Genomic DNA, 144,179 nt, shown 5'->3' on the forward strand with positions numbered 1-144,179 from the left:
GAATATGAAACCAAATAGGTTCACATATCATGTTTCGCATCAAGGGACATCGAGGGACAAGCTCACTGTTTATCAAACTTCTAACCACATAGGCTAACATTTCATTTTCGCGACAAGGGTCATTTCAATACTTTCATTTTACCGAAATTCAAACCAAATAGATTCACATATCATGTTTCGCATCAAGGGACATTGAGGGACATGTTCAACCTTCATATTTAACAAACATGTAACAATATAAGCTAAAATCTCGTTTTTGCGATAAGGGTCATCTCATGACTTTTTATTTACCAAATTTAAAACGAAATTGGTTCAAATATTATGTTACGCAATGAAGGATAGCGAGGGACAAATTCAACATTAATATTTATCAAACTTTTAACCATATAGGCTAAAATCTCATTTTTGGGACAATGGTCATTCAAATAATTTCATTTTGCCGAATACAAAACCAAATAGGTTCACATATCATGTTTCGTATCAAGGGAGATCGAGGGAAAAGTTCAACCTTTATCAAACTTCTAACCATATAGGCTAAAATCTCATTTTCGCGACAAAGTCATTCCAATACTTTCATTTTTCCGAATATAAAACCAAATAGGTTCACATATCATGTTTCGCATCAAGGGACATCGAGGGACAAGAGGCTAAAATCTCATTTTCGCGACAAAGTCATTCCAACACTTTCATTTTAACGAATATAAAACCAAATAGGTTCACATATCATGTTTCGCATCAAGGGACATCGAGGGACAAGTTCACTGTTTATCAAACTTTTAACCATTTAGGCTAAAATCTCATTTTTGGGACAATGGTCATTCAAATAATTTCATTTTGCCGAATACAAAACCAAATAGGTTCACATATCATGTTTCATATCAAGGGAGATCGAGGGACAAGTTCAACCTTTATCAAACTTCTAACCATATAGGCTACAATCTCATTTTCGCGACAAAGTCATTCCAATACTTTCATTTTTCCGAATATGAAACCAAATAGGTTCACATATCATGTTTCGCATCAAGGGACATCGAGGGACAAGCTCACTGTTTATCAAACTTCTAACCACATAGGCTAACATTTCATTTTCGCGACAAGGGTCATTTCAATACTTTCATTTTACCGAAATTCAAACCAAATAGGTTCACATATCATGTTTCGCATCAAGGGACATCGAGGGACATGTTCAACCTTCATATTTAACAAACATGTAACAATATAAGCTAAAATCTCGTTTTCGCGATAAGGGTCATCTCATTACTTTCTATTTACCAAATTTAAAACGAAATTGGTTCAAATATTATGTTACGCAATAAAGGACATCGAGGGACAAATTCAACATTAATATTTATCAAACTTTTAACCATATAGGCTAAAATCTCATTTTTGGGACAATGGTCATTCAAATAATTTCATTTTGCCGAATACAAAACCAAATAGGTTCACATATCATGTTTCGTATCAAGGGAGATCGAGGGACAAGTTCAACCTTTATCAAACTTCTAACCATATAGGCTAAAATCTCATTTTCGCGACAAAGTCATTCCAATAATTTCATTTTTCCGAATATGAAACCAAATAGGTTCACAAATCATGTTTCGCATCAAGGGACATCGAGGGACAAGCTCACTGTTTATCAAACTTCAAACCACATAGGCTAACATTTCATTTTCGCGACAAGGGTCATTTCAATACATTCATTTTACCGAAATTCAAACCAAATAGGTTCACATATCATGTTTCGCATCAAGGGACATTGAGGCACATGTTCAACCTTCATATTTAATAAACATGTAACAATATAAGCTAAAATCTCATTTTCGCGATAAGGGTCATCTCATTACTTTCTATTTACCAAATTTAAAACGAAATTGGTTCAAATATTATGTTTCGCAATAAAGGATATCGAGGGACAAATTCAACATTAATATTTATCAAACTTTTAACCATATAGGCTAAAATCTCATTTTTGGGACAATGGTCATTCAAATAATTTCATTTTGCCGAATACAAAACCAAATAGGTTCACATATCATGTTTCGTATCAAGGGAGATCGAAGGAAAAGTTCAACCTTTATCAAACTTCTAACCATATAGGCTAAAATCTCATTTTCGCGACAAAGTCATTCCAATACTTTCATTTTTCCGAATATAAAACCAAGTAGGTTCACATATCATGTTTCGCATTAAGGGACATCGAGGGACAAGTTCACTGTTTATCAAACTTCTAACCACATAGGCTAACATTAAATTTTCGCGACAAGGGTCATTTCAATACTTTCATTTTACCGAATTTCAAACCAAATAGGTTCACATATCATGTTTCGCATCAAGGGACATCGAGGGACATGTTCAACCTTCATATTTAACAAACATGTAACAATATAAGCTAAAATCTCGTTGTCGCGATAAGGGTCATCTCATGACTTTTTATTTACCAAATTTAAAACGAAATTGGTTCAAATATTATGTTACGCAATAAAGGATATCGAGGGACAAATTCAACATTAATATTTATCAAACTTTTAACCATATAGGCTAAAATCTCATTTTTGGGACAATGGTCATTCAAATAATTTCATTTTCCCAAATACAAAACCAAATAGGTTCACATATCATGTTTCGTATCAAGGGAGATCGAGGGACAAGTTCAACCTTTATCAAACTTCTAACCATATAGGCTAAAATCTCATTTTCGCGACAAAGTCATTCCAATACTTTCATTTTTCCGAATATGAAACCAAATAGGTTCACATATCATGTTTCGCATCAAGGGACATCGAGGGACAAGCTCACTGTTTATCAAACTTCTAACCACATAGGCTAACATTTCATTTTCGCGACAAGGGTCATTTCAATACTTTCATTTTACCGAAATTCAAACCAAATAGATTCACATATCATATTTCGCATCAGGGGACATTGAGGGACATGTTCAACCTTCATATTTAACAAACATGTAACAATATAAGCTAAAATCTCGTTTTTGCGATAAGGGTCATCTCATGACTTTTTATTTACCAAATTTAAAACGAAATTGGTTCAAATATTATGTTACGCAATAAAGGATATCGAGGGACAAATTCAACATTAATATTTATCAAACTTTTAACCATATAGGCTAAAATCTCATTTTTGGGACAATGGTCATTCAAATAATTTCATTTTGCCGAATACAAAACCAAATAGGTTCACATATCATGTTTCGTATCAAGGGAGATCGAGGGAAAAGTTCAACCTTTATCAAACTTCTAACCATATAGGCTAAAATCTCATTTTCGCGACAAAGTCATTCCAATACTTTCATTTTTCCGAATATAAAACCAAGTAGGTTCACATATCATGTTTCGCATCAAGGGACATCGAGGGACAAGTTCACTGTTTATCAAACTTCTAACCACATAGGCTAACAATAAATTTTCGCGACAAGGGTCATTTCAATACTTTCATTTTACCGAATTTCAAACCAAATAGGTTCACATATCATGTTTCGCATCAAGGGACATCGAGGGACATGTTCAACCTTCATATTTAACAAACATGTAACAATATAAGCTAAAATCTCGTTGTCGCGATAAGGGTCATCTCATGACTTTTTATTTACCAAATTTAAAACGAAATTGGTTCAAATATTATGTTACGCAATAAAGGATATCGAGGGACAAATTCAACATTAATATTTATCAAACTTTTAACCATATAGGCTAAAATCTCATTTTTGGGACAATGGTCATTCAAATAATTTCATTTTCCCAAATACAAAACCGAATAGGTTCACATATCATGTTTCGTATCAAGGGAGATCGAGGGACAAGTTCAACCTTTATCAAACTTCTAACCATATAGGCTAAAATCTCATTTTCGCGACAAAGTCATTCCAATACTTTCATTTTTCCGAATATGAAACCAAATAGGTTCACATATCATGTTTCGCATCAAGGGACATCGAGGGACAAGCTCACTGTTTATGAAACTTCTAACCACATAGGCTAACATTTCATTTTCGCGACAAGGGTCATTTCAATACTTTCATTTTACCGAAATTCAAACCAAATAGATTCATATATCATGTTTCGCATCAAGGGACATTGAGGGACATGTTCAACCTTCATATTTAACAAACATGTAACAATATAAGCTAAAATCTCGTTTTTGCGATAAGGGTCATCTCATGACTTTTTATTTACCAAATTTAAAACGAAATTGGTTCAAATATTATGTTACGCAATAAAGGATATCGAGGGACAAATTCAACATTAATATTTATCAAACTTTTAACCATATAGGCTAAAATCTCATTTTTGGGACAATGGTCATTCAAATAATTTCATTTTCCCAAATACAAAACCAAATAGGTTCACATATCATGTTTCGTATCAAGGGAGATCGAGGGACAAGTTCAACCTTTATCAAACTTCTAACCATATAGGCTAAAATCTCATTTTCGCGACAAAGTCATTCCAATACTTTCATTTTTCCGAATATGAAACCAAATAGGTTCACATATCATGTTTCGCATCAAGGGACATCGAGGGACAAGCTCACTGTTTATCAAACTTCTAACCACATAGGCTAACATTTCATTTTCGCGACAAGGGTCATTTCAATACTTTCATTTTACCGAAATTCAAACCAAATAGATTCACATATCATGTTTCGCATCAAGGGACATTGAGGGACATGTTCAACCTTCATATTTAACAAACATGTAACAATATAAGCTAAAATCTCGTTTTTGCGATAAGGGTCATCTCATGACTTTTTATTTACCAAATTTAAAACGAAATTGGTTCAAATATTATGTTACGCAATGAAGGACATCGAGGGACAAATTCAACATTAATATTTATCAAACTTTTAACCATATAGGCTAAAATCTCATTTTTGGGTCAATGGTCATTCAAATAATTTCATTTTGCCGAATACAAAACCATATAGGTTCATATATCATGTTTCGTATCAAGGGAGATCGAGGGACAAGTTCAACATTTATCAAACTTCTAACCAAATAGGATAAAATCTCATTTTCGCGACAAAGTCATTCCAATACTTTCATTTTTCCGAATATGAAACCAAATAGGTTCACATATCATGTTTCGCATCAAGGGACATCGAGGGACAAGTTCACTGTTTATCAAACTTCTAACCACATAGGCTAACATTTCATTTTCGCGACAAGGGTCATTGCAATACTTTCATTAAACCGAATTTCAAACCAAATAGGTTCACATATCATGTTTCGCATCAAGGGACATCGAGGGACATGTTCAACCTTCATATTTAACAAACATGTAACAATATAAGCTAAAATCTCGTTTTTGCGATAAGGGTCATCTCATTACTTTCTATTTACCAAATTTAAAACGAAATTGATTCAAATACAATGGTACGCAATAAAGGACATCGAGGGACAAATTCAACATTAATATTTATCCAACTTTTAACCATATAGGCTAAAATCTCATTTTTGGGACAATGGTCATTCAAATAATTTCATTTTGCCGAATACAAAACCAAATAGGTTCACATATCATGTTTCGTATCAAGGGAGATCGAGGGAAAAGTTCAACCTTTATCAAACTTCTAACCATATAGGCTAAAATCTCATTTTCGCGACAAAGTCATTCCAATACTTTCATTTTTCCGAATATAAAACCAAGTAGGTTCACATATCATGTTTCGCATCAAGGGACATCGAGGGACAAGTTCACTGTTTATCAAACTTCTAACCACATAGGCTAACAATAAATTTTCGCGACAAGGGTCATTTCAATACTTTCATTTTACCGAATTTCAAACCAAATAGGTTCACATATCATGTTTCGCATCAAGGGACATCGAGGGACATGTTCAACCTTCATATTTAACAAACATGTAACAATATAAGCTAAAATCTCGTTGTCGCGATAAGGGTCATCTCATGACTTTTTATTTACCAAATTTAAAACGAAATTGGTTCAAATATTATGTTACGCAATAAAGGATATCGAGGGACAAATTCAACATTAATATTTATCAAACTTTTAACCATATAGGCTAAAATCTCATTTTTGGGACAATGGTCATTCAAATAATTTCATTTTCCCAAATACAAAACCAAATAGGTTCACATATCATGTTTCGTATCAAGGGAGATCGAGGGACAAGTTCAACCTTTATCAAACTTCTAACCATATAGGCTAAAATCTCATTTTCGCGACAAAGTCATTCCAATACTTTCATTTTTCCGAATATGAAACCAAATAGGTTCACATATCATGTTTCGCATCAAGGGACATCGAGGGACAAGCTCACTGTTTATGAAACTTCTAACCACATAGGCTAACATTTCATTTTCGCGACAAGGGTCATTTCAATACTTTCATTTTACCGAAATTCAAACCAAATAGATTCATATATCATGTTTCGCATCAAGGGACATTGAGGGACATGTTCAACCTTCATATTTAACAAACATGTAACAATATAAGCTAAAATCTCGTTTTTGCGATAAGGGTCATCTCATGACTTTTTATTTACCAAATTTAAAACGAAATTGGTTCAAATATTATGTTACGCAATAAAGGATATCGAGGGACAAATTCAACATTAATATTTATCAAACTTTTAACCATATAGGCTAAAATCTCATTTTTGGGACAATGGTCATTCAAATAATTTCATTTTCCCAAATACAAAACCAAATAGGTTCACATATCATGTTTCGTATCAAGGGAGATCGAGGGACAAGTTCAACCTTTATCAAACTTCTAACCATATAGGCTAAAATCTCATTTTCGCGACAAAGTCATTCCAATACTTTCATTTTTCCGAATATGAAACCAAATAGGTTCACATATCATGTTTCGCATCAAGGGACATCGAGGGACAAGCTCACTGTTTATCAAACTTCTAACCACATAGGCTAACATTTCATTTTCGCGACAAGGGTCATTTCAATACTTTCATTTTACCGAAATTCAAACCAAATAGATTCATATATCATGTTTCGCATCAAGGGACATTGAGGGACATGTTCAACCTTCATATTTAACAAACATGTAACAATATAAGCTAAAATCTCGTTTTTGCGATAAGGGTCATCTCATGACTTTTTATTTACCAAATTTAAAACGAAATTGGTTCAAATATTATGTTACGCAATAAAGGATATCGAGGGACAAATTCAACATTAATATTTATCAAACTTTTAACCATATAGGCTAAAATCTCATTTTTGGGACAATGGTCATTCAAATAATTTCATTTTCCCAAATACAAAACCAAATAGGTTCACATATCATGTTTCGTATCAAGGGAGATCGAGGGACAAGTTCAACCTTTATCAAACTTCTAACCATATAGGCTAAAATCTCATTTTCGCGACAAAGTCATTCCAATACTTTCATTTTTCCGAATATAAAACCAAGTAGGTTCACATATCATGTTTCGCATCAAGGGACATCGAGGGACAAGTTCACTGTTTATCAAACTTCTAACCACATAGGCTAACATTAAATTTTCGCGACAAGGGTCATTTCAATACTTTCATTTTACCGAATTTCAAACCAAATAGGTTCACATATCATGTTTCGCATCAAGGGACATCGAGGGACATGTTCAACCTTCATATTTAACAAACATGTAACAATATAAGCTAAAATCTCGTTGTCGCGATAAGGGTCATCTCATGACTTTTTATTTACCAAATTTAAAACGAAATTGGTTCAAATATTATGTTACGCAATAAAGGATATCAAGGGACAAATTCAACATTAATATTTATCAAACTTTTAACCATATAGGCTAAAATCTTATTTTTGGGACAATGGTCATTCAAATAATTTCATTTTCCCAAATACAAAACCAAATAGGTTCACATATCATGTTTCGTATCAAGGGAGATCGAGGGACAAGTTCAACCTTTATCAAACTTCTAACCATATAGGCTAAAATCTCATTTTCGCGACAAAGTCATTCCAATACTTTCATTTTTCCGAATATGAAACCAAATAGGTTCACATATCATGTTTCGCATCAAGGGACATCGAGGGACAAGTTCACTGTTTATCAAACTTCTAACCACATAGGCTAACATTTCATTTTCGCGACAAGGGTCATTGCAATACTTTCATTAAACCGAATTTCAAACCAAATAGGTTCACATATCATGTTTCGCATCAAGGGACATCGAGGGACATGTTCAACCTTCATATTTAACAAACATGTAACAATATAAGCTAAAATCTCGTTTTTGCGATAAGGGTCATCTCATTACTTTCTATTTACCAAATTTAAAACGAAATTGATTCAAATACAATGGTACGCAATAAAGGACATCGAGGGACAAATTCAACATTAATATTTATCCAACTTTTAACCATATAGGCTAAAATCTCATTTTCGCGACAAAGTCATTCCAATACTTTCATTTTTCCGAATATGAAACCAAATAGGTTCACATATCATGTTTCGCATCAAGGGACATCGAGGGACAAGCTCACTGTTTATCAAACTTCTAACCACATAGGCTAACATTTCATTTTCGCGACAAGGGTCATTTCAATACTTTCATTTTACCGAAATTCAAACCAAATAGGTTCACATATCATGTTTCGCATCAAGGGACATTGAGGGACATGTTCAACCTTCATATTTAACAAACATGTAACAATATAAGCTAAAATCTCGTTTTCGCGATAAAGGTCATCTCATTACTTTCTATTTACCAAATTTAAAACGAAATTGGTTCAAATATTATGTTTCGCAATAAAGGACATCGAGGGACAAATTCAACATTAATATTTATCAAACTTTTAACCATATAGGCTAAAATCTCATTTTTGGGACAATGGTCATTCAAATAATTTCATTTTGCCGAATACAAAACCAAATAGGTTCACATATCATGTTTCGTATCAAGGGAGATCGAGGGAAAAGTTCAACCTTTATCAAACTTCTAACCATATAGGCTAAAATCTCATTTTCGCGACAAAGTCATTCCAATACTTTCATTTTTCCGAATATAAAACCAAGTAGGTTCACATATCATGTTTCGCATCAAGGGACATCGAGGGACAAGTTCACTGTTTATCAAACTTCTAACCACATAGGCTAACATTAAATTTTCGCGACAAGGGTCATTTCAATACTTTCATTTTACCGAATTTCAAACCAAATAGGTTCACATATCATGTTTCGCATCAAGGGACATCGAGGGACATGTTCAACCTTCATATTTAACAAACATGTAACAATATAAGCTAAAATCTCGTTGTCGCGATAAGGGTCATCTCATGACTTTTTATTTACCAAATTTAAAACGAAATTGGTTCAAATATTATGTTACGCAATAAAGGATATCAAGGGACAAATTCAACATTAATATTTATCAAACTTTTAACCATATAGGCTAAAATCTTATTTTTGGGACAATGGTCATTCAAATAATTTCATTTTCCCAAATACAAAACCAAATAGGTTCACATATCATGTTTCGTATCAAGGGAGATCGAGGGACAAGTTCAACCTTTATCAAACTTCTAACCATATAGGCTAAAATCTCATTTTCGCGACAAAGTCATTCCAATACTTTCATTTTTCCGAATATGAAACCAAATAGGTTCACATATCATGTTTCGCATCAAGGGACATCGAGGGACAAGTTCACTGTTTATCAAACTTCTAACCACATAGGCTAACATTTCATTTTCGCGACAAGGGTCATTGCAATACTTTCATTAAACCGAATTTCAAACCAAATAGGTTCACATATCATGTTTCGCATCAAGGGACATCGAGGGACATGTTCAACCTTCATATTTAACAAACATGTAACAATATAAGCTAAAATCTCGTTTTTGCGATAAGGGTCATCTCATTACTTTCTATTTACCAAATTTAAAACGAAATTGATTCAAATACAATGGTACGCAATAAAGGACATCGAGGGACAAATTCAACATTAATATTTATCCAACTTTTAACCATATAGGCTAAAATCTCATTTTTGGGACAATGGTCATTCAAATAATTTCATTTTGCCGAATACAAAACCAAATAGGTTCACATATCATGTTTCGTATCAAGGGAGATCGAGGGAAAAGTTCAACCTTTATCAAACTTCTAACCATATAGGCTAAAATCTCATTTTCGCGACAAAGTCATTCCAATACTTTCATTTTTCCGAATATAAAACCAAGTAGGTTCACATATCATGTTTCGCATCAAGGGACATCGAGGGACAAGTTCACTGTTTATCAAACTTCTAACCACATAGGCTAACAATAAATTTTCGCGACAAGGGTCATTTCTATACTTTCATTTTACCGAATTTCAAACCAAATAGGTTCACATATCATGTTTCGCATCAAGGGACATCGAGGGACATGTTCAACCTTCATATTTAACAAACATGTAACAATATAAGCTAAAATCTCGTTGTCGCGATAAGGGTCATCTCATGACTTTTTATTTACCAAATTTAAAACGAAATTGGTTCAAATATTATGTTACGCAATAAAGGATATCGAGGGACAAATTCAACACTAATATTTATCAAACTTTTAACCATATAGGCTAAAATCTCATTTTTGGGACAATGGTCATTCAAATAATTTCATTTTCCCAAATACAAAACCAAATAGGTTCACATATCATGTTTCGTATCAAGGGAGATCGAGGGACAAGTTCAACCTTTATCAAACTTCTAACCATATAGGCTAAAATCTCATTTTCGCGACAAAGTCATTCCAATACTTTCATTTTTCCGAATATGAAACCAAATAGGTTCACATATCATGTTTCGCATCAAGGGACATCGAGGGACAAGCTCACTGTTTATGAAACTTCTAACCACATAGGCTAACATTTCATTTTCGCGACAAGGGTCATTTCAATACTTTCATTTTACCGAAATTCAAACCAAATAGATTCATATATCATGTTTCGCATCAAGGGACATTGAGGGACATGTTCAACCTTCATATTTAACAAACATGTAACAATATAAGCTAAAATCTCGTTTTTGCGATAAGGGTCATCTCATGACTTTTTATTTACCAAATTTAAAACGAAATTGGTTCAAATATTATGTTACGCAATAAAGGATATCGAGGGACAAATTCAACATTAATATTTATCAAACTTTTAACCATATAGGCTAAAATCTCATTTTTGGGACAATGGTCATTCAAATAATTTCATTTTCCCAAATACAAAACCAAATAGGTTCACATATCATGTTTCGTATCAAGGGAGATCGAGGGACAAGTTCAACCTTTATCAAACTTCTAACCATATAGGCTAAAATCTCATTTTCGCGACAAAGTCATTCCAATACTTTCATTTTTCCGAATATGAAACCAAATAGGTTCACATATCATGTTTCGCATCAAGGGACATCGAGGGACAAGCTCACTGTTTATCAAACTTCTAACCACATAGGCTAACATTTCATTTTCGCGACAAGGGTCATTTCAATACTTTCATTTTACCGAAATTCAAACCAAATAGATTCACATATCATGTTTCGCATCAAGGGACATTGAGGGACATGTTCAACCTTCATATTTAACAAACATGTAACAATATAAGCTAAAATCTCGTTTTTGCGATAAGGGTCATCTCATGACTTTTTATTTACCAAATTTAAAACGAAATTGGTTCAAATATTATGTTACGCAATGAAGGACATCGAGGGACAAATTCAACATTAATATTTATCAAACTTTTAACCATATAGGCTAAAATCTCATTTTTGGGTCAATGGTCATTCAAATAATTTCATTTTGCCGAATACAAAACCATATAGGTTCATATATCATGTTTCGTATCAAGGGAGATCGAGGGACAAGTTCAACATTTATCAAACTTCTAACCAAATAGGATAAAATCTCATTTTCGCGACAAAGTCATTCCAATACTTTCATTTTTCCGAATATGAAACCAAATAGGTTCACATATCATGTTTCGCATCAAGGGACATCGAGGGACAAGTTCACTGTTTATCAAACTTCTAACCACATAGGCTAACATTTCATTTTCGCGACAAGGGTCATTGCAATACTTTCATTAAACCGAATTTCAAACCAAATAGGTTCACATATCATGTTTCGCATCAAGGGACATCGAGGGACATGTTCAACCTTCATATTTAACAAACATGTAACAATATAAGCTAAAATCTCGTTTTTGCGATAAGGGTCATCTCATTACTTTCTATTTACCAAATTTAAAACGAAATTGGTTCAAATACAATGGTACGCAATAAAGGACATCGAGGGACAAATTCAACATTAATATTTATCCAACTTTTAACCATATAGGCTAAAATCTCATTTTTGGGACAATGGTCATTCAAATAATTTCATTTTGCCGAATACAAAACCAAATAGGTTCACATATCATGTTTCGTATCAAGGGAGATTGAGGGACAAGTTCAACCTTTATCAAACTTCTAACCATATAGGCTAAAATCTCATTTTCGCGACAAAGTCATTCCAATACTTTCATTTTTCCGAATATGAAACCAAATAGGTTCACATATCATGTTTCGCATCAAGGGACATCGAGGGACAAGCTCACTGTTTATCAAACTTCTAACCACATAGGCTAACATTTCATTTTCGCGACAAGGGTCATTTCAATACTTTCATTTTACCGAAATTCAAACCAAATAGGTTCACATATCATGTTTCGCATCAAGGGACATTGAGGGACATGTTCAACCTTCATATTTAACAAACATGTAACAATATAAGCTAAAATCTCGTTTTCGCGATAAAGGTCATCTCATTACTTTCTATTTACCAAATTTAAAACGAAATTGGTTCAAATATTATGTTTCGCAATAAAGGACATCGAGGGACAAATTCAACATTAATATTTATCAAACTTTTAACCATATAGGCTAAAATCTCATTTTTGGGACAATGGTCATTCAAATAATTTCATTTTGCCGAATACAAAACCAAATAGGTTCACATATCATGTTTCGTATCAAGGGAGATCGAGGGAAAAGTTCAACCTTTATCAAACTTCTAACCATATAGGCTAAAATCTCATTTTCGCGACAAAGTCATTCCAATACTTTCATTTTTCCGAATATAAAACCAAGTAGGTTCACATATCATGTTTCGCATCAAGGGACATCGAGGGACAAGTTCACTGTTTATCAAACTTCTAACCACATAGGCTAACATTAAATTTTCGCGACAAGGGTCATTTCAATACTTTCATTTTACCGAATTTCAAACCAAATAGGTTCACATATCATGTTTCGCATCAAGGGACATCGAGGGACATGTTCAACCTTCATATTTAACAAACATGTAACAATATAAGCTAAAATCTCGTTGTCGCGATAAGGGTCATCTCATGACTTTTTATTTACCAAATTTAAAACGAAATTGGTTCAAATATTATGTTACGCAATAAAGGATATCAAGGGACAAATTCAACATTAATATTTATCAAACTTTTAACCATATAGGCTAAAATCTTATTTTTGGGACAATGGTCATTCAAATAATTTCATTTTCCCAAATACAAAACCAAATAGGTTCACATATCATGTTTCGTATCAAGGGAGATCGAGGGACAAGTTCAACCTTTATCAAACTTCTAACCATATAGGCTAAAATCTCATTTTCGCGACAAAGTCATTCCAATACTTTCATTTTTCCGAATATGAAACCAAATAGGTTCACGTATCATGTTTCGCATCAAGGGACATCGAGGGACAAGCTCACTGTTTATCAAACTTCTAACCACATAGGCTAACATTTCATTTTCGCGACAAGGGTCATTTCAATACTTTCATTTTACCGAAATTCAAACCAAATAGATTCACATATCATGTTTCGCATCAAGGGACATTGAGGGACATGTTCAACCTTCATATTTAACAAACATGTAACAATATAAGCTAAAATCTCGTTTTTGCGATAAGGGTCATCTCATGACTTTTTATTTACCAAATTTAAAACGAAATTGGTTCAAATATTATGTTACGCAATAAAGGATATCGAGGGACAAATTCAACATTAATATTTATCAAACTTTTAACCATATAGGCTAAAATCTCATTTTTGGGACAATGGTCATTCAAATAATTTCATTTTCCCAAATACAAAACCAAATAGGTTCACATATCATGTTTCGTATCAAGGGAGATCGAGGGACAAGTTCAACCTTTATCAAACTTCTAACCATATAGGCTAAAATCTCATTTTCGCGACAAAGTGATTCCAATACTTTCATTTTTCCGAATATGAAACCAAATAGGTTCACATATCATGTTTCGCATCAAGGGACATCGAGGGACAAGCTCACTGTTTATGAAACTTCTAACCACATAGGCTAACATTTCATTTTCGCGACAAGGGTCATTTCAATACTTTCATTTTACCGAAATTCAAACCAAATAGATTCACATATCATGTTTCGCATCAAGGGACATTGAGGGACATGTTCAACCTTCATATTTAACAAACATGTAACAATATAAGCTAAAATCTCGTTTTCGCGATAAAGGTCATCTCATTACTTTCTATTTACCAAATTTAAAACGAAATTGGTTCAAATATTATGTTTCGCGATAAAGGACATCGAGGGACAAATTCAACATTAATATTTATCAAACTTTTAACCATATAGGCTAAAATCTCATTTTTGGGACAATGGTCATTCAAATAATTTCATTTTGCCGAATACAAAACCAAATAGGTTCACATATCATGTTTCGTATCAAGGGAGATTGAGGGACAAGTTCAACCTTTATCAAACTTCTAACCATATAGGCTAAAATCTCATTTTCGCGACAAAGTCATTCCAATACTTTCATTTTTCCGAATATGAAACCAAATAGGTTCACATATCATGTTTCGCATCAAGGGACATCGAGGGACAAGCTCACTGTTTATCAAACATCTAACCACATAGGCTAACATTTCATTTTCGCGACAAGGGTCATTTCAATACTTTCATTTTACCGAAATTCAAACCAAATAGGTTCACATATCATGTTTCGCATCAAGGGACATTGAGGGACATGTTCAACCTTCATATTTAACAAACATGTAACAATATAAGCTAAAATCTCGTTTTCGCGATAAAGGTCATCTCATTACTTTCTATTTACCAAATTTAAAACGAAATTGGTTCAAATATTATGTTTCGCAATAAAGGACATCGAGGGACAAATTCAACATTAATATTTATCAAACTTTTAACCATATAGGCTAAAATCTCATTTTTGGGACAATGGTCATTCAAATAATTTCATTTTGCCGAATACAAAACCAAATAGGTTCACATATCATGTTTCGTATCAAGGGAGATTGAGGGACAAGTTCAACCTTTATCAAACTTCTAACCATATAGGCTAAAATCTCATTTTCGCGACAAAGTCATTCCAATACTTTCATTTTTCCGAATATGAAACCAAATAGGTTCACATATCATGTTTCGCATCAAGGGACATCGAGGGACAAGCTCACTGTTTATCAAACTTCTAACCACATAGGCTAACATTTCATTTTCGCGACAAGGGTCATTTCAATACTTTCATTTTACCGAAATTCAAACCAAATAGATTCACATATCATGTTTCGCATCAAGGGACATTGAGGGACATGTTCAACCTTCATATTTAACAAACATGTAACAATATAAGCTAAAATCTCGTTTTTGCGATAAGGGTCATCTCATGACTTTTTATTTACCAAATTTAAAACGAAATTGGTTCAAATATTATGTTACGCAATAAAGGATATCGAGGGACAAATTCAACATTAATATTTATCAAACTTTTAACCATATAGGCTAAAATCTCATTTTTGGGACAATGGTCATTCAAATAATTTCATTTTCCCAAATACAAAACCAAATAGGTTCACATATCATGTTTCGTATCAAGGGAGATCGAGGGACAAGTTCAACCTTTATCAAACTTCTAACCATATAGGCTAAAATCTCATTTTCGCGACAAAGTGATTCCAATACTTTCATTTTTCCGAATATGAAACCAAATAGGTTCACATATCATGTTTCGCATCAAGGGACATCGAGGGACAAGCTCACTGTTTATGAAACTTCTAACCACATAGGCTAACATTTCATTTTCGCGACAAGGGTCATTTCAATACTTTCATTTTACCGAAATTCAAACCAAATAGATTCACATATCATGTTTCGCATCAAGGGACATTGAGGGACATGTTCAACCTTCATATTTAACAAACATGTAACAATATAAGCTAAAATCTCGTTTTCGCGATAAAGGTCATCTCATTACTTTCTATTTACCAAATTTAAAACGAAATTGGTTCAAATATTATGTTTCGCGATAAAGGACATCGAGGGACAAATTCAACATTAATATTTATCAAACTTTTAACCATATAGGCTAAAATCTCATTTTTGGGACAATGGTCATTCAAATAATTTCATTTTGCCGAATACAAAACCAAATAGGTTCACATATCATGTTTCGTATCAAGGGAGATTGAGGGACAAGTTCAACCTTTATCAAACTTCTAACCATATAGGCTAAAATCTCATTTTCGCGACAAAGTCATTCCAATACTTTCATTTTTCCGAATATGAAACCAAATAGGTTCACATATCATGTTTCGCATCAAGGGACATCGAGGGACAAGCTCACTGTTTATCAAACTTCTAACCACATAGGCTAACATTTCATTTTCGCGACAAGGGTCATTTCAATACTTTCATTTTACCGAAATTCAAACCAAATAGGTTCACATATCATGTTTCGCATCAAGGGACATTGAGGGACATGTTCAACCTTCATATTTAACAAACATGTAACAATATAAGCTAAAATCTCGTTTTCGCGATAAAGGTCATCTCATTACTTTCTATTTACCAAATTTAAAACGAAATTGGTTCAAATATTATGTTTCGCAATAAAGGACATCGAGGGACAAATTCAACATTAATATTTATCAAACTTTTAACCATATAGGCTAAAATCTCATTTTTGGGACAATGGTCATTCAAATAATTTCATTTTGCCGAATACAAAACCAAATAGGTTCACATATCATGTTTCGTATCAAGGGAGATTGAGGGACAAGTTCAACCTTTATCAAACTTCTAACCATATAGGCTAAAATCTCATTTTCGCGACAAAGTCATTCCAATACTTTCATTTTTCCGAATATGAAACCAAATAGGTTCACATATCATGTTTCGCATCAAGGGACATCGAGGGACAAGCTCACTGTTTATCAAACTTCTAACCACATAGGCTAACATTTCATTTTCGCGACAAGGGTCATTTCAATACTTTCATTTTACCGAAATTCAAACCAAATAGGTTCACATATCATGTTTCGCATCAAGGGACATTGAGGGACATGTTCAACCTTCATATTTAACAAACATGTAACAATATAAGCTAAAATCTCGTTTTCGCGATAAAGGTCATCTCATTACTTTCTATTTACCAAATTTAAAACGAAATTGGTTCAAATATTATGTTTCGCAATAAAGGACATCGAGGGACAAATTCAACATTAATATTTATCAAACTTTTAACCATATAGGCTAAAATCTCATTTTTGGGACAATGGTCATTCAAATAATTTCATTTTGCCGAATACAAAACCAAATAGGTTCACATATCATGTTTCGTATCAAGGGAGATCGAGGGAAAAGTTCAACCTTTATCAAACTTCTAACCGTATAGGCTAAAATCTCATTTTCGCGACAAAGTCATTCCAATACTTTCATTTTTCCGAATATAAAACCAAGTAGGTTCACATATCATGTTTCGCATCAAGGGACATCGAGGGACAAGTTCACTGTTTATCAAACTTCTAACCACATAGGCTAACATTAAATTTTCGCGACAAGGGTCATTTCAATACTTTCATTTTACCGAATTTCAAACCAAATAGGTTCACATATCATGTTTCGCATCAAGGGACATCGAGGGACATGTTCAACCTTCATATTTAACAAACATGTAACAATATAAGCTAAAATCTCGTTGTCGCGATAAGGGTCATCTCATGACTTTTTATTTACCAAATTTAAAACGAAATTGGTTCAAATATTATGTTACGCAATAAAGGATATCAAGGGACAAATTCAACATTAATATTTATCAAACTTTTAACCATATAGGCTAAAATCTTATTTTTGGGACAATGGTCATTCAAATAATTTCATTTTCCCAAATACAAAACCAAATAGGTTCACATATCATGTTTCGTATCAAGGGAGATCGAGGGACAAGTTCAACCTTTATCAAACTTCTAACCATATAGGCTAAAATCTCATTTTCGCGACAAAGTCATTCCAATACTTTCATTTTTCCGAATATGAAACCAAATAGGTTCACATATCATGTTTCGCATCAAGGGACATCGAGGGACAAGCTCACTGTTTATGAAACTTCTAACCACATAGGCTAACATTTCATTTTCGCGACAAGGGTCATTTCAATACTTTCATTTTACCGAAATTCAAACCAAATAGATTCACATATCATGTTTCGCATCAAGGGACATTGAGGGACATGTTCAACCTTCATATTTAACAAACATGTAACAATATAAGCTAAAATCTCGTTTTTGCGATAAGGGTCATCTCATGACTTTTTATTTACCAAATTTAAAACGAAATTGGTTCAAATATTATGTTACGCAATAAAGGATATCGAGGGACAAATTCAACATTAATATTTATCAAACTTTTAACCATATAGGCTAAAATCTCATTTTTGGGACAATGGTCATTCAAATAATTTCATTTTCCCAAATACAAAACCAAATAGGTTCACATATCATGTTTCGTATCAAGGGAGATCGAGGGACAAGTTCAACCTTTATCAAACTTCTAACCATATAGGCTAAAATCTCATTTTCGCGACAAAGTGATTCCAATACTTTCATTTTTCCGAATATGAAACCAAATAGGTTCACATATCATGTTTCGCATCAAGGGACATCGAGGGACAAGCTCACTGTTTATGAAACTTCTAACCACATAGGCTAACATTTCATTTTCGCGACAAGGGTCATTTCAATACTTTCATTTTACCGAAATTCAAACCAAATAGATTCACATATCATGTTTCGCATCAAGGGACATTGAGGGACATGTTCAACCTTCATATTTAACAAACATGTAACAATATAAGCTAAAATCTCGTTTTCGCGATAAAGGTCATCTCATTACTTTCTATTTACCAAATTTAAAACGAAATTGGTTCAAATATTATGTTTCGCGATAAAGGACATCGAGGGACAAATTCAACATTAATATTTATCAAACTTTTAACCATATAGGCTAAAATCTCATTTTTGGGACAATGGTCATTCAAATAATTTCATTTTGCCGAATACAAAACCAAATAGGTTCACATATCATGTTTCGTATCAAGGGAGATTGAGGGACAAGTTCAACCTTTATCAAACTTCTAACCATATAGGCTAAAATCTCATTTTCGCGACAAAGTCATTCCAATACTTTCATTTTTCCGAATATGAAACCAAATAGGTTCACATATCATGTTTCGCATCAAGGGACATCGAGGGACAAGCTCACTGTTTATCAAACTTCTAACCACATAGGCTAACATTTCATTTTCGCGACAAGGGTCATTTCAATACTTTCATTTTACCGAAATTCAAACCAAATAGGTTCACATATCATGTTTCGCATCAAGGGACATTGAGGGACATGTTCAACCTTCATATTTAACAAACATGTAACAATATAAGCTAAAATCTCGTTTTCGCGATAAAGGTCATCTCATTACTTTCTATTTACCAAATTTAAAACGAAATTGGTTCAAATATTATGTTTCGCAATAAAGGACATCGAGGGACAAATTCAACATTAATATTTATCAAACTTTTAACCATATAGGCTAAAATCTCATTTTTGGGACAATGGTCATTCAAATAATTTCATTTTGCCGAATACAAAACCAAATAGGTTCACATATCATGTTTCGTATCAAGGGAGATTGAGGGACAAGTTCAACCTTTATCAAACTTCTAACCATATAGGCTAAAATCTCATTTTCGCGACAAAGTCATTCCAATACTTTCATTTTTCCGAATATGAAACCAAATAGGTTCACATATCATGTTTCGCATCAAGGGACATCGAGGGACAAGCTCACTGTTTATCAAACTTCTAACCACATAGGCTAACATTTCATTTTCGCGACAAGGGTCATTTCAATACTTTCATTTTACCGAAATTCAAACCAAATAGGTTCACATATCATGTTTCGCATCAAGGGACATTGAGGGACATGTTCAACCTTCATATTTAACAAACATGTAACAATATAAGCTAAAATCTCGTTTTCGCGATAAAGGTCATCTCATTACTTTCTATTTACCAAATTTAAAACGAAATTGGTTCAAATATTATGTTTCGCAATAAAGGACATCGAGGGACAAATTCAACATTAATATTTATCAAACTTTTAACCATATAGGCTAAAATCTCATTTTTGGGACAATGGTCATTCAAATAATTTCATTTTGCCGAATACAAAACCAAATAGGTTCACATATCATGTTTCGTATCAAGGGAGATCGAGGGAAAAGTTCAACCTTTATCAAACTTCTAACCATATAGGCTAAAATCTCATTTTCGCGACAAAGTCATTCCAATACTTTCATTTTTCCGAATATAAAACCAAGTAGGTTCACATATCATGTTTCGCATCAAGGGACATCGAGGGACAAGTTCACTGTTTATCAAACTTCTAACCACATAGGCTAACATTAAATTTTCGCGACAAGGGTCATTTCAATACTTTCATTTTACCGAATTTCAAACCAAAGAGGTTCACATATCATGTTTCGCATCAAGGGACATCGAGGGACATGTTCAACCTTCATATTTAACAAACATGTAACAATATAAGCTAAAATCTCGTTGTCGCGATAAGGGTCATCTCATGACTTTTTATTTACCAAATTTAAAACGAAATTGGTTCAAATATTATGTTACGCAATAAAGGATATCAAGGGACAAATTCAACATTAATATTTATCAAACTTTTAACCATATAGGCTAAAATCTTATTTTTGGGACAATGGTCATTCAAATAATTTCATTTTCCCAAATACAAAACCAAATAGGTTCACATATCATGTTTCGTATCAAGGGAGATCGAGGGACAAGTTCAACCTTTATCAAACTTCTAACCATATAGGCTAAAATCTCATTTTCGCGACAAAGTCATTCCAATACTTTCATTTTTCCGAATATGAAACCAAATAGGTTCACATATCATGTTTCGCATCAAGGGACATCGAGGGACAAGCTCACTGTTTATGAAACTTCTAACCACATAGGCTAACATTTCATTTTCGCGACAAGGGTCATTTCAATACTTTCATTTTACCGAAATTCAAACCAAATAGATTCACATATCATGTTTCGCATCAAGGGACATTGAGGGACATGTTCAACCTTCATATTTAACAAACATGTAACAATATAAGCTAAAATCTCGTTTTCGCGATAAAGGTCATCTCATTACTTTCTATTTACCAAATTTAAAACGAAATTGGTTCAAATATTATGTTTCGCGATAAAGGACATCGAGGGACAAATTCAACATTAATATTTATCAAACTTTTAACCATATAGGCTAAAATCTCATTTTTGGGACAATGGTCATTCAAATAATTTCATTTTGCCGAATACAAAACCAAATAGGTTCACATATCATGTTTCGTATCAAGGGAGATTGAGGGACAAGTTCAACCTTTATCAAACTTCTAACCATATAGGCTAAAATCTCATTTTCGCGACAAAGTCATTCCAATACTTTCATTTTTCCGAATATGAAACCAAATAGGTTCACATATCATGTTTCGCATCAAGGGACATCGAGGGACAAGCTCACTGTTTATCAAACTTCTAACCACATAGGCTAACATTTCATTTTCGCGACAAGGGTCATTTCAATACTTTCATTTTACCGAAATTCAAACCAAATAGGTTCACATATCATGTTTCGCATCAAGGGACATTGAGGGACATGTTCAACCTTCATATTTAACAAACATGTAACAATATAAGCTAAAATCTCGTTTTCGCGATAAAGGTCATCTCATTACTTTCTATTTACCAAATTTAAAACGAAATTGGTTCAAATATTATGTTTCGCAATAAAGGACATCGAGGGACAAATTCAACATTAATATTTATCAAACTTTTAACCATATAGGCTAAAATCTCATTTTTGGGACAATGGTCATTCAAATAATTTCATTTTGCCGAATACAAAACCAAATAGGTTCACATATCATGTTTCGTATCAAGGGAGATCGAGGGAAAAGTTCAACCTTTATCAAACTTCTAACCATATAGGCTAAAATCTCATTTTCGCGACAAAGTCATTCCAATACTTTCATTTTTCCGAATATAAAACCAAGTAGGTTCACATATCATGTTTCGCATCAAGGGACATCGAGGGACAAGTTCACTGTTTATCAAACTTCTAACCACATAGGCTAACATTAAATTTTCGCGACAAGGGTCATTTCAATACTTTTATTTTACCGAATTTCAAACCAAATAGGTTCACATATCATGTTTCGCATCAAGGGACATCGAGGGACATGTTCAACCTTCATATTTAACAAACATGTAACAATATAAGCTAAAATCTCGTTGTCGCGATAAGGGTCATCTCATGACTTTTTATTTACCAAATTTAAAACGAAATTGGTTCAAATATTATGTTACGCAATAAAGGATATCGAGGGACAAATTCAACATTAATATTTATCAAACTTTTAACCATATAGGCTAAAATCTTATTTTTGGGACAATGGTCATTCAAATAATTTCATTTTCCCAAATACAAAACCAAATAGGTTCACATATCATGTTTCGTATCAAGGGAGATCGAGGGACAAGTTCAACCTTTATCAAACTTCTAACCATATAGGCTAAAATCTCATTTTCGCGACAAAGTCATTCCAATACTTTCATTTTTCCGAATATGAAACCAAATAGGTTCACATATCATGTTTCGCATCAAGGGACATCGAGGGACAAGCTCACTGTTTATCAAACTTCTAACCACATAGGCTAACATTTCATTTTCGCGACAAGGGTCATTTCAATACTTTCATTTTACCGAAATTCAAACCAAATAGATTCACATATCATGTTTCGCATCAAGGGACATTGAGGGACATGTTCAACCTTCATATTTAACAAACATGTAACAATATAAGCTAAAATCTCGTTTTTGCGATAAAACCTTCATATTTACCAAATTTAAAACGAAATTGGTTCAAATATTATGTTACGCAATAAAGGATATCGAGGGACAAATTCAACATTAATATTTATCAAACTTTTAACCATATAGGCTAAAATCTCATTTTTGGGACAATGGTCATTCAAATAATTTCATTTTCCCAAATACAAAACCAAATAGGTTCACATATCATGTTTCGTATCAAGGGAGATCGAGGGACAAGTTCAACCTTTATCAAACTTCTAACCATATAGGCTAAAATCTCATTTTCGCGACAAAGTGATTCCAATACTTTCATTTTTCCGAATATGAAACCAAATAGGTTCACATATCATGTTTCGCATCAAGGGACATCGAGGGACAAGCTCACTGTTTATGAAACTTCTAACCACATAGGCTAACATTTCATTTTCGCGACAAGGGTCATTTCAATACTTTCATTTTACCGAAATTCAAACCAAATAGAATCACATATCATGTTTCGCATCAAGGGACATTGAGGGACATGTTCAACCTTCATATTTAACAAACATGTAACAATATAAGCTATAATCTCGTTTTTGCGATATGGGTCATCTCATGACTTTTTATTTACCAAATTTAAAACGAAATTGGTTCAAATATTATGTTACGCAATAAAGGATATCGAGGGACAAATTCAACATTAATATTTATCAAACTTTTAACCATATAGGCTAAAATCTCATTTTTGGGACAATGGTCATTCAAATAATTTCATTTTCCCAAATACAAAACCAAATAGGTTCACATATCATGTTTCGTATCAAGGGAGATCGAGGGACAAGTTCAACCTTTATCAAACTTCTAACCATATAGGCTAAAATCTCATTTTCGCGACAAAGTCATTCCAATACTTTCATTTTTCCGAATATGAAACCAAATAGGTTCACATATCATGTTTCGCATCAAGGGACATCGAGGGACAAGCTCACTGTTTATCAAACTTCTAACCACATAGGCTAACATTTCATTTTCGCGACAAGGGTCATTTCAATACTTTCATTTTACCGAAATTCAAACCAAATAGGTTCACATATCATGTTTCGCATCAAGGGACATTGAGGGACATGTTCAACCTTCATATTTAACAAACATGTAACAATATAAACTAAAATCTCGTTTTTGCGATAAGGGTCATCTCATTACTTTCTATTTACCAAATTTAAAACGAAATTGATTCAAATACAATGGTACGCAATAAAGGACATCGAGGGACAAATTCAACATTAATATTTATCAAACTTTTAACCATATAGGCTAAAATCTCATTTTTGGGACAATGGTCATTCAAATAATTTCATTTTCCCGAATACAAAACCAAATAGGTTCACATATCATGTTTCGTATCAAGGGAGATCGAGGGACAAGTTCAACCTTTATCAAACTTCTAACCATATAGGCTAAAATCTCATTTTCGCGACAAAGTCATTCCAATACTTTCATTTTTCCGAATATGAAACCAAATAGGTTCACATATCATGTTTCGCATCAAGGGACATCGAGGGACAAGCTCACTGTTTATCAAACTTCTAACCACATAGGCTAACATTTCATTTTCGCGACAAGGGTCATTTCAATACTTTCATTTTACCGAAATTCAAACCAAATAGGTTCACATATCATGTTTCGCATCAAGGGACATTGAGGGACATGTTCAACCTTCATATTTAACAAACATGTAACAATATAAGCTAAAATCTCGTTTTTGCGATAAGGGTCATCTCATGACTTTTTATTTACCAAATTTAAAACGAAATTGGTTCAAATATTATGTTACGCAATAAAGGATATCGAGGGACAAATTCAACATTAATATTTATCAAACTTTTAACCATATAGGCTAAAATCTCATTTTTGGGACAATGGTCATTCAAATAATTTCATTTTCCCAAATACAAAACCAAATAGGTTCACATATCATGTTTCGTATCAAGGGAGATCGAGGGACAAGTTCAACCTTTATCAAACTTCTAACCATATAGGCTAAAATCTCATTTTCGCGACAAAGTCATTCCAATACTTTCATTTTTCCGAATATGAAACCAAATAGGTTCACATATCATGTTTCGCATCAAGGGACATCGAGGGACAAGCTCACTGTTTATCAAACTTCTAACCACATAGGCTAACATTTCATTTTTGCGACAAGGGTCATTTCAATACTTTCATTTTACCGAAATTCAAACCAAATAGGTTCACATATCATGTTTCGCATCAAGGGACATTGAGGGACATGTTCAACCTTCATATTTAACAAACATGTAACAATATAAGCTAAAATCTCGTTTTTGCGATAGGGGTCATCTCATTACTTTCTATTTACCAAATTTAAAACGAAATTGATTCAAATACAATGGTACGCATTAAAGGACATCGAGGGACAAATTCAACATTAATATTTATCAAACTTTTAACCATATAGGCTAAAATCTCATTTTTGGGACAATGGTCATTCAAATAATTTCATTTTGCCGAATACAAAACCAAATAGGTTCACATATCATGTTTCGTATCAAGGGAGATCGAGGGACAAGTTCAACCTTTATCAAACTTCTAACCATATAGGCTAAAATCTCATTTTCGCGACAAAGTCATTCCAATACTTTCATTTTTCCGAATATGAAACCAAATAGGTTCACATATCATGTTTCGCATCAAGGGACATCGAGGGACAAGCTCACTGTTTATCAAACTTCTAACCACATAGGCTAACATTTCATTTTCGTGACAAGGGTCATTTCAATACTTTCATTTTACTGAAATTCAAACCAAATAGGTTCACATATCATGTTTCGCATCAAGGACATTGAGGGACATGTTCAACCTTCATATTTAACAAACATGTAACAATATAAGCTAAAATCTCGTTTTCGCGATAAATGTCATCTCATTACTTTCTATTTACCAAATTTAAAACGAAATTGTTCAAATATTATGTTTCGCAATAAAGGACATCGAGGGACAAATTCAACATTAATATTTATCAAACTTTTAACCATATAGGCTAAAATCTCATTTTTGGGACAATGGTCATTCAAATAATTTCATTTTGCCGAATACAAAACCAAATAGGTTCACATATCATTTTTCGTATCAAGGGAGATCGAGGGACAAGTTCAACCTTTATCAAACTTCTAACCATATAGGCTAAAATCTCATTTTCGCGACAAAGTCATTCCAATACTTTCATTTTTCCGAATATAAAACCAAATAGGTTCACATATCATGTTTCGCATCAAGGGACATCGAGGGACAAGAGGCTAAAATCTCATTTTCGCGACAAAGTCATTCCAACACTTTCATTTTTCCGAATATAAAACCAAATAGGTTCACATATCATGTTTTGCATCAAGGGACATCGAGGGACAAGTTCACTGTTTATCAAACTTTTAACCATATAGGCTAAAATCTCATTTTTGGGACAATGGTCATTCAAATAATTTCATTTTGCCGAATACAAAACCAAATAGGTTCACATATCATGTTTCATATCAAGGGAGATCGAGGGACAAGTTCAACCTTTATCAAACTTCTAACCATATAGGCTAAAATCTCATTTTCGCGACAAAGTCATTCCAATACTTTCATTTTTCCGAATATGAAACCAAATAGGTTCACATATCATGTTTCGCATCAAGGGACATCGAGGGACAAGCTCACTGTTTATCAAACTTCTAACCACATAGGCTAACATTTCATTTTCGCGACAAGGGTCATTTCAATACTTTCATTTTACCGAAATTCAAACCAAATAGGTTCACATATCATGTTTCGCATCAAGGGACATTGAGGGACATGTTCAACCTTCATATTTAACAAACATGTAACAATATAAGCTAAAATCTCGTTTTTGCGATAAGGGTCATCTCATTACTTTCTATTTACCAAATTTAAAACGAAATTGATTCAAATACAATGGTACGCATTAAAGGACATCGAGGGACAAATTCAACATTAATATTTATCAAACTTTTAACCATATAGGCTAAAATCTCATTTTTGGGACAATGGTCATTCAAATAATTTCATTTTGCCGAATACAAAACCAAATAGGTTCACATATCATGTTTCGTATCAAGGGAGATCGAGGGACAAGTTCAACCTTTATCAAACTTCTAACCATATAGGCTAAAATCTCATTTTCGCGACAAAGTCATTCCAATACTTTCATTTTTCCGAATATGAAACCAAATAGGTTCACATATCATGTTTCGCATCAAGGGACATCGAGGGACAAGCTCACTGTTTATCAAACTTCTAACCACATAGGCTAACATTTCATTTTCGCGACAAGGGTCATTTCAATACGTTCATTTTACCGAAATTCAAACCAAATAGGTTCACATATCATGTTTCGCATCAAGGGACATTGAGGGACATGTTCAACCTTCATATTTAACAAACATGTAACAATATAAGCTAAAATCTCGTTTTCGCGATAAATGTCATCTCATTACTTTCTATTTACCAAATTTAAAACGAAATTGTTCAAATATTATGTTTCGCAATAAAGGACATCGAGGGACAAATTCAACATTAATATTTATCAAACTTTTAACCATATAGGCTAAAATCTCATTTTTGGGTCAATGGTCATTCAAATAATTTCATTTTGCCGAATACAAAACCAAATAGGTTCACATATCATTTTTCGTATCAAGGGAGATCGAGGGACAAGTTCAACCTTTATCAAACTTCTAACCATATAGGCTAAAATCTCATTTTCGCGACAAAGTCATTCCAATACTTTCATTTTTCCGAATATAAAACCAAATAGGTTCACATATCATGTTTCGCATCAAGGGACATCGAGGGACAAGAGGCTAAAATCTCATTTTCGCGACAAAGTCATTCCAACACTTTCATTTTTCCGAATATAAAACCAAATAGGTTCACATATCATGTTTTGCATCAAGGGACATCGAGGGACAAGTTCACTGTTTATCAAACTTTTAACCATATAGGCTAAAATCTCATTTTTGGGACAATGGTCATTCAAATAATTTCATTTTGCCGAATACAAAACCAAATAGGTTCACATATCATTTTTCGTATCAAGGGAGATCGAGGGACAAGTTCAACCTTTATCAAACTTCTAACCATATAGGCTAAAATCTCATTTTCGCGACAAAGTCATTCCAATACTTTCATTTTTCCGAATATAAAACCAAATAGGTTCACATATCATGTTTCGCATCAAGGGACATCGAGGGACAAGAGGCTAAAATCTCATTTTCGCGACAAAGTCATTCCAACACTTTCATTTTTCCGAATATAAAACCAAATAGGTTCACATATCATGTTTTGCATCAAGGGACATCGAGGGACAAGTTCACTGTTTATCAAACTTTTAACCATATAGGCTAAAATCTCATTTTTGGGACAATGGTCATTCAAATAATTTCATTTTGCCGAATACAAAACCAAATAGGTTCACATATCATGTTTCATATCAAGGGAGATCGAGGGACAAGTTCAACCTTTATCAAACTTCTAACCATATAGGCTAAAATCTCATTTTCGCGACAAAGTCATTCCAATACTTTCATTTTTCCGAATATGAAACCAAATAGGTTCACATATCATGTTTCGCATCAAGGGACATCGAGGGACAAGCTCACTGTTTATCAAACTTCTAACCACATAGGCTAACATTTCATTTTCGCGACAAGGGTCATTTCAATACTTTCATTTTACCGAAATTCAAACCAAATAGGTTCACATATCATGTTTCGCATCAAGGGACATTGAGGGACATGTTCAACCTTCATATTTAACAAACATGTAACAATATAAGCTAAAATCTCGTTTTTGCGATAAGGGTCATCTCATTACTTTCTATTTACCAAATTTAAAACGAAATTGATTCAAATACAATGGTACGCATTAAAGGACATCGAGGGACAAATTAAACATTAATATTTATCAAACTTTTAACCATATAGGCTAAAATCTCATTTTTGGGACAATGGTCATTCAAATAATTTCATTTTGCCGAATACAAAACCAAATAGGTTCACATATCATGTTTCGTATCAAGGGAGATCGAGGGACAAGTTCAACCTTTATCAAACTTATAACCATATAGGCTAAAATCTCATTTTCGCGACAAAGTCATTCCAATACTTTCATTTTTCCGAATATGAAACCAAATAGGTTCACATATCATGTTTCGCATCAAGGGACATCGAGGGACAAGCTCACTGTTTATCAAACTTCTAACCACATAGGCTAACATTTCATTTTCGCGACAAGGGTCATTTCAATACTTTCATTTTACCGAAATTCAAACCAAATAGGTTCACATATCATGTTTCGCATCAAGGGACATTGAGGGACATGTTCAACCTTCATATTTAACAAACATGTAACAATATAAGCTAAAATCTCGTTTTCTCGATAAATGTCATCTCATTACTTTCTATTTACCAAATTTAAAACGAAATTGTTCAAATATTATGTTTCGCAATAAAGGACATCGAGGGACAAATTCAACATTAATATTTATCAAACTTTTAACCATATAGGCTAAAATCTCATTTTTGGGTCAATGGTCATTCAAATAATTTCATTTTGCCGAATACAAAACCAAATAGGTTCACATATCATTTTTCGTATCAAGGGAGATCGAGGGACAAGTTCAACCTTTATCAAACTTCTAACCATATAGGCTAAAATCTCATTTTCGCGACAAAGTCATTCCAATACTTTCATTTTTCCGAATATAAAACCAAATAGGTTCACATATCATGTTTCGCATCAAGGGACATCGAGGGACAAGAGGCTAAAATCTCATTTTCGCGACAAAGTCATTCCAACACTTTCATTTTTCCGAATATAAAACCAAATAGGTTCACATATCATGTTTTGCATTAAGGGACATCGAGGGACAAGTTCACTGTTTATCAAACTTTTAACCATATAGGCTAAAATCTCATTTTTGGGACAATGGTCATTCAAATAATTTCATTTTGCCGAATACAAAACCAAATAGGTTCACATATCATTTTTCGTATCAAGGGAGATCGAGGGACAAGTTCAACCTTTATCAAACTTCTAACCATATAGGCTAAAATCTCATTTTCGCGACAAAGTCATTCCAATACTTTCATTTTTCCGAATATAAAACCAAATAGGTTCACATATCATGTTTCGCATCAAGGGACATCGAGGGACAAGAGGCTAAAATCTCATTTTCGCGACAAAGTCATTCCAACACTTTCATTTTTCCGAATATAAAACCAAATAGGTTCACATATCATGTTTTGCATCAAGGGACATCGAGGGACAAGTTCACTGTTTATCAAACTTTTAACCATACAGGCTAAAATCTCATTTTTGGGACAATGGTCATTCAAATAATTTCATTTTGCCGAATACAAAACCAAATAGGTTCACATATCATGTTTCATATCAAGGGAGATCGAGGGACAAGTTCAACCTTTATCAAACTTCTAACCATATAGGCTAAAATCTCATTTTCGCGACAAAGTCATTCCAATACTTTCATTTTTCCGAATATGAAACCAAATAGGTTCACATATCATGTTTCGCATCAAGGGACATCGAGGGACAAGCTCACTGTTTATCAAACTTCTAACCACATAGGCTAACATTTCATTTTCGCGACAAGGGTCATTTCAATACTTTCATTTTACCGAAATTCAAACCAAATAGGTTCACATATCATGTTTCGCATCAAGGGACATTGAGGGACATGTTCAACCTTCATATTTAACAAACATGTAACAATATAAGCTAAAATCTCGTTTTTGCGATAAGGGTCATCTCATTACTTTCTATTTACCAAATTTAAAACGAAATTGATTCAAATACAATGGTACGCATTAAAGGACATCGAGGGACAAATTCAACATTAATATTTATCAAACTTTTAACCATATAGGCTAAAATCTCATTTTTGGGACAATGGTCATTCAAATAATTTCATTTTGCCGAATACAAAACCAAATAGGTTCACATATCATGTTTCGTATCGAGGGAGATCGAGGGACAAGTTCAACCTTTATCAAACTTCTAACCATATAGGCTAAAATCTCATTTTCGCGACAAAGTCATTCCAATACTTTCATTTTTCCGAATATGAAACCAAATAGGTTCACATATCATGTTTCGCATCAAGGGACATCGAGGGACAAGCTCACTGTTTATCAAACATCTAACCACATAGGCTAACATTTCATTTTCGCGACAAGGGTCATTTCAATACTTTCATTTTACCGAAATTCAAACCAAATAGGTTCACATATCATGTTTCGCATCAAGGGACATTGAGGGACATGTTCAACCTTCATATTTAACAAACATGTAACAATATAAGCTAAAATCTCGTTTTCGCGATAAATGTCATCTCATTACTTTCTATTTACCAAATTTAAAACGAAATTGTTCAAATATTATGTTTCGCAATAAAGGACATCGAGGGACAAATTCAACATTAATATTTATCAAACTTTTAACCATATAGGCTAAAATCTCATTTTTGGGACAATGGTCATTCAAATAATTTCATTTTGCCGAATACAAAACCAAATAGGTTCACATATCATTTTTCGTATCAAGGGAGATCGAGGGACAAGTTCAACCTTCATCAAACTTCTAACCATATAGGCTAAAATCTCATTTTCGCGACAAAGTCATTCCAATACTTTCATTTTTCCGAATATAAAACCAAATAGGTTCACATATCATGTTTCGCATCAAGGGACATCGAGGGACAAGAGGCTAAAATCTCATTTTCGCGACAAAGTCATTCCAACACTTTCATTTTTCCGAATATAAAACCAAATAGGTTCACATATCATATTTCGCATCAAGGGACATCGAGGGACAAGTTCACTGTTTATCAAACTTTTAACCATATAGGCTAAAATCTCATTTTTGGGACAATGGTCATTCAAATAATTTCATTTTGCCGAATACAAAACCAAATAGGTTCACATATCATGTTTCATATCAAGGAGATCGAGGGACAAGTTCAACCTTTATCAAACTTCTAACCATATAGGCTACAATCTCATTTTCGCGACAAAGTCATTCCAATACTTTCATTTTTCCGAATATGAAACCAAATAGGTTCACATATCATGTTTCGCATCAAGGGACATCGAGGGACAAGCTCACTGTTTATCAAACTTCTAACCACATAGGCTAACATTTCATTTTCGCGACAAGGGTCATTTCAATACTTTCATTTTACCGAAATTCAAACCAAATAGGTTCACATATCATGTTTCGCATCAAGGGACATTGAGGGACATGTTCAACCTTCATATTTAACAAACATGTAACAATATAAGCTAAAATCTCGTTTTTGCGATAAGGGTCATCTCATTACTTTCTATTTACCAAATTTAAAACGAAATTGATTCAAATACAATGGTACGCATTAAAGGACATCGAGGGACAAATTCAACATTAATATTTATCAAACTTTTAACCATATAGGCTAAAATCTCATTTTTGGGACAATGGTCATTCAAATAATTTCATTTTGCCGAATACAAAACCAAATAGGTTCACATATCATGTTTCGTATCAAGGGAGATCGAGGGACAAGTTCAACCTTTATCAAACTTCTAACCATATAGGCTAAAATCTCATTTTCGCGACAAAGTCATTCCAATACTTTCATTTTTCCGAATATGAAACCAAATAGGTTCACATATCATGTTTCGCATCAAGGGACATCGAGGGACAAGCTCACTGTTTATCAAACTTCTAACCACATAGGCTAACATTTCATTTTCGCGACAAGGGTCATTTCAATAATTTCATTTTACCGAAATTCAAACCAAATAGGTTCACATATCATGTTTCGCATCAAGGGACATTGAGGGACATGTTCAACCTTCATATTTAACAAACATGTAACAATATAAGCTAAAATCTCGTTTTCGCGATAAATGTCATCTCATTACTTTCTATTTACCAAATTTAAAACGAAATTGTTCAAATATTATGTTTCGCAATAAAGGACATCGAGGGACAAATTCAACATTAATATTTATCAAACTTTTAACCATATAGGCTAAAATCTCATTTTTGGGTCAATGGTCATTCAAATAATTTCATTTTGCCGAATACAAAACCAAATAGGTTCACATATCATTTTTCGTATCAAGGGAGATCGAGGGACAAGTTCAACCTTTATCAAACTTCTAACCATATAGGCTAAAATCTCATTTTCGCGACAAAGTCATTCCAATACTTTCATTTTTCCGAATATAAAACCAAATAGGTTCACATATCATGTTTCGCATCAAGGGACATCGAGGGACAAGAGGCTAAAATCTCATTTTCGCGACAAAGTCATTCCAACACTTTCATTTTTCCGAATATAAAACCAAATAGGTTCACATATCATGTTTCGCATCAAGGGACATCGAGGGACAAGTTCACTGTTTATCAAACTTGTAACCATATAGGCTAAAATCTCATTTTTGGGACAATGGTCATTCAAATAATTTCATTTTGCCGAATACAAAACCAAATAGGTTCACATATCATGTTTCATATCAAGGGAGATCGAGGGACAAGTTCAACCTTTATCAAACTTCTAACCATATATGCTACAATCTCATTTTCGCGACAAAGTCATTCCAATACTTTCATTTTTCCGAATATGAACCCAAATAGGTTCACATATCATGTTTCGCATCAAGGGACATCGAGGGACAAGCTCACTGTTTATCAAACTTCTAACCACATAGGCTAACATTTCATTTTCGCGACAAGGGTCATTTCAATACTTTCATTTTACCGAAATTCAAACCAAATAGGTTCACATATCATGTTTCGCATCAAGGGACATCGAGGGACATGTTCAACCTTCATATTTAACAAACATGTAACAATATAAGCTAAAATCTCGTTTTCGCGATAAGGGTCATCTCATTACTTTCTATTTACCAAATTTAAAACGAAATTGGTTCAAATACAATGGTACGCATTAAAGGACATCGAGGGACAAATTCAACATTAATATTTATCAAACTTTCAACCGTATAGGCTAAAATCTCATTTTTGGGACAATGGTCATTCAAATAATTTCATTTTGCCGAATACAAAACCAAATAGGTTCACATATCATGTTTCGTATCAAGGGAGATCGAGGGACAAGTTCAACCTTTATCAAACTTCTAACCATATAGGCTAAAATCTCATTTTCGCGACAAAGTCATTCCAATACTTTCATTTTTCCGAATATGAAACCAAATAGGTTCACATATCATGTTTCGCATCAAGGGACATCGAGGGACAAGCTCACTGTTTATCAAACTTCTAACCACATAGGCTAACATTTCATTTTCGCGACAAGGGTCATTTCAATACTTTCATTTTACCGAAATTCAAACCAAATAGGTTCACATATCATGTTTCGCATCAAGGGACATTGAGGGACATGTTCAACCTTCATATTTAACAAACATGTAACAATATAAGCTAAAATCTCGTTTTCGCGATAAATGTCATCTCATTACTTTCTATTTACCAAATTTAAAACGAAATTGTTCAAATATTATGTTTCGCAATAAAGGACATCGAGGGACAAATTCAACATTAATATTTATCAAACTTTTAACCATATAGGCTAAAATCTCATTTTTGGGACAATGGTCATTCAAATAATTTCATTTTGCCGAATACAAAACCAAATAGGTTCACATATCATTTTTCGTATCAAGGGAGATCGAGGGACAAGTTCAACCTTTATCAAACTTCTAACCATATAGGCTAAAATCTCATTTTCGCGACAAAGTCATTCCAATACTTTCATTTTTCCGAATATAAAACCAAATAGGTTCACATATCATGTTTCGCATCAAGGGACATCGAGGGACAAGAGGCTAAGATCTCATTTTCGCGACAAAGTCATTCCAACACTTTCATTTTTCCGAATATAAAACCAAATAGGTTCACATATCATGTTTCGCATCAAGGGACATCGAGGGACAAGTTCACTGTTTATCAAACTTTTAACCATATAGGCTAAAATCTCATTTTTGGGACAATGGTCATTCAAATAATTTCATTTTGCCGAATAAAAAACCAAATAGGTTCACATATCATGTTTCATATCAAGGGAGATCGAGGGACAAGTTCAACCTTTATCAAACTTCTAACCATATAGGCTACAATCTCATTTTCGCGACAAAGTCATTCCAATACTTTCATTTTTCCGAATATGAACCCAAATAGGTTCACATATCATGTTTCGCATCAAGGGACATCGAGGGACAAGCTCACTGTTTATCAAACTTCTAACCACATAGGCTAACATTTCATTTTCGCGACAAGGGTCATTTCAATACTTTCATTTTACCGAAATTCAAACCAAATAGGTTCACATATCATGTTTCGCATCAAGGGACATCGAGGGACATGTTCAACCTTCATATTTAACAAACATGTAACAATATAAGCTAAAATCTCGTTTTCGCGATAAGGGTCATCTCATTACTTTCTATTTACCAAATTTAAAACGAAATTGGTTCAAATATTATGGTACACAATAAAGGACATCGAGGAAAAAATTCAACATTAATATTTATCAAGCTTTTAACCATATAGACTAAAATCTCATTTTTGGGAAAATGGTCATTCAAATAATTTCATTTTGCCGAATACAAAACCAAATAGGTTCACATATCATGTTTCATATCAAGGGAGATCGAGGGACAAGTTCAACCTTTATCAAACTTTTAACCATATAGGCTAAAATCTCATTTTCGCGACAAAGTCATTCCAACACTTTCATTTTTCCGAATATAAAACCAAATAGGTTCACATATCATGTTTCGCATCAAGGGACATCGAGGGACAAGTTCACTGTTTATCAAACTTCTAACCACATAGGCTAACATTTCATTTTCGTGACAAGGGTCATTTCAATACTTTCATTTTACCGAATTTCAAACCAAATAAGTTCACATATCATGTTTTGCACCAAGGGACATCGAGGGACATGTTCAACCTTCATATTTAACAAACATGTAACAATATAAGCTAAAATCTCGTTTTCGCGATAAGGGTCATCTCATTACTTTCTATTTACCAAATTTAAAACGAAATTGGTTCAAATATTATGTTACGCAATAAAGGACATCGAGGGACAAATTCAACATTAATATTTATCAAACTTTTAACCATATAGGCTAAAATCTCATTTTTGGGACAATGGTCATTCAAATAATTTCATTTTGCCGAATACAAAACCAAATAGGTTCACATATCATGTTTCGTATCAAGGGAGATCGAGGGACAAGTTCAACCTTTATCAAACTTCTAACCATATAGGCTAAAATCTCATTTTCGCGACAAAGTCATTCCAATACTTTCATTTTTCCGAATATGAAACCAAATAGGTTCACATATCATGTTTCGCATCAAGGGACATCGAGGGACAAGCTCACTGTTTATCAAACTTCTAACCACATAGGCTAACATTTCATTTTTGCGACAAGGGTCATTTCAATACTTTCATTTTACCGAAATTCAAACCAAATAGGTTCACATATCATGTTTCGCATCAAGGGACATTGAGGGACATGTTCAACCTTCATATTTAACAAACATGTAACAATATAAGCTAAAATCTCGTTTTCGCGATAAAGGTCATCTCATTACTTTTTATTTACCAAATTTAAAACGAAATTGTTCAAATATTATGTTTCGCAATAAAGGACATCGAGGGACAAATTCAACATTAATATTTATCAAACTTTTAACCATATAGGCTAAAATCTCATTTATGGGACAATGGTCATTCAAATAATTTCATTTTGCCGAATACAAAACCAAATAGGTTCACATATCATGTTTCGTATCAAGGGAGATCGAGGGACAAGTTCAACCTTTATCAAACTTCTAACCATATAGGCTAAAATCTCATTTTCGCGACAAAGTCATTCCAATACTTTCATTTTTCCGAATATAAAACCAAATAGGTTCACATATCATGTTTCGCATCAAGGGACATCGAGGGACAAGAGGCTAAAATCTCATTTTCGCGACAAAGTCATTCCAACACTTTCATTTTTCCGAATATAAAACCAAATAGGTTCACATATCATGTTTCGCATCAAGGGACATCGAGGGACAAGTTCACTGTTTATCAAACTTTTAACCATATAGGCTAAAATCTCATTTTTGGGACAATAGTCATTCAAATAATTTCATTTTGCCGAATACAAAACCAAATAGGTTCACATATCATGTTTCATATCAAGGGAGATCGAGGGACAAGTTCAACCTTTATCAAACTTTAACCATATAGGCTACAATCTCATTTTCGCGACAATGTCATTCCAATACTTTCATTTTTCCGAATATGAAACCAAATAGGTTCACATATCATGTTTCGCATCAAGGGACATCGAGGGACAATCTCACTGTTTATCAAACTTCTAACCACATAGGCTAACATTTCATTTTCGCGACAAGGGTCATTTCAATACTTTCATTTTACCGAAATTCAAACCAAATAGGTTCACATATCATGTTTCGCATCAAGGGACATCGAGGGACATGTTCAACCTTCATATTTAACAAACATGTAACAATATAAGCTAAAATCTCGTTTTCGCGATAAGGGTCATCTCATTACTTTCTATTTACCAAATTTAAAATGAAATTGGTTCAAATATTATGGTACACAATAAAGGACATCGAGGGAAAAATTCAACATTAATATTTATCAAACTTTTAACCATATAGACTAAAATCTCATTTTTGGGAAAATGGTCATTCAAATAATTTCATTTTCCCGAATACAAAACCAAATAGGTTCACATATCATGTTTCATATCAAGGGAGATCGAGGAACAAGTTCAACCTTTATCAAACTTTTAACCATATAGGCTAAAATCTCATTTTCGCGACAAAGTCATTCCAACACTTTCATTTTTCCGAATATAAAACCAAATAGGTTCACATATCATGTTTCGCATCAAGGGACATCGAGGGACAAGTTCACTGTTTATCAAACTTCTAACCACATAGGCTAACATTTCATTTTCGTGACAAGGGTCATTTCAATACTTTCATTTTACCGAATTTCAAACCAAATAAGTTCACATATCATGTTTTGCACCAAGGGACATCGAGGGACATGTTCAACCTTCATATTTAACAAACATGTAACAATATAAGCTAAAATCTCGTTTTCACGATAAGGGTCATCTCATTACTTTCTATTTACCAAATTTAAAACGAAATTGGTTCAAATATTATGTTACGCAATAAAGGACATCGAGGGACAAATTCAACATTAATATTTATCAAACTTTTAACCATATAGGCTAAAATCTCATTTTTGGGACAATGGTCATTCAAATAATTTCATTTTGCCGAATACAAAACCAAATAGGTTCACATATCATGTTTCGTATCAAGGGAGATCGAGGGACAAGTTCAACCTTTATCAAACTTCTAACCATATAGGCTAAAATCTCATTTTCGCGACAAATTCATTCCAATACTTTCATTTTTCCGAATATAAAAGCAAATAGGTTCACATATCATGTTTCGCATCAAGGGACATCGAGGGACAAGTTCACTGTTTATCAAACTTCTAACCACATAGGCTAACATTTCATTTTCGCTATTAAAATGGGAGTAAAGGAAGAAAAAATATTTGTGGGGAAAAATGACATTTGATACAGTTGATTATAGTCATGACTATAATATTAATATTTTTTTATACTGTGTCCATAGATTATTATTTTTCCTTGTTTTGAGAGATTCTCTCTTGTGTATATATTTGTTCATCCCCTTTGTGTAATACAAGTTGATCATTCTAAACTCTACTCAACTGGTACGAACATGCAGAAACAAGTAAAAGCCATCATAAAGGGTGTTGAATTTCATAGATGATGAGATTAATGAGTTTGAACATGATGAAATCAGTATAGAAAAGAAGTTTCTAAAAAAAATTATCTAGTGGATATACAAGTTCCTTGCCTGTCCTTGTTCCGGTTCCCAAACATTTTGTTAAACCCAAAAATTGAACAAAGGCTACAAAATCCGAACTATTGACCTTCAGCTTAAATGCACCCATGTTGTTAAAAGATATAATTTCTTGTGCAACACTTGCACTCTGTAGAATACATGTCATCGCATTTAATTGTAAGCTTCGCAGACTTCTGTCTATTTTATATATTTATGTTCACTTCCATTTTCTATCACATTTTGTCATTTCCTTCAGTTACTCAGCACTTTAGACTTTACAAACTCAAATAATCTGTTAGGTATCGGGTGGTATTGATAGGGTAACTGCTGATGCAGTCAGTTATTTCAATATATAGTTATTTAGGAGCAGTTAGCATTTTGTATAATATGCAATATTTGTATTCATTAGGAGCAGTTAGGCAGTTTATGCAGTAATTTGTATTGATTAGGAGTGGTTACAGGCAGTTTATGCCCTTAGTTTATATAAATAAGACCATTTGGCAACAACAGTAGGGAGATTGAGAATTATTCAGTTAGGAACCTTGTTGGTTTTTGGGCAGAGAGAGATGTCTCTTCTCTGAGGAGCTTTTGCTCTAGGATTACAGAGGGTTGATCTTCTGTAATATTTTCTTTTCAATCAATAATACTATTTCTTTTGTTTCTCTTTAATTCAGGTTCCTAACATAATATCTATTAATTTGCCCCTTCCTCTATTACAATATTTCTTTTTCCACTCAAAGGAAAAGTAGAGGGATTGGAGAATCATTGCAAGGGAGACTGCATGGAAAATCTATTTCCAATTAATACACTGCTATGTAAATTTTCACCTTATATGAGGAATTGTAAATCATAAATATTCATCCCCTATAAGCAGGAAAAGAAAGAAAGAAAAGATAATACTTCCAGCAAAGATATTCATTGAAAAATGCAACTAAAATCAAACAGCATCTGCATAAGTCTACTCTATCAGATGGAGGAAGGCGAAAAAGGGATTAGGTATGTACCTGCGCGACTCGATCAATGTCTGAAAGCAATAGCAATTTTCTATTCTCTGGAACTTTCAGAAAAAGAATCTGCCGAATTTCTTACACCAGAAATGAAGAACAAAGTTATAATTTAATTCGACCGTGTAACAACAATTTCATAAACTCTTGTGATACAAACACATTCAAAAAACTTGTGTGCGAATTTGTACCAGGAATAATAGCGTGTATGAAACTAATGACTTGACTTGCCAGCGCCAGGTGTTTAGAGGTGATGGACTTCAAACCAGACACCTGAACACAATTTAGAAAAAATTAGAAACCAAAAGAATGACAAAACTAAGTTAATTGAAATGGGATCAAGTTCGTTAAGCAAAACTGTTCGAAAGCCGAAAAAATCAACAGCTGCAGCATTTACTTAGGATATAGTTTAACGAAATGATGCACACTGTTTGAAAGCCGTGAATTTTTTAACTCAGCATTGTCCTGCGGTTTTTTTCCAGTGCAGGACAATATATAAGCTGATATGAAATGACTCAATATATGCTCCCCAAGCTGGGTTTCATTAACACATTAGTTGAAATCTGATAGGGTCACTATTAATGAAAGGTCCATTATTAATGTGGGGGGAGAAATAACAGAATGGGGCACGTGGGGTAAGGGGATTAAAGAGAGAGAATGTGAGAATTCTGTTATAATAGAATGGGTTTTGGAGGGGGGGGGGGGGTAACAGTATGAGGGGGTATGAAAATATTTTGGGTAACGGTTATGGCAACCTATCATCTTTTTTCTTGGTAATAGAATGGTTTTATTGGAAATATTTTGGCTTGAGGAAGGATACTAATCCAACTGTCTTCTTCGTTTCTGCATTTCTATATTTTGCTTTCTGTTGTACAGTTACAGAGGGATACGCCTCAGATTGTAAATTGCAGAGCTCCATTATTTTCTATTTCAGATATGAATATATTAGGTTTTTATCAAATTGGCATCAAAGAGCTCAGATCCTTGGAGCTTCTAATATTTATTTTAAAAAAAAAAACGAAATGGAAGCATGGATGAGAAGATTGGAACAGGATGAAAGTAAGGAGCAGCCCCTGAAAATTGATTCTAACTTATTGAGTCAAACAATTGTATTTATGAGCTTATAAGACCATTTTTCCCTATGGTGTTGAATGTTGGGCAGTGAAGGGAAACAAGAGAAAAATTTATTGTATTGGAAATGATAATGAGTGATGAGATGGATAATGGTCAAACTAAAAGAGATAGAGGAATACCTAAATTCTTTTGCAGAAATCACTTGGACGTTGCTCTAGATATATGCATCTTATTTATAAAAATAGTTTTTATATCTAAAAGGATCCAAAAATTCAGAGAACAATACAAGTACTACCTGCATTGCTTTAGCCCCAAGCACAAGTTGACATGTTCTTGTGTTGAAACACTTCAAGATTTCTACCACACGGAGAACAACTTCTGAAGATAGTGCTGGCAAAAGGTTGTTCATATCAATGTATTCTGACAACATCTTGAGCAATATCAAGCCACTGGAAGCAAACAGAAGATATTGAAGTACTTTAAATGCATTCTCACAGCTGAGGGCTAAAATGGGAGAAATTATAAATGATGAAAAGAGAACAATTTTATCAAATTAACCGTATTAACTATTGGTTGATTCTCATTATCGTAAACCCAAAGTTGAAAATAATAACTTGGGAGCGATACACACGATACTAATTAGAGGGCATAATTGGAAAAAAGTAATTAATGTTACATTGAAAACTGAAAAATAACAATTTTGGGGGCAAATTCATTTTCGCAAATGTAACAATTATTATGGAACAGAAGGACTAATAATAATAATAATAATAATAATAATAAGGGTTAAATATGTTTTTGGTCCCTATAAATATGTCAACTTTTCATTTTAGTCCCTCTAAAATTTTCCTTCAACTTTTAGTCCTTATAAAATTTTCAATCACTACTTTTGGTCCCTATTTTTAATTTAATTTTTGTATTTTTTAATGAAATTGTGCAGAAATGTATAAAATATTCTTAAAAAAATTCCTAAAAAAAATTAGAATTTTTTAACAAAACACAAATTAAATATGAATTTTTAACCTTAAAACATATAAAAATTCATATTAAATTCATGTTTTGTTAAAAAATTCTGAATTTTTTTTGGAGTGATTCTTATAATATTTTGAATTTTTCTGAAAAATTTTATTAAATAATATGAATTCTACATATGAGTTTACTTTAAAAGAGGGACCAAAAGTGAAGATTGAAAATTTTATAGGGACTAAAAGTTGAAGGAAAATTTTAGAGGGACTAAAACGAAAAGTTGACATATTTATAGGGACCAAAAACATATTTAACCCTAATAATAATAATAATAATAATAATAAAAAATACTTGAGTATGCCTACACAAGCATATTAAGAGAGAGAGAGAGAGAGAGAGAGAGAGAGAGAGAGAGAGGAAAAGAAGACACAATGAATAGAAGTTGCATACAATAGGGGGCAAAAAGAAAACAAAGTTCAGTCCAGATGACCAACCAGTTTACCATGTGATAACCAACACCTTTGTAGAAAAGAGGTTGAGATGCAGATTTTTTCTGATCTTTCTCAGTGCTGATACTCTCTAACGATTTACTATGACCTCTATTTGGTTTCTTAGATTCATCGGTGGAATCAGTCTGCTCAACATTCTGTTCAGCATTTGACTGTCCAGTGTCTGCCATCGGCCGAGCATCATTGTTAGTCGCCAAATCATGGTAACTGTTTGAATTATCTTCTTCAACACCATTAGGGTCCCCAGAAGACAATGCATCCAATGGAAAAAGCGTATTGATAATGGATTGAAATTCATCAGGAACATCTATCTCCACCCTTGTTTCCTGGTCAAGCACTGCCATAATTTTTGACACCTAAATGCAAAGCAAGGGATATTAATAGAGATGAACAGTTTTTTGAGGAAATAATATATAAAACACAACGGAAAGCACCAAATTTAAACTGACGCGAGAATCATGCTGACAATCAATAAAAGCCTTGGCCTGTGAATGCAGTATCCCACGGATGCTGTATCCCAATCTTCCACCAATCTGTTAGTTTTAATTTGGGAGTTCAATCAGGGAACTAAAACCACATAATTTGAAATTTAAACTTTAAACCAAAATGAAAATATGTACTTTTTCTGTAGCTGTAATGAACTCATGGGTGATGTTGTAAACAGTTAGAAACTCCTGCAGTTTCAACCTAGGATGGAGAGTAGCACGGACCCCCAGAAGCTTTGCCCATCTTACATGAGCAGTATCACATGCTGCAAACACAGCTTCTGCGTTTTCTCGCAATACATCAGCTCTGTTTAGGACCAGATTTTTTGCGAACATGAAATAAATTGGGCAGCAATTAAAACACAAAAGTAATGGCAGAAAGCATACTAGATCAAAGTATAATTTATTTTATAATTATATAGTCCATGTACTAACTTTACAAGCATCTAGTGGACTCCATATCATGGTCTTAACCCCCATTATCATATTTTTTAAGAGAGAAGATTACATAAGAGCAATTAGTTATTAGTAACCAGTAAAAGAAATACAGTACTTCAATCCTAGCAGCCTCTAAAACAGAAAAATTACTACTGAAGGACTAAACAAGATAAGATAAAACATTTGAGAGGAGTATCACCATACGGATTCAACATTGTTAAGGGGATGGATGATAGTATGTTTGCAAAAGATAATGTCGGCAGCAAGAAAATGTCCCAGATATATTAGACATGCATGCTATAGAATATAGATGGTTTTACTACAGCTGAAGTCATGTGGCAAACCACTCAAGTCTTAAGGGAACAGAAAGTAGTGGCACTTAACAATATTCTAGCTCATTTTTCTTTTAATTTTCCTCTCACAATTCTGTCCAATTTCGTTTTTTGTAGCCTGGTTTTTAAAATGATGGGACAGATCCATAATGCTTTTAGTGTAAAACTTTGTGTACCTTCTTCACCTATCAGATTGAACTTTCGAGTTAACTGGCTTTTGACATATAAATAGTGTTCTGGTGTTTAAAAAGAGTTCCTACGAATAAGGATTCTATAAAGGAATAGTCCTCGTTCAATATATTACATTTGTCACCATTCAATAAAGTATCAACAGTTCAAACTTATAAGAGAAATGAAAAATATTTTGCACAAAACAACAAGTATTTCATTTCAATACAATTATTTATCATTTCTATTAACTTAAAACTAGTATTTCATTTCTATACTCCATTAGTGAGTTTAGGTGTTTCTGTGAGAGGAAAATTAGCTCCTACATCATAAATTACATGCTTCTTCCAATCTAAACACAAAAGAATCCAGAAAAACTTTCCATTACAAGTGTATTAGAACAAAGAGCCTATATTTAACCTGAAATTTTTTGACATATTTGAGGAGCTCACAGCATCTATTGCTTTTCCGTGAAAAGATGGACCCTTGGCAACATTCTTTTGAGGTGAATATGGCAAAAATGTGGTACCATGAACCTCACTTTCTTGGGATATTTCTGCAGCTGCAGCACCATGCGCAATTGCTGCAGCAACTGAATCAGAAGCATAATGACCATCACAGTTGCTCAAAATCCATTCAATGGCTTTTTTCACTTCAGCCGCCCGCACTAAATGTGCCTGCAATCACTAAAAAGAAAAAAAATCTTATTACATCACTCTTACAAAAGCTGATAAAGTGCAAACCATTGGAAAGGTAAATTTCAGTAACATGGCTGTAACCCTAGACACATAATACCTATTCTTGTACATGAAATATAGCCAATACATAGAGTCTCCCTAGGAAGATAAAACATGTAAGTTTTTAACATTACAAGTTGGCATAATAGTCAATAATCCCTTTCTTGGGCAATAGCCATTGATAATGAAGGTTTAATGTACCAAGAGACAAAATTATGCAGTAAAAACTATACAGCATACAATATATTCTAATGCTATTAAAACCAATCTAATATATGGAAAAGTTCAAGTCCTGTGATTGCAGAATTCGTGGATGCAAACCTTGTCTGCCATGAATAAAATGTCTTTAGGTTTCACTGTTCTAAGTATTATAAAAGTTAAGGAAACACCACAAGATTGTCAAGACAAAGAATTTCTAAACCAGGGAGCGTTTTGATTCATGTACATGTGATATTTGTTGATGTTGATATTTAAATAAATAGTAGATAATTATATTTACATTGTAAATATATTTTACCTTACTCTTTAAGTTACTTAGCATAGAATATTATTTAGAATATTCCTTCTGTAAATATATCCTAGCTTAGTCTCTAAGTTACTTAACTCCTATATAATAAATCTTCCGTAGTGCTATTCAGACGCACAGTTTTCATCATATGTCTCTCTTTTCTCTCTTATTCAAGATTTGATATAACTCAGATTTCAGATTCTCACATATATAAAGAAACAAAACTAAACACTCAAGGAGTTACATGAAGATCACGATCACTTCAAAGATAGCATAGAGCATAATGATCGGACTTCAGATTGAAAATATATTGTATTTTCTTGTATCAAGGAAAGGAGAATGTACAACATGTATACAAGAAGTTAACCTGATCAATCCCTACCGGTTAAGGAATAAAAAATAACTAAAAAGGACACTTGGGAAATAATACCAGAAACACAATCAGGATATTATCTGAACATAATGTTACAATATCCCGACATGCCCCTTAAGGTGAAGCATATACATCATATGTGTTGAGATATTAAGATTGATTATATCAAGATTTGCTAGTAGTAGGATTAATGATAGGATAATATTCCTATTTAGATTCCATCTCACGTGTATAAAAATATTTGTTCAGCCCTTTTCACAGTTAATGAGAAATATTTATATTCAAAATGATATCTATAGCAAGGTTTCTCTTTGGGCATCACCGAACTAAAAACTAGGTTACCCTTGAGGACACAAAGAATAGGGCTTAAGAACCTTGCTATGAATACCAATAGTAATTGAAAATAAACTGTATTTTCATGTATCAATGGAAAGAGAATGTTCTATATACATTACTACCTTTGTTCCTCAATATAAGCTCCTTTTTTTCCAGACAAAAAAAAAAAAGTGTCCGTAAATATAATCCCCATTTCAAATTACTAGATACATTTATTTATTTTTTTCAAATACACACAATTAATACTACTAAATGTTTTGGGAGATGAGGTGTCAGAGTTGAACACATCCATAAACAAAATGGTATTTTAGGAACATCTATACACAAAATAGATACATTGAATACAATACCCACTTTTTTTTTATTTTGGTACAACACTACCCACTTTTGTTTTGTTTCGAGGGAACTACCCACTTTTTTTATTTTTTTAATATATGTGAAAATTGCAAAAGGAGCATATAATAATGGACAAATGTATGATATATATATATATATATATATATATATATATATATATATTGAGAGATGAGGAGGAATCACATTACACCAGTGTAACAATTGGATAGTGTTACAGTTCTCAATAAATTTTTATCAAATACTTATAAAACAAAATTTATTGTTGGATTCAAAGCTTATATCGTATAGATTTTTTCTGCAATTGCGTTTTTGTAAATCTAATATAATTTGATATGTGATTCGGAATGTCAACTCAAATGACTTTAGATTTAGATAAACACTTATAAAAATGATTTATATCATATAAACTTTCAATCCATTAGTGACTTTTGTAATACACACACAAAAGGTGTTGGATAGCTCAACTGGTTTGAACTAAGAGATAAGGAGTTGGAGGACTTGGGTTCAAACCCGGACGAAGGAGAAAAACTAATCTAACAACTAGCGACTAATATTTGCCATTAAACAAAAAAACGCAAACACACACACACATATAGATGAGGCTAACCTAATTAATCGCGAAAGATTAGGGAAGATAATCAACTAAAAGGAGAAAATAGCAAAGAATCCCAGGAATACAATAGGATAATATCTAAACTGGTACCAAGACTATTTTACAATATCTCAACACTTGGGAACAATCAATGCTTCTAATCTCCAATGGAAGTTTCTTCAACGTGGAAATGCTACCTTTAGGTACTTACTTTCCATATAGGTGTTTCCTAAGTAATGTTCCCTAATTATGAATAATACGGGAGGACCATTAGGTACAAGACTTCTCTTTTAATGCTTTACCATGTCTGACCTTTTTCTTCCTTACACTACAACACTCATATCCACAATTTCTAGTGTCCAAGATCAAATTTTCTTGGAGTTTACGATTGTTCCGTAACTTAAAAAACAAAGAATGAAATGGAGTGGAATTGCAAACTATCACTCATATCTGCTAAAACTTACAACATACTTCTAAATAGTAGCGAAATTGATTTTTTATGCAACTTTACTCGGCATTATCAGGAAAATGATGGGAAAAGAAAATGTTTCTGACTATGCATGTTGTTAGGACATATGAGAAGATGTTTTAAGAAATTAGTAGGTGATTAATTAGGTTTAAGTTGATTATTAGTAAGTGGTCCATTAGGATTAAATAATAAGAGGCCCATTAGGGTTAAATAATAGAATGTTCTCTTTATCTGTATGTACAGGGGAATTCTTAGGAGTTTAAGAGATGACAGAATAAGTTTTCTGTTAGGGCCAGAGTAGGATTCCTCTCTGAGTTGTGTCGGAGCTTTGCTCAGGGAGTAGTTAGAGAAACTCTCTACTACTATTTCACCATTTTCATTACTATCAATAAAGCACCCTATTTAAATTGGTAGAAAACAATGAGTCCAGCAAGCGAATTAACAATAATACAGCCAAGCAAGAAGAAAAAACAGATGGTTTATAAAGCAAGGTGACATTTTCAAATTTTCCTTAATTGCAGAGTCTGTGTATTGTGTATTAGTGTCTGTGCATCTCAGCAATGCCGGCAAGATATCATTAATGTGTGTTGTCTATATTATTAAGACTAAATACATTTCAAAATATACAAGAATTATAGTCTAGATGGACACAACAAAAGTCAAGTACAAATTACCTGTACAATCATGAAAACAGCACTCAAAAGATGGACAAAGCAATCAGATGACAGACTCTTTAACTTGCTAGCAAGTGAAGCACCACCACCTGAGTCACTATTAAACATTAGAAAGTTGAAAGTAGAAAAGTGCTTATAAAAGAAAGGTATATATATATATATATATATATATATATATATATATATATATATATATATATATAACAGTCTGATTACAAACCTATTTACATTTTATGAGATGTGACATAAATAAACAATGCAACAAATTGTTACTGTTCAATGGTTGGATCCACACAAAAATTATGTTTGAGTTATTAATGTAACAGTGAAAATAATAATTTAACCCCCAACCCATATATAAGATTTAATTTCTGATAGCCAAATATCAATAGTTATGCTATAGAAATTCTCACCATCTGCCTCTACAGCTCTGTCTCCAGAAAAGAACTCCGATTCTGAAGCTCGAGCAGCAATAACTGGAAGCAACTCAGCAACGGCAGTTTTAATAGCACTCTTCATATCAGCAGTCAGTGTGTCTCGATAGATCCTCAGAACAGAGGGAAGTTTAGCCTGAGAATAAGAAAACCATAAAACCAAAACAAGCTAAATTCCAGAAAACCAAGTTTTCGACTACCTGGGGAAAATAGTATAATATCATCTAACAATCCTAAGACTCATTCAAGAAAGGAGCATAGTGTGCATTTCTAGAAGCTAAAAGAACAAGGAATAAATTTCAAAAAATAAACTGAAAAGCTTTAGGAATCGTAAACATATCTTATAGGTCTCTCCCCACAAAACATGTGAAATCTTAATATCCTAAATTACGAATGTTAGGGGGACCGGGGAATTTGGAATACTTTGTAGACAAGTTAAACTTAAATCTTCATGGGAAAATTTATTTTGATTCCAGGTCAACAAATTCCCTCCAAGAAAGAGACGCATCAATGAATGGCAGTCAAATGTACAATTATTATTTTTGAAATAGTGCATGTGCATGTTAGGGACAGTTGTCCAATTCATTTATATCCCTTACACCACCTAGATGGATAAAACTTGGTTGTTATTGTATCATATACATAGTTTACTGCTCTGTGGTCTGTACTACAAAAAGGGCTTCGAGGAAAATTTCAGTTAATAAGATGAAAGTATAGATGGCATGGGGAAACAACAAACAGCCACCACCTAATTAATGGACTGTAATTGTGCGGTGTTAGTATTCCCAACTCCACATAAAATAACTTGTTGCCAAGACTACCTCTGCGGCTCTGCCACTCCAAGGTTTTCAGATTCCATGCCTCACATAGCACAATTAGAATGAATCGCGAGGAGTTTCAGGAGAATTACATTGGAAGCATAAAGATGAAACTTTCAAGGTGATGTTTCTTTGTGTGCAACATAGTTCATCAATTATTTTTATGGTACCAGATCTCAGACGATTTTTTCTGTCTCTTATCTTATCCTCATATATCTGTTACCAACTGCCAAGCGTTTACAAATCACTATGAAGGATAAAAGGAACAGCATATCCTCAAAAATACAAAAGAATAACTAGTTGCATGGATCTTAGTGAAGATTTTTCATCAACCAAAGGTATTATTCAAACTCCCATGACATGATATAGAAATTGAACTAGCATAAACAACAAATATTTTTAATAGAGAAACGAAGCAGCAATTGAGGTAGATATTGTGATTTATTGTGGCCTGTAAACAAAAAATCATCAACAAATGGATTAATTTTTTATCTTGATTTGGATAAAAGATGGTTGTTATTGTGTTTTTTTGTGGCTTGGAAACAAGTAATCCTAATTATCAACTGGAAAGTTCAGGAGTGTATTTTTTTGCTTGTCGCTTTTAAATTTGTTTAAGGGTTGGTCTTAACAAACTACATTCTTATCTTTTTATTTCGGTTTCGTATATGATTCGAACTAAATTCATCCACGTTGCTTTATTTTAAAATGTTTTAAACTTACGCTTATTTAAAACATGTTTTCTTTGTCCATCAATGCTTGTAACTTTGAAATCTTGAGTTTTGGTAATGATATAGTGGTAAAAAACAATTGTATATTTTTGAAGAAAAACCGCAAGTTGTGTTATGTATTGGATGTTTAGTAATGTATTGTTTTATTTTTGTAGCATTCTTTCAGCAGAGTTTATTCGATCTTCTTTAACCGATGCTGCAGAATCAGATGTGATAATTTTATCTAAAGCTAAATCAAGAGCTTCCCTGCTGATGAACGGAAAAGATGATGAAGTAAGATCGTATCTTAAATTACTTTTATCCTTAACACCTCTTTTTGTTTTGTCTCTTTTATTTTATATGAATCTTGTGCTGGAGATCTGTCAATTGTTTACCATTATTATGTTATAGAGGGTACTGTCACAGGGATTTCTTCATGTAAAATGTAGTTGGCATATTTTAAAGTGAACTGTACTGTCAGGTTGTCAAACTCTAGTCGAGAGTGTAGGTAAAATCTCAGAGCTTCCGTTGATTCGTAGAGTATACCTAATATAAAAGATGTTAAAAAAAAAGTATACTTAATATACAAATAATATTAAAAACCTTTACACGACATATATATAAGGGAAATGTTAACGAGTTCCCCCGGGGCACTCTTTAAGACCTTTAAATGGTAATTTTTTTTGAAAATTTGTGTAATCAATATAATCACATTAACACGCCAATAATCCAACATTACAAATTCATAATAAGGCTTACACGCACATTTCACCCCCTAACTTTTAAAATGTAGCGATATTGGCTCCCTTTTAAAAGAAATAGCCAAAGCCCCCCCTCCCCCTCCTCTCCCTCCCTCCCTCCATTTAGCCTCTTTTGCAAAACACTAATTTTGACTTGGTCAATACTATGTGTCACACCATCTGTGTATTTTTTGAATTAAAAAAAGGAAAAGCCATGTGTGTATTTATAGAATTAAAAATAATAATTAATGATGAAATAAAATAAATGGAAAAGGAAAAAAGGGGAGAGCACGTGTTTTCTCCTTCACCATCTCCTTTCCTCTCTCTCAACCCTCTCCCTAACCTCCATCAATATAGCAGCAACCATAAGCCACAACTCTCCAATTTCATCCCCTTTCACTACACGTTCACCAGCTCATCCACAACTTTTTTTTTTCCAAATGACTCATAAACCCACCCACACTTTTGTGACTCAAAATCTCACTTTGATCCACCCATTCCTCAACCACCACCAACCCTTTTTCCTTCATTCTCTCTACCAACTGACCACCCAATACCTCATCTAACCTCAGTTATACATCTTCTTTGTCAACAATCTTACCTTAACTACCCACAAAAATTTATGTCCACTTTTCATCAACCCATTTTGAATCTCTCTCATTTGGTCCCTTCCCAACACAGCTCTGCTTTCAAACCAAACATAAACCACAAATCTAATAGGTTGCTCATCTGATGATGTTTCCTTTTGATTTTCTTTCTCAAGTTCAAGAGGAACAAAAGGACAAACACCAGAAACAGAAAGTGACTCTGATTGAAATGAGAAAGGAAAGAGGGAAGACATCAGAGATAAAAACAGAGATGGATAGTCAAAGTGCAGAGATCAAAGGAGGGAGAAGGTGAGTTGACTCACAAATGGTTTGAAACTTTGAACTCGTGAGGACTGGGTTGAGAATCGAATCTGCGATAGAGGACTTGAAATTGGCATGGACAGGGTGAAACCATGGAGGCTCCATTATCCGATGGTAGAACCGGCCTCCGTAAGTGAATGGGTGCGGTTCCGTGGTGGTCGGAATCGCAAAGGGGGAACCACCATGGTAGAACCGTCCTCCATAGTGAAAGGGATTTTCATATTAGTGATCTTTTCAGACTCGGCTCTTTGCCCTGTGCAGTATCAGGTTTAAATTAAGTTCGAAAAACATGAGTTTAAAGGAGTGTTTGACTTCCAAATAGGTTTGTTAGGGATTGACTTGTGATTCACTTGAAGAATCCAAAGTCAAAACTCTTCTTTGTTGGAAGTAGTTAAGTAGTTGAAATAAGTATAAGTAGCAGGATAAATGAAGGTATTGTTGATTCTTGCTACCTTAAGCACAAATGCACAATGATAAATATTTTCATCGAGTACTCTAGCATTTAATCCAATGTTTGAGAAGCTGAAATCTCAAAATGTTATGTTGCGTGGATTATGTTCTTTCTGTTATTATATTTTCTTGGGTGTGCATCCGTGTTTTGATAAATATTATTTCTCAATTGTGATGTTTTGAAGTTTTGAGGATGCAAATTTTGATCTAATCTCTACCTAATCATAACCAGGCAAAGTTAGAAGAAGAAACAACCAATTTCAAAGATAGTCTTCTCCCTACTGTAATTGGCTTGCTTAGAACAGTGAGTATTAGCTGCATTTACTCTTATTCTGTATCTCTCTTTCTTATCAATCAAAATGATGTGTTTTACTTGGATAAACCAACCCGAATAATCAGCAGCTGACTGAACCAGATTCATGTGGTACAAATGTTTTGTATCCACAGGCACCTATTCTTATAAATTTATATATTCAAAATCTAGGCAAGAATTTATATACAAATTCTTATAAACCTAAGTTAAAATTCACTACTTTTAAATATTGACTGTTCTTTCAAACAAAAAAAAATATTGACTCTTAAATGGGTGCTTTTGGCTTCTAGATGGTGCTTAAGTCAGATTGGTAAACTTGATAAATGTGGATTCATCTTTCTCCACTGTCTTATTTTTCACTTCTGTTTCTTTTAGGATGGCATATTGATTTTCAATGGTTGCATCCCCCTACTTCTTTATCAAAACAATTTATTTTTCTACCATAAGAACAAAAGATTTCACAGATAGGCCAAGTGCAATGCAAGCCCGAAACATTTTTTCAACCCATCAAAGCCATTAGCAGAGTGTAAACTTCCCTATCACCATCTAAAGATCAAAAGCAAAAACAGAGCTATCCAAAGAAACCTTATAATTCAACCCTATTCTCTTCCCATTATTACAGGGGAACAAAAATCACAAAAAGCAGTAGAAAACACTGTCAAATGAATTTGCAGATGCAGGTTAACGGAATACACAATCTTGATAGATCTGGACATCAAAAAAGGTGTACCTGTTTATGGATTCTATAAAGCCTGTCACATGATCTCTAAGATGGCGAAAGCAATGCAAGCCAGTGAGCTCGTCTCCATCCTACCAAAGTTACAGGAAACAATAAGACTAAAATTAGCATAAATTTTCTTCTCGTCCTTCAGGAATCCCATTGATGTTAAAACATAGACTGTGCCATTAACAGACTAAAAAGGAAACTAGGTAAGTTCGACACTGTAAGTAATTGATGTCAGCTGTAACTTAAAAGGAAACTGGCACAATTCAATATTATGATTGGTATCTGCTACCCAAACACTGATTGATATCAGCTACACACACATTTACTAAGACATTACCCATCCACGATAAGATCTGGTAACATCTAAACATGTTCAGTGATTATGCAAAGAAAAGGAACATAATGCAGTACCTACGCATATCACAAAGTAAATATATCGTGATCAATATGGATAATGGAATCAACATAAACCTTCTTTCTAATTTCAATGCTTCAAAGCAATTATAATTGTAGGGGAAAATATATTCTAAGTAGAGGATACCAACTACATTGTACCTTGGATTTTTTGAACTGAATAAAATTTAGGAATTACTTATGTTGAGTTATCCATCATATTCTATTAAGTTGACTAAACTAAAAATCATAATAAGTCAAGACTTAAGATACATCCCTAGTCATGATAGGTCAAACGCATATAGTGCTGATGAAAAGATAAACAAAACTAAGTCTACGATCATGAAAACAAGTAGTAGTTAAGAATAATATTCAGAAAATATCATATAATAATTAAAGTATACCAGCAAATGTTGCAAATCATCAGTTACATCCAGTGCTCCAGCACAATCTGCAGATGCAACAAGCTGTATCACAGCAAAATATATCAACTTAAAATGGATTTCCAGTTGTCAAACATTCATAAAAACGACTAAAATAATAAAGGAAACATAGGAAAATCAAACAAAATTATCGCCATACTAATTTTCGAAGAAACCTGTTGCATAAATTGATTAATTACAAGCTCACAGAACTGCTACTACAACAACCCAAAGAAAACTGCAAATAGTTTCCCCACAAATCTCAATAATTCATTAATCCTATTCAGTATAGCTTCCACATTTACAGCACTAACACCTCTCCATTACAACGATTCAAAATAAAAACATTCGAAATTCAAAACTCCGAATTATTCACTAGCTAACAGAAATAAAACTGCATAAGATTAACTGGAATATCTGCAGTACCGATAGTACTTCTATTCGAAGGCGTGTCCAGAGTCCGACACAAATGTGTGATTACGTTCAATCATGCAATTTTCAGTAATTGTTATCAGTGTTGGCGTGTCATTGTTCCGCAATTCTCAATAACATTATTCAGTAAAATTTCTAACATTCACAACACTAAAACCTGAACACTTCACTCTAAAATCAATGAATTGAATCAAAAAACTCAAAATCTAAAAATGAGGATTGTAAAGCGAAATCTAACACACACTAACATAGAATCTTGACACAAAAATTCAAAAAACGAACCAATTTGAGAGCAGAGTGCTTGATTAACATATAGTATGAGCCTAAGTTTCTGCTGAAGCGCCAACAAATTCGTCCTTGTACCATTAAGCAACTGAATCTGCCTCGCAGACTCAACCAAATCGGAATCAATAAGCCTAACCGTATCCTTCAATTCACGAATCCTTGCACATCCTTCCACGATCTTCCCATTAAGATCCTGCAACTCACCCTGCGCTTCAAAGAACGACGACGATCTCAACGAGATCTCCTTCACAAGATGAAGCTCAACCACATCAAGATACTGCGAAAGCTTCTCCTGCAAAACGGCGTTCTCAGCAAAAGTCGAGAACGGACACGCCGCGCGGAACGTAGCGCCTTCTTCGAGATGAAAGTCTTGTTTGAAGTAAAGAGACGGAACTTCACGGAGACACGCGACGAGTGCTTCTCCGGCACCGCCGTCGTCGGAGATAGTTGAGATCTCGCGGTTAGCGTGTTTGCGGATTTCGTCGAAGCGGTGGAAGGGATCGGAGAGGGAAGAGAGATAAGGAAGGAAATCGGATCGGGTGAGAGTGGAGGTGGATTTGGTGGAGGAGATAGGGGTGAATTCGGGAGAGGAGATTGTGGTGGAAGAGAGAGGGTTGTTGAGGATTGAGGAGAGATTGGATTGTTGAAGAGTCTTTGGAGAAAGATGGGGAAGAGGTTGAGGAAGATGTGGAGGTTGTGCGGTTGAGATGGGTGGTGGAGAAGGTCGGTGATCTTCCCTACGACGGTTGTTGAGAAGCAGTGGCGGAGCCACGTTACACCCAGGGGATTCAAGTGAACCCCCTCACTCTGTTAACTTTATACCAATTTTCCATGTTATTTTATTCTTGAACCCCCTCAACACTTATGTCTTTGCACCACTATCTCATAGAAATTAGAAAGTTTGCGCCTAGCTATGCATGTATGCAGCTCATTGACAATATTACTTTTTAATAAGCCCGATGATAGCAAGCTGTGCAACTTAGTCAATTAAAACCAATATATATCAGTAAAAATGGTATGGACAAGATTTTGGTTAAGGTTTTAGTGGAATTTATAGCATAAAGTTATAATTGATCATTAGCAAGGGAATAATAGAGGAAAAATTGTAAGGTATGTTAATTTTTATTAAACAATTTATATTAAATCTTTAGCAACATATCATTAATTATGCTATGATTTTTAGCACTTTGTGCTAAATCTTATGATGATAAAAAAAAAACATAATTCTTTTTTTTTCTCTTTTAGAGGTTAAATTTGCAAAACAATATTAGTTATCAACAATTTTTTTTAAGGAAGTTATCAATAAATTTAATAATACTACCAACTTTTTCAATTTATATTTTTAGGTCAATAAGATCTTATATTTAGAGACGATAAAAAAATTACACCCATGTATTTAAGAATATGCGACATTCCAAAAACAAATTTGACTGAAACTAAAAGACATATGGTCAACATAGATAATGAGTTGACTATTTAGTGTTTCATAGAACGAAATCACGTTGAGGACAATTGTCGAGTATGCATGTAATATTTTGCATTTAATATATATTTTTGAATATGTATATATATATATGTGTGTGTGTGTATATATATATATGTGTGTGTGTGTGTGTGTGTGTGTGTGTAACTATTGATTATAGTTCAAAAGTCTGAACCCCCTGACTCAGGGTCCTGGCTACGCCACTGTTGAGAAGGTGGGGAATCCATTTGGATTATAGAGGGGGAGTTAGTTAGAGGACATTGGTTTTATAGTGAGGATTTTAGTTAGTGTGAGGGGGGTGTAAGGGTCCGTTTGGTTCGAGAATTAGGAGGGGAGGGAAGGAGAGAGGAAGAATTTTAACGGAGGGGTGGGGAGGGGAGATATTTTAATTAAAAGTGTGTTTGGTTCGCAAGGGAAGGGGAGGGATTTTAAAATTATTTTACTGTTTTACCCATAAACTTAATTAAATAACGATAATAAAGTAACGAAACAATAACGATGTAATCGATAACAACACGATGTAGACGATGGAATAATGGATTAGTAATAGGGTTGTTACAAGTAGTAATAAAAGTTGTTACAAGGAAAAGTTGTTAATAATATAGAATAAAAGTTGTTACAAGAAAAAATTGTTAATAATATGGAATAAAAGTTGTTACAAGATAATATAACCTAACCTAATAATAATAAAAGTTGTTTCATGGATAATATAACCTAATAATAATAAATGTTATAAGGATAATATTGAGATTTTAAATTAATATAAGGATAATTTTGGCAGTGCAATAAAATTTGCTCCCCTCCCCTCCCCTTCTAAAAATTGAACCAAACACTTCAAATTAAAAATCTCCCCTTCCCTCCCCTCCCCTCCCCTCCAAAACTCTCGAACCAAACGGACCCTAAGGGGAGATGGGGGGTGTAAGAGGAAAGGGAAATGTGAATGAAAAAGGTTGGGATCTGGAGGAAGAAGAGAGGAGAGAGTTGAGGTTGGTTTTGCAGTGAGGAATGAAATGAAAATGGAGTAGTGGAAGTGGAGGAAGAAGATCTTTGTATGGAAAAAAACCGGTGGTTGAACCGGGTTTGGGATTGGGAGTTTAAACCGGTATGGTTTAACTGTAGTGTGTGCCAGTGTGGCTTCAAATCTCTTGCATTAATTCTTTTTGGAAAATGCTAACAAGTGCCCTAAGGACATTGTTTAAGCATCTAAAAGTAGCAACTTTTGCATTGGAAATTGTACAATTATGACTTTAATATGTGTTGGACTTGTATTTTCAAGACATAGTTTCTTTTTGTGGGTTCCTTAACCAATGCCCTTAGAGCACTTGTTAGCAAGACCCATTCTTTTTTATGAATAAAATATCCCAATTAATTGCCTATAAAAACAACAAATCCCTCCCTCAAAAAAAAACAATTCTCTAATATCCAGTTAATTAATTAATTAATATTCTTTATACCAAAAAAACAATTAATTAATATATCTTTGTAAGAAGGCAAACTAGTCTATCGAAATTAGCATAGAAGGATAATCAAATAGTTGTAGCACATCCTAAAATCTCAACTCAACCAAAATTAATTAAAAATCTTTAAGTGTTTTGTCTCATCTTTATTATAAACATTTCCCCTATTTTATTTTATTTTTGGTGGTGGCCGGGGTTTGAAACTCGGACCTTGCATATTTTATGCATTGTCCATACCAAATGAGCTAAGCTCACGAGGACCCCCTATTTTATTTTGATAGTACGTGTGGCAAACTTGGCAACCTTATATTGAAATGTGTATTTAATTTTTTCTTTCACATACACACCAAAATGTAATCATGTCCATACGTTGCAAGAAAATCTCTATTGATTTGCTTCCTTAATTGTTGTTTTTAATTTTACCTTATTCATTACAAAATAAACATAGCTAGAATTCAAACATATCACAGGTATTTGAAAAAAATCATATAGCTAATATTTGCACGGGTATTTAAAATATTCATATTAAAAATCATTTAACTGAAAATAAATTATAATATGTTTTGAATTTAATTTACGAAAAAAAATACATAATAGAAAATTCAAATTTTCAAATTTACGTAACTAATATTTTTTTCAACTATTATTATACATTTTTTGTGAAATGCTTCTTTTTTTGGTGGTGGCCGAGATTCGAACCTCGAACCTTGCATATATTATGTATTGTCCCTACCAACTGAGTTTAGTTCACGAAGACTATGAAATGCTTCTCGTATTGCTAGAGACAATTGCATGATTTAAGGATATCCTTTAAAAAACTATTATTTACATTTTCTGTAAAAAAAAAAAGTTATATTAGTATATGATCGTACCTGATCAGAAGGTGACTGCCGGTGCTTTGAATGCGGTGGTTGTGACGGTGGTGGAATACGTCATACTGCTTCTTGGAGCGGATGGGTGGTGTGTACCTGCAGGCACTCCGACGCTCAAGTCAGTAAGATCAGAGAGTGAGGGTTTGAGAGGAAGAAAAAAGTTCTACCTTGGGGACTGCAGTGAGTCCCCTATTTATAGAGGTGGAGAGCTGCAGAGCCGTTGAGGAGGCACACCTGGCTCTGGCGGTTACGAAATTGTGGGAAGTGTAACCGCCAGAGAGTTTATTGCGGGAACGTGCAGAATGTGCAAGAGAGACGTTGGGGTTAGTTTGAACCAGTCTCGTTTGCTTCGTGCACCCCCCTCAGGGAGGGGGTAAGTTGCGAGCAATAATGCCAAACGTGGAGTTTGGGCTTTGAGTGATATTGGGCCTAAGTGGATGGGCCAAGAATCCTTTTGGCCGGTCCAGAACAGTATATGATTTTTGCATTAGTTGCATACTGTTAGTGAAATTATGTTTAACTTTTGGGTAGTGTTAACTTGTGCCCTTAGGGCACATGTTAAGAAACCTAAAAGAAGAAATTTTCTCTAAAATTTTGTGCATTTAAATGATAAAAAAGTTAAATATTAAATGCAATGCACACATTCCAATAAATTTTTTCTATATTTGAATCATTAACTTGTGCCTTGAGGGCACAAGTTAACATTTCCCTTAACTTTTATCATGGAAACAAATTTAATGACGAGATATGAGTGTTCAAGTCTAAAAAGATTCAAAACAAAACCATTAATTGATACAAAAAATTGAAAATCACACAATATAATATTATTGGATATGTTTGAATGTCCTTTTGTGGAACCTTCTCGGATCAGATCATTTTTTTATTTGATTATTTGATTAGTTCTTACCTCAACTTATCAAAACAGCACCACGAACACCTATATGACGACCCACAATTTTTTCTTACATGAATATGTATGTTATATATATTTGACTAAGTTTAGTGTTCACTTTTCAATTGAAATGAAATTTGTGTATCGAAAAGTATTGTTTAAGAAAAAATATATATTACTTCTTTTTCTCATGATTATTTTTCCGCTCCTCTCCTATTTCACACTTACACATTGTATCTATTTCAAATATTTAGTAAAGGTCAAATCTTTGGCCTCTCATTGCTTCTCTCATTTAATGGTCAACCTTAAATATTTATCTTTATAATATAGATAGATGTGGCTTGCATAGAAGCAAAAGTAGACATGCCACTTAAAAATGCAATTACTTATTTAATTATTTTATGACAACATTTTTCTCTCATCAAAGCATATTCCTTTTGTTTTAGTGATTGAAACGTAAATGGTGACTAAAAAATTAATAGTTTAATGCCGTGTAAATGCTATTAACTTTCATTGTTTTTTTTTTTAATTTGTTTCATGGTTAAACTTGAAAAACGGAACATATTTTTTATCCTTCTTCTTTTCCATACATTTCTTCCATATGTTAGAGAGCATATTTTCAATCACAATCATATTTTTAGTCACGAAAATATGATACATCTTTATCTTTATCTTTATATAATACAAAAGCTTACATCTAAAAACAATAGTACATACACATGACATTTTCATACTCCCCATTTCATTTAATGTTTTTCCATCAACCAATCAAAATGGATTTGACTCATTCATTTTCTATTAGCCAATCAAAATTGAATCATGACTCACTTATTTTTCACCAACCAATCAAAATTGATCATGATATGATTTTTTTCCTATATATAGACAATTTGATTTTTTATTATTTTCATCTACCTCTTCCTCCCATAAAAAATCATTGCTTTCAACCTCATTATCTTTTTGTTTTATTTTTTTATTTTTTATTGTTTTATTGTTTATTTAACATTTCTTATTGTTTTTTTTGACAGAAACAAAGTTAACTATTATCATTAATCAACCAATGTTCAATACAAGAAGGATAAGAATAAAAAATACGGTGACTAACCCAAGAACAGGCCGCCCTAGCTAAGCTATGAGCAACCATGTTCGCTTGTCTCCTAACAAACTTCACCTCGAAGTTGGAATGTAAAGATAACTGATAAATAATACTAGAAACAATATCATAGAATTCCGAATCACCATGGCCCGGAGAAGATAAAGCTTGCACTAGAGTAGATGAGTCGGACTCGAACACAACCCGGTCCCATCTGTTCGCATCAGCAAAGTGAAGGGCCTCGAGTAAGGCTAATGCCTCCCCCTCCAAAACTGTCATATTTGCCCGCTTCCATTTTGTTTTAGCCCGAATAAATTGCCCGCGGGAGTTTCTAACACAACACGCAAAAGATGTAATATGGCTACGATCATGGAACGCGGCATCTACATTGAACTTCAACCACGTCTCGCTCGGTTTCTCCCAAACTGAATTGTTACCTTACACTCTACTCTGCTCGTGTTGTACAACCAGTGGTGAAGGCTGTTTATGAACATCTTGCCATTGCTGCCATGCATCTAGTGCTGTCCTCCCAATGCTCGTTGATGTATGATGAGCATCATTCCAAATGACATCATTACGTGCAGCCCAAATTTGCCAAAGAAGTAAAGCCACCCGACCAGCAATGTCTCGACTTTCTGAACGACATATATTAAAAATAAAGTCTGCCAAACTGCTCATAGTTCCAACTCGCGGTTGCATTACAGTCGCAAGCCCTGCCCAATACCAACTCTCACGCGCCACCGTACAACCTACAAAAGCATGCCAATCATCCTCAACAGCCGTTTCACACCAGGGACATATCATCTCACATTGTACATGTCGTGATTGTAATCGAAGGCGCGTCGGAACACAATCTCGACAAATCCTCCATAACAAATTACGAGCTTTATGAGGGGAATTCACTTTCTAGATTCTATGCCATTCTCCTTTAACATGGAATCGATCAGTATGTAACAACTCCATCATAGCTAGTTTATAACCAGTCTTAACAGTATACCTCCCGTGTCGTTCCATCATCCACGCTATTCTAACATTTTGAACTTCCTCAAATAGTGGTGTGTCGAGAATAGCCTGCACCATATCATCTGGAAACAAAGATTCAATCTTATTAATATCTGAAACCCGTTCCTCAGTAGCTATCAAACCAGACACACTCAAACTATGAACACTTTGGCTTTGTGGGGATTGAATCCAGCTTCCCTGGGCACCTCGAACCCATGGATCATTCATCATGCTAACCTGCTGCCCATTTCCTACTGTCCATCTACATCCATATAAAAGTAACTGACGCGAATTCCAAATACTCCGCCAAGCAAAGCTCGGATTATAACCGAGTTTAGCACCTAAAAATGATGAACGGGGAAAATACCTCGATTTAAAAACTCTAGCAACCAGAGATTCAGGTTTAGACAGAAAACTCCATCCTTGTTTAGCTACCATGGCGAGATTAAAAGCTTTGAAATTCCTAAACCCCATACCACCAAATTCTTTGGGGCATGCCACACGTTCCCATGCCATCCATTTAATCCCACGATTGTTACTCCTACCTCCCCACCAAAACGCATTGATCATCTTCTCAATATCATCTATAACTGAATTCGGCAGAAGATAAATACTCATTATGTATGAAGGAATAGATTGTAACACAGACTTGATCATAACTTCCTTACCCGCCTTCGATAATGCTCGTCCCCTCCACGCATTTATTCGTTTCCAGATACGATCCTTGATAAACGAAAAAACTGATATCTTATCTCTACCAATCATCGAAGGTAATCCCAAATACTTTCCAGTACCCATCACATGTCGGACACCAATAATGCGTGACAAATCCTCCTGCGCTGCCCCACTCATATTGCGACTGAAAAACACCTCAGACTTTGATAAGTTAATTTCTTGTCCAGATGCTGCCTCATAAGTTTTAAGAATAGTGAGTAGACGTTGTGCTTCCACCACATTGGCCCTGCAGAACAAGAAACAATCGTCTGCAAACAACAAATGGGAAACCACTGGTGCGCCACGACATACTTGTATCCCATGAATATCACCTCTATTCATTGCCTTATGTATTAGAGTCGAGAGACCTTCAGCCACCAATATGAATAAATACGGTGATAACGGGTCACCCTGGCGCAACCCTCGTCCGGGTACAATAGGCCCCACCCTGTCAAAGTTCATAAGCACCGAATAAGTAACAGAACTAACACACATCATCATCCATTGGATCCATTTCTCATTGAATCCCATTCGCATAAGCACACCACGAAGAAACCCCCAATCCACTCTGTCATAAGCCTTGCTAATATCAATCTTGAGAGCCAATTCCCTTCTCCATCCCTTCGTCTTCCTCTTCATCGAGTGGATTATCTCGGTAGCTATTAACGCGTTGTCCAGTATAGAGCGACCCTCGACAAACGCTGACTGCTCCTCTGACACATATTTATCCAAACACCGTTTCAGTCGATTAGCGAGAAACTTCGACACCATCTTATACAACACATTACAAAGAGATATAGGCCTAAGATCCTTCATATTATCTGGTTCCTCGCACTTCGGGATCAAACAAATATTTGTTTCTGTAAGGTTTGAAGGGAAATAACCGCGATCCAACCAAGAAGCAACTGCCTGAAAAATATCATCACCACACACATGCTAGAATCTCTGATAAAATGCCGGATTAAAACCATCTGGACCTGGGGACTTGTCCAGTTGCATTTGAAAAAGGGCTTGACGCAATTCTTCTTTTGTAATAGGTGTCGTAAGCATTATATTGTCATCCATCGAAACACATTGGCTCATCAAATCCAATACCGGTTCATGAACACCCGCATTCGCAGCAAATAGTTGCTCAAAATAACCTTGTGCCACCGCACACATATCCTCTTGCGATGTAGCAGTCCTCCCATCATCCGTACGGAGCTTACTAACCTTCTTCACTTTGCCGCGGGCTACCGCATATGTATGAAAGAACTTTGTATTCATATCCCCTTCCTTCAACCAGTGCATTTTCGCTCTCTGCTTCCAAAAGGCTTCCTCTTGTACAAGAAGTCGAGCATGCTTCTCTCGGGATGCGACATATTGCGGACGCATCATTCCATTTGGCTGGGCACGTAATTCCTCTAAAATACGGACACATTGGTCAATATCTTCCTTAAACCGAACTCTCTTCCTCCCACCCCAACTTTGCAACTTCGTAGAACAATTCACAACCCTATCACCAAGCTCCAACCCCATTGCACCACGCCAACCATCCACCACCACCTCCTCAATATCGTCCTCAAAAAGCCAACTATTTTCAAATTTAAAAGAATAATTATACCTTTGACGAATCGTAGGTATAATATCAAGCAGTATTGGAGTGTGATCTGAGTGAGAAGTAAGCAAGTTTGTAAGTTTGATTTCTGGAAAACGTTGCAGCCATTCAGAGCTTCCCATAGCCATATCCAATCTTTCTTCCAGCACTCGATTGGTACCCGGGCTCTTGATCCACGTAAATGGGTGACCATGCAATTTAATATCGGATAAGGCACAATCATCAACCGCTTCACGAAAACCCATACACAACCAATTAGGATGAGGGTGAATACCAGCTTTGTCTTGTTGAGACAACAAATCATTAAAGTCCCCAATGATACACCACGGAAGGGATGACATATCCCGCAATTCTCGAAGTAAATCCCAAGCATCACGACGACGAGCACGTTCAGGATAGCCATAATAACAAGTTAATCTCCAATCACCAGCTTCTCTATCCTCCACAATCATATTAATGAAATTTCGAGAGTAATTTAACACACGACAATTAGAAACATCTTTCCAAAACACTGCCAGCCCACCGCTCCTGCCATCCACATCAACTGCTAGACATGAATCATATCCCAACATGACACGAATATTTTCCATGCTTCGTTTATTAGACAACGTTTCAGATAGGAAAAAAAATGTCTGGTTTGTGTCCCCGGGCCAGGTTTTGAAGATTTGGAACTGCACTCGGGCTGCCCAATCCCCGGCAGTTCCAACTCAAGATAATAATTGGTCCCGGCAGTCCTGGCTGCCAGGACTTGCCGATAAAAAATGCTGGTTAGTCTGATTTGTGGATTCCTCTACAGGTTGTTTGTCCTCTCGCATACGCTTTCTCTGAAATTGATATTCCATCTCTGCTTTATTATCCTTCTCACTAGTACTATGCACCTGGTTTTGGTTATCAATAGTCGAGGGAATGGCTGAACATGATGTACCCGACCTTATATCTTTAGTAAAAGTCAGTAAAGGAGCATTTGCATGCCTTAAATCATTCACACCAGTGATGATCCCACTTGACACAAGCGTAGAACCAATTTGCTTGCCCTCAAGTACATGACACGTGGTCACCCTCTCCACAGGAGTCAGAGATGTATGATGTCTACTATACTCAGAATGTCCATCTGTTTCGGCTCCCCTCCCTCCCTCCTTCTCCACATTAGCCTTAGATCCCCAATCCTCCCGCAACCACTGTAATGACGTCCTTCTCCCTGACTTCCACAGATCTGCCCTAATAGCGTTTGACCACCGTTTTGGAATCGCAACATCTGGCTGACAGAACCTAACCTCACACTTGTTCTCGCTATGCCCTATGACCCCACACACAAAACAAAAGGTTCCTAACTTCTCATACTTAAAATTCACCACACACCATTCTCCCCTATTCGCCTTGATCTTCTTCCTTATCTTCAATGGTTGTCTGATATCGAACCTCACCTTCAACCTCATATATTCATGCCAGAAACTAGAATTGTTATTTCCATCATACTCCAAAAATTCTCCAATATAGTTCCCTAACCCCATTCCGACTTTCTCCTTCATCATACCAGTTGGCAAATTGTAAACTCTAATCCAGAGATTCATATAGCTCAACTGGATATCCTTCAACGGTACCCCAATTCGCAGCTTTTCCAAAACCAAAGAATGATTGTCATATGTCCACGGACTGCCCTTCAGTACTTCCTCCATATCCAATTTGTGAAAGAATTGAAATAAGAATAACCCTGATTACGCTTCCTTCACCGCCACCCCCTTCACTGGTCGCCACACCTCAGACATCCGTATCTTTATCTCCTTTAACCGAACAAGACGGTTGACAAGAAAACGTCCGACCAAACATAGGCGAGGATCATGCTCAGAACTCTCTTCTTCCTCAATGTCGAAACTCAGTCCCTCATCGTTACTCAGTGATAAGTCCTCGAAATTCACCTCTGTCATCGTGCCCACACTTGAAATAATACAAGCACCACAAACTCTTACAAGAAGAGAAACACAAAAGCTCTCACAACGATATGGAGAGAAAACCTTTAGCAATCGAAAACCCTAGCCGAGCAATTTAGAAACCCGGAAACGCAAATAGATGGAATCACATATAGGAATCACAATTTTGTAATCAATCACTAGCAATCACAAGTCACCGTATCGCTTTTGCAAATTACCGTATCGTAAATCTTCAGTATCGCATTCGCCGCAAGTTCAGATTCACAATCGCAAGTTGCTAACAATTGTAGTAGTTCCCACCGCTAATTACTAATAATCAATAATCGCAATTGCATATTTTGATAACCATGTTAACGTGCTACTATAGGAGTAATTAATTTGGTAGAATAGAGATTACCTTGTACTGTGTTATGTCCTATGTCCACCAGATGCTTCACCAATCAAGAAGCCACCCTTAATTGATCTATGAGAATAATTGATCTTTTGCAAATTACCGCAATCGCAATCGCACCATTAGTTTAATCGCAATCGCACTCTTGTGATTTTGTTTGTGTACCGATGATCGCAAATTATCGCAAATCGCAAATTACCGCAATTGTACTTTATTTTGTTTTAACATTTCTTATTGTTATGTTCCTTTTTATGTGATTTCTTAGGTTGATGTTTCTTATTCATATTCTCTTTTCAATTTTGTTTTGGTGTTTATATGTTCTTTGTTTTTGTTTGGATCTTTATTTTGGACATGGAAGTCAATCAAGAGAAAAGAAGAAATGTATCACATATAAATTAGAATATATACGAAGGATTTCTATTACCACATTCAAATATAATCACTTTCATCCCCCTTTTGTTTTATTTTAATCCCTCAATACTCACAACTTTTTCTATCTATCTATTCTTTTTTGTTTAATTTTTCTTATGTTTTTTATGTTGTTATTTTACTTTTAATATCTTGCTCTTTTATATGTTATTTTGGTGTTTTTTTTTTTGCTACTTTATGCTTGAGATGGAAACCAGTCGATAGACAAGAAGAAATGCATCCTATTTTCAAAAAATGGATTGAATCGATAACTTTGGAGTGAAAAAGATAAGAAATACATAATAGAAAATCGATTTTATGGCACCTTTGATTTTTGTTTTTTGAGTCAAAACTTTCCTTTTTCTTTAACTAAAAGGGAGCAAGGTGCTACCCTAAAATTTTAAGTGCATTTTCAAAAAAATAGTAAACCTTACAATCATTTATATTTTATTTCCTTCATCCTAATTAAATATTTAAATGAGTTTAGAAAATTTTAAGTGAATTTTCAAAAAAAAATAGTAAACCTTACAATCATTTATATTTTATTTCCTTCATCCTAATTAAATATTTAAATGAGTTTATACTATTTTTAAAATTAATATCCTAATTAAAGATTATTAAATTATTATGTTTTTTAAGTGAAAAAAATTAATGTTTTATTCAACGTCATATTTTTGTATCCATCATTCATTCTATTATTAAAATTAATAATCACATATGCTTTAAAACTGCATTAATATTTTTATTAATTACCTTATTTATAAGTGGAAAGTTGTAAAAGTCTTATAATAACAAAACTAAATGAATTTTTTATTTCTATTAATATCTTTCAATGGCACTATGCCCCCTCAAAAAAAAAATTGTTTCAATGACAACCATCAAATTATTATCATTGTTTGATTTTTCAACCAATCAAATGGATTCATGCACCCTTTGTCTTAATTTTTGACCATTTAGATTTAACAAAATCATGAAAGGTTTCAATCATACACGTATTTTTTAACAATAAGCTAAATATAATATTTTTTCCAACAAATATAATTCTTATAACAAGCAAAATGTATGTTTTTCCACTCAACTTTCAACCATAACATAGCATGTTGACATTTTTTTTCTTTTATTTTTCTACAAAAGATGCAAAATCATGTAAGCATTTAATGTTATGAGTTTAATTGGAATACTCTGACGGTGTAAAATAATTTTACACCTTCAACCAATTAAAATCATTCAATTAGACACATCAGCATATGTGTCAAAAATAGAGAAAATCAAATCAAATCTTTTTTAATAAATGCCTTATTTCCATGTTTCTGATTTGTTATCTATTTACTTAATGCTTTTTTCTTCTCTCCTACTTCCTCTTTTGTTTTAACTCTTGTCATCATGCTTCTTCACCCCTTCCTCTTTTCACTAGCTATGAACCCAGATATATATACAACTCTTCTTTTCAATTTGTTGCTCTTTTCATGATTAAATACTAACACTATTTAGCATGCATAGTAAAACTGGGGTTGCACTGGTAGAGAAAGAAACAAAGGGTATTGCACAAATAAAGTCAAAAAGATGTAATACTTATCCAAATTGATTTCATTTACCTTATACCATTGTTTGTTAAAATCCATGCCACAATTGTTATTTATTTAGAAATGTTTCAAGCACATACAAAATTAAGGCACATTATTTGAGATGTAATACTTACTTGTCCAAATTGATTTCATTTACCTTATACCATTGTTTGTTAAAATCCAGGCCACAATTGTTATTTATTTAGAAATGTTTCAAGCACATACAAAATTAAGGCACATTATTTGACAAACAATTCTCTTTTTTTTTTTAATAATGAAAACAATTCTCATGATGTTCATAGCCGCCATTGCATGAATTGGAGCCATATAAAAAGTAACACAAAAAAAGAAAAATTCACATAAAAAATTGGAGCCATTGCATAATCTACTGACAAATAATTCTCAGGTGTTCATAGTCATAAAAAAATATGTGGTCACTTATAACTATGACCAAAATTATGCTAAAAAAACATGCAGTCTAATGCCCTTATAATCTTTCAGGTGTTGTTTTCGTCACAATTTTTTTTTTATTTTCTTCACAAGTAACTCTTGATTACAGAGAAAAATCATTAAATCAGGAAAAGTTCCATCTTACAATCACAAGTATAATGCATCGAAAAAACATATACTTATAATAGGAAATATGGGAGGCAGTTAATAGAGAAGATTTTATTTGATTTTTTCTGATTCTAACACAAATGTCGATGTGTCTCATTGAGTAATTTTAATTGGTTGACAGTGTAAAGTGGTTTTACACTGTCAGAGTATTCTAATTAAACTCATGTTATATCAATTGTCTAATTCAATGTATTTATTGGTTTCGTTTGAATGTGTTTTTCCATGATGTTATAGGTTTTTGGTACAAAATTGGATGAAGAATAAAACAATTAATTTTGTTTCGGGAAAGAAAAAAATCTAACAACTAATTACTAACAATTGACATCAAAAAAACATTTGTTTTATAGGATATCTTTTTTCTTAATTAAATATATAACTTTTAAACTATGATAATCAATAAAATCTTACGTCTTTCATTTTAAATAGTATTCAAGACATTTTGCTAATTCTCTCAAAAAAAGACATTTTGGAAATTAAAAATAGAAAATAATTGACATTTTAAGGATCTACACTAACAAATTTTTTTAAGATAAAAATAAAATTTATGGAGAAAAAATAAGTAGGGGACGTAAATCTAACCCGATAAAAAATTAGGGACATAAATCGAATCCAAAAAAAGAGCCAGCACTGTCTTTTCTATTCATTTCAGTGATAGTCTTTGTCCCAATTGTTGTTTTTATCATCTTGAATTTCATTTAAAAATATTAAGACATTTAATCAAATGAACTTTGTTCATTGATATGACCGCATATGCTAAAATTAATTTGTGATAAAATATTTCTAAGTATACAACAATGCCTTAAACTTTTGTAAAAAAAATGCCTTAATTTTTTTTACTAAAGCCTTAAATATTATACTATATACATTAAATTTTTTCAACTTATTATAGAAGTTATCATTACTAATTATAATTTACAATTTTTTGTCTTGGACCATGAGAATTGGTACAAAAAAAAAATTAAGCAAATTTGTTGCTAATTTTTAAAAAGTTACTTTGAAATTAAACCAAGATTGTATTCCCATTTTTTATTAATATGGAATTTATAATTATATTGTTAATATATTTCATGCAGACCTTTAACCACATAAATAAGATTAATACCGGTATTCAATTGAAATTAAATTTAAATTATAAACAATTGTGAAGTAATTAATTTTTTACCTCTCAAAATAGGAATTTTTTTCTTTGTGAAAAAAATATTTTTGTTGTAAAAGACTCTTTGTATGCCGGAGTTTGATCGAAAGATTGTTCTACTGAAAAATCAAACTCAGGTTTCCTGATTAATTTGGAACTCACTAACCACTTGAGTTCGATCACATTACAATCAATGCTTTTTTAGTAAAAATATTTCTAATAATTCTAATTTCATAATTCATATTAATGCTCAAATAAATTTTACAATCCTATAATTGCAACTCGGTTGGAAGCTCCAGTGATATTGATATGCATGTGTCAATGTTCAAACTTATACCCCTCATTGTGTGAATTTAACCGCTAGAGTACTTGAGAGAAAAAGTACAAAATATCTCATGAGTATATTTTTCTAATTGCTCTAATTTATATAAATGGAAAGGATATTCTCTCCAAAAAAAAAGGGAAACAATATATTATAAAAACCATTTTTAAATATGAATGTCATGAGTGTTGTATGTTTTAGGAGTTTATGAAAATAGAAAGAAAATGCTAATACCAATATTGAATAAATAAATGTTAATTTTTTTAGAGGAAAAATAAATGTTGATTAGTAATTGTTGTAGATTCAAACAAAATCACCACGAAGTTAAATTAAAAAATTAAATAAATAAAACAAGAAATTTTGTTCATGTGGTTAATTAGCTCCATCAACGACGAATTATTATGGAGAACATGAGTTTGATTCTAGGTGGAACAGTTAATGGTCAAACTTTATTAACCTCCCGACATAACTTAAGATTACTAGGACCCCTTTACCTTCAAAGCCATAGGGTTAACACCATAATAAACAGTGGTTGGCCTAATAGAGAATAATGTTTATGAAACGACTCTCTTCACTTTTATACAGATCTAATTAAATAAATTATTTTAAAATAAATAAGTGTTGTTGGAATATAAAAATATAGTTATTTGTGGAACTCATTTGTTGAAGAAATTACGTTCTTATTGAGTATTATTATTAAAAGATAAATGATTAATGTGTATAAGCGACTCATTCAAAATTTCAAATTGGCGAGAGCTTTTATTCATACAAATTTAATTCATGTTTCATTTAAAATTAATGTTTGAAACAGTAGCGGAGCCATAAATTTTGAATAGTGGGGGCACCATTACACGAAATTTGTTGGGAGGAAAAGTTGGTGTGGTTGATTTTACGGTTCCATGAAACAAGGAGGAAGAGTTTTCATTTTTCTCATTGAGAAATAGAGAAAGAGATGATCATAGGTGGGTTTAGAAATAAATTCTCACAAAAACGGATGTGATGTGAATATCGCCCACACTTTTAAATACTTATCCATATCATCTCTCAACCGATGTGAGACATTTTAACATATAGTGAGACGGGGTATAATAAAAACTACTTATTTTAACTTAAAAAAATTAAATATATGAGAGAGTGTAACATGTTTTGTTTGTGTGGATAAATTGCCTGCAAACTGCAAAATAAAGTTAATAAATTGAGTGGAAAATTTATACGGGGTGTATTCCAATTCATATATTTAATTTACCTGCAAAATCTAATAGTGGTATATTACAATTATGGTGGGTGGAGATATATTTGTGCAGGCAGGAGCCCACACAACCTTGTGTGTGTGACTCCGCCACTAGTTTGAAAGAATGAATTAAGAATTATTTGAAAGAAATACATGACATCTAAAAACTTTAAAAAAATAGTTCATAATTTTCTTCTACCAGGGATCATACATTTAGTTTAATCATCACTTTAGACTAAAAGAAACCACATAAGTGATATTGACACTACATCTTCACCCTAAATCTTAAGACATTAGGTATATTATGTTGATCAACATCTACTTTTGCATTCAATGTTGAACTTTTACTCACATTTGACACAATAACAACTCTCCCACCCGCGCTTCTGCTACAAAGTCGAACCGGGTTTTGTTACGACTGTTGGAATTTATGGGGGAACTCGCGGTGGTGTGGATCGATCCATTGGAGCTAGAGCAATCATCCAAGTGAGAATAATATTACATTTTCATCGAATATTTAAGGTATTAAGTATATGAGCCTTCCAATTTATATGTTGTCCAACCTCCACTCTTTTATTCAATGTTGAAATGTAACTTACACTTGATACATACAACATTTTTTCACTTAAGTATGGTTGAATTCTAGCCCGTGCTTGACACGGGTATCTGTAATATCCCGCCTGACAGTATCGGTATATTAACCGTTGATCGTGTCAGATGAATTTTATTCATGGAAAGTAAGTGTGATGGAAATATTTATTACGAGATGTCAGCTTAATACGAGATAAGTATCAGAGACGGATGTAACACGTTTAAGGCAAGGGCATTTTGGTAATTGCTCGATTAAGAGATATTTATATGGAAATGGCCAAAGAATATCTCATTTCCAATCTTCTCTCTCTCTCTAGGTTTTTTGGGCAAGAGCTTTCTCTTCCTTCCCTCTTCTCATGCGCCACCCTCTCTTCTTTTTTCTTCCATAATTTCTTCCTTTTACTCATGTCAAGCTTGTGGGTTATGTTCCTATATGATCTTCCAAGTTGTGGGGGTTTGGTTTGGGTTGTTCCACTCTTTCTCCTTAAGATAAGTTCATGAAGAAATGGGGTTTGTTGATGTCAAGAGAAGATGATGCAAGCTAAGGTTTATTCATGGTTAAGAAACAAAGAAGAAGATGATTTGAAGATGGATTGTGGAGTTAAGGCCATAGTTGTTGGTGAGTCAAAAGTTAGGGTTTTGAGACATGGAGTAAAGAAGATGCTTGAAGCTTTGGAATCAAGTTCACAACATGACTAGGTGAGTTCTATAGATAGAGTAACCTACCTTTGGGTTGGATATTCATGTTTTGTGCTAGTTTAGCTTCTATGACATTTTATTGAACCTAAAGCCATGCCTTGTGTTACATGATAAATTGCCATGGAACTTGATCTTATATATGTTTTCGTAAGCTATTTTGAGTACATAAACTTGGTAACAATGTTTGGAATGAGTTGGTACATTTAGGAGATCAAAAATTGGAGTTTTGGGTCGAAAATGCCACGAACCCGCAGCCGAAACACGCAGGTTCGCAGCGCTGCGCCTGAACAAGGGCGCTAGGCGCCCAAAGTCAGAGAGGCCAGCGCTAGGCGCCCACTCTCTGGCGCCAGGCGCCCCTGACAGGGCAACTTTTGTGTTGTTTTGTGCTCGGGTGCTTGGGGCCAGTCGTGTGGGGGTCCGATGCGATCGTGTTGACGTATATTTTTACTGTTTTCACTTATTTTACAACTGGAACCAGCTTGACTTGGTTAAAACTTTGAATTTCTAAATGGTTTGTTACTTGGGTTATGGCATTTTGGGTCCTCGGAATTAATAGAAAAATGTACCAATCATCCATAGAACTCGAACCGATAATCATGGCAATTTAACATGGGTCACAAAGATGACTTAAGAGAGTTTAAGCATGATGGGGTAGTAATGAACTAAGAAAGGGAATGTATGTAGAGCCTCGGCTTAGCTAGTCGAGAACTAGTATGTTTAGCAAGAATCCCTAGAGTGATAAGACGCGAAGTGTAATCTCTTCGCACAAGAGCTAGTATGATTTAGCAAGTACGTAAGCCGTGGTTTGACTAGTTAGTCTCTCCACCATGATTAGGTATGAATATGAACAAGTAAGAGTTTACCACTAATCGGTTCGATTAAGGTTCCGAGGTAAGCACTCAAGTATGTATATGTTTAACTTATGCACGACAAGACTATGACTAATAAGTGTAGGTGACATGTCTCTTGATATCCACATCAGGGGGATACAAGGGGTTCTCACTATGAGAACGATTCAAGCCGTAAGGGACCCGCATGTCACTGAGTAACAAGACGTAGGTGTTCGTGTCTCTTGTTATCCACGCCAGGGGGATACGGGAGGTTCTCGACCTAAGGGGAACGATTTAAGCCGCAAGGGACCCGCACGACACCGAGGGAGTCCGATGTACGTACATCGGTCATGTATGAGATTGATTTCGGGGTTACTCCACCCGGGACTATCCGTAAAATGAACCAAGATAATAATGTTTGTTCAACGCTAACATAAATGAACTTAGTTACGTTTATGTATGTTATGATTATGGTTCCATGCACGATTATGATTATGAACACGTAGGAACTCATGTACGATTATGTACGAGAATAAGAGCATTAGATGCTTTAAGACAGGTACAGAACATGGATTAGAACAAGAAATGAACATGTTACCGATGACGATCTTAGGATTCCCCTAATCGTCCGGTTTAGAATCGTGTCATGATCATGTTATGCTTAGGTCTCGATACTTAGCGTGTATTCTTGGCAATGCGGTTCTAGGTTCCCTCTCGACCGCCATGACACGTATAGGAAGTGAAGCCTATAACAAGTGAGATAAGACTATGACGGCTCTAGTATGCACTACCGTCTAAGTATGCAAGTCCCCACACACGTATAATCAACCGTCAGGTTGTAATGTAGACACGTGGTGACCGTAGGTTTCCCCCTGAGGTTGCCTATAGCCTAGGATTTAGGGGAACTCACTGAGACATTATGTCTCATCCCAATCCTTATTTGTTTCAGATAAGCAGGATGTTTATGCATGTTCGGTGCCGAATGGATATTACTTCAAGAGTTCGTTCGTGAAGCTGCAGGATGTTATGGACTTCAAGGATGTATTTTTATGTATGGATGAGTTGTATTGTATTATTATTTATACGAACGGAACTTGATGTAAATATTATTCATTCGAAGATTTTAATTGTTGTATATTTTAATGTATCCAGTACTAATATTAACGCACGTGCCAGACTTTCTAGATACGTCTGGTATGGGTGTTACAATTGGTATCAGAGCAGGTCGATTCAGACCGTGCCTTGGTTCATTAAATTACAACTAAGGTAGTGGGACCATTGGGTTCCGGGTAGATGTTCTAATTGTTGATGTTAGTTGAGCCTGATCAACTCAATTTAACATTCAGTGATTAGAATGGATGCCTGAGAGCTGAATAGGACCCAGGAGGAATGAAGTATATGATGAAGTAGTTTGATCGTGCCAAAAGGTGGCCGGTGAACTAATCAAGTAGAAGTGTGAATCCTCTGGGAATGTAAGGCATGTTAAGAAGAAACGTTCCGACAATGTCGGGAAAGATGATAACGATACTCCATGTACCCGTAAGTGAAGAAGTTGGATATATGTATCTAACCATGACCGAAAGTTTCGGTAAGAGTTGTTGTTGGAACGGGTTTAAGATATTCTAGAATGTCCGAACAAGGCTACAAGGTAGTAAGAGGTCGGTGTATGTTGACGGAGTCAGCAGGCTCTCAGGAATAGCATTATATGAATGAAGTTAACTATATGTATGTTTGGAAGTTGCATGAGTAGCAACGTAATGAAGTAAGCCATTCTTAGCAGATGAAGTTAAGGATTAGGTGGAAATTTTTCGTTAAGAGACGTGATGACAAGATATCAGTTTCTAATGTGCCTTGAATGGAACCGAATGATGTTAATGCTTGCCATGCAAATGTTATAGAATTGTTTTAATATGTTTGGAAGGAATGATATGCATTGGGATACTTGAAGAAATAAGATTTTTATGTGAAATACGATTTTTCTTTTTGGAAAACTGAGTTGAAGAAAATATGCCAATAGCGAAAATTTCGCTAATAGCGAAATTACTCCAGAGGATTTCGCTAATAGCGAACCTGGATCGAATTTTTTTTTCAGTTTTTTTGAGAACTGTTATTTCATCTCTAGGGTCAGTAGTAGCTATTGGGGGTTGTTTTCACAATCTTTTATATAACCAACACTCTCTATAACATCGAGTATCGAATGCACATCATATCTTAAGATTTCTGAGGAAGAAAATGCAGGGACAAGTATTAACGGAAATCAATCCGGTTTAAGGTAGCTTTGGAGGTTAATGTGTCAAGAGCCAAGATCAATAGTACAAAGTTCCTGCATATGACTGGATAAAGTGAATGCGTATGCATGAGGTATGAAGCAAGAAATTTAATTGGTGCAAAGTTATAAGACATCACAAAGTTTTCGGATTATGTGGAATTATGTCGTATCTCTCGAACTTATGTTTTGCTTAACGAACATGCTAGGGCTCGATATGATGTTGGATCATTAAGTTTAAATAATTTTAGAAAGATTTACGCGTATGGGTGATTGAAGTTGACTTTTGAAAAATTCACGAGATTTTCTAGGAACCGGTTTGCTACGACACTCGTAGAGCGAGCTAGACTCATTAGAATCTAGAATTGATGACACGTATATGTTATCAACTCGTTCTATGATTTTGTATTAACGGCCGGGGCCTAAATTCAATATATTTATAAAGTAGAAAATTTTCGACGTCAATGACCTATGCGCTAGTTTACATAGTTACTTTAAAAGAAAAATCAACGAGCAAGCATTGGTATGATTAAGCAAAATGTAGTATGCGAAGATACGAAGGTACCAGGCTAGAGGTTTAAGGAAGATATGTTCAAGTGTTAGAGGAGTTGTTAAAGGAATTCGAGTTTCCTCGGAAACAAGTTCAAGTGTGATATGTATGGTAAATGCAACCAGCAAGAACGTAAGGTTTACCCCCAAGTCAAGTATTATGAGCATAAGATAAAATATCATGAGTTTTGAATTTACAAGTCAAGAGTAAGGTTGTGATAGTGTTTGCAACATAGAATATTCTGAGAATAGTTCAAGAAGTAAGTATCCAAGTGATAAGCATGAATTGAAGTCTCAATTGCTCTAACGGGTTATAGTGTTCGTGTAAACCAACCGGAGGGAATCGGAGTAGCGCCATGGAAGTAATTGTTAAACACGAAACATGGTAAATTTAGTATGTATGAATCTTCGTGAAGAATGTTCGGTTGGTAAGGCAAGTTTAGCAGAAGCATCATAAGACAAGTGAGGAGTTCTTGGTGTGATAAGTAAGAATGGATGTTTATATAAATATCATTGGCTAAGGTAAAAGTTTTAAGTATGTGTCGTCATCTAGGTAAGATGAAAAGGACAAGAATTGTCGTATGATAATTGGTCAAGATGCATGGATGATGATAATAGAAAACATGTAAGGATCAGAAGGTTACGTTCCGTGACTTAGGTAAAGAATCAAAGCATCAAGAGCGATAACCGAATGAGATAATGCGGAGAATCAAGTTTAGTGTTTCGAAGAAGAGAAATAAGTTTATGTTAAGAGGTCCAAGGATTTCTTATGGATATAAAAGCGGTATGGCAAGTATGTATATCGGTTGAATAAGAAAAGAATTTATCTTTGAAGTTAAGTATGCTATCATGAAAGAAGGTGCAACTCTCGAGTTGATGCAAAGAGAATCATACTCTCGTACGCAATACTTGTTGAGTGAAAACGATACTTGTTAAGACATGTTAAGTTATGATTTTAAAACTTTTAAAAGTTAAGATTGGTATTATGGAACTTGGGAACGATGTTTTTATTTAAACTTATGGAATTATACATTTTTGAAACTGATGAGGTCCGTTGTAAGTGGACTCACTTACAACGTACAAACTTCAGGACCAACTTGTCGGGGACAAGTTTTGGGCGAGTTGTTAAATCTTTTCCAAAAAAAAAAAAAAATATCGAAACTCGTCCGGTGGTTTTGTGGCACCTTTATACAATCAGTTTTAGAAATGATAAAATTGTTTTAGTCATGTATAAATTCGTTCCAAGAACCCGAATACCAAAAATTTAAGAAAGATTTCTTTAAAGAAGATTTTAGAACACGTATCGTTATCATTTAACAAGAGGCGGCACTTGAAAGTATGTACAGGTTATGGAAACGACAAGGTTCGTATGAAGCCAATGTCAGGTAGGATACACGGAAATGTTACAAGAATGTTGACGTAAGTGCAAGTAGAATTTCTAGCAAGTTTCAAGAGCATGTGAACCGCAACGTTGGCTGTTAGATTGTCAGATGACGTGGCTAATCGATATCACTTTTTCATGCCAAGCAATATGAGTTACCTCTTAGTACGGGTGATAAGATGCAATAAGATTGCAATGAAATCGAAGATTTCCTAAGACTCAGAAAGGGATAAGTGAATCGTGGAATCGTCTTGTGAGTAATGTACGTAAGAGGCATAAGTCGCAAAGTGCGGCAAGAAAGATTATGAATGTATGAAAGATGTTTTAATGTTGCAAGTAAGCACTGCAGGGCAAACCTGGTTTCCGGTAGGATTCCAGTTAAAAGGCAAATCCTGAGTGTTCATGTTTATGATAAGATACCTTTATGAACGATTTATGTTAAGCGGGTAAGATACGAGACCGAGACAATAAGTTTATGTGTAGCAAGGTAAGTTCTGAATCATGATATACTAAGATAACTCTACATAAGAATGGTATTAAGATCAAGGAGGTTACGCTCAGTTATATGTGGGTTAAGAAATGAGATGAGGACATGATACGACGGAACCTTTGGATATGTATGAATGGAAAATGTTTGGTTCAGACCATAGATGGAAAGTTCTATCATAGGGATTGGTAGTCAATATCTAAATTTCGAGGACGAAATTTTTTTTAAGGGGGGTAGAGTGTAATATCCCGCCTGACAGTATCGATATATTAACCGTTGATCGTGTCAGATGAATTTTATTCATGGAAAGTAAGTGTGATGGAAATATTTATTACGAGATGTCAGCTTAATACGAGATAAGTATCAGAGACGGATGTAACACGTTTAAGGCAAGGGCATTTTGGTAATTGCTCGATTAAGAGATATTTATATGGAAATGGCCAAAGAATATCTCATTTCCAATCTTCTCTCTCTCTCTAGGTTTTTTGGGCAAGAGCTTTCTCTTCCTTCCCTCTTCTCATGCGCCACCCTCTCTTCTTTTTTCTTCCATAATTTCTTCCTTTTACTCATGTCAAGCTTGTGGGTTATGTTCCTATATGATCTTCCAAGTTGTGGGGGTTTGGTTTGGGTTGTTCCACTCTTTCTCCTTAAGATAAGTTCATGAAGAAATGGGGTTTGTTGATGTCAAGAGAAGATGATGCAAGCTAAGGTTTATTCATGGTTAAGAAACAAAGAAGAAGATGATTTGAAGATGGATTGTGGAGTTAAGGCCATAGTTGTTGGTGAGTCAAAAGTTAGGGTTTTGAGACATGGAGTAAAGAAGATGCTTGAAGCTTTGGAATCAAGTTCACAACATGACTAGGTGAGTTCTATAGATAGAGTAACCTACCTTTGGGTTGGATATTCATGTTTTGTGCTAGTTTAGCTTCTATGACATTTTATTGAACCTAAAGCCATGCCTTGTGTTACATGATAAATTGCCATGGAACTTGATCTTATATATGTTTTCGTAAGCTATTTTGAGTACATAAACTTGGTAACAATGTTTGGAATGAGTTGGTACATTTAGGAGATCAAAAATTGGAGTTTTGGGTCGAAAATGCCACGAACCCGCAGCCGAAACACGCAGGTTCGCAGCGCTGCGCCTGAACAAGGGCGCTAGGCGCCCAAAGTCAGAGAGGCCAGCGCTAGGCGCCCACTCTCTGGCGCCAGGCGCCCCTGACAGGGCAACTTTTGTGTTGTTTTGTGCTCGGGTGCTTGGGGCCAGTCGTGTGGGGGTCCGATGCGATCGTGTTGACGTATATTTTTACTGTTTTCACTTATTTTACAACTGGAACCAGCTTGACTTGGTTAAAACTTTGAATTTCTAAATGGTTTGTTACTTGGGTTATGGCATTTTGGGTCCTCGGAATTAATAGAAAAATGTACCAATCATCCATAGAACTCGAACCGATAATCATGGCAATTTAACATGGGTCACAAAGATGACTTAAGAGAGTTTAAGCATGATGGGGTAGTAATGAACTAAGAAAGGGAATGTATGTAGAGCCTCGGCTTAGCTAGTCGAGAACTAGTATGTTTAGCAAGAATCCCTAGAGTGATAAGACGCGAAGTGTAATCTCTTCGCACAAGAGCTAGTATGATTTAGCAAGTACGTAAGCCGTGGTTTGACTAGTTAGTCTCTCCACCATGATTAGGTATGAATATGAACAAGTAAGAGTTTACCACTAATCGGTTCGATTAAGGTTCCGAGGTAAGCACTCAAGTATGTATATGTTTAACTTATGCACGACAAGACTATGACTAATAAGTGTAGGTGACATGTCTCTTGATATCCACATCAGGGGGATACAAGGGGTTCTCACTATGAGAACGATTCAAGCCGTAAGGGACCCGCATGTCACTGAGTAACAAGACGTAGGTGTTCGTGTCTCTTGTTATCCACGCCAGGGGGATACGGGAGGTTCTCGACCTAAGGGGAACGATTTAAGCCGCAAGGGACCCGCACGACACCGAGGGAGTCCGATGTACGTACATCGGTCATGTATGAGATTGATTTCGGGGTTACTCCACCCGGGACTATCCGTAAAATGAACCAAGATAATAATGTTTGTTCAACGCTAACATAAATGAACTTAGTTACGTTTATGTATGTTATGATTATGGTTCCATGCACGATTATGATTATGAACACGTAGGAACTCATGTACGATTATGTACGAGAATAAGAGCATTAGATGCTTTAAGACAGGTACAGAACATGGATTAGAACAAGAAATGAACATGTTACCGATGACGATCTTAGGATTCCCCTAATCGTCCGGTTTAGAATCGTGTCATGATCATGTTATGCTTAGGCCTCGATACTTAGCGTGTATTCTTGGCAATGCGGTTCTAGGTTCCCTCTCGACCGCCATGACACGTATAGGAAGTGAAGCCTATAACAAGTGAGATAAGACTATGACGGCTCTAGTATGCACTACCGTCTAAGTATGCAAGTCCCCACACACGTATAATCAACCGTCAGGTTGTAATGTAGACACGTGGTGACCGTAGGTTTCCCCCTGAGGTTGCCTATAGCCTAGGATTTAGGGGAACTCACTGAGACATTATGTCTCATCCCAATCCTTATTTGTTTCAGATAAGCAGGATGTTTATGCATGTTCGGTGCCGAATGGATATTACTTCAAGAGTTCGTTCGTGAAGCTGCAGGATGTTATGGACTTCAAGGATGTATTTTTATGTATGGATGAGTTGTATTGTATTATTATTTATACGAACGGAACTTGATGTAAATATTATTCATTCGAAGATTTTAATTGTTGTATATTTTAATGTATCCAGTACTAATATTAACGCACGTGCCAGACTTTCTAGATACGTCTGGTATGGGTGTTACAATTGGTATCAGAGCAGGTCGATTCAGACCGTGCCTTGGTTCATTAAATTACAACTAAGGTAGTGGGACCATTGGGTTCCGGGTAGATGTTCTAATTGTTGATGTTAGTTGAGCCTGATCAACTCAATTTAACATTCAGTGATTAGAATGGATGCCTGAGAGCTGAATAGGACCCAGGAGGAATGAAGTATATGATGAAGTAGTTTGATCGTGCCAAAAGGTGGCCGGTGAACTAATCAAGTAGAAGTGTGAATCCTCTGGGAATGTAAGGCATGTTAAGAAGAAACGTTCCGACAATGTCGGGTAAGATGATAACGATACTCCATGTACCCGTAAGTGAAGAAGTTGGATATATGTATCTAACCATGACCGAAAGTTTCGGTAAGAGTTGTTGTTGGAACGGGTTTAAGATATTCTAGAATGTCCGAACAAGGCTACAAGGTAGTAAGAGGTCGGTGTATGTTGACGGAGTCAGCAGGCTCTCAGGAATAGCATTATATGAATGAAGTTAACTATATGTATGTTTGGAAGTTGCATGAGTAGCAACGTAATGAAGTAAGCCATTCTTAGCAGATGAAGTTAAGGATTAGGTGGAAATTTTTCGTTAAGAGACGTGATGACAAGATATCAGTTTCTAATGTGCCTTGAATGGAACCGAATGATGTTAATGCTTGCCATGCAAATGTTATAGAATTGTTTTAATATGTTTGGAAGGAATGATATGCATTGGGATACTTGAAGAAATAAGATTTTTATGTGAAATACGATTTTTCTTTTTGGAAAACTGAGTTGAAGAAAATATGCCAATAGCGAAAATTTCGCTAATAGCGAAATTACTCCAGAGGATTTCGCTAATAGCGAACCTGGATCGAATTTTTTTTCAGTTTTTTTGAGAACTGTTATTTCATCTCTAGGGTCAGTAGTAGCTATTGGGGGTTGTTTTCACAATCTTTTATATAACCAACACTCTCTATAACATCGAGTATCGAATGCACATCATATCTTAAGATTTCTGAGGAAGAAAATGCAGGGACAAGTATTAACGGAAATCAATCCGGTTTAAGGTAGCTTTGGAGGTTAATGTGTCAAGAGCCAAGATCAATAGTACAAAGTTCCTGCATATGACTGGATAAAGTGAATGCGTATGCATGAGGTATGAAGCAAGAAATTTAATTGGTGCAAAGTTATAAGACATCACAAAGTTTTCGGATTATGTAGAATTATGTCGTATCTCTCGAACTTATGTTTTGCTTAACGAACATGCTAGGGCTCGATATGATGTTGGATCATTAAGTTTAAATAATTTTAGAAAGATTTACGCGTATGGGTGATTGAAGTTGACTTTTGAAAAATTCACGAGATTTTCTAGGAACCGGTTTGCTACGACACTCGTAGAGCGAGCTAGACTCATTAGAATCTAGAATTGATGACACGTATATGTTATCAACTCGTTCTATGATTTTGTATTAACGGCCGGGGCCTAAATTCAATATATTTATAAAGTAGAAAATTTTTGACGTCAATGACCTATGCGCTAGTTTACATAGTTACTTTAAAAGAAAAATCAACGAGCAAGCATTGGTATGATTAATCAAAATGTAGTATGCGAAGATACGAAGGTACCAGGCTAGAGGTTTAAGGAAGATATGTTCAAGTGTTAGAGGAGTTGTTAAAGGAATTCGAGTTTCCTCGGAAACAAGTTCAAGTGTGATATGTATGGTAAATGCAACCAGCAAGAACGTAAGGTTTACCCCCAAGTCAAGTATTATGAGCATAAGATAAAATATCATGAGTTTTGAATTTACAAGTCAAGAGTAAGGTTGTGATAGTGTTTGCAACATAGAATATTCTGAGAATAGTTCAAGAAGTAAGTATCCAAGTGATAAGCATGAATTGAAGTCTCAATTGCTCTAACGGGTTATAGTGTTCGTATAAACCAACCGGAGGGAATCGGAGTAGCGCCATGGAAGTAATTGTTAAACACGAAACATGGTAAATTTAGTATGTATGAATCTTCGTGAAGAATGTTCGGTTGGTAAGGCAAGTTTAGCAGAAGCATCATAAGACAAGTGAGGAGTTCTTGGTGTGATAAGTAAGAATGGATGTTTATATAAATATCATTGGCTAAGGTAAAAGTTTTAAGTATGTGTCGTCATCTAGGTAAGATGAAAAGGACAAGAATTGTCGTATGATAATTGGTCAAGATGCATGGATGATGATAATAGAAAACATGTAAGGATCAGAAGGTTACGTTCCGTGACTTAGGTAAAGAATCAAAGCATCAAGAGCGATAACCGAATGAGATAATGCGGAGAATCAAGTTTAGTGTTTCGAAGAAGAGAAATAAGTTTATGTTAAGAGGTCCAAGGATTTCTTATGGATATAAAAGCGGTATGGCAAGTATGTATATCGGTTGAATAAGAAAAGAATTTATCTTCGAAGTTAAGTATGCTATCATGAAAGAAGGTGCAACTCTCGAGTTGATGCAAAGAGAATCATACTCTCGTACGCAATACTTGTTGAGTGAAAACGATACTTGTTAAGACATGTTAAGTTATGATTTTAAAACTTTTAAAAGTTAAGATTGGTATTATGGAACTTGGGAACGATGTTTTTATTTAAACTTATGGAATTATACATTTTTGAAACTGATGAGGTCCGTTGTAAGTGGACTCACTTACAACGTACAAACTTCAGGACCAACTTGTCGGGGACAAGTTTTGGGCGAGTTGTTAAATCTTTTCCAAAAAAAAAAAAAATATCGAAACTCGTCCGGTGGTTTTGTGGCACCTTTATACAATCAGTTTTAGAAATGATAAAATTGTTTTAGTCATGTATAAATTCGTTCCAAGAACCCGAATACCAAAAATTTAAGAAAGATTTCTTTAAAGAAGATTTTAGAACACGTATCGTTATCATTTAACAAGAGGCGGCACTTGAAAGTATGTACAGGTTATGGAAACGACAAGGTTCGTATGAAGCCAATGTCAGGTAGGATACACGGAAATGTTACAAGAATGTTGACGTAAGTGCAAGTAGAATTTCTAGCAAGTTTCAAGAGCATGTGAACCGCAACGTTGGCTGTTAGATTGTCAGATGACGTGGCTAATCGATATCACTTTTTCATGCCAAGCAATATGAGTTACCTCTTAGTACGGGTGATAAGATGCAATAAGATTGCAATGAAATCGAAGATTTCCTAAGACTCAGAAAGGGATAAGTGAATCGTGGAATCGTCTTGTGAGTAATGTACGTAAGAGGCATAAGTCGCAAAGTGCGGCAAGAAAGATTATGAATGTATGAAAGATGTTTTAATGTTGCAAGTAAGCACTGCAGGGCAAACCTGGTTTCCGGTAGGATTCCAGTTAAAAGGCAAATCCTGAGTGTTCATGTTTATGATAAGATACCTTTATGAACGATTTATGTTAAGCGGGTAAGATACGAGACCGAGACAATAAGTTTATGTGTAGCAAGGTAAGTTCTGAATCATGATATACTAAGATAACTCTACATAAGAATGGTATTAAGATCAAGGAGGTTACGCTCAGTTATATGTGGGTTAAGAAATGAGATGAGGACATGATACGACGGAACCTTTGGATATGTATGAATGGAAAATGTTTGGTTCAGACCATAGATGGAAAGTTCTATCATAGGGATTGGTAGTCAATATCTAAATTTCGAGGACGAAATTTTTTTTAAGGGGGGTAGAGTGTAATATCCCGCCTGACAGTATCGGTATATTAACCGTTGATCGTGTCAGATGAATTTTATTCATGGAAAGTAAGTGTGATGGAAATATTTATTACGAGATGTCAGCTTAATACGAGATAAGTATCAGAGACGGATGTAACACGTTTAAGGCAAGGGCATTTTGGTAATTGCTCGATTAAGAGATATTTATATGGAAATGGCCAAAGAATATCTCATTTCCAATCTTCTCTCTCTCTCTAGGTTTTTTGGGCAAGAGCTTTCTCTTCCTTCCCTCTTCTCATGCGCCACCCTCTCTTCTTTTTTCTTCCATAATTTCTTCCTTTTACTCATGTCAAGCTTGTGGGTTATGTTCCTATATGATCTTCCAAGTTGTGGGGGTTTGGTTTGGGTTGTTCCACTCTTTCTCCTTAAGATAAGTTCATGAAGAAATGGGGTTTGTTGATGTCAAGAGAAGATGATGCAAGCTAAGGTTTATTCATGGTTAAGAAACAAAGAAGAAGATGATTTGAAGATGGATTGTGGAGTTAAGGCCATAGTTGTTGGTGAGTCAAAAGTTAGGGTTTTGAGACATGGAGTAAAGAAGATGCTTGAAGCTTTGGAATCAAGTTCACAACATGACTAGGTGAGTTCTATAGATAGAGTAACCTACCTTTGGGTTGGATATTCATGTTTTGTGCTAGTTTAGCTTCTATGACATTTTATTGAACCTAAAGCCATGCCTTGTGTTACATGATAAATTGCCATGGAACTTGATCTTATATATGTTTTCGTAAGCTATTTTGAGTACATAAACTTGGTAACAATGTTTGGAATGAGTTGGTACATTTAGGAGATCAAAAATTGGAGTTTTGGGTCGAAAATGCCACGAACCCGCAGCCGAAACACGCAGGTTCGCAGCGCTGCGCCTGAACAAGGGCGCTAGGCGCCCAAAGTCAGAGAGGCCAGCGCTAGGCGCCCACTCTCTGGCGCCAGGCGCCCCTGACAGGGCAACTTTTGTGTTGTTTTGTGCTCGGGTGCTTGGGGCCAGTCGTGTGGGGGTCCGATGCGATCGTGTTGACGTATATTTTTACTGTTTTCACTTATTTTACAACTGGAACCATCTTGACTTGGTTAAAACTTTGAATTTCTAAATGGTTTGTTACTTGGGTTATGGCATTTTGGGTCCTCGGAATTAATAGAAAAATGTACCAATCATCCATAGAACTCGAACCGATAATCATGGCAATTTAACATGGGTCACAAAGATGACTTAAGAGAGTTTAAGCATGATGGGGTAGTAATGAACTAAGAAAGGGAATGTATGTAGAGCCTCGACTTAGCTAGTCGAGAACTAGTATGTTTAGCAAGAATCCCTAGAGTGATAAGACGCGAAGTGTAATCTCTTCGCACAAGAGCTAGTATGATTTAGCAAGTACATAAGCCGTGGTTTGACTAGTTAGTCTCTCCACCATGATTAGGTATGAATATGAACAAGTAAGAGTTTACCACTAATCGGTTCGATTAAGGTTCCGAGGTAAGCACTCAAGTATGTATATGTTTAACTTATGCACGACAAGACTATGACTAATAAGTGTAGGTGACATGTCTCTTGATATCCACATCAGGGGGATACAAGGGGTTCTCACTATGAGAACGATTCAAGCCGTAAGGGACCCGCATGTCACTGAGTAACAAGACGTAGGTGTTCGTGTCTCTTGTTATCCACGCCAGGGGGATACGGGAGGTTCTCGACCTAAGGGGAACGGTTTAAGCCGCAAGGGACCCGCACGACACCGAGGGAGTCCGATGTACGTACATCGGTCATGTATGAGATTGATTTCGGGGTTACTCCACCCGGGACTATCCGTAAAATGAACCAAGATAATAATGTTTGTTCAACGCTAACATAAATGAACTTAGTTACGTTTATGTATGTTATGATTATGGTTCCATGCACGATTATGATTATGAACACGTAGGAACTCATGTACGATTATGTACGAGAATAAGAGCATTAGATGATTTAAGACAGGTACAGAACATGGATTAGAACAAGAAATGAACATGTTACCGATGACGATCTTAGGATTCCCCTAATCGTCCGGTTTAGAATCGTGTCATGATCATGTTATGCTTAGGCCTCGATACTTAGCGTGTATTCTTGGCAATGCGGTTCTAGGTTCCCTCTCGACCGCCATGACACGTATAGGAAGTGAAGCCTATAACAAGTGAGATAAGACTATGACGGCTCTAGTATGCACTACCGTCTAAGTATGCAAGTCCCCACACACGTATAATCAACCGTCAGGTTGTAATGTAGACACGTGGTGACCGTAGGTTTCCCCCTGAGGTTGCCTATAGCCTAGGATTTAGGGGAACTCACTGAGACATTATGTCTCATCCCAATCCTTATTTGTTTCAGATAAGCAGGATGTTTATGCATGTTCGGTGCCGAATGGATATTACTTCAAGAGTTCGTTCGTGAAGCTGCAGGATGTTATGGACTTCAAGGATGTATTTTTATGTATGGATGAGTTGTATTGTATTATTATTTATACGAACGGAACTTGATGTAAATATTATTCATTCGAAGATTTTAATTGTTGTATATTTTAATGTATCCAGTACTAATATTAACGCACGTGCCAGACTTTCTAGATACGTCTGGTATGGGTGTTACAATTGGTATCAGAGCAGGTCGATTCAGACCGTGCCTTGGTTCATTAAATTACAACTAAGGTAGTGGGACCATTGGGTTCCGGGTAGATGTTCTAATTGTTGATGTTAGTTGAGCCTGATCAACTCAATTTAACATTCAGTGATTAGAATGGATGCCTGAGAGCTGAATAGGACCCAGGAGGAATGAAGTATATGATGAAGTAGTTTGATCGTGCCAAAAGGTGGCCGGTGAACTAATCAAGTAGAAGTGTGAATCCTCTGGGAATGTAAGGCATGTTAAGAAGAAACGTTCCGACAATGTCGGGTAAGATGATAACGATACTCCATGTACCCGTAAGTGAAGAAGTTGGATATATGTATCTAACCATGACCGAAAGTTTCGGTAAGAGTTGTTGTTGGAACGGGTTTAAGATATTCTAGAATGTCCGAACAAGGCTACAAGGTAGTAAGAGGTCGGTGTATGTTGACGGAGTCAGCAGGCTCTCAGGAATAGCATTATATGAATGAAGTTAACTATATGTATGTTTGGAAGTTGCATGAGTAGCAACGTAATGAAGTAAGCCATTCTTAGCAGATGAAGTTAAGGATTAGGTGGAAATTTTTCGTTAAGAGACGTGATGACAAGATATCAGTTTCTAATGTGCCTTGAATGGAACCGAATGATGTTAATGCTTGCCATGCAAATGTTATAGAATTGTTTTAATATGTTTGGAAGGAATGATATGCATTGGGATACTTGAAGAAATAAGATTTTTATGTGAAATACGATTTTTCTTTTTGGAAAACTGAGTTGAAGAAAATATGCCAATAGCGAAAATTTCGCTAATAGCGAAATTACTCCAGAGGATTTCGCTAATAGCGAACCTGGATCGAATTTTTTTCAGTTTTTTTGAGAACTGTTATTTCATCTCTAGGGTCAGTAGTAGCTATTGGGGGTTGTTTTCACAATCTTTTATATAACCAACACTCTCTATAACATCGAGTATCGAATGCACATCATATCTTAAGATTTCTGAGGAAGAAAATGCAGGGACAAGTATTAACGGAAATCAATCCGGTTTAAGGTAGCTTTGGAGGTTAATGTGTCAAGAGCCAAGATCAATAGTACAAAGTTCCTGCATATGACTGGATAAAGTGAATGCGTATGCATGAGGTATGAAGCAAGAAATTTAATTGGTGCAAAGTTATAAGACATCACAAAGTTTTCGGATTATGTGGAATTATGGCGTATCTCTCGAACTTATGTTTTGCTTAACGAACATGCTAGGGCTCGATATGATGTTGGATCATTAAGTTTAAATAATTTTAGAAAGATTTACGCGTATGGGTGATTGAAGTTGACTTTTGAAAAATTCACGAGATTTTCTAGGAACCGGTTTGCTACGACACTCGTAGAGCGAGCTAGACTCATTAGAATCTAGAATTGATGACACGTATATGTTATCAACTCGTTCTATGATTTTGTATTAACGGCCGGGGCCTAAATTCAATATATTTATAAAGTAGAAAATTTTCGACGTCAATGACCTATGCGCTAGTTTACATAGTTACTTTAAAAGAAAAATCAACGAGCAAGCATTGGTATGATTAAGCAAAATGTAGTATGCGAAGATACGAAGGTACCAGGCTAGAGGTTTAAGGAAGATATGTTCAAGTGTTAGAGGAGTTGTTAAAGGAATTCGAGTTTCCTCGGAAACAAGTTCAAGTGTGATATGTATGGTAAATGCAACCAGCAAGAACGTAAGGTTTACCCCCAAGTCAAGTATTATGAGCATAAGATAAAATATCATGAGTTTTGAATTTACAAGTCAAGAGTAAGGTTGTGATAGTGTTTGCAACATAGAATATTCTGAGAATAGTTCAAGAAGTAAGTATCCAAGTGATAAGCATGAATTGAAGTCTCAATTGCTCTAACGGGTTATAGTGTTCGTGTAAACCAACCGGAGGGAATCGGAGTAGCGCCATGGAAGTAATTGTTAAACACGAAACATGGTAAATTTAGTATGTATGAATCTTCGTGAAGAATGTTCGGTTGGTAAGGCAAGTTTAGCAGAAGCATCATAAGACAAGTGAGGAGTTCTTGGTGTGATAAGTAAGAATGGATGTTTATATAAATATCATTGGCTAAGGTAAAAGTTTTAAGTATGTGTCGTCATCTAGGTAAGATGAAAAGGACAAGAATTGTCGTATGATAATTGGTCAAGATGCATGGATGATGATAATAGAAAACATGTAAGGATCAGAAGGTTACGTTCCGTGACTTAGGTAAAGAATCAAAGCATCAAGAGCGATAACCGAATGAGATAATGCGGAGAATCAAGTTTAGTGTTTCGAAGAAGAGAAATAAGTTTATGTTAAGAGGTCCAAGGATTTCTTATGGATATAAAAGCGGTATGGCAAGTATGTATATCGGTTGAATAAGAAAAGAATTTATCTTCGAAGTTAAGTATGCTATCATGAAAGAAGGTGCAACTCTCGAGTTGATGCAAAGAGAATCATACTCTCGTACGCAATACTTGTTGAGTGAAAACGATACTTGTTAAGACATGTTAAGTTATGATTTTAAAACTTTTAAAAGTTAAGATTGGTATTATGGAACTTGGGAACGATGTTTTTATTTAAACTTATGGAATTATACATTTTTGAAACTGATGAGGTCCGTTGTAAGTGGACTCACTTACAACGTACAAACTTCAGGACCAACTTGTCGGGGACAAGTTTTGGGCGAGTTGTTAAATCTTTTCCAAAAAAAAAAAAAATATCGAAACTCGTCCGGTGGTTTTGTGGCACCTTTATACAATCAGTTTTAGAAATGATAAAATTGTTTTAGTCATGTATAAATTCGTTCCAAGAACCCGAATACCAAAAATTTAAGAAAGATTTCTTTAAAGAAGATTTTAGAACACGTATCGTTATCATTTAACAAGAGGCGGCACTTGAAAGTATGTACAGGTTATGGAAACGACAAGGTTCGTATGAAGCCAATGTCAGGTAGGATACACGGAAATGTTACAAGAATGTTGACGTAAGTGCAAGTAGAATTTCTAGCAAGTTTCAAGAGCATGTGAACCGCAACGTTGGCTGTTAGATTGTCAGATGACGTGGCTAATCGATATCACTTTTTCATGCCAAGCAATATGAGTTACCTCTTAGTACGGGTGATAAGATGCAATAAGATTGCAATGAAATCGAAGATTTCCTAAGACTCAGAAAGGGATAAGTGAATCGTGGAATCGTCTTGTGAGTAATGTACGTAAGAGGCATAAGTCGCAAAGTGCGGCAAGAAAGATTATGAATGTATGAAAGATGTTTTAATGTTGCAAGTAAGCACTGCAGGGCAAACCTGGTTTCCGGTAGGATTCCAGTTAAAAGGCAAATCCTGAGTGTTCATGTTTATGATAAGATACCTTTATGAACGATTTATGTTAAGCGGGTAAGATACGAGACCGAGACAATAAGTTTATGTGTAGCAAGGTAAGTTCTGAATCATGATATACTAAGATAACTCTACATAAGAATGGTATTAAGATCAAGGAGGTTACGCTCAGTTATATGTGGGTTAAGAAATGAGATGAGGACATGATACGACGGAACCTTTGGATATGTATGAATGGAAAATGTTTGGTTCAGACCATAGATGGAAAGTTCTATCATAGGGATTGGTAGTCAATATCTAAATTTCGAGGACGAATTTTTTTTAAGGGGGGTAGAGTGTAATATCCCGCCTGACAGTATCGGTATATTAACCGTTGATCGTGTCAGATGAATTTTATTCATGGAAAGTAAGTGTGATGGAAATATTTATTACGAGATGTCAGCTTAATACGAGATAAGTATCAGAGACGGATGTAACACGTTTAAGGCAAGGGCATTTTGGTAATTGCTCGATTAAGAGATATTTATATGGAAATGACCAAAGAATATCTCATTTCCAATCTTCTCTCTCTCTCTCTAGGTTTTTTGGGCAAGAGCTTTCTCTTCCTTCCCTCTTCTCATGCGCCACCCTCTCTTCTTTTTTCTTCCATAATTTCTTCCTTTTACTCATGTCAAGCTTGTGGGTTATGTTCCTATATGATCTTCCAAGTTGTGGGGGTTTGGTTTGGGTTGTTCCACTCTTTCTCCTTAAGATAAGTTCATGAAGAAATGGGGTTTGTTGATGTCAAGAGAAGATGATGCAAGCTAAGGTTTATTCATGGTTAAGAAACAAAGAAGAAGATGATTTGAAGATGGATTGTGGAGTTAAGGCCATAGTTGTTGGTGAGTCAAAAGTTAGGGTTTTGAGACATGGAGTAAAGAAGATGCTTGAAGCTTTGGAATCAAGTTCACAACATGACTAGGTGAGTTCTATAGATAGAGTAACCTACCTTTGGGTTGGATATTCATGTTTTGTGCTAGTTTAGCTTCTATGACATTTTATTGAACCTAAAGCCATGCCTTGTGTTACATGATAAATTGCCATGGAACTTGATCTTATATATGTTTTCGTAAGCTATTTTGAGTACATAAACTTGGTAACAATGTTTGGAATGAGTTGGTACATTTAGGAGATCAAAAATTGGAGTTTTGGGTCGAAAATGCCACGAACCCGCAGCCGAAACACGCAGGTTCGCAGCGCTGCGCCTGAACAAGGGCGCTAGGCGCCCAAAGTCAGAGAGGCCAGCGCTAGGCGCCCACTCTTTGGCGCCAGGCGCCCCTGACAGGGCAACTTTTGTGTTGTTTTGTGCTCGGGTGCTTGGGGCCAGTCGTGTGGGGGTCCGATGCGATCGTGTTGACGTATATTTTTACTGTTTTCACTTATTTTACAACTGGAACCATCTTGACTTGGTTAAAACTTTGAATTTCTAAATGGTTTGTTACTTGGGTTATGGCATTTTGGGTCCTCGGAATTAATAGAAAAATGTACCAATCATCCATAGAACTCGAACCGATAATCATGGCAATTTAACATGGGTCACAAAGATGACTTAAGAGAGTTTAAGCATGATGGGGTAGTAATGAACTAAGAAAGGGAATGTATGTAGAGCCTCGACTTAGCTAGTCGAGAACTAGTATGTTTAGCAAGAATCCCTAGAGTGATAAGACGCGAAGTGTAATCTCTTCGCACAAGAGCTAGTATGATTTAGCAAGTACGTAAGCCGTGGTTTGACTAGTTAGTCTCTCCACCATGATTAGGTATGAATATGAACAAGTAAGAGTTTACCACTAATCGGTTCGATTAAGGTTCCGAGGTAAGCACTCAAGTATGTATATGTTTAACTTATGCACGACAAGACTATGACTAATAAGTGTAGGTGACATGTCTCTTGATATCCACATCAGGGGGATACAAGGGGTTCTCACTATGAGAACGATTCAAGCCGTAAGGGACCCGCATGTCACTGAGTAACAAGACGTAGGTGTTCGTGTCTCTTGTTATCCACGCCAGGGGGATACGGGAGGTTCTCGACCTAAGGGGAACGGTTTAAGCCGCAAGGGACCCGCACGACACCGAGGGAGTCCGATGTACGTACATCGGTCATGTATGAGATTGATTTCGGGGTTACTCCACCCGGGACTATCCGTAAAATGAACCAAGATAATAATGTTTGTTCAACGCTAACATAAATGAACTTAGTTACGTTTATGTATGTTATGATTATGGTTCCATGCACGATTATGATTATGAACACGTAGGAACTCATGTACGATTATGTACGAGAATAAGAGCATTAGATGCTTTAAGACAGGTACAGAACATGGATTAGAACAAGAAATGAACATGTTACCGATGACGATCTTAGGATTCCCCTAATCGTCCGGTTTAGAATCGTGTCATGATCATGTTATGCTTAGGCCTCGATACTTAGCGTGTATTCTTGGCAATGCGGTTCTAGGTTCCCTCTCGACCGCCATGACACGTATAGGAAGTGAAGCCTATAACAAGTGAGATAAGACTATGACGGCTCTAGTATGCACTACCGTCTAAGTATGCAAGTCCCCACACACGTATAATCAACCGTCAGGTTGTAATGTAGACACGTGGTGACCGTAGGTTTCCCCCTGAGGTTGCCTATAGCCTAGGATTTAGGGGAACTCACTGAGACATTATGTCTCATCCCAATCCTTATTTGTTTCAGATAAGCAGGATGTTTATGCATGTTCGGTGCCGAATGGATATTACTTCAAGAGTTCGTTCGTGAAGCTGCAGGATGTTATGGACTTCAAGGATGTATTTTTATGTATGGATGAGTTGTATTGTATTATTATTTATACGAACGGAACTTGATGTAAATATTATTCATTCGAAGATTTTAATTGTTGTATATTTTAATGTATCCAGTACTAATATTAACGCACGTGCCAGACTTTCTAGATACGTCTGGTATGGGTGTTACAGTATCCATACTAGTTAATAATTAATTAGATGAAAATCATCATCTCAGGTGTAACAAAGTAAGGGCATTAATAATTACATTGGTCAAATTATTACATTTAATGATTTTTATTAAAGATTAAGGATTATTGTTATTTAATGCATTTAATGTTTTATTTCATATTTCTTATACACTCCAAAATGTAATATGCTAAAATTATAAGGAGTATTTAATTTATTTTTTTGATTTCATACACCATACCACGATCAATATTCAATGCAATTATGTGTCTTTCTAAAATATTTTTGTTTTTTTGTTAAGCTTTACTTACCAACTAGCCGAACTATGAATTACTAGGTCATTTTATTATCCTACGAACCGGATATGAGGTTTAATACAAAAAAAAAAGTTTTTCTTTAAAAAGAATTAAACAATCATTTTATAATGAACCGTACATCAAAATTTGTCCATAAACTTTTGCTTGAACAAAACAAAATGTTTTAAAATTCCATTTATTTCGGTCACCTAATTTGTAAATTCCTATAAATAATTTTTTTTTTTGGACAGAATAGTTATATAGCATTCTAAGATTTAAATGATAATCAATATTGTTAATTAGCCTATAATCATACCCATTAGTTTGCTCGGTCATTTTGTATTAACATCATTGTTTGTTATTTCAACCAATCAAATCAAATTATTTGTCATTTGTTTTAATTTTCTACCAATCAGAATTATTTATGTCATGATTATTTGATTTCTTTTGCTATAAATAATCCTCTTGAGACTCATACTTTTCACACCACTTTCGAAATACAACACAAATATTTGAGAGACAGCACTAAACCAATATTTTCTTGGTTTGTTAAATTGTTATTTTTTCTTCTTATTCTTTTATTGTTTTTCTTGCTCTCATTCTTGGTTTGTTAAATTGTTTTTTTTTCTTCTTATTCTTTTATTGTTTTTCTTGCTCCCAGTTCATAAAAAGGTTTAATTTCTAAAATTAATCATGTGAGGGAATCAAGGTGATTGATCGTGCCTATTGTTAGGTTTTAATTTATTTGTGATGTTCAAAGTGACAATCTGTTGTTAGGCTATGATGTTCTTATTATTCTTTGTACTGTTCATATTAATCACTTTTAAAAATTATTGATTTCGTTTTAATTCTAATGAATGAATTTGTAGACTTCTTATTAATCATTTTTAATAGTTGTATTAGGGTTGTATAATTCTTGCTATTGTTTATTTACCTTTTATTAACAATTTTGCCAAACTTTGATTTACAAGGTCGAATCCAGCATTAGCAGCGCTACCATGTTTGAGAATTGTCAAACAAATATGAGTTGATTTTGATGTTTAAGGCAACACAAACTAAATTTGATCTAAACATATTGTGTATTAAGAATATAATATGATACAAATCTTTTTTTTAGGGAACTTATTATGATGCAAATCTTATTTAGGGAAAAATGTATTATGTGAGGAACGTTGGTGGTGATGCAAATCTCGGGTTGTATTTAACAATAAAGCACAAATACGAACTCAATCGAATATGTCTCACAAGTTTTTCTTTTTTTCATTTTCATATTAATTTCAACCTGGATCGGTTGTAATTATAAAGTGATTGACAAGTATTTTGCAAACATTTTAATAATATTAATTTTCATTTTATTTTTTTATTTAGGTCATTTAATGATATGTATAACATATGACGAACTAATTTAAATGATAAGGATCTTATTTTAACATATAATCCATTCATATTCATATGTATTTAAACATATTAAACGAATTTTAGTTAAGATATCATATGATTCAATGTTTGGGTGATACTTCATCCCTCTTTAATTTTAAGTCCTAATTGGATAATCTTTTGACCCTAAATATAATTATAAGTTCATTTGCAATAAACTAGGTGCGTTTTATTTTTATAAAACATTCAGCATATTTTTTAATTTTTTTTAACAAAAGTAATGCAAGATTCATTACCTAATACTCCGGTCCTTAATATAAGAAAATTTTCAAAAAGGATGGAGAAAGTATATAGGTATATACCGGTGACCTCGCTTGAACGATTTATCAACTATAACCCATTTTACTAAACACGCTGTATATTAAGAACACTCATAATTTATACAAACCAAAAATCTGTCAAATTAAAGTGAATAAATTGAATATTTTATAATTATTCTATACATTATTATTCAGATTTGAATTTGAATTCATAATAACTGCAAAATGGTATGACTCGAGACAATTAAAACTAAACCATGAATCATGGATGTAAATGATATGTCTCAAATTGCATGTATGGCTTTGAGATAATAATTCTACTTCTGACTTCCTTAACATGTGTTTTAAGGTCACAAGTTAGCAAGATAAAAATGGTAGTCCTTTATGATGATGAATATGTTAATTATTAGGACCATATTATTTCTTTTCTTTTTTTTCAATTCTGAAAAAATGATAATTGATTTTTTTTTCTTTCTGATTAATGTAATTACATCGAATGTTGGGTCTTCATAAATTTTGGGTCTACACAAATTTATGGATTTGACTGTACTTTTGTTACATTGTTTTTACTTTCAACATTTCTCACACCATTTTCGATATTCCTTGGTGCAATTCAAAACTCTTCCTTAAATATTGCTTTTTGTATCCATCAATCTTTTTTTTTATCAACGTATCCATAAATCTTTAATTCTAGCAATATAAATAAATGAAACCCCCTCTATTCAAAAGTATATGGGGCACTGATATAGTCTAATTTGCAGTTAATGCTTCTTTCATAATTTTCTTCAAGCAGCTTGATTACCTCATTTTTTTTTACATATTTAATGATTTGAATATTTCCTCTATCTTTGGAAAATTTGTAAAATGAAATATTGGAAGAACATTTTTGTTGTAACCAAAAAAAGAAATAACATTTTTGCAATCAATTTTGTGAAGTAACGTATCAATTATAATCAATAATCAATTATAATAAAACTAATATTACATCATTTTTTCAATACCAAAATTATGTAAAACTGATTTCTCCTTAAAATGTTCATCTCTCTTATATAAAAAAAAATATATAACGTAAGCATAAGGGGAATTTTAAATGAAATTTGATGTTAATTTTAAATTTTAATTTTTCAATTTTCTTATTATTGATTTAGCCATAAATGACATTTAATATTATTATAAATTTTAATTTTTCAACCAAAGGTCATAATCAAGCAAAAGAGGAATGGTCATATATATATAAATAAGTTTCCAATGCTTCCCTTCGTCCATTACCTGTGTTATACTTTTGTTTGCTCCTTCTGGGTACTTTTGTGCTCCAACTAAAGCATTGTTCTTCTTTTCATTGATTGATCGATTTTTTTTATAACATAACATTGTTCTTTATTTGGTTGTTTCTTTGAAATTAATACATATAGTGAATTGTTCTCATATCTTCCATTTTCCGGGACAAGAGATTCATTGGTCTTGGTTCTGATGTTTAATTTAACAAGTTTTCATAAATAGCATTTTTGTTATTAGTGTTTAATACAAGTAATTTTATCAGATCTACAATATAAACAAATCAATGTTCCGTGAGCTTAACGCAATTGATAAAGACAATGCATAATATATATAAGGTTTGGGGGTTCATATCTTCAACACCGCCAAAAAATATAAACAAATCAATCATCTTCTATTATAAGTTTCTATTCTAAATTTGCTCAAAAAAAAAGTTTCTATTCTAAAGTAACTGTGACATTGTTATGGTCTAATTATCATTTAATGTTTACTCATTTAATTTTTTTCTCACATCAACACAACTTACACAAGTCAATTTAGAAGAAGAAGAAGAAGAAGAAAAAACTTGTTACATTATTTTATAAACACATGCCTTATATTAAGGCATTAATAGACCATTGTTAAGATATTCAACTCTTTTGAAACATTTTAATAACCCGGATCATCTCTTTAATTTACATGTAATCAAGATCAATATAATCAATTACTTGCTGAATTACCATTCAAATAAAATTTAAAAATCAATGTCAACAAAGCAAATCAAATAATAAATACAATCTCCAGTCACTATTATAAACAAAAAAAAGAGTTGTTCATCAAAAAAGATTTGTTCATCAAAAGAACATAAACTTTTCTACGATTTAATTATTTTCAATCTAAAGAATTGTAAAAACATAAAGAAGAGTTGTAAAAATTAAAATATGGAAAAGTTTCATAAATCTTCATAACTTTCATTAAAAAGTTTTTGTTTTTTCTAGAGAGAATATCTGAAAAGGCTAAACTCCTACAATTTGACAAACTAATATTTGAATAGGCCGGTGTTGTCTTACCAACATGGTTTGACAATTTGACATATAATTGAGTTTTTTAATCATGTGGCAATCTTTAGCAGAAAAACAGTCGGCCAAAAAAGAGAGTTGTTAAACAAAAAAAGTAATATTTTATACTACTTGAAACAAGATACTCTTAATCTAGATTAAATAAACTTGAATGGAAATAAATATTTTGATAAATATTTTTTGTAATAGCCATAATTTAAAAAAATATTTTCTAATAACCAATACCTTTGGAAATGAAATTTTTTTTTGAATTAGTTATTAAAAATATAATTGAATAAAAATTTATTAAACAATTGTATATTTTAAATTTTGTAAAAAGAAATTTTACATTTTCAATTTCTTATAGATAATTTAAGGCAATATTTAGGATATTTTTCATGAATCTTAACATTCGTAGTTAAAGAATTTTCTCCTATGCTATCAACATATGCCACTAATATTATATTAATAAAATTATCCTTTTTTTAAAAAAGATTATCATTACGGGGTGCCTAATATGAACCCGATTCAAAAGTGGACCATCATATGTTTGGTAAATTTTAATACAAATATCATTTTTGTTGTTCATTTTTTATTATTTAAAATTTAGTTTTTTATTAAAAATGGTAAAGGTCCACCTTTAGACCATCTTTGAGAGATTCATATTAGACACACTCTTATCATTAATCTACTTGTGTGGTACTTTTGTTTTGTAATGAAGATTTGGGGTACATTATATTAGTTTTAAATCACACATCTATCAACAAGTTAGGGATGTCAACAAATATCCATGAGCACAAATACTCATATTTTATCTATGGAGACAAATAGGGCTACCTATATTCTGGGTCTCCTACTCTAACAATTTCAATTAAGAAAAGTTTATATAAGTAAATGCAAAGTAGCATAAATACTTAATATTATTTATTTTATAAGTGAGATTATGCATTAAGAAAATAATTAAATATCATATTACAAAAACATAAGTGAGGGTTCAATATTTTAAAGAAATCATATTAGAGCATTAGACCATTCACAACAGAGCATCCCAAATTGAGTGCTTAAATGGGTCCCCTATGTCCACCTCGCTCATTGTACGACAATACTTAATAAGCACCGATTTTCTCAAAGCCAACACCTCAAAAGAAATTATTAAATAAATCCAACAAATAATTCTATATAATTACATTTCAACAAAATTTATTTATTTTATTAAAATTTATTAAATGGGCCCCGCAAAAAATGAAGAAAGAGAGATGGTGCTTCCATAGCCACTCTTCTTCATAGACACCCATATATTATACTCCACAATGGAGGTGTCTATTTAACGTGATGCTAAATAGGTGAAACACTCACCATTGTGAATGGTCTTAGAATAAAGTGAGACATACTTATTTAAAAATGAAAATTAAGTACGACTTTAAGATCAAGGGTAAGAGAAGATGGTTCCCTAAAATTTCTTATATATAAAAAAAAATTAATTACAAAGAAAAAAAGTTGTTGCCTTTAAATAAATGGGCTCATGTGCGATCCCTAAACGTCATTAGGCCCTCCATTGGATAGTAATGATATATGTTCTCTCTCCATATGTGCACGACTATCCGTCAGTCGAGTATTTCTACGGATATTCACAATTACATTTTTTTTACATAAAAATGAACTTTGTAAAAAAATCTATAATTATTTATAATTTATTCAACCTCTTTTGGCAACACAAAATAATATTAAAATCACTTTATATTAATATTTTTTTAGTTTGGTATATTAATATTTTATTATTTTTAATGGACACCAAACAAAGAAAGTTTGTCGATCTGAACCTAATGAACATGTCAGAAATATGTTTTTTCTCCCATTTATTCTTCTACTTCTCTGACTTCCTTTTTTTTAAATCATTATAGTATATCATTGATGAATTAGGCATGATATATCAGAGTTGAAGAACAAACTTTTAGCCAAGAAAATATCGAAAATGGCTAAATTGTGAATCTTGATTCCAATTGTTTAAATTCCTTATAAAAATAATTTATGTAATTGATCCAATTTTTGAATGTTACAGAGATAAGTTACCATAAGTCACCATGAATTAATAAATTGGGTTGAGATTGAGTGACTTTGTGGAGGGATAGTCACCATGAGTCTCTCTCTCTCTCTCTCTCTCTCTCTCTCTCTCTCTCTCTCTCTCTCTCTCTCTCTCTCTCTCTCCCTCCCTCCCTCCCTCCCTCTCCCTCTCCCTCCCTCCCTCTCTCATCTTTACTATTATGTCTTTCATCTTTCTCTCTCATAAAACACAATAACAAAGACTAAAGTCACATATATTTCCCTCGCTAAAGTCACACAGTCTGAATCCTATGAAATCTTACAAATTAATTAATCAGAAAGTTTTACTTACAATCTTCTTCTTTTTCAAGAGCCTATTCAATTTTTATTTTTTACAATTGGTTGCTGATGATGTTAATATTATTAGCTTTCATAGATGAATGTTTTTGTTTCTTTCTTTCACGAGAAGAGAGAAAAGTAAATTAGGAAAAGAAACAAGATGAGAAAGGATTATGAACATGACAAAAATAAAAGTGAGTTGCTGATAATTTTATGGATTTGTTGGTGATTACTGGGCAGTCATGCTACCAAAATATTAGGCTCATTAAAAAAATGCCACATCAATTTAAAATAATAAACATATATTTTATTAACTCAACATAACACCCAATCTTCCATCAAGTTATAACTTTTCCACTAAAGTCTTTAGGAATATATATATATATATATATATATATATATATATATATATATATATATATATATATATATATATATATCACTTATATGTTATTCAACATCCACTCTTCTATTTATTGTAGAACTTTGATTCATATTTGACACATTAACTTTGACATCCAAAAATTAAGTAAATGGATCATCACACTTGACTAAGAGAAACCCCACAAGTAGGATTGACACCACATCTTCACCCAAAACATTAAGGCATTAAGTGCATTGGTAATCTCACTTATATGTTGCTTAATAAGCATGTATTTTTTAAGGATAATAAACATATATTTCGTCAAATTAGTAGAACACATCTATATTTTTTCATTTTTTGATCCCATCAAAGATCAACAATGAAAGAATTCGAAATAATAGAGGTTGAATAAAATAAATTTGCATGAAAATGAATGATATCCAAAAACTAAAATTTAAGATAACAAATGAAACTAATGATACCAAACTAACCAAATAGATCATCATAATATTGAAACTTCTGTGGAAGTGTGCATTGGATTATGTCGCCATATTAGGCTAAAAGTAAGCACACAAATGAGATTGACATCACATCATTATTCAAAATCTTAAAACATATTAGGTATATGAGTCATCTCACTTATATCTTGCTCAACATCAACTCTTCTATCCAATTTAAAATTTTAACTCACACTTGACACATTAATATCTCACCATTAAGTGTTGGACTCTCCCTATGACCACCAAGAAGCACTCCCGCTCCCCCACAATGCTGAACCGGGATACGATTCTTCTTGTGGGGTGGGGGGTCAACATTGTTGTGGAAATAGCAACCACACAAGTGAGAATAATACATCATCTTCCAAAATTTTAAGGCATAAGTATATGAATTTTTTCACTTAATTTTGGTTCCACTTCCACTATTTTATCCAATGTTGAGCTTTATGTGACACTTGATAAATCACAATATTTTCCATCATCTTGAGTATAACGAAATTCTAGCCCGTATTTGGCACGGGTGTCCAAACTAGTTAACATTAAAATAAAGGGAATGAGCGTATATATTTTCTACGTAGTATATAATTAGGATGTTACTAATATATATTTTATTCTTTTGGTTACAGTATATATACTTTTGCGAACTGGATGCAATGTAACAAAAAAATTATATGGGTTACTGAATGACCACACATGACTTTTTTTTTTGAATAACTTTTTTTAACAAAGCTAAACGTTTTTTTTTCCTCTATAAGAAATGGTTTTCATAGTATTTTAAGCAAAAATAAATTATAATATCTATATATTTGGAAAAAAATTCCTTTGATAAGAATTAAGAATTCAATAGAATAATTATTGGTAAACTTTTTGTTTGATAACGTGTTTTTTTTGTAAAAAAACGTGTTTAAAAAAAACGTATTTTTCTTTGACTAATTTACTCATGTGAAATTTTAAATAGCTTTCACTTCTCATATTGGTTTTTCATTTTTCACCGGATGTAATAAATTAAAATAATTTTTTTAGATCTATACAATAAAATAAAAAACAATATATTTCATATTTGTACAGTTTGCAATTTATTTTTGTTACACATTTAAATTTAAATAAAAAATACATATCTATATTTGAACAAAAAATAAGGTATGGGATGTCCCTCTAAAAAAAAGTGTAAATGTCAAATAAATAGAATCAATAACAGGAAATCACGTGCTTGAATTTTCATAATTTTGTTTCTAAGTTGAGATGTACGAATTGATGAACATTAAAATATGGTATTGTTTTTTATTTACTGCATCATGAATCAAAGCAATCATTATTTTGATTATGATGTCGTTGGCTATTGAATTTCTCTAAAATTCTATTTTTTTTCTCATTGTTACATTGTAATTTTTTTACCTAATTCTCTTATTTCATTTGACTATTGTCTTCCTTTGATTTAAGTGGGAAATGGCCATGTTTTTCATTTCTCTATTATCTCCACTTCATTTCCATTTCAACCTATAACCACTACTTTACTTTGACTTCATTTTTATTTAGGTTTATTATATAAAATATCATCTCCCTCAAGTGTTCCTTTAATTGTTTTTGAATCACAAGAAATTGATGCACTAGATATTGTGGTTTATGGTTTATGTCATTGTTGTGTTCACTTATATATTTTAGTGTAAAAACACTTAAATAATCTCTCCTAATTTCTCATTAATAATTTTTATTAAGAATTTAAAATTTTAAAATAATCTCTCCTAATTTTTGTCTTTTATGGCTATATATTACCCATCTATTTGTCTCAGTTTCTTTCATTCCATGATCTATCTCCTTCATAATTTTCTTCATTTTTTGCCGCTTCCGCAGTGATTAACTTCACTACTTTAATCTTTCTCTCATTTATGATTTATTTGTTGTGAAAATTCTCCATATCAATAATCCTCATTTATGATTTATTTGTTGTGAAAAGTTATCTTTGCCATGAAGGTATTCAACACATATTTTGTCCATCATGTCAATTTTTTATACATCTATATGGCAATAGAATGTTTTGAATAATTAGTTGGGTGTATTTGGGTGTGTTTTTTTTTTTTTGGACAAATCTTATTTATGGGTGTTGTCATGTTTATCAAGTCAATACATGATTTCTAATTTTGATTGCAATTACGTTGTTGTATATTGTAGATCTGTGGTCGAATCAAAAGATGATAACACTATAACTCAAGATTTGAACGATCATATGGTTTGAAAAAAAATCATCGACAACCTGAATTGAAATTCTTCCCTTTGATTTTTAAAAGCAACATCATTCCCTTTTGAGGTATAATGTCATTTCTTTTACTTAACTACTCTCAAACCGTGTAAAATTTATTGTGGTATCATACATGAATCAATGAGATATCTACCTTATATATTTTTTTATAGGATAGCTCAATAGAATTACGTGGAAATTATATATGAATCATATAACTGTATGAGATGGATCATTTCTATTGTGAAATAAGAAGTGCTAAAACACAACAAAAATACAATGAATCTAAACATTTTGATATTGAAGGAATTTCTTCTCTATATTACTAATTGGTTTGTAATTGAGACAAACATTGAAAGGGTTTATTTCCATTTGTAAAAAAAAAAGCATTTAGAAAAATTAAGAATAGAATAAAGTAACTTAAATTAGATACTTTTTTAAAACTTTTAAATCACGCTTAATTTTTAAATTTTAACGTGAATATCATAGACCACCTTAAAATCCATCTACAAATGAAGGGTAGTATTACATAACAAGTAGAATACAATATAAATGATATGAGTCCCTTTCTATAGAAAAGTGAAATATTATGAGTCATTCAAAAAATATATATTACCAAGTAGATTATATTAGATTATATTATCCTTCTAACAACTTTTATTATTGTTAGGTTATATTATCTTTGTAATAACTCTTATTATTATGTTATCTATCACTCCTATTATGTTATTTAAAAAAAAACATGTTATCTATCACTATTATTTGTTACCTGGAAAAACCACTCCTCCAACCCTACTGCTACTTTGTTGCTGTCAACGGCTGCTTCAGATCTCCTCCAACATAAATTGTGAGTCAGTCTTTCGTTGGTCTATGAAATCGTAAAAACAAGCATTTTCATATATTTAACTAAGTTTAAGGGTAAAACGGTAAATTAATTTAAAAATATTTACCTTTCCCTTGTGAACCAAACACATTTTTAATTAAAATCTCTTCTCTCCCCTCTTTTGAACCAAACATATATTTAATTAAAATATTTTTCCTCCTTTTTCCTCCCCTCCGTTGAACCAAACCGATCCTGAAGGGAGATTATGTGTTGTTTGGATTCATAAGTAGTGGTTACAACCTAGGTTTGCTCTCCTGGTATCTCTTTCTTTTTTGGGTAAGCATGTGTTGATGATAATATTTAAAGTTCAAGCCAATACTTACTAATGATGTCATTAACACTTGCTCAAAAAAAATGATGTCATTAACACGTGATTGGAAGGAAAATGACGCCGTGTGAAAATGAAAATGCAATGGTTGACATATCCGCAAGTAAATCTTGATAAAATTTAAATGAAAAACGTTAAGGTGATGAAAAATACAAGAAAGTGGGAGATGGTTCAATTGTATTTTACGTAGCATTTCAAATTTTAGAGATTTAACTTGTGAAATCATAAACACAAAAAGAAAACGGGGTAATAGTCACTTTGGTCCCTGAAATTGTAATGAGTAGTCAAAATAGTCTTTCAATGTATCAAAACTTCAAAGTAGTCCCTGATTGTGCATTTTGTTAGTCAAAATAGTCCTTAATGTTAAAATATATCATTAATATTGTCAGATTAGTCCTCCAATATAATTAATTATTGTCATATTAGTCATTATAAGTACATATTTATTGTCATTTTAGTCCCTATATGAAAAGAGTTATTGTGAACAATGAGAGGTTATTTTAGTGACAAAGACTATTTTGACTAACGGAATGCACAATCAGGGACTATTTTGAGATTTTGATACAATGAAGGACTAAAATGACTAATCATTAAATATTGATGGACTAGGACTAAAGTGACTATTACCCCAAAAGAAAACATATAGTTTTACTTTTTTTTTTTAAATAATCAATTTTTTTTAAGAAGGTAAACTAACCCACTTAAACTTAAATTGACACCGGAGAGAATCGAACCCAAGACCTTGAAGAGAAGCACACTCTTAAACCTCAAGCCAATACCACCAAACCAACCCAAGTGGGTTGACAAAAAAAATTAATCAAATTAACTTTTGAAACTCGTTTACGTTAAAAATATGTTTAATTGCAGAATTGATTCCTCTATTTTCACCATTTAGCATAATTGATCTCCTATATTAAAATTTGGAAATTTTAACCCCTTCATCAAATATTTGATCTTTGGCAATTTTAATCACTCCATCAAATATTTGGTCTTAATATAGTGATATAATATGTTTTCAATTAAGTTTTTTAAGAGAATTCACGATGTCATGGTAATTTATGAAACTTTTAAGCTTGCTTCTTTGCTTGATCGTTGCTTTCGTACCACTCAGGTGTCCAATCCAATAGCTCGTTATGTTGTGTGGTACCCTTCTTGTAGTAGTTGCACTTTTCATAACGTCGGCGGAAGCTACTTTAGTGATGTGGGTAGAGCAGGTTTTGGTGAATTATTTCGGATAAGGGATGGTTATTGGATTGAGCAATGATATTTAAACAACCATTTGCTAACAACTTTTATGACAACCTCTCTTTTCTCTCTTTTCATTGGTCAAAAACAATGGAGAGAGAGAAAAAGGAAGAGAGAGTAAGAATATAATGTTAGTATGAGAGAGAAAGTTGTCTAAAAGTTGTCAAAAAATGGTTGTACAAATATCATTTCTCTATTGGATTAATAGGTCTTGAATAGTTGATAAATTCTTCAAAGTTGATAATTGGTGAGCATCAAAAAGGAAATGTTGAAGATGAAAAGACAAATTAGTCTTCGCTTGATCACTGAAATCCATGAGATAATATTTTTCAACAAGAGTGTTAATGTTAAAAGCTTTATACCAATCCTCAAGAGACAAAGCACAACTTAGTGTCTACAAATTTGTCGTTTGCTCACTAAATCTGCTATTCAACTCTTGTAGTTGTTTTGTCAATGGTAGTATAAAAAATTTCAACTCTAAAATAATGATTCATTGTGACTTGATTCTCTTGCGAGCGCGTCCAAATCTTGTTGTTGAATGACAATCATTGAGGTCAGGAATCTCAATACCATGCTTTTCACAAAAAGATACCACACAACCAAACAACTTATCCCAACCATTTTCTCTCAAATCTTGAATAAGAGCTTTTGTTGAACGAACCAAAAGCATAACATTAACAAGATCCTAAGATTGTTTTTGCAAGGCTTGACAAAGCAAAAATGGTTGATGACAGTCAGTCATACACTATTTTTAAAGTCAATTTAATTAAGTTTTTAGTCTATTTTATTAGTTTGGTATTTCATTTAGAGTCATTTTAAATAAATTGTGGTTTTATTTATTAATTGAATCAATTAGTTTATTTTATTATTATTATTATTATTATTATTATTATTATTATTATTATTATTATTATTATAGTTAGTAGTCATAGGAGCAAAGAAAGAAAACTTGGGTGAGCTTATATTGATGTGCTAATTGGCTGGTGTGAATAAAGAAAAAGAAGTGCAAACACATTGGGGGAGCTAGAAACAATTGGGCTTTTGACCCAACCTGTGTTGTTGACCCGAGAGAAGAAAACAAAGGAAGGCATGGCACTACTTTAAAGAGGAGCCGCCCAGTAACTTGAGGGGGAATCACGTTTTGGAACAAGAATAGGGAGCATTTTTTGGAGAAAATTAGATCTACACTTGGGGACAGTAAAACATGGAAAAGCTTAGAGAGAGCATTAAAGAACAAGGAGCTAGCAAGGATTGAAGGTGGAGTCACAAGATTCATGGAGACATCAAGGCTTGGCATCATCCATCTCTTTTCTTCTCCTTGTCAGGTTACCATGAGAATGAGTAACTAAACTCTCTTTGTTGGGATTAAATGAAATCAATTCTACTAGTATGTATTCCTTTTTAGTATGATATTGTATGATTCTAGTATCTCATGATATTGATGTTATTCTTGATTTATATGCTTTTAATCTTATGGATTTGAATTGTTATTGAAAAATACCTTTTGAATCTAGGTTAGAATAATGTCTATTGAACTCTAAATTGTAGAAATAGATTTAGGTTTAATATTCACATATGGTATTGAATTAATGTTATCATATCGGTAAATAGGTTGAGAAATCGTCGATTGATCGATATGATTGAGCTCACAAGCTTATTTAGACATGAATAATGTTTGTCGAGCAATACGTGAAAATATCGAGTGATAACTAGAATGTGCAATATTAATCATGAGACTTGATATACTTTTAGCAAGTGTACTAAAAATGCATCGAAGTAATAAAATAAGTTCGTATCCACGAGGACTGTGTTAATCTCAATTTAGCAATAAAGTTAATATCTAGGATGTGTAAATTTTATAAGTGCCTGAGGCAGTAGGTTTCTGTGCATAAAAAGTAAATAACAGAAAATAAAGGTTTGTTTGAAAAATATATGGAGAGATGAGACTAGATCTTTCGAATCATCCATGTTCCCCTAATTGGTATACTGCACCTATTCTTATGAATAATTTTCTAGTTCCACGATAGTTAACAAAATAGTCCTAATCAATCCCTTGAGTTAGGACCGTCTTCTCAAACTACATCCCCTAATTCCTTAGGTGGTCTAATAATCTTTGAAGGTTTAAGCACGTTAACCTAATATCACTAACAAACGATTATCCATTCCTAGACTAACCCTGTTTATCAGAACAATTCAATTAGGTCTAAGTCGAAAGCTATGGACAGTAGTCATTCGTTCTCACTAAATCATGTTTATATTTGATCAGGATATAAAAAGCATTAAGAACAATTGAATTGAATAAAAACTAGATTGTCATTCACAATAAATAGAGTTTCACAGCAACATGGTTCAATCAGGGTTACACAGAATCATCTCAGACTTAATCTAAGGAAATTAGCTAAACATGATCAAAGGAATAAACAACATAGTAAAGAAAATAAACCGATAGAATTCCGTCGTTGCCGGCGTTGCTCTTCAGTTTAGTTTCAATCGGTGATGTGGTTTCCCTATCTCATATGCTTCTCCCCTCCTCTTTTGTTTCTCGTGATGCGCGATGTTCTATTTTCCTTCCCAAACATGATGTGCTCTCTGCCAGAAAGTGAATATTTATGTGCCAAAGAGTGATCCTTTTTGTCTTATGTGGCTGCCTTCTTATAGTATCATGTAACCTAGTTATCTTTCAAGTTATGGCATGTTAGGCTTTTCTTTCTCTCGGTTTGCTCCAGCCCAATGTATTTTTTTCCTCATAACTTTTTATTCACACCACCAAGGGATTGCCACGTCTATTCTCCAAAATGGGTTATCCATGAGCCTTACATGTTGCCTTTTATTTCAAATGACCATTCACACATAATAATAATAGTTATAATAATAATAATAATCATAACAATACATTAATTGACTCGATGATTTAAAAACGACAATTAACGACTATAAATTAAATACTAAACTAATAAAATAGACTAAAAACTTAATTAAAATGACTCTAAAAATAGTGTTTGACTGACTGTCATCACAACCCCAAACTTGAACCATTCCCTGCCCTCAAGGAATTTACTTGCAAAATTGACAATCGACAGTAAAATAACAATTACCTGATCAAGCGATAGTACCCAAAAGTTCAACTCCTTACTAGCTAAAGATGAGCTAGTTTGACTTGTAAGCATCCACCAATTCACAACTCCACGCAAAAATATGAAAGGGTTCACACACAGTCGACATGCAATCTACATATTACCATACGCTTGAAAAGTTTTTAAACGTCAATCAAAATCAATCACACTTTGAGGTCTTAAAGGGTTATAACGGGGCTTAGGTGAAGGTGGGATAATATTTGGATAAGTAGGCTACACAAAATTTTGAGTTAGGCACTCTTACGGAAGTTTAAAGCACAAATTCAATCCATCATTCACCTTTGGAACAACAATTTTTGTAAGGGTACTAAAGATTATTTTTGTAACAATTGGGACAATCGAGTTTGAAGTCACTCAGATTTTTAATGTTTTGTCCCTTTTTCATTCTATTTTCTCTTTTTTTTTTGAATACCCCATTTTTGTGTGTATTTTTCATGATCATGTTCTTTCTTTGTTCTCTAGTACCCCCACCCCCAAACTTAGTTGGTTGCAAATTCCAATTGCAACCCCAAACTTATTATTTAGCAACATTCTACAATGCCTAACTCAGAAAAACAATATGGGACAAGTCCTAAAAGTCTCTAAGCTTGTAATGTAGTTTGTCACCGAACAAAAAGTTCTAAACCTACCGGCTCAATTTGGCTAAGAAAACGATAAAAATAACAATTAATATTAGGGTAGTCTTCAAAAAGGCTCACAGGACCAAGCACTTTTGCCTCAGTGTGCTAATGACAAAAATCAATCGACAGTGGAGAAACAATGCAAGTTCTAGAAATGTAAAAGCATGGAACACTCTATATAAGTAAATTGGAAAAATAAAATTTGGCCATGAACCTTACAGTGTTTAGATTTCTGGGAGTTGTGACTACCTATCTTTAACTTCCGTACACTTCGCCTTTGAAACACAAGTCACTCCTCCTTTTGAACTTTTGGTATACCACTTGATCTAATATTTGTTACTAAACTGGAAAAAGTCAAGTAAACAAGCAAATTCATCAATAATAAACAAGTAAACAATTAAAGTTACAATAAATAGAATCAAACTGAGAACTGACACAACTGACATCTGACAAACACAAAAAAATAATAACTGATGTGGACTTTTATTTTTTTTTTATTTTTTTTGTCCATCTTTTCACATTTTTTTGTTTGCTTTTTTTTTTCATTTTTTTTACTGAATAAAAATACCTGCAAAATAAAAAACATTAGAAAAAAAAAGAGGATGGGTTGCCTCCCACCAAGCGCTTTCTTTTACGTCCTTGAGCTTGACGCTTCAACCACTGTTAGGGTGGCAAAAATGACAGAAAAAATATATCATCTTTCTTCTTCCTCTTGTTTGGTAGGAATTCCATGAACTTTATAAAAAGAAGAAGATGCTCCCATGCTCCCATTGTTAAACTTTTGAAATTGGAGTTCTCCCACCATAAAGAAGAATATGTATTGGTTTGCACACAAGTGATTTCTTTAACCCTCAATAGTTCAGACTTCGGGAAAATATCAACACTCTTCACTTTTGGATTTTCTTCCAACACAACCTCGTGACACTCGGTCTCCATCTGAACCAACATCCTCTGAGACTTATGTGCATTCTCAACAAGATCACCACACTGAACATCTAACTTATCAAATGAAACTTGATTTGACATCAAGAAATCATCTAAAATATTTTGAAGTTGAGTATTGTAATCGATGTTGATCACCTCTTTCTTCCCTTCACAATTACTACCTGGTTGATTTTCCTCATAACGACCACTTCTCAAATTCAATATCGAGTCCAAATATTTTATCTTCAAAGATAGCATATAGTTTTCATACTGTAACGTAACAATCTCTTATGTGTCATAGAGGCGTAACCTGTCTACTAACCTGTCCATCATAGCTGCAAAACTTGGATAAACTTTTTAGTAGCACTGTGAGAAGAAAACTAAAAGTATAAATCTATTTATTTTTTTCTATATATATATATATATATATACAAAAATATAAATGACAGAAATCCTAAATAAAAACAAAATTGCCAAGTTGAAATGATTTAACAGTCCCCGGCAACGGCGCCAAAAACTTGATATACTTTTAGCAAGTGTACTAAAAATGCATCGAAGTAATAAAATAAGTTCGTATCCACAAGGACTGTGTTAATCTCAATTCAGCAATAAAGTTAATATCTAGGATATGTAAATTTTATAAGTGCCTGAGGCAGTAGGTTTCTGTGCATAAAAAGTAAATAACAGAAAATAAAGGTTTGTTTGAAAAATATATGGAGAGATGAGACTAGATCTTTCGAATCATCCATGTTCCCCTAATTGGTATACTGCACCTATTCTTATGAATAATTTTCTAGTTCCACGATAGTTAACAAAATAGTCCTAATCAATCCCTTGAGTTAGGACCCTCTTCTCAAACTACATCCCCTAATTCCTTAGGTGGTCTAATAATCTTTGAAGGTTTAAGCACGTTAACCTAATATCACTAACAAACGATTATCCATTCCTAGACTAACCCTGTTTATCAGAACAATTCAATTAGGTCTAAGTCGAAAGCTATGGACAGTAGTCATTCGTTCTCACTAAATCATGTTTATATTTGATCAGGATATAAAAAGCATTAAGAACAATTGAATTGAATAAAAACTAGATTGTCATTCACAATAAATAGAGTTTCACAGCAACATGGTTCAATCAGGGTTACACAGAATCATCTCAGACTTAATCTAAGGAAATTAGCTAAACATGATCAAAGGAATAAACAACATAGTAAAGAAAATAAACCGATAGAATTCCGTCGTTGCCGGCGTTGCTCTTCAGTTTAGTTTCAATCGGTGATGTGGTTTCCCTATCTCATATGCTTCTCCCCTCCTCTTTTGTTTCTCGTGATGCGCGATGTTCTATTTTCCTTCCCAAACGTGATGTGCTCTCTGCCAGAAAGTGAATATTTATGTGCCAAAGAGTGATCCTTTTTGTCTTATGTGGCTGCCTTCTTATAGTATCATGTAACCTAGTTATCTTTCAAGTTATGGCATGTTAGGCTTTTCTTTCTCTCGGTTTGCTCCAGCCCAATGTATTTTTTTCCTCATAACTTTTTATTCACACCACCAAGGGATTGCACGTCTATTCTCCAAAATGGGTTATCCATGAGCCTTACATGTTGCCTTTTATTTCAAATGACCATTCACACATAATAATAATAATAGTTATAATAATAATAATCATAACAATACATTAATTGACTTGATGATTTAAAAACGACAATTAACGACTATAAATTAAATACTAAACTAATAAAATAGACTAAAAACTTAATTAAAATGACTCTAAAAATAGTGTTTGACTGACTGTCATCACAACCCCAAACTTGAACCATTCCCTGCCCTCAAGGAATTTACTTGCAAAATTGACAATCGACAGTAAAATAACAATTACCTGATCAAGCGATAGTACCCAAAAGTTCAACTCCTTACTAGCTAAAGATGAGCTAGTTTGACTTGTAAGCATCCACCAATTCACAACTCCACGCAAAAATATGAAAGGGTTCACACACAGTCGACATGCAATCTACATATTACCATACGCTTGAAAAGTTTTTAAACGTCAATCAAAATCAATGTCAACGCACACTTTGAGGTCTTAAAGGGTTATAACGGGGCTTAGGTGAAGGTGGGATAATATTTGGATAAGTAGGCTACACAAAATTTTGAGTTAGGCACTCTTACGGAAGTTTAAAGCACAAATTCAATCCATCATTCACCTTTGGAACAACAATTTTTGTAAGGGTACTAGAGATTATTTTTGTAACAATTGGGACAATCGAGTTTGAAGTCACTCAGATTTTTAATGTTTTGTCCCTTTTTCATTCTATTTTCTTTTTTTTTTTTTGAATACCCCATTTTTGTGTGTATTTTTCATGATCATGTTCTTTCTTTGTTCTCTAGTACCCCCACCCCCAAACTTAGTTGGTTGCAAATTCCAATTGCAACCCCAAACTTATTATTTAGCAACATTCTACAATGCCTAACTCAGAAAAACAATATGGGACAAGTCCTAAAAGTCTCTAAGCTTGTAATGTAGTTTGTCACCGAACAAAAAGTTCTAAACCTACCGGCTCAATTTGGCTAAGAAAACGATAAAAATAACAATTAATATTAGGGTAGTCTTCAAAAAGGCTCACAGGACCAAGCACTTTTGCCTCAGTGTGCTAATGACAAAAATCAATCGACAGTGGAGAAACAATGCAAGTTCTAGAAATGTAAAAGCATGGAACACTCTATATAAGTAAATTGGAAAAATAAAATTTGGCCATGAACCTTACAGTGTTTAGATTTCTGGGAGTTGTGACTACCTATCTTTAACTTCCGTACACTTCGCCTTTGAAACACAAGTCACTCCTCCTTTTGAACTTTTGGAATACCACTTGATCTAATATTTGTTACTAAACTGGAAAAAGTCAAGTAAACAAGCAAATTCATCAATAATAAACAAGTAAACAATTAAAGTTACAATAAATAGAATCAAACTGAGAACTGACACAACTGACATCTGACAAACACAAAAAAATAATAACTGATGTGGACTTTTATTTTTTTTTTATTTTTTTTGTCCATCTTTTCACATTTTTTTGTTTGCTTTTTTTTTCATTTTTTTTACTGAATAAAAATACCTGCAAAATAAAAAACATTAGAAAAAAAAAGAGGATGGGTTGCCTCCCACCAAGCGCTTTCTTTTACGTCCTTGAGCTTGACGCTTCAACCACTGTTAGGGTGGCAAAAATGACAGAAAAAATATATCATCTTTCTTCTTCCTCTTGTTTGGTAGGAATTGCATGAACTTTATAAAAAGAAGAAGATGCTCCCATGCTCCCATTGTTAAACTTTTGAAATTGGAGTTCTCCCACCATAAAGAAGAATATGTATTGGTTTGCACACAAGTGATTTCTTTAACCCTCAATAGTTCAGACTTCGGGAAAATATCAACACTCTTCACTTTTGGATTTTCTTCCAACACAACCTCGTGACACTCGGTCTCCATCTGAACCAACATCCTCTGAGACTTATGTGCATTCTCAACAAGATCACCACACTGAACATCTAACTTATCAAATGAAACTTGATTTGACATCAAGAAATCATCTAAAATATTTTGAAGTTGAGTATTGTAATCGATGTTGATCACCTCTTTCTTCCCTTCACAATTACTACCTGGTTGATTTTCCTCATAACGACCACTTCTCAAATTCAATATCGAGTCCAAATATTTTATCTTCAAAGATAGCATATAGTTTTCATACTGTAACGTAACAATCTCTTATGTGTCATAGAGGCATAACCTGTCTACTAACCTGTCCATCATAGCTGCAAAACTTGGATAAACTTTTTAGTAGCACTGTGAGAAGAAAACTAAAAGTATAAATCTATTTATTTTTTTCTATATATATATATATATATATATATATATATATATATATATATACAAAAATATAAATGACAGAAATCCTAAATAAAAACAAAATTGCCAAGTTGAAATGATTTAACAGTCCCCGGCAACGGCGCCAAAAACTTGATATACTTTTAGCAAGTGTACTAAAAATGCATCGAAGTAATAAAATAAGTTCGTATCCACAAGGACTGTGTTAATCTCAATTCAGCAATAAAGTTAATATCTAGGATATGTAAATTTTATAAGTGCCTGAGGCAGTAGGTTTCTGTGCATAAAAAGTAAATAACAGAAAATAAAGGTTTTGATGTGATCCTAAAATTATCTCTCTTGAAAAGAATAATAAAGTCATTGTGGAATAAAAGAACCAAATTAATTTTGGGTTCTAAGTTTTATTTTCGCAGGTCATGATATGTCAGTCTTGTTTTGGCTATATCTCGAGCTCTGGATGTCCGTTTGAGGTGATCTTTAATGCGTTGGAAAGCTTAGAATATTCTCTACATTTCGTCTGTTGGACTCAAGAGCAAATTCGGAATATTTCTTGGTGTAAAATGAGCATGAATTGGATGACGTGATTTTGATGAATGGGCTGATGTAAGAGAAGAAACAACACATTAAAGAAGCAAATGAATGTATAACATCTCCATGCATTGATGCAGCCACCCCCACCTTAAAGTCATTTTGTAACCTTTTATTTGCATTAATCAGCCACCAAAACATTATTGTAATTAGTGGCTGCATTTCCTTTCATTTTCTAAGAGTTTTAGAGTCAAAATCATCATGTAATAAGCTCCTATAAATAGAGCACGAAAATGATATGTAAAGATAGAGAATTTTGCTAAATTTTTATAAAAATTTAGCAATTCTTGGTCACTTGGTTATCATTACATATAAAATTCTCTATTTATAAAATTTTTATAAATAGAGAATTTTATATGTAATGATAACCAACCAGTTTGGGCACTTGGTCTTGCTTTGATTTCTTTCAATTCTTGGTTGTTTGAATGATAATATGAACTTGTGATTTTTATGGATGACGAAATTTAATGAAAATTTGATGGATTTTCGTGTAAAATGTGGACTAGACAGAAAGTGACGCTTTAAAGATAACAAGACTCAGAATGATGGAAAAGAGATAGAAGATGGAGACACTCAAATTCCCAATCCAAGGAATATGATTGCCTAGTGTATGATCGCCACAAGAAACGTGGTTTCTTGATAAGATCAGATAATGGTCCAATCCAGAACCTAAGAGCAAATACTCTCAAATTACACAAAGTGTAAAAATTTAGCAAAATTCTCTATCTTTACATATCATTTTCGTGCTCTATTTATAGGAGCTTATTACATGATGATTTTGACTCTAAAACTCTTAGAAAATGAAAGGAAATGCAGCCACTAATTACAATAATGTTTTGGTGGCTGATTAATGCAAATAAAAGGTTACAAAATGACTTTAAGGTGGGGGTGGCTGCATCAATGCATGGAGATGTTATACATTCATTTGCTTCTTTAATGTGTTGTTTCTTCTCTTACATCAGCCCATTCATCAAAATCACGTCATCCAATTCATGCTCATTTTACACCAAGAAATATTCCGAATTTGCTCTTGAGTCCAACAGACGAAATGTAGAGAATATTCTAAGCTTTCCAACGCATTAAAGATCACCTCAAACGGACATCCAGAGCTCGAGATATAGCCAAAACAAGACTGACATATCATGACCTGCGAAAATAAAACTTAGAACCCAAAATTAATTTGGTTCTTTTATTCCACAATGACTTTATTATTCTTTTCAAGAGAGATAATTTTAGGATCACATCATACTCTCCCTCTTCAAGAGAATTCGACCTCGAATTTTTAGCTTGAATACCTCCTGGGTCAAAAACAAATCTACAGAATCCATCACATGTAACTTTAACTTTAGAGAGCTCTTCACTTTTGTTGGAAGAATTTGTTTGCTTTTCATCAACTTTTGATTTATGGACATAATAATCGTTCCAAATCTCATAATTTCCTTCCACCTGTTGAGAAAAAGTTTCTTCATTGACTTTGTTTCCTTCATGACATAAAGAAGAAATGTTAGGAGATTGAACAATATTAGAAGAATTCCAACAATTAACAACACAAAGCAACTTAGAAGAAGGTACTAGTGTAATAGTAGGCCAAAACTTCAAACTATTTTTTCTTGATTTTCATTCTCACTCTCCTTTTTCTCTTCTTTTCTCTCGACTTCTTCAGCACCTTCTTTTCTCTCTTTTTTTTCATCTACTTCTTTTTCATCACATTCTTTTTTTTCTTCTTTTTCCTTCCTTTTCACTTCTTCCTCATGACTTTCTTTTTCTTCTATCTCTTTCTTATAATTATTTTGGATTTGAAAGAGATTTTCCATTAATATTTTAGAGATATCAGCCATTCCTCTATCAATGTTTTCCATCATTTCCTTCTTTCTTTTTTGTCTTTCCCTTTCTCTTTGCAATATTTTTTCTCCTTCTATCTTTTCCACCTTCTTTCTTTGAATTTCTCTAAGATGATAAGAAGGTGCATAACGCCTCCTCATCATTGTTTTCATTTCCTCCCAAGTTTCAATCGGTGGATCTCCATACCTCCTTCTTTCCTTGATAGTTTGATTCCACCACACCAATGCATAATCTTTAAATTCAAGAGCTGCAACCTGCACTTTTTGAACATTAGAGTAAGTGTTGCATTGAAAAAATTGTTCAATTTTTGTTTCCCACTCTAAATATGCATCCGGGTCTCTTTGCCCTCGAAAAAATGGAACTTTGATTTTTTTGTCACTATATCTTTCCATTTTTTTCTAGAATCATAAAGATTAAAATGAAGAAAAGAAATGGTAACAATGGAAAGGGATTTCCAAATTGAAATTTTTTCCCAAACGAAACCGTGCTCTGATACCAAATGATAACCAACCAGTTTGGGCACTTGGTCTTGCTTTGATTTCTTTCAATTCTTGGTTGTTTGAATGATAATATGAACTTGTGATTTTTATGGATGACGAAATTTAATGAAAATTTGATGGATTTTCGTGTAAAATGTGGACTAGACAGAAAGTGACGCTTTAAAGATAACAAGATTCAGAATGATGGAAAAGAGATAGAAGATGGAGACACTCAAATTCCCAATCCAAGGAATATGATTGCCTAGTGTATGATCGCCACAAGAAACGTGGTTTCTTGATAAGATCAGATAATGGTCCAATCCAGAACCTAAGAGCAAATACTCTCAAATTACACAAAGTGTAAAAATTTAGCAAAATTCTCTATCTTTACATATCATTTTCGTGCTCTATTTATAGGAGCTTATTACATGATGATTTTGACTCTAAAACTCTTAGAAAATGAAAGGAAATGCAGCCACTAATTACAATAATGTTTTGGTGGCTGATTAATGCAAATAAAAGGTTACAAAATGACTTTAAGGTGGGGGTGGCTGCATCAATGCATGGAGATGTTATACATTCATTTGCTTCTTTAATGTGTTGTTTCTTCTCTTACATCAGCCCATTCATCAAAATCACGTCATCCAATTCATGCTCATTTTACACCAAGAAATATTCCGAATTTGCTCTTGAGTCCAACAGACGAAATGTAGAGAATATTCTAAGCTTTCCAACGCATTAAAGATCACCTCAAACGGACATCCAGAGCTCGAGATATAGCCAAAACAAGACTGACATATCATGACCTGCGAAAATAAAACTTAGAACCCAAAATTAATTTGGTTCTTTTATTCCACAATGACTTTATTATTCTTTTCAAGAGAGATAATTTTAGGATCACATCAGGTTTGTTTGAAAAATATATGGAGAGATGAGACTAGATCTTTCGAATCATCCATGTTCCCCTAATTGGTATACTGCACCTATTCTTATGAATAATTTTCTAGTTCCACGATAGTTAACAAAATAGTCCTAATCAATCCCTTGAGTTAGGACCCTCTTCTCAAACTACATCCCCTAATTCCTTAGGTGGTCTAATAATCTTTGAAGGTTTAAGCACGTTAACCTAATATCACTAACAAACGATTATCCATTCCTAGACTAACCCTGTTTATCAGAACAATTCAATTAGGTCTAAGTCGAAAGCTATGGACAGTAGTCATTCGTTCTCACTAAATCATGTTTATATTTGATCAGGATATAAAAAGCATTAAGAACAATTGAATTGAATAAAAACTAGATTGTCATTCACAATAAATAGAGTTTCACAGCAACATGGTTCAATCAGGGTTACACAGAATCATCTCAGACTTAATCTAAGGAAATTAGCTAAACATGATCAAAGGAATAAACAACATAGTAAAGAAAATAAACCGATAGAATTCCATCGTTGCCGGCGTTGCTCTTCAGTTTAGTTTCAATCGGTGATGTGGTTTCCCTATCTCATATGCTTCTCCCCTCCTCTTTTGTTTCTCGTGATGCGCGATGTTCTATTTTCCTTCCCAAACGTGATGTGCTCTCTGCCAGAAAGTGAATATTTATGTGCCAAAGAGTGATCCTTTTTGTCTTATGTGGCTGCCTTCTTATAGTATCATGTAACCTAGTTATCTTTCAAGTTATGGCATGTTAGGCTTTTCTTTCTCTCGGTTTGCTCCAGCCCAATGTATTTTTTTCCTCATAACTTTTTATTCACACCACCAAGGGATTGCACGTCTATTCTCCAAAATGGGTTATCCATGAGCCTTACATGTTGCCTTTTATTTCAAATGACCATTCACACATAATAATAATAATAGTTATAATAATAATAATCATAACAATACATTAATTGACTTGATGATTTAAAAACGACAATTAACGACTATAAATTAAATACTAAACTAATAAAATAGACTAAAAACTTAATTAAAATGACTCTAAAAATAGTGTTTGACTGACTGTCATCACAACCCCAAACTTGAACCATTCCCTGCCCTCAAGGAATTTACTTGCAAAATTGACAATCGACAGTAAAATAACAATTACCTGATCAAGCGATAGTACCCAAAAGTTCAACTCCTTACTAGCTAAAGATGAGCTAGTTTGACTTGTAAGCATCCACCAATTCACAACTCCACGCAAAAATATGAAAGGGTTCACACACAGTCGACATGCAATCTACATATTACCATACGCTTGAAAAGTTTTTAAACGTCAATCAAAATCAATCACACTTTGAGGTCTTAAAGGGTTATAACGGGGCTTAGGTGAAGGTGGGATAATATTTGGATAAGTAGGCTACACAAAATTTTGAGTTAGGCACTCTTACGGAAGTTTAAAGCACAAATTCAATCCATCATTCACCTTTGGAACAACAATTTTTGTAAGGGTACTAAAGATTATTTTTGTAACAATTGGGACAATCGAGTTTGAAGTCACTCAGATTTTTAATGTTTTGTCCCTTTTTCATTCTATTTTCTCTTTTTTTTTTGAATACCCCATTTTTGTGTGTATTTTTCATGATCATGTTCTTTCTTTGTTCTCTAGTACCCCCACCCCCAAACTTAGTTGGTTGCAAATTCCAATTGCAACCCCAAACTTATTATTTAGCAACATTCTACAATGCCTAACTCAGAAAAACAATATGGGACAAGTCCTAAAAGTCTCTAAGCTTGTAATGTAGTTTGTCACCGAACAAAAAGTTCTAAACCTACCGGCTCAATTTGGCTAAGAAAACGATAAAAATAACAATTAATATTAGGGTAGTCTTCAAAAAGGCTCACAGGACCAAGCACTTTTGCCTCAGTGTGCTAATGACAAAAATCAATCGACAGTGGAGAAACAATGCAAGTTCTAGAAATGTAAAAGCATGGAACACTCTATATAAGTAAATTGGAAAAATAAAATTTGGCCATGAACCTTACAGTGTTTAGATTTCTGGGAGTTGTGACTACCTATCTTTAACTTCCGTACACTTCGCCTTTGAAACACAAGTCACTCCTCCTTTTGAACTTTTGGAATACCACTTGATCTAATATTTGTTACTAAACTGGAAAAAGTCAAGTAAACAAGCAAATTCATCAATAATAAACAAGTAAACAATTAAAGTTACAATAAATAGAATCAAACTGAGAACTGACACAACTGACATCTGACAAACACAAAAAAATAATAACTGATGTGGACTTTTATTTTTTTTTTATTTTTTTTGTCCATCTTTTCACATTTTTTTGTTTGCTTTTTTTTTTTCATTTTTTTTACTGAATAAAAATACCTGCAAAATAAAAAACATTAGAAAAAAAGAGAGGATGGGTTGCCTCCCACCAAGCGCTTTCTTTTACGTCCTTGAGCTTGACGCTTCAACCACTGTTAGGGTGGCAAAAATGACAGAAAAAATATATCATCTTTCTTCTTCCTCTTGTTTGGTAGGAATTCCATGAACTTTATAAAAAGAAGAAGATGCTCCCATGCTCCCATTGTTAAACTTTTGAAATTGGAGTTCTCCCACCATAAAGAAGAATATGTATTGGTTTGCACACAAGTGATTTCTTTAACCCTCAATAGTTCAGACTTCGGGAAAATATCAACACTCTTCACTTTTGGATTTTCTTCCAACACAACCTCGTGACACTCGGTCTCCATCTGAACCAACATCCTCTGAGACTTATGTGCATTCTCAACAAGATCACCACACTGAACATCTAACTTATCAAATGAAACTTGATTTGACATCAAGAAATCATCTAAAATATTTTGAAGTTGAGTATTGTAATCGATGTTGATCACCTCTTTCTTCCCTTCACAATTACTACCTGGTTGATTTTCCTCATAACGACCACTTCTCAAATTCAATATCGAGTCCAAATATTTTATCTTCAAAGATAGCATATAGTTTTCATACTGTAACGTAACAATCTCTTATGTGTCATAGAGGCATAACCTGTCTACTAACCTGTCCATCATAGCTGCAAAACTTGGATAAACTTTTTAGTAGCACTGTGAGAAGAAAACTAAAAGTATAAATCTATTTATTTTTTTCTATATATATATATATATACACAAAAATATAAATGACAGAAATCCTAAATAAAAACAAAATTGCCAAGTTGAAATGATTTAACAGTCCCCGGCAACGGCGCCAAAAACTTGATATACTTTTAGCAAGTGTACTAAAAATGCATCGAAGTAATAAAATAAGTTCGTATCCACAAGGACTGTGTTAATCTCAATTCAGCAATAAAGTTAATATCTAGGATATGTAAATTTTATAAGTGCCTGAGGCAGTAGGTTTCTGTGCATAAAAAGTAAATAACAGAAAATAAAGGTTTGTTTGAAAAATATATGGAGAGATGAGACTAGATCTTTCGAATCATCCATGTTCCCCTAATTGGTATACTGCACCTATTCTTATGAATAATTTTCTAGTTCCACGATAGTTAACAAAATAGTCCTAATCAATCCCTTGAGTTAGGACCGTCTTCTCAAACTACATCCCCTAATTCCTTAGGTGGTCTAATAATCTTTGAAGGTTTAAGCACGTTAACCTAATATCACTAACAAACGATTATCCATTCCTAGACTAACCCTGTTTATCAGAACAATTCAATTAGGTCTAAGTCGAAAGCTATGGACAGTAGTCATTCGTTCTCACTAAATCATGTTTATATTTGATCAGGATATAAAAAGCATTAAGAACAATTGAATTGAATAAAAACTAGATTGTCATTCACAATAAATAGAGTTTCACAGCAACATGGTTCAATCAGGGTTACACAGAATCATCTCAGACTTAATCTAAGGAAATTAGCTAAACATGATCAAAGGAATAAACAACATAGTAAAGAAAATAAACCGATAGAATTCCATCGTTGCCGGCGTTGCTCTTCAGTTTAGTTTCAATCGGTGATGTGGTTTCCCTATCTCATATGCTTCTCCCCTCCTCTTTTGTTTCTCGTGATGCGCGATGTTCTATTTTCCTTCCCAAACATGATGTGCTCTCTGCCAGAAAGTGAATATTTATGTGCCAAAGAGTGATCCTTTTTGTCTTATGTGGCTGCCTTCTTATAGTATCATGTAACCTAGTTATCTTTCAAGTTATGGCATGTTAGGCTTTTCTTTCTCTCGGTTTGCTCCAGCCCAATGTATTTTTTTCCTCATAACTTTTTATTCACACCACCAAGGGATTGCCACGTCTATTCTCCAAAATGGGTTATCCATGAGCCTTACATGTTGCCTTTTATTTCAAATGACCATTCACACATAATAATAATAGTTATAATAATAATAATAATCATAACAATACATTAATTGACTCGATGATTTAAAAACGACAATTAACGACTATAAATTAAATACTAAACTAATAAAATAGACTAAAAACTTAATTAAAATGACTCTAAAAATAGTGTTTGACTGACTGTCATCACAACCCCAAACTTGAACCATTCCCTGCCCTCAAGGAATTTACTTGCAAAATTGACAATCGACAGTAAAATAACAATTACCTGATCAAGCGATAGTACCCAAAAGTTCAACTCCTTACTAGCTAAAGATGAGCTAGTTTGACTTGTAAGCATCCACCAATTCACAACTCCACGCAAAAATATGAAAGGGTTCACACACAGTCGACATGCAATCTACATATTACCATACGCTTGAAAAGTTTTTAAACGTCAATCAAAATCAATCACACTTTGAGGTCTTAAAGGGTTATAACGGGGCTTAGGTGAAGGTGGGATAATATTTGGATAAGTAGGCTACACAAAATTTTGAGTTAGGCACTCTTACGGAAGTTTAAAGCACAAATTCAATCCATCATTCACCTTTGGAACAACAATTTTTGTAAGGGTACTAAAGATTATTTTTGTAACAATTGGGACAATCGAGTTTGAAGTCACTCAGATTTTTAATGTTTTGTCCCTTTTTCATTCTATTTTCTCTTTTTTTTTTGAATACCCCATTTTTGTGTGTATTTTTCATGATCATGTTCTTTCTTTGTTCTCTAGTACCCCCACCCCCAAACTTAGTTGGTTGCAAATTCCAATTGCAACCCCAAACTTATTATTTAGCAACATTCTACAATGCCTAACTCAGAAAAACAATATGGGACAAGTCCTAAAAGTCTCTAAGCTTGTAATGTAGTTTGTCACCGAACAAAAAGTTCTAAACCTACCGGCTCAATTTGGCTAAGAAAACGATAAAAATAACAATTAATATTAGGGTAGTCTTCAAAAAGGCTCACAGGACCAAGCACTTTTGCCTCAGTGTGCTAATGACAAAAATCAATCGACAGTGGAGAAACAATGCAAGTTCTAGAAATGTAAAAGCATGGAACACTCTATATAAGTAAATTGGAAAAATAAAATTTGGCCATGAACCTTACAGTGTTTAGATTTCTGGGAGTTGTGACTACCTATCTTTAACTTCCGTACACTTCGCCTTTGAAACACAAGTCACTCCTCCTTTTGAACTTTTGGAATACCACTTGATCTAATATTTGTTACTAAACTGGAAAAAGTCAAGTAAACAAGCAAATTCATCAATAATAAACAAGTAAACAATTAAAGTTACAATAAATAGAATCAAACTGAGAACTGACACAACTGACATCTGACAAACACAAAAAAATAATAACTGATGTGGACTTTTATTTTTTTTTTATTTTTTTTGTCCATCTTTTCACATTTTTTTGTTTGCTTTTTTTTTTTTCATTTTTTTTACTGAATAAAAATACCTGCAAAATAAAAAACATTAGAAAAAAAAAGAGGATGGGTTGCCTCCCACCAAGCGCTTTCTTTTACGTCCTTGAGCTTGACGCTTCAACCACTGTTAGGGTGGCAAAAATGACAGAAAAAATATATCATCTTTCTTCTTCCTCTTGTTTGGTAGGAATTCCATGAACTTTATAAAAAGAAGAAGATGCTCCCATGCTCCCATTGTTAAACTTTTGAAATTGGAGTTCTCCCACCATAAAGAAGAATATGTATTGGTTTGCACACAAGTGATTTCTTTAACCCTCAATAGTTCAGACTTCGGGAAAATATCAACACTCTTCACTTTTGGATTTTCTTCCAACACAACCTCGTGACACTCGGTCTCCATCTGAACCAACATCCTCTGAGACTTATGTGCATTCTCAACAAGATCACCACACTGAACATCTAACTTATCAAATGAAACTTGATTTGACATCAAGAAATCATCTAAAATATTTTGAAGTTGAGTATTGTAATCGATGTTGATCACCTCTTTCTTCCCTTCACAATTACTACCTGGTTGATTTTCCTCATAACGACCACTTCTCAAATTCAATATCGAGTCCAAATATTTTATCTTCAAAGATAGCATATAGTTTTCATACTGTAACGTAACAATCTCTTATGTGTCATAGAGGCATAACCTGTCTACTAACCTGTCCATCATAGCTGCAAAACTTGGATAAACTTTTTAGTAGCACTGTGAGAAGAAAACTAAAAGTATAAATCTATTTATTTTTTTCTATATATATATATATATATATATATATATATATATATATATATATATATACACAAAAATATAAATGACAGAAATCCTAAATAAAAACAAAATTGCCAAGTTGAAATGATTTAACAGTCCCCGGCAACGGCGCCAAAAACTTGATATACTTTTAGCAAGTGTACTAAAAATGCATCGAAGTAATAAAATAAGTTCGTATCCACAAGGACTGTGTTAATCTCAATTCAGCAATAAAGTTAATATCTAGGATATGTAAATTTTATAAGTGCCTGAGGCAGTAGGTTTCTGTGCATAAAAAGTAAATAACAGAAAATAAAGGTTTGTTTGAAAAATATATGGAGAGATGAGACTAGATCTTTCGAATCATCCATGTTCCCCTAATTGGTATACTGCACCTATTCTTATGAATAATTTTCTAGTTCCACGATAGTTAACAAAATAGTCCTAATCAATCCCTTGAGTTAGGACCCTCTTCTCAAACTACATCCCCTAATTCCTTAGGTGGTCTAATAATCTTTGAAGGTTTAAGCACGTTAACCTAATATCACTAACAAACGATTATCCATTCCTAGACTAACCCTGTTTATCAGAACAATTCAATTAGGTCTAAGTCGAAAGCTATGGACAGTAGTCATTCGTTCTCACTAAATCATGTTTATATTTGATCAGGATATAAAAAGCATTAAGAACAATTGAATTGAATAAAAACTAGATTGTCATTCACAATAAATAGAGTTTCACAGCAACATGGTTCAATCAGGGTTACACAGAATCATCTCAGACTTAATCTAAGGAAATTAGCTAAACATGATCAAAGGAATAAACAACATAGTAAAGAAAATAAACCGATAGAATTCCGTCGTTGCCGGCGTTGCTCTTCAGTTTAGTTTCAATCGGTGATGTGGTTTCCCTATCTCATATGCTTCTCCCCTCCTCTTTTGTTTCTCGTGATGCGCGATGTTCTATTTTCCTTCCCAAACGTGATGTGCTCTCTGCCAGAAAGTGAATATTTATGTGCCAAAGAGTGATCCTTTTTGTCTTATGTGGCTGCCTTCTTATAGTATCATGTAACCTAGTTATCTTTCAAGTTATGGCATGTTAGGCTTTTCTTTCTCTCGGTTTGCTCCAGCCCAATGTATTTTTTTCCTCATAACTTTTTATTCACACCACCAAGGGATTGCACGTCTATTCTCCAAAATGGGTTATCCATGAGCCTTACATGTTGCCTTTTATTTCAAATGACCATTCACACATAATAATAATAATAGTTATAATAATAATAATCATAACAATACATTAATTGACTTGATGATTTAAAAACGACAATTAACGACTATAAATTAAATACTAAACTAATAAAATAGACTAAAAACTTAATTAAAATGACTCTAAAAATAGTGTTTGACTGACTGTCATCACAACCCCAAACTTGAACCATTCCCTGCCCTCAAGGAATTTACTTGCAAAATTGACAATCGACAGTAAAATAACAATTACCTGATCAAGCGATAGTACCCAAAAGTTCAACTCCTTATGATGAACACTATTTTGTGAACATTGTTCATATTTGACTTTTAGCTATAAATTGATAAAAGTTGCTTGCTGAAAGATTAAATATAGACAAAGAAACACAAGAAATAGACTGAAAATATTGTGAATGAAAAGATGTGCAAAAGGAATACGAAAATTATGTAATTGGGGTTAATTTTGACAAGTGTTTGAATTGAAAACGTGAATTTTGGGTTTCAATTGGTGTTTAGGCAGATTTGTGGATTCAAACAAGAAATGGAATGGAGAGTTTAGGGACGCCACACTTTCTAATCCTAGAAAATGATAAGTCTATGGAAATGATAATCACCACAAGAAAGGATTCTTGATATGATCAATACAAGGTCCAATCCAGAACCTAAAGAGCAATTACTCACTTTTTTTAACAAAATTCAACTTGCTTTTTATTCAATTTTCGTGTCCTATATATAGGTAGGAGGGACACTTGTTGAGTTACAAAGAAAAAGGCAAATAACTCTTAAGATTCCTTCAGCCAAATTAATCTATCATTATTTCCTATGGCTGAAGTAAATTAACATGAATACAAGAAATGGTTACAAAACAAATCAATGAATGAGGGTGGCTGGACGTGATTTTGATGATGATGATGGTTTCCTATGCTGAAATGAAGTGCCTTCATTGTCTCATTGATATCTTGTCTGGTTCCTTTTCAATTCTTGCACCATTCCTCCTTCAGATTAAATGATCTTTAATGCCTTGTCTTTCTTTTGTCTTCAGCACTTCTTTGCATAAAATAAACACACAAAACGTTCCATTTAAAGCTTTGGAAGCTTTAAAATGGATTAAACACACAAAATAAGCAACTTAGTGTTTTTGGGTCAAAATTGATCCCTTACACCTTTTTATTACAACATAATAAAAACAACTAAATAAAATGGGCAGCAAGAGATGCGCCCCACCCCTCCTCCAATGGTTTGATGCACATGACCATTCTACCCTCCATGCTTCCTAGTGTAGGTTTGAACTCCAAGACTTTTGCCACCAATTGATTTAGCGCCTCCTTAGCTTTCTTGGCCCTTGCCCTTGTCATTGGTCCTCCTAGCCCTTGAATTGAAGCACTTGTGTCATGGACAATTATGCCCTCATCATCCCCTCCCTCTTGAAAAGAATTCGTCCACGAATTGAAATCACCATCACCTACATCAAAAGGAGCTAAGTCAGCAACATTAAAAGTAGCACTTATATCATACTCACCGGGTAACTCAAGCTTGTAAGCATTGTCATTGATCCTTTCTAGCACTTGAAATGGTCCATCACCCCTTGGCTGAAGTTTTGACTTCCTTTGGTTAGGAAACCTTTCTTTCCTCATATGCACCCAAACCCAATCACCGGGTTCAAAAATCACCTTCTTCCTTCCTTTGTTTGCATGTTTAGCATACCCTTCATTTTTCTTTTCAATTTGCAACTTCACCTGCTCATGCATTTTCTTCACAAACTCAGCTTTGTCTTTTCCATCCTTATGTTTCAAAAGAGAATTGTTAGGCATAGGTAACAAATCCAGTGGAGTTAGTGGATTAAAACCATAAACAACTTCAAAAGGTGACATTTTTGTAGTACTATGCACCACACGATTGTAAGCAAATTCCACGTGGGGTAAACATTCTTCCCACATTCTCAAATTTCTTGTAGTCTAAGAAGAGTAGAGAGAGTTCTATTTACTACCTCAGTTTGACCATCTGTTTGAGGGTGACAAGTTGTTGAGAAAAGTAACTTTGTTCCAATCTTACCCCACAAGGTCCTCCAAAAGTGACTTAAAAATTTTGTGTCACGATCTGAAACTATGCTTCTTGGAACTCCATGAATGCGCACAATCTCCTTGAAAAACAAATCAGCTACATGGCTTGCATCATCCACCTTTTTGCATGCAATGAAATGGGCCATCTTGGAAAACCTGTCAACAACAACAAAAATAGAATCTTTCCCATTCTTTGTTCTAGGTAAACCTAAAACAAAATCCATGGAAATGTCAACCCAAGGAAATTCAGGAGCTGGTAATGGTGTATAAAGACCATGAGGCAAAACTTTTGATTTGGCCTTTTTACACACTATGCATCTTTCACACAACTTTTGGACATCAATTTTCATATGGGGCCAATAAAAATGTTCTTGCAGCAACTCTAAAGTTTTAACAACCCCAAAGTGTCCCATTAATCCCCCCTCATGCGCCTCTTTTAAAAGCAAAGTTCTTATGGAACATTTTGGCACACACAATCTTTTTTCTTTAAACAAATAGCCATTGTGCCTAAAATATCCATTAATGGCAGCATGTTCACAAGCAAAAAACTTTGATGAAAAATCAGTGTCACTCTCATATAAACTCTTAATATGCTCAAGTCCAAAAACTTTAGTTTCAAGAGTGGAGAGTAAGGCATACCTTCTTGAAAGTGCATCTGCAACCACATTAGCTTTACCTTTTTTATGTTTAATCACATATGGAAATTGTTCAAGAAATTCAACCCATTTGGCATGTCTCTTGTTCAACTTACCTTGCCCTTTTAAATGTTTCAAAGATTCATGGTCACTATGAATGACAAATTCTTTGGGCAGTAGGTAATGTTGCCAAGTTTGCAATGCTCTAAACAAAGCATACAATTCCTTATCATAAGTGGAGTAATTAAGAGAAGCACCCTTTAACTTCTCACTAAAATAAGCAATTGGATGTCCTTCTTGCATCAAAACAGCCCCAATTCCAACATTAGAAGCATCACATTCAATTTCAAAAGATTTGGAAAAATTTGGCAATGCTAAAATTGGTGCTTTGGTGAGTTTTTCTTTAAGTGCAGCAAAAGCTTGCTCTTGTTTCTCACCCCATTTAAAAACAACATTTTTCTTAACAATCTCATTAAGAGGTGCAGCAATGGTGCTAAAATCTTTCACAAACCTCCTATAGAAACTTGCTAAACCATGGAAACTTCTTACCTCACTTACATTTTTGGGTTGTGGCCAATCCTTGATTGCTCTTACCTTCTCTTCATCCATATGGATTCCCTTGGAGCTTACAACAAAACCTAAGAAAATTACATGATCTGTGCAAAAAACACATTTTTCCAGATTTGCAAACAAATGTTCTTTCTTCAAAACTTCTAAAACAGCCCTTAAATGACCACAATGTTCCTCTAAATTTTTGCTATATATCAAGATATCATCAAAATACACAACAACAAATTTTCCCAAAAATTCCCTCAAAACATGGTTCATGAGTCTCATAAAAGTACTTGGTGCATTAGTTAAACCAAACGGCATAACCATCCACTCATACAAACCATATTTTGTTTTAAAAGCAGTTTTCCATTCATCCCCCTCCCTAATTCTTATTTGGTGATAGCCACTTTTCAAATCAATTTTAGAAAATAAACATGCACCAAACAATTCATCAAGTAAATCATCTAACCTAGGAATTGGATGTCTATACTTAATGGTGATATTGTTAACAGCCCTACAATCAGTGCACATTCTCCAACTACCATCTTTTTTTGGAACTAGAATAACAGGGACAGCACAAGGACTTAAACTTTCTCTTACCCATCCTTTACTTACCAATTCAGCAACTTGATTTTGAATTTCTTGAGTTTGTTGGGGATTGCTTCGGTAGGCTGGACGGTTTGGTAAAGATGCCCCTGGAATGAGGTCAATGTGATGTTCAATACCTCTTATAGGTGGTAGCCCATTTGGTATCTCTTTAGGGAACAAAGCATCAAACTCCTGCAAAAGAAATTCAACACAACTTGGAAATTTTTGAGTGTTAGGAGTGTTAGAAAACAAAGCCACCTCTTTGCAAAATAGCAAATATAGGGGCTGTTTGGTAACAATGGCATTCTTTATTTCTTCTTTTTTTGCCATGAAACTTTCTTTCTTTTCTTTTTCTTTCTCTTTTCTTTCTTTTTCTTTTTCTTTTCTTTCTTTTTCTTTTTCTTTTTCTTTTCTTTCTTTTTCTTGCGCATATTTTTCTTTTTCTTGCGCATATTTTTCTTTCATTTTCTTTTGATCTTCTCTTACATCATTAGGACTCAATGGTGCAAGAGTAATTTTTTTACCAAAGTGCAAAAAGGAATACTTATTACTTCGGCCATCATGTTGCGCTCCTCTATCAAATTGCCATGGCCTTCCTAACAACAAATGACAAGCCTCCATTGGTACTACATCACACACAACAACATCTTCATACTTCCCAATTTTAAAACAAACCTCTACTTGTTTGTCAACAAGCATTTCTACACTTTCACTAAGCCATTGAAGTTTGTAAGGCCTAGGGTGAGGTCTTGTTTCTAATTCTAATTTACCCACCATGTGTGCACTAGCAACATTAGTACAACTACCTCCATCAATAATTAGAGAACATACCTTTCCTTGCACTAAGCATCTTGTATGGAAAAGGTTTTCCCTTTGATTTGATTCTTCCTCCTTGGCTTGGTTTCCCAACATCCTCCTAATCATGAGAAATTCACCATTTTCACCATCCTCCTCTTCTTCTCCTCCTTCATCATTCACGACACCCTCCTCCTCCTCAAGGTCATCATTTTCTTCAATTAACATAGTTCTCTTTGTTGGACATTGAGAGGCTATGTGTCCTTGACCTTGGCACTTGAAACACTTAACAACTTTGTTAGTAGAAACATTTTGGGATGAAGTAATGTTTTTACCTTTAGGATCACTCATGGCCTCCTTAGGTGAAGAGGTACCATCCTTCTTTTGCTTGTCCTTCAAACTTGAAGAATTGAAAGAAGAAGTTGAGCTTCTTCTCAATTGACCCTTCCTTTTGAGTTGTTGTTCAACCTTGATGGCTTGATGGACTAATTCCTCCAAAGACATGTAATGATGCAGCTCCACAATGTCACTAATGTCACGGTTAAGTCCATGAATGAACCTAGCCATGGTTGCTTCGTGATCTTCCACCACATTGGCTCTAATCTTTGCCACCTCCATCTCCTTGGAATATTCTTCAACACTTTTAGAACCTTGAGTGAGTCTTTGTAATTTGTTGTGCAAATCCCTATGGTAATAGGATGGCACAAATCTCCTCCTCATGATTCTCTTCATCTCCTCCCAAGTTGCAATGGGTGGTTCATTATACCTCACCTTCTCTTTGATCATTTGATCCCACCATATTAGAGCATACTCCTTAAATTCAATGGCTGCCACCTGCACTTTTTCAACATCAGAATAATCATGACAATTAAAAATTTGTTCTATTTTGGTCTCCCACTCTAGATATGCCTCCGGATCATTCGCTCCCACAAAGGATGGAACTTTGATCTTAATACTCCTCAACCTATCCTCCCTTGGCCTCTCATCCCTCCTTCTAGGCCTACTTCCATCATCCTCCCCACCACTTCCATCAGTAGTTAAACTAGCTTTTAACTCATCAATTTGTTCTTGAAATTGTTCAGCTTGCACCTGCAACATGGCTTGAAACCTTGTTGTGAGTGCATCTAATAGTAACTTATTTGGACCTTCCTCAGTCATGATTCCCTAAAACTAATCCTCACAAGTGTTTACACTCACTCAAATTGGCTTTTTTTTTTAATGTATCACTCTTGCCTTTTTCCACTCAATTGCTCTTTTGAGTTCTTTAGAGAAACCAAGTAAATCAAGGTAAGAAAACTTTCAAAATGGTGAAAATCAAAACACAAACTTAACACAATTCAAGGAATGAAAAAAAAACAAAGGTTTGGAAATGATGTGAACAAGGAAACTAATTCAAATTCTGAAATGACAAGATAAATGGAAAACAAGGAAAGTGTGGCAATTAAAACACAAAAACGAAATTGATGAACACAAGCAACAATTCTGATTTTTTTTTTTTTAATATATATATTTTTTTTTCGAATTTTTTTTTTGTAAGATGAAAATCAGAATGATGAACAAGAAGAATTTGATACCTTTGAACTTTTGGCCCTTTTAAAAGGAACCTTGCTCTGATTACCACTTGATGAACACTATTTTGTGAACATTGTTCATATTTGACTTTTAGCTATAAATTGATAAAAGTTGCTTGCTGAAAGATTAAATATAGACAAAGAAACACAAGAAATAGACTGAAAATATTGTGAATGAAAAGATGTGCAAAAGGAATACGAAAATTATGTAATTGGGGTTAATTTTGACAAGTGTTTGAATTGAAAACGTGAATTTTGGGTTTCAATTGGTGTTTAGGCAGATTTGTGGATTCAAACAAGAAATGGAATGGAGAGTTTAGGGACGCCACACTTTCTAATCCTAGAAAATGATAAGTCTATGGAAATGATAATCACCACAAGAAAGGATTCTTGATATGATCAATACAAGGTCCAATCCAGAACCTAAAGAGCAATTACTCACTTTTTTTAACAAAATTCAACTTGCTTTTTATTCAATTTTCGTGTCCTATATATAGGTAGGAGGGACACTTGCTGAGTTACAAAGAAAAAGGCAAATAACTCTTAAGATTCCTTCAGCCAAATTAATCTATCATTATTTCCTATGGCTGAAGTAAATTAACATGAATACAAGAAATGGTTACAAAACAAATCAATGAATGAGGGTGGCTGGACGTGATTTTTGATGATGATGATGGTTTCCTATGCTGAAATGAAGTGCCTTCATTGTCTCATTGATATCTTGTCTGGTTCCTTTTCAATTCTTGCACCATTCCTCCTTCAGATTAAATGATCTTTAATGCCTTGTCTTTCTTTTGTCTTCAGCACTTCTTTGCATAAAATAAACACACAAAACGTTCCATTTAAAGCTTTGGAAGCTTTAAAATGGATTAAACACACAAAATAAGCAACTTAGTGTTTTTGGGTCAAAATTGATCCCTTACACCTTTTTATTACAACATAATAAAAACAACTAAATAAAATGGGCAGCAAGAGATGCGCCCCACCCCTCCTCCAATGGTTTGATGCACATGACCATTCTACCCTCCATGCTTCCTAGTGTAGGTTTGAACTCCAAGACTTTTGCCACCAATTGATTTAGCGCCTCCTTAGCTTTCTTGGCCCTTGCCCTTGTCATTGGTCCTCCTAGCCCTTGAATTGAAGCACTTGTGTCATGGACAATTATGCCCTCATCACCTTACTAGCTAAAGATGAGCTAGTTTGACTTGTAAGCATCCACCAATTCACAACTCCACGCAAAAATATGAAAGGGTTCACACACAGTCGACATGCAATCTACATATTACCATACGCTTGAAAAGTTTTTAAACGTCAATCAAAATCAATGTCAACGCACACTTTGAGGTCTTAAAGGGTTATAACGGGGCTTAGGTGAAGGTGGGATAATATTTGGATAAGTAGGCTACACAAAATTTTGAGTTAGGCACTCTTACGGAAGTTTAAAGCACAAATTCAATCCATCATTCACCTTTGGAACAACAATTTTTGTAAGGGTACTAGAGATTATTTTTGTAACAATTGGGACAATCGAGTTTGAAGTCACTCAGATTTTTAATGTTTTGTCCCTTTTTCATTCTATTTTCTCTTTTTTTTTTGAATACCCCATTTTTGTGTGTATTTTTCATGATCATGTTCTTTCTTTGTTCTCTAGTACCCCCACCCCCAAACTTAGTTGGTTGCAAATTCCAATTGCAACCCCAAACTTATTATTTAGCAACATTCTACAATGCCTAACTCAGAAAAACAATATGGGACAAGTCCTAAAAGTCTCTAAGCTTGTAATGTAGTTTGTCACCGAACAAAAAGTTCTAAACCTACCGGCTCAATTTGGCTAAGAAAACGATAAAAATAACAATTAATATTAGGGTAGTCTTCAAAAAGGCTCACAGGACCAAGCACTTTTGCCTCAGTGTGCTAATGACAAAAATCAATCGACAGTGGAGAAACAATGCAAGTTCTAGAAATGTAAAAGCATGGAACACTCTATATAAGTAAATTGGAAAAATAAAATTTGGCCATGAACCTTACAGTGTTTAGATTTCTGGGAGTTGTGACTACCTATCTTTAACTTCCGTACACTTCGCCTTTGAAACACAAGTCACTCCTCCTTTTGAACTTTTGGAATACCACTTGATCTAATATTTGTTACTAAACTGGAAAAAGTCAAGTAAACAAGCAAATTCATCAATAATAAACAAGTAAACAATTAAAGTTACAATAAATAGAATCAAACTGAGAACTGACACAACTGACATCTGACAAACACAAAAAAATAATAACTGATGTGGACTTTTATTTTTTTTTTATTTTTTTTGTCCATCTTTTCACATTTTTTTGTTTGCTTTTTTTTTTCATTTTTTTTACTGAATAAAAATACCTGCAAAATAAAAAACATTAGAAAAAAAAAGAGGATGGGTTGCCTCCCACCAAGCGCTTTCTTTTACGTCCTTGAGCTTGACGCTTCAACCACTGTTAGGGTGGCAAAAATGACAGAAAAAATATATCATCTTTCTTCTTCCTCTTGTTTGGTAGGAATTCCATGAACTTTATAAAAAGAAGAAGATGCTCCCATGCTCCCATTGTTAAACTTTTGAAATTGGAGTTCTCCCACCATAAAGAAGAATATGTATTGGTTTGCACACAAGTGATTTCTTTAACCCTCAATAGTTCAGACTTCGGGAAAATATCAACACTCTTCACTTTTGGATTTTCTTCCAACACAACCTCGTGACACTCGGTCTCCATCTGAACCAACATCCTCTGAGACTTATGTGCATTCTCAACAAGATCACCACACTGGACATCTAACTTATCAAATGAAACTTGATTTGACATCAAGAAATCATCTAAAATATTTTGAAGTTGAGTATTGTAATCGATGTTGATCACCTCTTTCTTCCCTTCACAATTACTACCTGGTTGATTTTCCTCATAACGACCACTTCTCAAATTCAATATCGAGTCCAAATATTTTATCTTCAAAGATAGCATATAGTTTTCATACTGTAACGTAACAATCTCTTATGTGTCATAGAGGCGTAACCTGTCTACTAACCTGTCCATCATAGCTGCAAAACTTGGATAAACTTTTTAGTAGCACTGTGAGAAGAAAACTAAAAGTATAAATCTATTTATTTTTTTCTATATATATATATATATATACAAAAATATAAATGACAGAAATCCTAAATAAAAACAAAATTGCCAAGTTGAAATGATTTAACAGTCCCCGGCAACGGCGCCAAAAACTTGATATACTTTTAGCAAGTGTACTAAAAATGCATCGAAGTAATAAAATAAGTTCGTATCCACAAGGACTGTGTTAATCTCAATTCAGCAATAAAGTTAATATCTAGGATATGTAAATTTTATAAGTGCCTGAGGCAGTAGGTTTCTGTGCATAAAAAGTAAATAACAGAAAATAAAGGTTTGTTTGAAAAATATATGGAGAGATGAGACTAGATCTTTCGAATCATCCATGTTCCCCTAATTGGTATACTGCATCTATTCTTATGAATAATTTTCTAGTTCCACGATAGTTAACAAAATAGTCCTAATCAATCCCTTGAGTTAGGACCGTCTTCTCAAACTACATCCCCTAATTCCTTAGGTGGTCTAATAATCTTTGAAGGTTTAAGCACGTTAACCTAATATCACTAACAAACGATTATCCATTCCTAGACTAACCCTGTTTATCAGAACAATTCAATTAGGTCTAAGTCGAAAGCTATGGACAGTAGTCATTCGTTCTCACTAAATCATGTTTATATTTGATCAGGATATAAAAAGCATTAAGAACAATTGAATTGAATAAAAACTAGATTGTCATTCACAATAAATAGAGTTTCACAGCAACATGGTTCAATCAGGGTTACACAGAATCATCTCAGACTTAATCTAAGGAAATTAGCTAAACATGATCAAAGGAATAAACAACATAGTAAAGAAAATAAACCGATAGAATTCCGTCGTTGCCGGCGTTGCTCTTCAGTTTAGTTTCAATCGGTGATGTGGTTTCCCTATCTCATATGCTTCTCCCCTCCTCTTTTGTTTCTCGTGATGCGCGATGTTCTATTTTCCTTCCCAAACGTGATGTGCTCTCTGCCAGAAAGTGAATATTTATGTGCCAAAGAGTGATCCTTTTTGTCTTATGTGGCTGCCTTCTTATAGTATCATGTAACCTAGTTATCTTTCAAGTTATGGCATGTTAGGCTTTTCTTTCTCTCGGTTTGCTCCAGCCCAATGTATTTTTTTCCTCATAACTTTTTATTCACACCACCAAGGGATTGCACGTCTATTCTCCAAAATGGGTTATCCATGAGCCTTACATGTTGCCTTTTATTTCAAATGACCATTCACACATAATAATAATAATAGTTATAATAATAATAATCATAACAATACATTAATTGACTTGATGATTTAAAAACGACAATTAACGACTATAAATTAAATACTAAACTAATAAAATAGACTAAAAACTTAATTAAAATGACTCTAAAAATAGTGTTTGACTGACTGTCATCACAACCCCAAACTTGAACCATTCCCTGCCCTCAAGGAATTTACTTGCAAAATTGACAATCGACAGTAAAATAACAATTACCTGATCAAGCGATAGTACCCAAAAGTTCAACTCCTTACTAGCTAAAGATGAGCTAGTTTGACTTGTAAGCATCCACCAATTCACAACTCCACGCAAAAATATGAAAGGGTTCACACACAGTCGACATGCAATCTACATATTACCATACGCTTGAAAAGTTTTTAAACGTCAATCAAAATCAATGTCAACGCACACTTTGAGGTCTTAAAGGGTTATAACGGGGCTTAGGTGAAGGTGGGATAATATTTGGATAAGTAGGCTACACAAAATTTTGAGTTAGGCACTCTTACGGAAGTTTAAAGCACAAATTCAATCCATCATTCACCTTTGGAACAACAATTTTTGTAAGGGTACTAGAGATTATTTTTGTAACAATTGGGACAATCGAGTTTGAAGTCACTCAGATTTTTAATGTTTTGTCCCTTTTTCATTCTATTTTCTCTTTTTTTTTTGAATACCCCATTTTTGTGTGTATTTTTCATGATCATGTTCTTTCTTTGTTCTCTAGTACCCCCACCCCCAAACTTAGTTGGTTGCAAATTCCAATTGCAACCCCAAACTTATTATTTAGCAACATTCTACAATGCCTAACTCAGAAAAACAATATGGGACAAGTCCTAAAAGTCTCTAAGCTTGTAATGTAGTTTGTCACCGAACAAAAAGTTCTAAACCTACCGGCTCAATTTGGCTAAGAAAACGATAAAAATAACAATTAATATTAGGGTAGTCTTCAAAAAGGCTCACAGGACCAAGCACTTTTGCCTCAGTGTGCTAATGACAAAAATCAATCGACAGTGGAGAAACAATGCAAGTTCTAGAAATGTAAAAGCATGGAACACTCTATATAAGTAAATTGGAAAAATAAAATTTGGCCATGAACCTTACAGTGTTTAGATTTCTGGGAGTTGTGACTACCTATCTTTAACTTCCGTACACTTCGCCTTTGAAACACAAGTCACTCCTCCTTTTGAACTTTTGGAATACCACTTGATCTAATATTTGTTACTAAACTGGAAAAAGTCAAGTAAACAAGCAAATTCATCAATAATAAACAAGTAAACAATTAAAGTTACAATAAATAGAATCAAACTGAGAACTGACACAACTGACATCTGACAAACACAAAAAAATAATAACTGATGTGGACTTTTATTTTATTTTTATTTTTTTTGTCCATCTTTTCACATTTTTTTGTTTGCTTTTTTTTTTTCATTTTTTTTACTGAATAAAAATACCTGCAAAATAAAAAACATTAGAAAAAAAAAGAGGATGGGTTGCCTCCCACCAAGCGCTTTCTTTTACGTCCTTGAGCTTGACGCTTCAACAACTGTTAGGGTGGCAAAAATGACAGAAAAAATATATCATCTTTCTTCTTCCTCTTGTTTGGTAGGAATTCCATGAACTTTATAAAAAGAAGAAGATGCTCCCATGCTCCCATTGTTAAACTTTTGAAATTGGAGTTCTCCCACCATAAAGAAGAATATGTATTGGTTTGCACACAAGTGATTTCTTTAACCCTCAATAGTTCAGACTTCGGGAAAATATCAACACTCTTCACTTTTGGATTTTCTTCCAACACAACCTCGTGACACTCGGTCTCCATCTGAACCAACATCCTCTGAGACTTATGTGCATTCTCAACAAGATCACCACACTGAACATCTAACTTATCAAATGAAACTTGATTTGACATCAAGAAATCATCTAAAATATTTTGAAGTTGAGTATTGTAATCGATGTTGATCACCTCTTTCTTCCCTTCACAATTACTACCTGGTTGATTTTCCTCATAACGACCACTTCTCAAATTCAATATCGAGTCCAAATATTTTATCTTCAAAGATAGCATATAGTTTTCATACTGTAACGTAACAATCTCTTATGTGTCATAGAGGCGTAACCTGTCTACTAACCTGTCCATCATAGCTGCAAAACTTGGATAAACTTTTTAGTAGCACTGTGAGAAGAAAACTAAAAGTATAAATCTATTTATTTTTTTCTATATATATATATATATATATATATATACAAAAATATAAATGACAGAAATCCTAAATAAAAACAAAATTGCCAAGTTGAAATGATTTAACAGTCCCCGGCAACGGCGCCAAAAACTTGATATACTTTTAGCAAGTGTACTAAAAATGCATCGAAGTAATAAAATAAGTTCGTATCCACAAGGACTGTGTTAATCTCAATTCAGCAATAAAGTTAATATCTAGGATATGTAAATTTTATAAGTGCCTGAGGCAGTAGGTTTCTGTGCATAAAAAGTAAATAACAGAAAATAAAGGTTTGTTTGAAAAATATATGGAGAGATGAGACTAGATCTTTCGAATCATCCATGTTCCCCTAATTGGTATACTGCACCTATTCTTATGAATAATTTTCTAGTTCCACGATAGTTAACAAAATAGTCCTAATCAATCCCTTGAGTTAGGACCGTCTTCTCAAACTACATCCCCTAATTCCTTAGGTGGTCTAATAATCTTTGAAGGTTTAAGCACGTTAACCTAATATCACTAACAAACGATTATCCATTCCTAGACTAACCCTGTTTATCAGAACAATTCAATTAGGTCTAAGTCGAAAGCTATGGACAGTAGTCATTCGTTCTCACTAAATCATGTTTATATTTGATCAGGATATAAAAAGCATTAAGAACAATTGAATTGAATTAAAACTAGATTGTCATTCACAATAAATAGAGTTTCACAGCAACATGGTTCAATCAGGGTTACACAGAATCATCTCAGACTTAATCTAAGGAAATTAGCTAAACATGATCAAAGGAATAAACAACATAGTAAAGAAAATAAACCGATAGAATTCCGTCGTTGCCGGCGTTGCTCTTCAGTTTAGTTTCAATCGGTGATGTGGTTTCCCTATCTCATATGCTTCTCCCCTCCTCTTTTGTTTCTTGTGATGCGCGATGTTCTATTTTCCTTCCCAAACGTGATGTGCTCTCTGCCAGAAAGTGAATATTTATGTGCCAAAGAGCGATCCTTTTTGTCTTATGTGGCTGCCTTCTTATAGTATCATGTAACCTAGTTATCTTTCAAGTTATGGCATGTTAGGCTTTTCTTTCTCTCGGTTTGCTCCAGCCCAATGTATTTTTTTCCTCATAACTTTTTATTCACACCACCAAGGGATTGCACGTCTATTCTCCAAAATGGGTTATCCATGAGCCTTACATGTTGCCTTTTATTTCAAATGACCATTCACACATAATAATAATAATAATAGTTATAATAATAATAATCATAACAATACATTAATTGACTTGATGATTTAAAAACGACAATTAACGACTATAAATTAAATACTAAACTAATAAAATAGACTAAAAACTTAATTAAAATGACTCTAAAAATAGTGTATGACGACTGTCATCAAGAATACATTTAAGTTAGGTTGATGAAGTTTAATCCTAGCATATTCATTTCCCTATTAACTCTTGTCTCATTCACAATTTATAGTATGTTAGCTTACGATACAAAACACTTGATGATTCTATAGCTTAGAATGATATTAATTGTTGAACGGCTTGAATATCGCACCAGTCCCTGTGGAGACGATAACAAAAATATTTACTTTTGATACTACATCAATGGTACCCCTATAATTTCTTTCATCAAATTCAAGAAAAATATAAAATCAAAAGACTTCAAGTAATTGTAAGAACTATGAGCATCCGTGTAACACCCTACTTCTAATAAGCGGTAAAACGCGCGAACATACGAATATATTCTAGAAATAGATGCTACGTCTTCGAATTAAAACATACATGCATAAAGATCATGTTACATAACATAGCAGCGGAACATACATATAATCCATAAACAACTCCCGATCTCAATATAATAAAAATATATCCTCCATATCTCAAATACAACAATATCTCAACTCCAAACTACATTGATAAAATCCAACATGCAAATCTTAGATTAGAGCCCTAATCTAGACACTTGCATATAAAAGAGGAACTCCACTCCTCGGCAACATCAAGCAAAACAATCTAAGCATCCTGCACTCCATCTACCCGTCCATACAAAAAGGTAGGTGGTAAACCACTGAGGGTTAGCATTACATCATCATAATCCAAAAGGTTTAACATGAACATTGGAGATGAAAGATACATTCAAATATGATGAATATTAAATTATGCATATTCTCTCAAGTATTCACAACACATTCATATCATTCATTACCATCATACCAAGTTCATATCAGCAAGTGCAACATACACGTATCACAACTTCACCTTGTCAATTAACAATTAACAATTCAAATCACAAGTACAATTAGTAATTCAACCATCAAGCACATTTTAATGCAATCCAATTCACCAACAATCTATGCAAATGGCTCTAGACTCATCTAGATGCATGTGGTACCAAATCACCTCAAGGTCGTCACCTCCGATGCAACAAAAACATCGTAATCACCTCAATTGGATATAAAATCCGCCACCATCAGTCATGTATGCATGAACATATGACTCAACTACAATGCATATGTTCACACAAACAATTCATCTCAACATCTCCAATACTTGTATATATGCAATCAACAACAATTCACCACCACTTAACATATATACAATCACCAACAACATCCATAATTCAATCAATATGTAGTTGTCACATAAATACATCATCAATCATCTTCATATAAGTTATATCAACTATCCATAAAGGATTCACAAGACAATCAACACTTAAAGTCATTTTCTGATAATTTCGTCTCCAAAAATCACAACTTAAAAATACTAGAGGTTATGAACCAACACCAATTCTACAAGCTCAATTGCCTATGCCATGTATTCTCACAAGTCACTTATATGTGCAGTAGAGGTTACATAAGCATTTCATCGGCCAAATACGATGAATTCATGAAGAACTCAAAGTTCACTTTATCACTTTTCACAAAAATTCTCATTTTCAAAGCAAAATAAGTTCAAACTTGATGAAACCAATCACAACCATTTTTAGAAATCATATAAACAATATACAACTTTAATCCCACCTCAAACTCCGGAGAAAAATGAGTTTTCGGAAAGATCGACGTTTGGACCGTTTTTATAAAAGTTAGACAATTTTCGCAAATTCAAGTCCAAACCAATTCAAATCATATTCCAGTAGGATTAAAGGTATAAACAGAGGTTAATTAAATCCAAAGAAACATTTTAGAAGTATCGGATTGGTCCCCAAGTGCTTAAAGCAAACAAAACAAAAAAAACTGTTTCTGGGCAATTTCGCTATTAGCTCAATTTGGGCTATTAGCGAAATAGAAGAAAAACTGCTTCTGGGAAATTTCGCTATTAGCTCAATTTGGGCTATTAGCGAAACAGAAGAAAAACTACTTCTGGGAAATTTCGCTATTAGCTCAATTTGGGCTATTAGCGCAGTTCTTGCGAAATTTTAAATTAAGTTCGTCTCCAAAGGAGGAACCTTTGGTGACCAAAATTTTATCCTTTCTTTTTGACATGGATTCTTGCCAAATTCCAACTATAGTTCATTCTATTTATGTAATACTCATTGTATGATGATTATGCACCTAATTAACAAGTTACTTCCCCATAATAAAGTTTAACGTAAGTTCGTCTCAAAAGGAGGAACCTTTGGTGACCAATATTTTATCCTACCTTTTCGGCTAGGATTCTTTCCAAATGCATACTGTAATTCATTCTATTTATGTAATACTCATTGTATGATGATTCTGGACCTAATTAACAAGGTACTTCCCCATAATAAAGTTTAACTTAAGTTCGTCTCCAAAGGAGGAACGTTTGGTGACCAAAATTTTATCCTTTCTTTTAGACTTGGATTCTTGCCAAATTCCTACTATAGTTCATTCTATTTATGTAATACACATTGTATGATGATTATGGACCTAATTAACAAGTTACTTCCCCATAATTAAGTTTAAACGTAAGTTCGTCTCAAAAGTAGGAACCATTGGTGACCAAAATTTTATCCTTTCTTTGTGACTTGGATTCTTGCCAAATTCCTACTATAGTTCGTTCTATTTATGTAATACTCATTGTATGATGATTATGGACCTAATTAACAAGTTTCTTCCCGAAAATCAAGTTTAAATTAAGTTCATCTCCAAAGGAGGAACCTTTGGTGACCAAAATTTTATCCTTTCTTTTTGACTTGGATTCTTGCCAAATTCCTACTATAGTTCATTCTATTTATGTAATACTCATTGTATGATGATTATGGACCTAATTAACAAGTTTCTTCCCGAAAATAAAGTTTAAATTAAGTTCGTCTCCAAAGGAGGAACCTTTGGTGTCCAAAATTTTGTCCTACCTTTTCGGCTAGGATTCTTTCCAAATGCATACTGTAATTCATTCTATTTATGTAATACTCATTTGTATCATGATTATGGACCTAATTAACAAGTTTCTTCCCCAAAATAAAGTTTAACTTAAGTTCGTCTCAAAAGGAGGAACCTTTGGTGACCAAAATTTTATCCTTTCTTTTTTGACTTGGATTCTGCCAAATTCCTACTATAGTTCAATCTATTTATGTAATACTCATTGTATGATGATTATGGACGTAATTAACAAGTTACTTCCCCATAATAAAGTTTAACGTAAGTTCGTCTCAAAAGGAGGAACCTTTGGTGACCAAAATTTCATCCTACCTTTTCAGCTAGGATTCTTTCCAAATGCATTCTGTAGTTCATTCTATTTATGTAATACTCATTGTATGATGATTCTGGACCTAATTAACAAGTTACTTCCCCATAATAAAGTTTAACTTAAGTTCGTCTCCAAAGGAGGAACCTTTGGTGACCAAAATTTTATCCTTTCTTTTAGACTT

At 33.9% G+C, this 144,179-nt stretch overlaps 5 long non-coding RNA genes and 2 pseudogenes across 6 annotated transcripts; 5 read left to right on the top strand and 2 right to left on the bottom strand.

Annotated features, from left to right (window-relative positions):
- Window positions 1-40,062: 40,062 nt before the first annotated feature.
- On the bottom strand, window positions 40,063-56,614 carry LOC146906119 (vacuolar protein sorting-associated protein 54, chloroplastic-like; annotated as a pseudogene). The gene is made up of 16 exons (XR_015020145.1): window positions 56,563-56,614; window positions 54,902-55,705; window positions 54,170-54,232; window positions 53,339-53,455; window positions 52,720-52,783; window positions 52,004-52,135; window positions 51,576-51,781; window positions 48,689-48,845; window positions 48,276-48,364; window positions 44,650-44,906; window positions 43,427-43,598; window positions 43,256-43,339; window positions 42,792-43,162; window positions 41,627-41,780; window positions 40,449-40,530; window positions 40,063-40,337 (listed from the first exon to the last, which is right to left on the bottom strand). The product of XR_015020145.1 is annotated as a vacuolar protein sorting-associated protein 54, chloroplastic-like (transcript).
- Window positions 50,396-52,714, top strand: LOC146906120 (uncharacterized). Its single transcript, XR_015017540.1, has 2 exons — window positions 50,396-50,528; window positions 52,565-52,714. It is a non-coding gene; the product is annotated as an uncharacterized LOC146906120 (long non-coding RNA).
- A 3,823-nt stretch (window positions 56,615-60,437) lies between the features above and the next one.
- Window positions 60,438-63,188, bottom strand: LOC146906121 (uncharacterized; annotated as a pseudogene).
- A 9,096-nt stretch (window positions 63,189-72,284) lies between these two features.
- LOC146906122 (uncharacterized) lies at window positions 72,285-74,896 on the top strand. Its single transcript, XR_015020022.1, has 2 exons — window positions 72,285-72,902; window positions 74,682-74,896. It is a non-coding gene; the product is annotated as an uncharacterized LOC146906122 (long non-coding RNA).
- Window positions 74,897-78,695: 3,799 nt separating this feature from the next.
- On the top strand, window positions 78,696-81,271 carry LOC146906123 (uncharacterized). The gene is made up of 2 exons (XR_015019902.1): window positions 78,696-79,277; window positions 81,057-81,271. It is a non-coding gene; the product is annotated as an uncharacterized LOC146906123 (long non-coding RNA).
- A 101-nt stretch (window positions 81,272-81,372) lies between these two features.
- LOC146906124 (uncharacterized) lies at window positions 81,373-87,644 on the top strand. Its single transcript, XR_015019383.1, has 2 exons — window positions 81,373-85,650; window positions 87,430-87,644. It is a non-coding gene; the product is annotated as an uncharacterized LOC146906124 (long non-coding RNA).
- A 3,972-nt stretch (window positions 87,645-91,616) lies between these two features.
- Window positions 91,617-94,017, top strand: LOC146906125 (uncharacterized). The gene is made up of 2 exons (XR_015020048.1): window positions 91,617-92,023; window positions 93,803-94,017. It is a non-coding gene; the product is annotated as an uncharacterized LOC146906125 (long non-coding RNA).
- Window positions 94,018-144,179: the final 50,162 nt, after the last annotated feature.

This window comes from Medicago sativa, chromosome 7 (genome assembly GCF_051527215.1).
Source record: "Medicago sativa cultivar Bolivia chromosome 7, Bolivia_mono, whole genome shotgun sequence".
NCBI classification, from domain to species: Eukaryota; Viridiplantae; Streptophyta; class Magnoliopsida; order Fabales; family Fabaceae; genus Medicago; species Medicago sativa.